Below are 144179 nucleotides of genomic sequence, written 5' to 3'. Positions count from 1 at the left end.
GTGTCTGAGAGTGTCAGAGACTGTCACAGTCTGTCTCAGAGAGTGTCCCAGTGTGTCTCACAGAGAGTCAGAGAGTATTACAGTGTGTCAGAGAGTGTCACAGTGCGTCAGAGAGTGTCTGAGAGTGTCAGAGACTGTCGCAGTCTGTCTCAGAGAGTGTCACAGTGTGTTTCAGAGAGTGAAGGAGTCAGAGATTGTCACAGCGCTTCTCAGAGAGAGGGACAGACAGAGAGCGTCACAGTGTGTCACAGAAATTTGCAGAAAGTGTCTCAGTTTGTCTCAGAGAATGTCAGACAGTGTCACAGTGTGTCAGAGATTGTCACAGTTTGTCAGAGCGTGTCTTAGAATTTCAGAGAGTGCCACAATCTGTCAGAGAGTGTCACAGTGTGTTTCAGAGAGTGTCTGAGCGATGCAGAGAGTGTCACAGTGTGTCTCAAGAATTTGCAGAATGTGTCTCAGTTTGTCTCAGAGAGTGTCAGACAGTGTCATAGTGTGTCTCAGAGAGTGTCAGAAAGTGTCACAGTGTGTCAGAGATTGTCACAGTGTGTCAGAATGTGTCTGAGAGTGTTAGAGAGTGTCACAGTCTGTCAGAGCGTGTCACAGTGTGTTTCAGAGAGTGTCAGAGCGAGTCAGAGAATGTCACTGTGTCTCTCAGAGAGAGACAGAAAATGTCAAACCTTGTCTCAAAGAGTGTCAGATAGTGTCACAGTGTGTAAGAGAATGTTACAGTGTGTCAGAGTGTGTCTGAGAGAGTCACAGTCTGTCTCGGAGATTGTCACAGTGTGTCTCAGAGAGTGAGGGAGACAGAGATTCTCACAGTGCGTCTCAGAAAGAGGGAGAGACAGAGAGTGTGACAGTGTGTCACAGAGAGTGTCAGATAGGGTCACAGTGTCACAGAGAGTGTCTCAGTGTCTCAGAGAGTATCACAGTGTCTCAGAGAGTGTCACAGTGTCTCAGAGAGTATCACAGTGTCTCAGAGAGTGTCACAGTGTGACAAAGACGGAGTCATAGAGTGTCACTGTGTGTCTCAGACAGTTTCACAATGTCTCAGAGAGTGTCACTCTGTGTCAGAGAGGGTCACAGTATGTCTCAGAGAGAGTCAGAGAGTGTGACAGTGTGTCAGAGAGTGTCACAGTGAGTCAGAGAGTGTCTGAGAGTGTCACGGTATGTCTAACAGAGTGTCAGAGAGCGTCAGAGAGTGTCACAGTCTGTCTCGGAGAGTGTCAGAGAGCGTCACAGTGTGTCTACGAGAGTGTCACAGTGTGTTTTAGAGAGTCAGAAGGAGACAGAAAATGTCACAGTATGTCTCAGAGAGTGTCACAGTGTTTCAGAGAGTGTCACCATGTGTCAGAGAGTGTCACAGTGTGTCACAATGTGTCGAAGAGAGTGTGAGAGAGAGACAAAAAATGTCACAGTGTGTCACAGTGAGTCTCAGAGAGTGTCACAGTCTGTCAGAGAGTGTCACAGGTTATTTCAGAGAATGGCAGAGAGAGTCAGAGAGTGTCACAGTGTGTCTCAGAGAGTGTCAGAGAGTGGCCCAGTCTGTCAGAGAGTGTCACAGTGTGTTTCAGAGAATGGCAGAGAGAGTCAGAGAGTGTCACAGTGTGCCACAGAGAGTGTCACAGTCTGTCAGAGAGTGTCACAGTGTGTTTCAGAGAATTGCAGAGAGAGTCAGACAGTGTCACAGTGTGCCTCAGAGAGTGTCAGAGACGGTCCGATTCTATCACGGTGTGTCCCAGAGTGTCGGAGAGAGTCACAGAGTGTCACAGTATGTCTAACAGAGTGTCAGAAGGCGTCAGAGAGTGTCACTGTCTGTCTCGGAGAGTGTCAGAGAGTGGCTCAGTGTTTCAGAGAGAGTCACCGTGTGTCGAAGAGTGTCACAGTGTGTCACAATGTGTCGAAGAGAGTGTGAGAGAGAGACAACAAATGTCACAGTGTGTCACAGTGAGTCTCAGAGAGTGTCACAGTCTGTCAGAGAGTGTCACAGTTTATTTCAGAGAATGGCAGAGAGAGTCAGAGTGTGTCACAGTGTGTCTCAGAGAGAGTCAGAGAGTGTCACAGTCTGTCAGAGAGTGTCACAGTGTGTTTCAGAGAATGGCAGAGAGAGTCAGAGAGTGTCACAGTGTGCCTCAGAGAGTGTCAGAGACGGTCCGATTCTATCACGGTGTATCTCAGAGTATCAGAGAGAGTCAGAGAGTGTCACAATGGGTCTAAGAGAGTGTCGGAGAGCGTCAGAGAGTATCACAGTCTGTCTCAGAGAGTGCCACCGTGTGTCACAGAGAGTGTCACAGTCTGTCAGAGAGTGACACAGTCTGTCTCAGAGTGTCAGAGAGATAGTCACAGAGTGCCACAGTTTGTCTCAGAGTGTCAGAGAGCGTCACAGGGTGTCGCAGTGAGTCTAAGAGAGTGTCACAGTCTGTCAGAGAGTGTCAGAGAGTGTCCAAGAGAGTGTCAGAGAGTTCCCCAGTGTGTTTCAAAGAGTGTTACAGTGCGTCTCAGAGAGAAAAATGTCATAGTGTATCACTGTCACAGTCTGTCTCGGAGAGTGTCAGAGAGTGGCACAGTGTGTCTAAGAGAGTGTCACAGTGTGTCTTAGAGAGTCAGAAGGAGACAGAAAATGTCACAGTGTGTCTCAGAGAGTGTCACAGTGTTTCAGAGAGTGTCACCGTGTGTCAGAGAGTGTCACAGTGTGTCACAGTGTGTCATAGAGAGTGTCAAAGTCTTTCAGAGAGTGTCACAGAGTGTTTCAGAGAATGGCAGAGAGAGTCAGAGAGTGTCACAGTGTGTCTCAGAGAGTGTCACTGTCTGTCAGGGAGGGTCACAGTGTGTTACAGAGAATGGCAGAGAGAGTCAGAGAGTGTCACAGTGTGCCTCAGACAGTATCAGAGAAGGTCCGATTCTATCACGGTGTGTCTCAGAGTGTCAGAGAGAGTCACAGAGTGTCACAATGGGTCTAAGAGAATGTCAGAGAGCGTCAGAGAGTTTCACAGTTTGTCTCAGAGAGTGCCACAGTGTGTCTCAGAGAGTGTCATAATCTGTCAGAGAGTGACACAGTGTGTCTCAGAGATTGTCAGAGAGTGTCACAATGTGTCTCAGAGTGTCAGAGAGATAGTCACAGAGTGCCACAGTTTGTCTCAGAGTGTCAGAGAGAGTTACAGGGTGTCACAGTGTGTCTAAGAGAGTGTCAGAGGGTTCCCCAGTGTGTTTCAGAGAGTGTTACAGTGTGTCTCAGAGAGTCAGTGAGAAACAGAAAATGTCACAGTGTATCTCAGAGACTGTCACAGTGTCTCAGAAAATGTCAGAGAGTGGCACAGTGTGTCTAAGAGAGTGTCACAGTGTGTCTTAGAGAGTCAGAAGGAGACAGAAAATGTCACAGTGTGTCTCAGAGAGTGTCACAGTGTTTCAGAGAGTGTCACCGTGTGTCAGGGAGTGTCACAGTGTGTCACAGTGTGTCATAGAGAGTGTCAAAGTCTTTCAGAGAGTGTCACAGTGTGTTTCAGAGAATGGCAGAGAGAGTCAGAGAGTGTCACAGTGTGCCTCAGACAGTATCAGAGAAGGTCCGATTCTATCACGGTGTGTCTCAGAGTGTCAGAGAGAGTCACAGAGTGTCACAATGGGTCTAAGAGAATGTCAGAGAGCGTCAGAGAGTTTCACAGTTTGTCTCAGAGAGTGCCACAGTGTGTCTCAGAGAGTGTCATAATCTGTCAGAGAGTGACAGAAAATGTCACAGTGTATCTCAGAGACTGTCACAGTGTCTCAGAGAATGTCACCATGTGTCAGAGAATGTCACAGTTTCTCATAGTATGTCACAGTATGTCAGGAATTGTCACAGTATGTCTCAGAGAGAGTCAGAGTGTCACAGTCTGTCAGAGAGTGTCACAGTGTGTCTAAGAGAGTGTCAGAGAGTTCCCCAGTGTGTTTCAGAGAGTGTTACAGCGTGTCTCAGAGTCAGAGAGAGACAGAAATGTCACAGTGTATCACAGAGACTGTCACAGTGTCTCAGAGAATGTCACCATGTGTCAGAGAATGTCACAGTTTCTCATAGTATGTCACAGTATGTCAGGGATTGTCATAGTATGTCTCAGAGAGAGTCAGAGAGTGTCACAGTATGCCTCAGAGTGTCAGAGAGAGTCACAGAGTGTCACAGCGTGTCTAAGAGAGTGTCAGAGAGCATCAGTGAGCATCACAGTGCGTCTCAGTGAGTGCCGGAGTGTGTCTCAGAGAGTGTCACAGTTTATTTCAGAGAATGGCAGAGAGTGTCAGAGAGTGTCACAGTGTGTTTCAGAGAGTCAGAATGAGACAGAAAATGTCTGAGTGTATCTCAGAGACTGTCACAGTGTCTCAGAGAGTGTCACCATGTGTCAGAGAATGCCACAGTTTCTCATAGTATGTCACAGTATGTCAGAGAGAGACAACAAATGTTGTCACAGTGAGTCTCAGAGAGTGTCACAGTCTGTCAGAGAGTGTCACAGTTTATTTCAGAGAATGGCAGAGAGAGTCAGAGAGTGTCACAGTGTGTCTCAGAGAGTGTCAGAGAGTGGCACAGTCTGTCAGAGAGTGGCACAATGTGTTTCAGAGAATGGCAGAGAGAGTCAGAGAGTGTCACAGTGTGCCTCAGAGAGTGTCACCATGTGTCAGAGAATGTCACAGTTTCTCATAGTATGTCACAGTATGTCAGAGATTGTCACAGTATGTCTCAGAGAGAGTCAGAGAGTGTCACAGTCTGTCAGAAAGTGTCACAATGTGTCTCAGAGTGTCAGAGAGAGTCACAGAGTGACACAGCGTGTCTAGGAGAGTTTCAGAGAGCGTCAGAGAGCATCACAGTGTATCTCGGAGAGTGCCAGAGTGTGTCTCAGAGAGTGTCACATTGGGCCTCAGAGAGTCAAAGGGTGACATAAAATGTGACAGTGTATCTCAGAGACTGTCACTGTGTCTCAGAGAATGTCACCATGTGTCAGAGAATGTCACAGTTTCTCATAGTATGTCACAGTATGTCAGAGATTGTCACAGTATGTCACAGAGAGAGTCAGAGAGTGTCACAGTCTGTCAGAGAGTGTCACAGTGTGTCTAAGAGAGTGTCAGAGAGCGTCAGAGAGCATCACAGGGCGTCTCAGAGAGTGCCAGAGTGTGTGTCAGAGAGTGTCACATTGGGCCTCAGAGAGTCAGAGGGAGACGTAAAATGTGTCAGTGTATCTCAGAGACTGTCACTGTGTCTCAGAGAATGTCACCATATGTCAGAGAATGTCACAGTTTCTCAGAGTATGTCACAGTCTGTCAGAGATTGTCACAGTATGTCTCAGAGATAGGCAGAGAGTGTCACAGTGTTTCAGAGAGTGTCACAGTGTGTCTCAGAGTGTCAGAGAGTCACAGAGTGTCACAGCGTGTCTAAGAGAGTGTCGGAGAGCGTTAGAGTGCATCACAGTGTGTCTCAGAGAGTGCCAGAGTGTGTCTCAGAGAGTGTCACAGTGTGTCTCAGAGAGTCAGAGGGAGACAGAAAATGTGACAGTGTGTGTCAGCGAAAGTCACCATTTGTCAGTGAGTGTCTCAGTCGGTCTGAGTGCCACATTGTGTCTTAGAGAGTGACATAGTGTGTCACAGAGTGCGTGAAAGTCTGTAACAGTCTGTCAGAGAGAGTCACAGTGTGTCTCAGACAGTGTCAGAGAGGGTTAGATTGTGTCACAGGGTGTCTCAGAGTGTCACAGTCGGTCAGAGAGTGTCACAATGGTTCTAAGAGAGTGTCAGAGAGCGGAAGAGAGTGTCACAGTGTGTCTCAGAGAGTATCACAATGTGTCTCAGAGTGTGTCAGAGAGTGCCACAGTGTGTCTCAGAGAGTTCATAGTGTGTCTCAGAGAGTCAGAGAGAGACAGAAAAAGTCACAGTGTGTCTCAGAGAATGTCACAATGTCTCAGAGAATGTCAGCATGTGTCAGAGAGTGTCACAATCCGTCAGAGAGTGTCACAGAGAGTGTGACAGACTGTCACAGTCTGTCAGAGAGTGTCACAGAGAGTGTCACAGTCTGTCAGCGTCTATCAGAGAGTGTCATAGTGTGTTTCAGAGAGTGTTAGAGAGTGTCACAGTGTGTCTCAGAGTGTGTCAGAGACGGTCAGATTGTGTCACGGTGTGTCTCAGAGTGTCAGAGACAGTCACTGATGGTCATAGTGAGTCTGAGAGAGTGTCAGAGAGCGTCAGAGTGTGGCACTGTCTGTCTCAGAGAGGATCAGAATGTGTCACAGTCTGTCAGAGAATGCCATAGTTTGCCTCAGAGAGTGACAGAGAAAGTCAGACAATGTCTTAATATGTCGTAGACTGTTAAAGAGTGTCATAGTGTGTCTCGGAGGTTGTCCAAGAGTGTCAGAGTGTGTTACACTGTGTCTCAGAGAGTGGCAGAGAGGGTCAGAGAGCGTCACAATGTGTCTTAGGGAGAGTCACAGTGTGTCTGAGAGTGTCCCAGTATGTCACAGTGTGTCTGAGAGAGTGTCACAGTATGTCACAGTCTATCAGAGAAGGTTACAGTGCATTTCAGAGTGTGTCAGAGAGAGTCAGACAGTGTCACAGTGTGTCATACTTTCTCTCAGAGAGTGTGCGAGAGGGTCAGCGTTTGTCTAACAGAGAGTCACCGTCTGTCAGAGAGTGTTACAGTGTTTCTCAGACAGTGACAGAAAGAGTCGGAGAGTGTCACAGTATGTCTAAGAGTCTGTCAGAGAGTGCTACAGTGTGTCACAGAGAGTGTCACAGTCTTTCAGAGAGTGTCACAGTGTGTTTCAGAGAATGGCAGAGAGAGTCAGAGAGTATCACAGTGTGTCTCAGTGAGTGTCAGAGAGGGTCAGAGTGTGTCACGGTGTGTCTCAGAGTGTCAGAGAGGGTCAGAGAGGGTCTAAGAGTGTGTCGGAGAGCGTCAGAGAGTATCACAGTCTGTCTCAGAGTGTACCACAGTGTGTCCCAGAGAGTGCCACAGTGTGTCTCAGAGAGTCAGAGGGAGACAGAACATGTCACAGAGTGTCTCAGAGAGTGTCACAGTGTCTCAGAGAATGTCACCAATGTGTCAGAGTTTGTCACAGTGTGTCAGAGAGTGTCACCGTGTGTCTCAGAGAGAGTCACAGTGTGTTTGAGAGAGTGTCCGAGAGAGTCAGAGAGTGTCACAGTTTGTCATACTGCGTCTCAGAGCGTGTCAGAGAGTGTCGCAGACTGTCTCCGAGAGTTTCAGAGAGGGTTTGAGTGTGTCACAGTGCGTCTCAAAACGTCAGGGAGAGTCAGAGAGTGTTACAATGCGTCTCAGAGAAAGTCAGAGAGTGTTACAGCCTGTCTCAGAGAGTCAGAGAGTGTCACAGTGTGTCTCAGTGAGTGTGTGTGTGTGTGTGTGTGAGAGAGAGAGAGAGAGACAAAAAATGGTACAGTGTATCACAGTGTGTCTCAGAGACCGAGTGTGTCAGAGAGAGACAGAGACTGTCACAGTGTGTCTCAGAGAGTGTCACAGTGTCTCAGAGAATGTCACCGTGTGTCAGATGGTGTCACAGTCGGTCAGAGATTGTCACAGTGTATTAGAGAGTTTCACAGTGTGACACAGACCGTGTCACAGTCTGTCAACGTCTGTCAGAGAGAGTTACAGTGTTTTTCAGAGCGTGTCAGAGAGTGTCACAATGTGTCTCAGAGTGTCAGAGAGATAGCCACAGAGTGCCACAGTGTGTCTCAGAGTGTCATAGAGAGGCACGGAGTGTCACAGTGTGTCCACGAGATTGGCAAAGAGCGTCAGAGAGGGTCACAGTGTGTTAGAGAGAGTCATAGTGTGTCACAGAGAATTTCAGAGAGTGTCGGATAGAGTCATATTGTGTCTCAGAGCGTGCCACAGTGTGTTTGAGACAATGTCCGAGTGAGTCAGAGAGTGTCACAGTTTGTCATACTGTGTCTCAGAGCGTGTCAGAGAGTGTCGCAGACTGTCTCAGAGAGTTTCAGAGAGGGTCTGCGTGTGTCACAGTGCATCTTAAAGTATCAGAAAAAGTCAGAGAGTGTTGCAATGTATCTCAGAGAAAGTCAGAGAGTGCCACAGCGTGTCTCAGAGAGCCTCATAGTTTGTCACAGTGTTTCTAAGAGAGTGTGAGAGAGACAGAAAATGTCACAGTGTGTCACAGTGTGTCTCAGAGAGTGACTGAGTGTCTCAGAGAGAGACAGAGACAGTTACACTGCATTTCAGAGTGTCACAGTGTCTCAGAGAATGTCACCGTGCATCAGAGAATGTCACATTTTCTCAGAGTATGTCACAGTATGTCACAGAGTGTCAGGTATGTCTCAGAGACAGTCAGAGAGTGTCACAGTCAGTCAGAGAGAGCCACAGTGTGTCTCAGAGAGTCAGACAGAGTCACAGAGTGTCACAGCGTGTCTAAGAGAGTGTCAGAGAGCTTCAGAGAGTATCACAGTCTTTCTCAGAGAGTGCCAGAGTGTGTCTCAGAGAGTGTCACAGTGTGTCTCAGAGAGTGTCACAGTGTGTCTCAGAGAGTCAGAGGGAGACAGACAAGGACACAGTGTGTCTCAGAGAGTGTCACAGTATCTCAGAGAATGTCACAGTGTGTCAGAGAGTGTCACAGTCGATCAGAGAATGCCACAGTGTGACTCAGAGAGTGTCAAAGTGTGTCACAGAGAGTGTGATAGTCTGTAACAGTCTGTCAGAGAGAGGCACAGTGTGTTTCAGAGAGTGGCAGAGAGAGTCAGAGAGTGTCACAGTGTGTCTCAGACAGTGTCAGCGAATATCAGAGAGTGTCACAGTGTGTCTCACAGAGAGTCAGAGAGTGCCACAGTGTGTCTCAGAGAGTGTCACAGTGTGTCTCAGAGAGTGTCAGACAGTGTCTCAGAGAATGTCACCATGGGTCAGAGAGTGTCACAGTCGGTCAGAGAGTGTCACAGAGAGTGTCACAGTCTGTCAGCGACTATCAGAGAGTGCCACAGTGTGTCCCAGAGAGTGTCAGAGACGGTCAGATTGTGTCACTGTGTCTCAGAGTGTCAGAGACAGTCACAGATTGTCACAGTGAGTCGAAGAGAGTGTCAGAGAGCCGCAGGGATTGTCACTGTCTGTCTTAGAGAGGATCAGAATGTGTCACAGTCTGTCAGAGAGTGCCATAGTGTGCCTCAGAGAGTGACAGAGAAAGTCAGACAATGTCTTAAGATGTCATAGACTGTTAAAGAGTGTCATAGTGTGTCTCAGAGATTGTCAAAGAGAGTCAGAGTGTGTTACGCTGTGTCTCAGAGAGTGTCAGAGATGGTCAGAGAGTGTCACAATGTGTCTTAGGGAGTGTCATAGTGTGTCTGAGAGAGTGTCACAGTATGTCACAGTCTCTTAGAGAAGGTTACAGTGCATTTCAGAGTGTCAGAGAGAGTCAGACAGTGTCACAGTGTGTCATACCTTCTATGAGAGTGTCCGAGAGGGTCAGCGTTTGTTTCACAGAGAGTCACAGTCTGTCAGAGAGTGTTACAGTGTGTCTCAGAGTGTCAGAGAGAGTCACGGAGTGTCACAGTGCGTCTAAGAGACTATCAGAGAGCGTCAGAGAGTGTCACAGTCTGTCCCAGAGAGTGTCCGAGAGTGATACAATGCGTCTCAGAGAGTGTCACAGTGTGTCAGAGAGTGTCACAGTGTTTCACAGAGAGTGTCACAGTCTGTCAGAGAGTGTCACAGTCGGTCAGAGATTGTCACAGTGTGTTAGAGAGTTTCATAGTGTGTCACAGACCGTGTCACAGTCTGCCACCGTCTGTCAGAGAGAGTCACAGTGTTTTTCAGAGAGTGTCAGAGAGAGTCAGAGAGGGTCACAATGTGTCTCAGAGTGTCAGAGAGATAGTCACAGAGTGCCAAAGTGTGTCTCAGAGTGTCAGAGAGAGTCAAGGAATGTCACAGTGTGTCTAAGAGAGTGTCACAGTGTTTCAGAGAATGTCACCATGTGTCAGACAGTGTCACAGTGTGTAGAGTGTCACAGTGTCACAGTGTGTCACAATCGTTCAGAGAGTGTCACAGTGTGTCAGAGAGTGTCACAGAGAGTGTCACAGTGCGTCAGAGAGTGTCACAGTGTTTCACAGAGAGTGTCACAGTCTGTCAGAGAGTGTCACAGTGTGTTTCAGTGAGTGGCAGAGGGAGTCAGAGAGTGTCATAGTGTGTCTCAGATAGAGTCAGAGAGGGTCAGATTGTATCACAGTGTGTCTTAGAGTGTCAGAGAGAGTCACAGAATGTCACAGTGGGTCTAACAGAGTGTCAGAGAGCGTCAAAGAGCGTCACAGTATGTTTCAGAGAGTGTCAGAGAAAGTCAGAGAATGTCACAATGTGTCATAGTGTGTCAGAGAGTGTCATAGCGTGTCTTAGAGAGTGCCAGAGGGAGTCAGAAATTAGATTAGATTAGATTAGATTAGATTAGATTACTTACAGTGTGGAAACAGGCCCTTCGGCCCAGCAAGTCCACACCGACCCGCCGAAGCGTAACCCACCCAGACCCATTCTCTTACATTATCCCTTCACCTAATACTACGGGCAATTTAGCATGGCCAATTCACCTAACCTGCACATTTTTTGGATTGTGGGAGGAAACCGGAGCACCCGGAGGAAACCCACGCATTGTCACTCTGTGTCTCGGAGAGGGTCAGAGAGTGTCACAATTTGCCTCAGGGAGTGTCACATTGTGTCTCATAGAGTGTTACCGTCTGTCAGAGAAAGTTACAGTGCATTTCAGAGTGTGTCAGAGAGAGTCAGACAGTGTCACAGTGTATCATACATTCTCTCAGAGAGTGTCCGAGAGGGTCAGCATTTGTTTTAGAGAGGGTCACAGTCTGTCAGAGACTGTTACAGTATGTCTCAGAGAGTGCCAGAAAGAGACAGAGAGTCTCACAGTGTGTCTCAGTTAGAGTCACAGTGTCTCAGAGAATGTCACCGTGTGTCAGAGGGTGTCACAGGCGGTCAGAGAGTGTCACAGTCTGTCATAGAGTGACACAGCGTGTCTCAGAGATTGTCAGAGAGGGTCAGAGAGTATCACAATGTGTCTCAGAGTATCAGAGAGATCGTCACAGAGTGCCACAGTGTGTCTCAGAGTGTCAGTGAGAGTCACAGTATGTCACATTGTGTCTAAGAGAGTGCCAGAGAGTTCCACAGTGTGTTACAGAGAGAGTTACAATGTGTCCCAGAGAGTCAGAGGGACACAGAAAATGTCATAGTGCATCTCAGAGAGTGTCACAGTGTCTCAGAGAATGTCACCATGTGTCAGAGAATGTCACAGATTCTCATAGTATGTCACAGTATGTCAGAGAGAGTCACAGTCTGTCTCAGGGAGAGTCAGAGAGTGCCACAGTGTGTCTTAGAGTGTCAGAGAGAGTCACAGAGTGTCACAGCATATCGAAGAGAGTGTCAGAGAGCGTCAGAGAGTGTCAAAGTCTGTCTCAGAGAGTGTCACAGTGTGTCTCAGAGAGTCAGAGGGAGACAGAAAATGTCACAGTGTGTCTCAGAGAGTGTCACAGTGTCTCAGAGAATGGCACCATGGGTCAGAGAGTGTCCCAGTCGGTCAGAGAGTCCCACAGTATGTCTCACAGAGTGTCACAATATTTCACAAAGAGTGTGACAGTCTGTAACAGTCTGTCAGAGAGAGTCACAGTGTGTTTCAGAGAGTGGCAGAGAGTGAGAGAGTGTCACAGTGGGTCTAAGAGAGTGTCAGAGAGGGTCAGAATGTGTCACAATGTGTCTCAGAGTGTCAGAGAGAGTCACGGAGTGTCACAGTGGGTCTAAGAGAGTGTCAGAGAGCGTCAGAAAATGTCACAGTGTGTCTCAGAGAGTGTCACAGTGTGTCTCAGAGAGTCGGAGGGAGACAGAAAATGTCACAGTGTGTCTCAGAGAGTGTCACAGTGTCTCAGAGAAGGTCAGCATGTGTCAGAGTGTGTCACAGTCGGTCAGAGTGTCACAGAGAGTGTCACAGTCTGTCACAATCTGTCAGAGATTCACAGAGAGTGTCACAGTCCGTCAGCGTCTATCAGAGAGTGTCACAGTGTGTCTCAGAGCGTGTCAGAGACGGTCAGATTGTGTCACAGTGTGTCTCAGAGTGTCAGAGACAGTCACAGATAGTCACACTGAGTCTAAGAGAGTGTCAGAGAGCATCATAGAGTGTCACTATCTGTCTCAGAGAGGATCAGAATGTGTCACAGTCTGTCAGAGAATGCCATAGCTTGCCTCAGAGAGTGACAGAGAAAGTCAGACAATGTCTTAATATGTCATAGACTGTTAAACAGTGTCATAGTGAGTCTCAGAGATTGTCAGAGTGAGTCAGAATGTGTTAAACTGTGTCTTAGAGAGTGTCAGAGAGGGTCAGAGAGTGTCACAATCTGTCTCAGAGATTGTCAGTGAGTGCCACATTGTGTCTCAGCCAGTGTCACACTGTGTCTCCGAGAGACAGAGGGCGACAGAAAAGGTCACAGTGTGTCTCAGAGAGTGTCACAGTGTATCAGCGAATGTCACCTTGTGTCAGAGATTGTCACAGTCGGTCTGAGAGTGTCACAGTGTGTCTGAGAGTGTCACAGTGCGTCACAGAGGGAGTGACAATGTGTCAGAGAGTGTCGCAGTGTGTTTCTGAGAGAGGCAGAGGGAGTCAGAGAGTGTTACAGTGAGTCTAAGAGAGTGTCAGAGAGGGTCAGATTGTATCACATTGTGTCTTAGAGTATCAGAGAGAGTCACAGAGTGTCACAGTGGGTCTAACAGGGTGTCAGAGAGCGTCAGAGAGTGTCACAGTCTGTCTCAGAGAGTGTCAGAGAAAGTCAGACAATGTCACAAATTGTCATAGTCTGTCAGAGAGTGTCATAGCATGTCTCAGACAGTGTCAGAGAGAGTCAGAAATTGTCACTCTGTGTCTCAGAGAGTGTCAGAGAGCGTCAGAGAGTGTCACAATGTGCCTCAGGGAGTGTCACAGTGTATCTCAGAGAGTGTCACAGTCTGTCAGAGAAGGTTACAGTGCTTTTCAGAGTGTGTCCGAGAGAGTCAGACGTGTCACAGCGTGTCATACTTTCTCTCAGAGAGTGTCCGAGAGGCTCAGCATTTGTGTCAGAGAGGGTCACAGTCTGTCAGAGAGTGTTGCAGTGTGTCTCAGAGAGTGACAGAAAGATTCAGAGAGTGTCACAGTGTGTCTCAGATAGTGTCACAGTGTCTCAGAGAATGTCACCGTGTGTCAGAGGGTGTCACAGGCGGTCAGAGAGTGTCACAGTGTATTGCAAAGAGTGTCACAGTGTGTCACAGAGAGTGTCACCGTCTGTCAGAGAGTGGCACAGTGTGTCTCAGAGAGTGTCACAGTGTCTCAGAGAATGTCACCGTGTGTCAGAGGGTGTCACAGGCGGTCAGAGAGTGTCACAGTGTATTGCAAAGAGTGTCACAGTGTGTCACAGAGAGTGTCACCGTCTGTCAGAGAGTGGCACAGTGTGTCTCAGAGAGTGTCACAGTGTCTCAGAGAATGTCACCGTGTGTCTGAGGGTGTCACAGGCGGTCAGAGAGTGTCACAGTGTGTCACAGAGAGTGTCACAGTCTGACTGACAGTGACACAGTGTGTCTCAGAGAATGTCAGAGAGGGTCAGAGTGTGTCACAATGTGTCTCAGAGTGTCAGAGAGATAGTCACAGAGTGCCACAGTGTGTCTCAGAGTGCAGAGAGAGACACAGGGTGTCACAGTGTGTCTAAGAGAGTGTCAGAGAGTGCCACAGTGTGTCTCAAAGTATGTTACACTGTGTCTCAGAGGGAGACAGAAAGCGTCACAGCGTGTCTCAGAGAGTGTCACAGTGTCTCAGGGAATGTCACCATGTGTCAGAGAGTGTCTCAGTCTGTCAGAGAGTGTCAAAAAGGGTCTCAGAGTGTCAGAGAGAGAGTCACAGAATGCCACAGTGTGTCTCAGAGTGTCAGAGAGAGAGTCACGGAGTGTCACAGTGTGTCTTAGAGATTATCAGAGAGCCGCAGAGAGTGTCACAGTCTGTCTCAGAGAGTGTCAGAAAGTGCTGTAGTGTGTCTCAGACAGTGTCACAGTGTGTCTCAGAGAGTCAGAGGGAGTCAGAAAATGTCACAGTGTGTCAGAGACTATCACAGTCGGTCAGAGATTGTCACAGTGTGTTAGAGAGTTTCACGGTGTGTCACAGATCGTGTCACAGTCTGTCACCGTCTGTCAGAGAGAGTCACAGTGTTTTCAGAGTGTGTCAGAGTGAGTCAGCGAGTGTCACAATGTGTCTCAGAGTGTCAGAGAGATAGTCACAGAGTGCCACAGTGTGTCTCAGAGTGTCAGAGAGCGTCAGAGAGTGTCACAGTGTGTCAGAGAGAGTCACAGTATGTCACAGAGAATGTCAGAGAGTTTTGGATAAAGTCACAGTGTGTCACAGAGAGTGCCACAGTCTGGCAGAGAGTGACACAGTGTGTCTCGGAGTGTCAGATAGATAGTCACAGAGTGCCACAGTGAGTCTCAGAGTGTCAGAGTGAGTCACAGGGTGTCACACTGTGTCTAAGAGAGTGTCAGAGAGTGCCACAGTGTGTTTCAGAGAGTGTTACAGTGTGTCTCAGAGAGTCAGAGGGAGACAGAAAATGTCAGAGTGTGTCTCAGAGAGTGTCACAGTGTATCAGAGAATGTCACCATGTGTCATGGAATGTCACAGTTTCTCAGGGTATGTCACATTATGTCAGAGAGTGTCACAGTATGTCTCAGAGAAAGTCAGAGAGTGTCATAGTCTGTCAGAAAGTGCCACAGTGTGTCTCAGAGTGTCAGAGAGAGTCACAGAGTGCCACAGAGTGTCTAAGAGAGTGTCAGAGAGCGTCAGAGAGTGTCACAGTCTGTCTCAGAGAGTGTCAGAGTGTGCCACAGTGTGTCTCAGAGAGTGTCACAGTGTCTCAGAGAGTGTCACAGTGTTTTGGAGAGTGTCCGAGCGAGTCAGAGAGTGTCACAGTTTGTCATACTGTGTCTCAGGGAGTGTCACAGTCTGTCTCAGAGAGTGTCACAGTCTGTCTCAGAGTTTCCGAGAGGGTTTGAGTGTGTCACAGTGTGTCTCAAAATGTCAGAGAGAGTTAGAGAGTGTTACAATGTGTCTCAGGGAAATTCAGCGAGTGTCACAGCGTGTCTCAGAGAGTGTCAGAGAGTTTCACGGTCTGTCTCAGATTGGGGCAGATTGTGTCACAGTGTGTCTTGGAGAGGGTCAGAGATGGTCAGAAATTGTCTCAGAGAGGTCACAGTCTGTTAGAGTTTTGCAGTGTGTCTCAGAGAGTGACAGAAAGAGTGAGAGAGTGTCACAGAGTGCCTCAGAGCGTGTCAGAGAGAGTCAGAGAGTGTCATAGTCTGACTCAGAGAGTGACAGAGAGAATCAGAGAGTCCACAGTGTGCCTCAGAGAGTGTCACAGTGTCTCAGAGTATGTCACAGTATGTCAGTGAGTGTCACAGCATGTCTCAGACCGAGTCAGAGAGTGTCACCGTGTGTCACATTCTGTTTGAGGGTGCCACGCTGTGTCTCAGAGGGTCAGAGAGAGTCACAGAGTGTCAAAGTGTGTCTAAGAGAGTGTCAGAGAGCGTCAGGGAGTATCACAATCTGTCTCAGAGAGTGCCACAGTGTGTCTCAGAGAGTGTTACAGTGTGTCTCAGAGTGGGGCAGAGAGTGTCAGAGAGTGTCACAGTCTGTCTCAGAGAATGTCAGAGAGTGTCACAGTTTGTCTCAGAGAGTCAGAGGGAGACAGAAAATGTCACAGTGTGTCTCACAGAGTGTTACACGATGTCTCAGAGAATGTCACCATGTGTCAAAGAGTGTCACAGTGTGTCATACTGTGTCTCAGAGAGAGTCAGAGAGTGTCACAGGCTGTCTCAGAGAGTGTCAGAAAGTGTCACAGTTTCTCAGAGAATGTCAGAGCGAGTCAGAGAGTGTAATAGTGTGTCTCAGAGAGTCTCCGAGAGTGTCAGAGAGAGTCAGAGAGTGTAACAGTGTGTCTCTGAGTGGGGCAGAGAGAATCAGAGAGTGTCACAGGCTCTCAGAGATTGTTTCAGAGAGTATGAGAGAGAGTCGAAAAATGTCACAGTGTGTCCCAGAAGGTGACCGAGTGTCTCACAGAGAGTCAGAAAATTTCACAGTGTGCCACAGTGTGTCTCAGAGAGTTACCAATTGACTCAGAGTGAGACAGAGGCTGTCACAGTGCGTCTCAGAGAGTGTTACAGTGTCTCAGAGAGTCAGAGAGAGACAGAAAATGGAAGAGAGTGTCAAAGTGTGTCTAAGAGAGTGCCAGAGAGCTTCAGAGAGTATCACAGTCTGTCCGAGAGAGTGCTACAGTGTGTCTCAGAATGGGGCCGAGTGTCAGAGAGTGTCACAGTCTATCTCAGAGAGTGTCAGAGAGTGTCACAGTGTGTCTCAGAGAGTGTCAGAGTGTCTCAGAGAATGTCACCATGTATCAGAGTTTGTCACAGTCGGTTAGAGAGTGTCACAGAGCGTCAGAGAGTGTCACAGTGTGTCACAGAGCGTGTCACAGTCTGTCAGAAAGAGTCACAGTTTCTCAGAGAGTGGCAGAGAGTGTCATAGTGTGTCACAGGCTGTCAGAGATTGTTTCCGAGTATTTCAGAATGTGACAGAGAGAGTCAGAGTGTGTCACGGTCTGTCTCAGAGAGTGTCAGAAAGAGTCAGAGAGTGTCAAAGTGTGTCATACTGTCTCAGTGTGTATTAGATAGAGTAACAGTGTGTCTCAGAGTGTCAACACTGACCCAAGCCTGACCCTCATCGCCATCCACAACCTGCCCCCAGCCTGACCCTCATCGCCGTCCACACACCGCACCCAGCCTGAAACTCAGCACCATCCACACAACGCACCCAGCCTGATCTTCACTGCCGTCCACACACCGCCCCAGCCTGACCCTCAGCATCGCCCACACACCACTCCCATCCTGACCCTCAATGCGGTTCAACCTGGCCCCCAGCCTGACCCTCATCAACGTCCAACACCGCTCCCTGCCTGACCCCTCCGCCATGCACACACAAACCCCAGCCTGACCTTCACGGCCGTACACACACCGCCCCAGCCTGACCCTAACCGCTGCCCACACACTGCCCCCTGCCTGACGCTCTCTGCCAACCAAAACTGACCCAAGCCTGAACCCCACCGCCGTCCACACAACACGCCCAGCCTGACCCTCACCACCATCCAGCACCACCCCTAGCCTGACCCTCACTGCCGTCCACACACCGCCCCCAACCTGACCCTCACTGCCGTCCAACACACCACCCCCAACCTGACCCTCACTGCCGTCCACACACTGCACCCAACCTGACACTCACTGCCATCCACTCACCGCCTCCAGCCTGACCCTCACCACCATCCACCAACCGCCCACAGCGTGACACTCATTACAGTGCACACAGCGCCCTCAGCCTGACCCCCACCACCGTCCACACACCCACCCCAGCCTGACCCCCACCACCATCCAACACTGCCACAAGCCTGACCCTCACCACCATCCATGGACAGCCCACAGCCTGACCCTCACCGCCATTCACACACACAACCCAGCCTGACCATCACTGCAGTTCAAAACTGCCCCGAGCCAGACCTTCTCCGACATTCAACACCACCCACAGCCTGACCCCCACCGCCATCCACACACTGACCCAGCCTGAACCCCACCAACGTCCAGACACCACCCCCAGCCTGACCCTCACCACCATCCAGCACCACCCCTCGCTTGACCCTTACTGCCGTCCACACACACGCCAACCTAACCCTCACTGCCGTCCAACACACCGCCCCCAACCTGACCCTCACAGCCGTCCAAACACCGCCCCAACCCTGACCCTCACCACCATCCACGAAGCACCCACAAACTGACCCTCACCGCTGTCCAACACTGCCCCCAGCCTGACCCTCACCGCTGTTCACACACTGCCCATAGCCTGACCTTCAACGCTGCCCACACACCGCCCTGAGCCTGACCTTCACTGCCATCCAACCCCGCCCGCCCCAACCCTGACCAGCACTACCATCCACACACCACCCCCAGCCTGACACTCACCGCCGTCCCCTCACTGCCCCAGCCTGAATCCCATCGCCGTCCAACATCACCCCCAGCCTGACCCACACCACCATCCACACACCACCTCCAGCCTGACACCCACCACCAGCCAACACCGCCCCCAGCCTGACCCTCACTGCCGTCCAAAACACTCCCCCAGCCTGACCCGCACTGCCGTCCAAAATACGCCCCCAACCTTCCCTCACCGCCGCCACTCATTGTCCCCAGCCTGGCCCTCAACACTGTGCACACAACGGTCCCAGCCTGACTCTCACTGCTGTTCACACACCTCCCCAACCCTGACCCTGACTGCCATCCACACACCGCACCCAGCCTGAATCTCACTGCCGTCACACCCCGCCCCCAAACTGACCCTCACAGCCGTCCACACACTACCCCAACCTGACCCTCACCACCATCCACGAAGCAGCCACAGCCTGGCCCTCACCGCCATCCGACACCGCCCCCAGCCTGGCCCTCACCGCTGTTCACACACTGCCCACAGCCTGACCTTCAACGCTGCCCACACACCGCCCCGAGCCTGACCTTCACTGCCATCCAACCATGCCCCAACCCTGACCCGCACTGCCGTCCGCACACCGACCCCAGCCTGACCCTCACCACCGTTCACACAATGCCCCCAGCCAGTCCCTCACTGCCGTCCACTCACTGCCCCCAGCCTGACCGTCACTACCGTCCAAACACCGCCCCCAGCCTGACCCTCACCGCCGTCTCCTCACTGCCCCCAGCCTGAACCCCATCGCCGTCTAACATCACCCCCAGCCTGACCCACACCACCATCCACATACCACCTCCCGCCTGACCCTCACTGCCGTCCAAAACACTCCCCCAGCCTGACCCTCACTGCTGTCCAAAACACGCCCCGAACCTGACCCTCACCACCGCCACTCATTGTCCCCAGCCTGACCCTCAACACCGTGCACACAACGCTCCCAGCCTGACTCTCACTGCTGTTCAGACACCGCCCCAACCCTGACCCTGACTGCCATCCACACACCGCACCCAGCCTGAATCTCACTGCCGTCCACACCCCGCCCCCGAACTGACCCTCACCGCCGTCCACACACCGTCCACAGCCTGACATTCAACACTGCCCACACACCGCCCCGGTCCTGACCTTCACTGCCATCCAACCCCGCCCCAACCCTGACCCGCACTGCCGTCCGCACACCGACCCCAGCCTAACCCTCACCGCCGTCCCCTCACTGCCCCAGCCTGAATCCCATCGCCGTCCAACACCACCTCCAGCCTGACACCCACCACCAGCCAACACCGCCCCCAGCCTGCCCCTCACTGCCGTCCAAAACACTCCCCCAGCCTGACCCGCACTGCCGTCCAAAACACGCCCCCAACCTGACCCTCACCGCCGCCACTCATTGTCCCCAGCCTGACCCTCAACACTGTGCACACAACGCTCCCAGCCTGACTCTCACTGCTGTTCACACACCGCCCCAACCCTGACCCTGACTGCCATCCACACACCGCACCCAGCCTGAATCTCACTGCCGTCCATACCCCGCCCCCGAACTGACCCTCACCACCGTCCACACACTGTCCACAGCCTGACCCTCAACGCTGCCCACACACCGAACCCAGGCTGACCATCACCTCTGCCTTCACTGCTGCCCACACACCACCCCCAGCCTGGCCCCCACTGCCGTTCACACACCACCCCCAACCTGACCCCTCAATGCTACCCACACACCGCACCCAGGCTGACCCTCACATCTGCCCACAGTCCACCCCAGCCTGGCCCCCACTGCCATCTACACACTGCCCCAGCCTGACCCTCAATGCTGCCCACACACCGCCCAAGCCTGACCTTCACTGCCGTCAAACACTGCCCCAACCATGACCCTCACTGCCGTACACATACCGCACCCAGCCTGACCCTCACCACCATCCACACATCGCCCCCAGCCTGACTCTCACCGCCGTTCACACACCGCCCCCAGCCTGAACCTCAAAGCTGCTCAACAACGCCCCAGCCTGACCCTCACCGTCCCCAGCCTGACCCTCACCAGTGCCCACACACCATCCCCAGCCTCTCCCTCACCACCATCCACACACTGACCCCAGCCTGGCCCACACCACCGTCCAACACCGCCCCCAGCATGAAACTCACCGCCGTCAAAACATCGCCCCCAACTTTACCCACCGCCGTACAACACCACCCCAGCAGGAACCGCACCGAAGTCCACACACCACCCGCAGCCTGCCCCTCACTGCCATCCACACAACGCACTCAGCGTAAATTACACTGCCGTCCACACACCGCCCCCAAACTGACCCTATCCGACATCCACACACTGCCAACAGCCTGACCCTCAATGCTACCGCACACCGCACCCAGGCTGACCCTAACCTCTGCCCACAAACTGCCCCCAGCCTGGCCCTCACCGCTGTCCACACACCACCCCCAACCTGACCTCACTGCCGTTCACACAACATCCCCCCGCCTGACCCTCACCGCTGTCCACACAACGACCCCAGCCGAACCCTTACTGCCATCCACACACCGTCCCCCAGCCTGACCCCCATCGTCATCCACACACCACCTCCAGCCTGACCCTCACCGCCATCCACACACAGCTCCCAGCCTGACCCTCACTGCTGTCCACACACCGCCCCCAGCTTGACCCTCACAGCCGTCCACACGCCGCACCCAGCCTGACTCTCGCTATTGTTCAATCACCGCCCCAGCTTGACCCTCACCACCGTCCAAGACCGCCCCCAGTTTGTCCCTCACTGCCATCCCACACCTCCCCCAGACTGATCCTCACCACTGTCCTCACACCGGCCCCAGCTCTGACGCTCACTGCCGTCCCACACCTTCCCAGGCTAACTTCCAGCGCCATTCAACTCCACCCACAGACTGACCCTCACCACCGTCCACACACCGTCCCCAGCATGACCCTCCCCGCCGTCCAACAACACCCCAAACCTGACTCTCACTGCCGTCCACACACCGCACAGAGGCAGAATCTCACTGCCGTCCACACACTGCCCCAACCTGACCCTCACCGCCATCCACACACTGCCCACAGCCTGACACTTAACGCTGCCCACACACTACACCCAGGCTGACCCTTACTACTGCCCACACACTGCCCCAGCCTGGCCCTCACCACCGTCCACAAACCACCCCCACCCTGACCCCCACTGCCATCCACACTCAGCCCCCAGGCTGACCCTCGCTGCCATCCAAACACTGCCCCCAGCCTGAACCTCACCACCATCCACACACCGCCCGTAGTTTGACCCCAACCTCCGTCCACACTCTGCCCCCAGCTTGACTCTGACTGCTGTCAACACACTGCCCCCAGCCTGTCCATCACCGCCCCCAACCTGGCCCTCATCACCCATAGCCTGACCCTCACCGACGTGCAACTCTGCCCCCAGCCTGTCTCTCACCACCGCTCCAGCCTGACACGCACTGCCCTCCAACACCGCCCCCAACTTGACCCTCACTGTCGTCCACACACCGTCACCAGCCTGACACTCACCGCCGTGCAACATTGCCTTCAGCCTGAAGCCCACTGCTGTCCACACCCCCCACCGCCTGACCCCAATTGCCATCCACACACCACCACCAGCCTGACCATCACTGCCATTAAACACGGCCCCCAGCCTGACCCCCATTGCCGTCCAACACCGCTCCCAGCCTGTCTCTCAACGCCGTCCAACACAGCCTCCAGCGTGACCCTCACTGTGGTCCAAAAACCACCACAGCCTGAGCCCCACCGCCATCCACACACCGCCCCCAGCCTGAATCTCACTGCTGTCCAAAACGCGCCCTCAGCCTGACCCTTACCGCTGTTCACACACCATCCTCAGCCTGACCCTCACCGTCCCCAGCCTGACCCTCAACACCGCCCACATACCTCCCACAGTCTGACCCTCTCCACCATCCACACACTGCCCCCAGCCTGACCCACACCACCATCCAACACTGCTCCCAGCATGAAACTCACTGCCGTCCACACAGCGCCCCCACTCGTACCCCCACTGCCGTACAACTCTGCCCCAGCAAGAACTGCACCGCTGTCCACACACCGCCCCCAGCATGACCCTCATCACCGTCCAACACTGCCCCAGACCTGACCCTCACTGCCAGCCACACACCGCCCACAGCCAGACCCTCAACGCTGCCCACACACTGCACCCAGGTGGATCCTCACCACTGCCCACATCCGGCCCACACCACCGTCCACACACCACCCCACCCTGACCCCACTGCCATCCACACATCGCCCCCAGCCTGACCCTCACCGCCATCCACAAACGGTCCCCACTTTGACCCTCAACGTTGCCCACACACCGCCCTGAGGCTGACCTTCACTGCCATCCAACACCACCTCAACTCTGACCGTCACCGCAGTCCACACAACGTCGCTAGCCTGACCATCACAGCTGCCCAATAACGCCCCCAGCCTGACCCTCACTATCCCTTGCCTGACCCTCACCACCGTCCACACACTGCCCACAGCAAGACCCTCACTGCCGTCAAACACCGCCCCAAACCTGACTCTCATTGTCGCCCATACACCACCCCCATTCTGACCCTTACTGCCGTCCACACACCGCACCCAAACTATGTCTCACTGCCGTCCAAACACCGTTCCCAACCTGACCCTCACCGCCATCCACACTCTGACCTCAGTCTGACCCACAACGCTGCCCACATACTGCACCCAGTCTGACCCTCATCTCTGTCCACACACTGCCCCCAGGCTGGCCCTCAGCGCCATCCACACACCGCCCCCACACTCATCCCCATTGCCATTCACACACCGCCCCCAGCCTGACCCTCACCGCCGTCCACACCATGTCCCCAGCCTGACCCTCACCACCATCCATACCCCCCCCCAGCCTGACCCTAAACGCTGCCCACACACGCCCTGTGCATGACCTTCACTGCCGTGCAACACCACCCCAACCCTGACCCTCACGGCCATCGACACACGGTCACCAGCCTGACCCTCACCGCCGTGCATACACTGCCCCCAGCCTGGCACTCACCACTGTTCACACACCACCTCCAACCTGACTACAATGCCGTTCACACACCGTCCCCCAGCCAGACACTCATCACTGTCCACACACCGACCGCAGCCTGACCCTCACCATCATCCAACACTGCCCCCAGCTGGAGACCCATCGTCACCCACACACCACCCCCAGGCTGACCCTCACCGCCGTCCACACATTGCCCCTAGCCTGACCCTCACTGGCGTCCAAACACCGCTCCGAGCCTGACCCTCACCACTGTCCTCAGACCGCACTCAGCCTGACCCTCACTGCCGTCCACACACCGCCCCCAGCCTGACTCTCACCGCCACCCACATAAAAGCTCCAGCCTGACCCTTATTGATGTTGAACACACTGCCCCCATCCTGATCCTCGCCGCCATCCACACACCAACCCCAGCCTGACCCTCATCGCCATCCACCAACCTCCCACAGCCTGACCCTCATTGCACTCCGCACCGCCCCTCAGTCTGACCCCCGCCACCGTCCACACACCCACCCCAGCCTGATCCCCACTGCCGTCCAACACTGCCACAAGCCTGACCTTCACCGCCGTCCACACACCACCAACAACCTGACCCTCACTGCAGTCCAACTCACCGCCCACAGCCTGACCCTCACTGCCATTCACACAGACAACCCAGCCTGACCCTCACTGAAGTCTAACACCGAGCCAGACCTTCACAGCCATTCAACACCACCCCCAGCCTGACCGGCACTGCCAACCACACACCACCCACAGCCTGACCTTCACCACCGTCCAGCACCACCCCTAGCCTGACCCTCACTGCCGTTCCACACCGACCCCAGCCTGGCCCTCACCGCTGTCCACACACTGCCCCAGCCTGACCCTCACCACCAAATACGAACCGCCCACAGCCTGACCCTCACCGCCATTCACACACAAACCCAGCCTGACCCTCACCACAGTCCAACACCGCCCCCAGCCAGACCTTCACCGCCATTCAACACCACCCCCAGCCTGACCACCACCGCCGTCCACACACTGACCCAGCCTGAACCCCACCGCCATCCACACACCACCCCCAGCCTGACCCTCACCACCGTCCAGACCATCCCCCACTTGACCCTCATTGCCATCCCACACTGACCCCAGCCTGATCCTCACTGCCATCCCACACACCGCCCCTAGCCTGATCCTCACTGCCGTTCCACACCGACACCAGACTGGCCCACAACGCTGCCACACACCGCCCCCAACCTGACCTTCACCGCCGTTCACACACTGCCCCAGCCTGACCTAAAACGCTGCCCACATACCGCCCCCAGCCTGACCTTCATTCCGTCCAACGCCGTCCCAACCTTAACCCTCACTGCCATCTAAACACCGTCCCCAGCCTGACACTCACCACCGAGCAAACAACGCCCCCAAGCCAGTCCCTCACTGCCGTCCACTCACTGCCCCCAGCCTGACCCACACCACCGTCCAACACCGCCCCCTGCATAAACCTCACCACCGCCCACTCACCGCCCCACCCGTATCCCCCCCGCCGTACAACACCAGCCCAGCATGAACTGCACCGCCGTCCACTCACCGCCCCCAGCCTGACGCTCACCACAGACCACAGACCACGCCCAGCATGACCCTCACCACCGTCCAACAACGCCCCAAACCTGACTCTCATTGTCACCCGTACACCACCTTCACCCTGACCCTCACTGCCGTCCACACACCACACCCACCCTAAATCTGACTGCCATCCACACACCCGCAACCTGATCCTCACCGCCATCCACACACCGCTCACAGCCTGACCCTCAACGCTGCCCACACACCACACCCAGACTGACCCTCACCTCTGTCCACACACTGCTCCCAGCCTGCCCCTCAGCGCCGTCCACACACACCTGCAGCCTGACACTCAATGCTGCCCACACACGCCCCGTGCCTGACCTTCACTGCCGTCCAACACTACCCCAACCTGACCCTCACCGCCATCCACACACCGCCCAAAGCCTGACCCTCAACACTGCCCACACGCCGCACACAGGCTGACCCTCACCTCTGTCCACACACCGTCCCCAGGCTGACCCTCACTGCCGTGCACACACCGCCCCCAGGCTGACCCTGACCGCTATCTTCTCACTGCCCCCAAACTGGCCCTCACCGACATCCACACACCGCCTCCAGCCTGACCCTCACCGCCGTCCACACACCACCCCGAATATGACACCCACTACCATTCGCATACCCGCCCCCAACCTGACTCTCAACGTTGCCCACACAGTGCCCCCAGCCTGACCCTCACCACCGTTCACACAACGCCCCCAGCTTGCCCCTCCCGCGGTCCACACACCACCCCCAGCCTGACCCTTACCGCTGTCCAACACCGCACTCAGCCTGACCCTCACCACCATCCATACACTGCCCACAGCTTGACCCTCAATAATGCCACACACCGCACACAGGCAAGCCCTCACCTCCGCCCGCAAACAGCCCCCAGCCTCGCCCCCACTACCGTTCACACACCGCCCCCCACCTGACCCAGAACGCTGCCCACGCATTGCCCCCAGCCAGACCCTCACCGTCGTCAACACACCGCCCCCAGCCTGGCCCTCACTGCCGCCCACACGCCGCCTCCTGCCTGACCCTCACCGCTGACCACACAATGCCCCCATCTTGACCCTCACTATCGTTCACACAACTCACTCAGCCTGAACCTCACAGCGGCCCAAAACCGCCCCAACCTGATCCTCAACACCGCCCACACACCGTCCTCAGTCTGACCCACACCACCGTCCAACACTGCCACCAGCATGAAACTCTCCGCCTTCCACACACCACCCCAACACGCACCCCTACCGCAGTACAACACTGCCACAGCATGAGCCACATTGCCGAGCACATACCATCCCCAGCCTAACCCTCACTGCCGTCCACATACCGCTCCCAGCCTGACCGCACCGCCATCCAACACCACCTCCAGCTTGACCCACACCACCATCCAACACTGCCCCCAGCCAGAATCCTACACAGCGTACCCAGCCTGACCCACACCACTTTCCATACACTGCCCCCAGCCTGACCCTCACTGCTGTCCAACACCGCAACCAGCCTGACCCTCACCACCATCCACACACCGCCCACAGACTGACCCTCAATGCCGTTCACACACCGCACCCAGGCTGTCACTCACATCTGCCCGGAAAAATAGCCCCCAGCCTGGCCCTCACTGCCATCCACACACCGCCCCCAGCCTGACCCTCACCGCCATCCACACACCGCACCAGCCTGACCCTCAACACTGCCCACAGAAAGCCTCGAGCCTGACCTTCACTGCCATCCAACAACGCCCCAAACCTGACCATCACCGCTGTCTGCACACTGCCGCCAGCCTGACCCTCACTGACAACAACACACCATCTCCAGCCTGACCCTCACGGTCATCCACAGAACTCCCCCACCCTGACCCCCACTGCCGTTCACACACCGCCCCCAACCTGACCCTCAACGCTGCCCACACACAGCCCCCATCCTGACCCTCACCGCCATCCGCACACCACCCCGATCCTGACCTTCACTGCCATCCAACACCGCCCCAACTCTGATCCTCACCGCCGTCCACGCACAGTCATCAACCTGACCATCACCACTGCGCACACAACACCCCCAGCTTGACTTTCCCCGCCGTCCACACACCGCCCCCAGGCAGACTCTCACTGCTGTCCACACAATGCTCCCAGCCTGACCCTCACCACCATCCACACAACGCCCCCAGCCTGACCCTCACCGCCATACACACACCATCCCCAGCCTGACCCTCACTGACGCCCACTCCCGCTCCCAGCGTGACCCCCACCACCGTCCAACACCGCCCCCAGCCTGATGCTCACCAGCGTCCAACATCGCCTCTAGTCTGCCTCTCACTGCCCCCACACACCGCCCCGAGCCTGACACCCACCACAGTCCAACAATACACCCGGACTGACCCGCACCACAGTTCAATACCACCGCCTAGCCTGGCCCTCACCGCTGTCTACACACCATCCCCAGCCTGACCCACACCATCGTCCATACACTGCCCCCAGACTGACCCCCACAAGCGTTCACAAATCACCCCCAGCCTGACCATCACTGCTGTCCACACACCGCTCCCAGCCTGACCCTCACCGCCATCCAACACCACCTCCAGCTTGACCCACACCACCATCCAACACTGCCCCAGCCAGAATCCTATCGCCATCCACACACTGCCCCCTGCCTGACTCACACTGCCATCCACACTCAGCCCCAGCTTGACCATCACAGCCGTGCACTCACCACCCCCAGCCCTGACGCTCACTGCCATTCCTCACACCGTCCCCAGCCTGACCCTCACCACCATCTAACACCGTCCCCAGCCTGACCCCCAGCTGATCAACTGAGACCCCAGACTGACCCTCACCGCCGTCCGTACACCGCCCCAAACCTGACCCTCGCCACTGTCCATACACAGCCTCCAACCTGACCCTCACCACCGTCCACACACTGCCTCCAACCTGACGCACACCACCATCCACACACCGCGCCCCAGCCTGACCCTCAACGCCGTCCACACACCACGCCCAGCCTGAACCTCACTGCCGTCCACACACCGCCCCAGCCTGGCCCTCTGCGCTGTCCACACACCGCCCCAACCTAACCTCACTGCTGTTCACACACCGCCCCAGACTGACCCTCAACGCTGCCCGCAGACCGCCTCGAGCCTGACCTTCGCTGCCGTCCAACTCCGCCACAACCCTGACCATCACCGCCATCCACACACGGTCCCCAGCCTGACCCTCACCGCCGTGCACACAACGCCCCCAGCTTGACCCTCCCGTGGTCCACACACCACCCCCAGCCTGACCCAAACCACCGTCCAACACTGCCACCAGCATGAAACTCACCGCCATCCATATACTACTCCCACACGTACCCCTACCGCAGTACAACACTGCCACAGCATGAACCACACTGCTGTGCACATACCGCCCCCAGCCTGACCCTCACCACCAACCAAAACCACCCCAACCCTGACTCACACTGCCGCCTATACACCGTCCACAGCCTAACCCTCACTGCCGACCACATAGCAGTCTTCGCCTGACCCTCACCGCCATCCAGACACTGCTCCCAGCCTGATCTTCATCGCCATTCACATACCATTCCCAGCCTGACCCGCACCGACGCCCACTACCGCCCCCAGCCTGACACCCACACTGTCCAACAAAGCACCGGCCTGACCCGCACCACAGTCTAATACCGCCTCTTGCCTGACCCTCACTGTTGTCGACACATCGTCCCCAGCCTGACCCACACCACCTTCCATACACTGCCCCCAGCCTGACCCTCACCGCTGTCCAACACCACAACCAGCCTGATCCTCACCACCATCCACACACCGCCCACAGACTGACCATCAATGCCGTTCATACACCGCGCCCAGGCTGGCCCTCACCTCTGCCCGCAAACGGCCCCCAGCCTGGCCCTCACTGCCGTCCACACATCGCCCCCAGCCTGACCCTCACCGCCATCCACACACCGCCCCAGCCTGACACTCGACACTGACCACAAACTGCCTCGAGCCTGACCTTCACTGCCGTCGAACAACGCCCCAACCCTGACCATCACCGCTGTCTGCACACTGTCCCCAGCCTGACCCTCACACTGTGCACACACTGCTGCCAGCCTTACCCTCACTGACATCAACACACCATCTCCAGCCTGACCCTCACGGCCATCCACACACCTCCCCCACCCTGACCCCCACTGCCGTTCACACACTGCCCCCAGCCTGACCCTCACCGCTGTCCAACACCGCAACCAGCCTGATCCTCACCACCATCCACACACCGCCCACAGACTGACCCTCAATGCCGTTCATACACCGCGCCCAGGCTGGCCCTCACCTCTGCCCGCAAACGGCCCCCAGCCTGGCCCTCACTGCCGTCCACACATCGCCCCCAGCCTGACCCTCACCGCCATCCACACACCGCCCCAGCCTGACACTCGACACTGACCACAAACTGCCTCGAGCCTGACCTTCACTGCCGTCGAACAACGCCCCAACCCTGAACATCACCGCTGTCTGCACACTGTCCCCAGCCTGACCCTCACACTGTGCACACACTGCTGCCAGCCTTATCCTCACTGACATCAACACACCATCTCCAGCCTGACCCTCACGGCCATCCACACACATCCCCCACCCTGACCCCACTGCCGTTCACACACCGCCCCCAACCTGACCCTCAACGCCGCCCACACACAGCTCCCAGCCTGACCCTCACCACCATCCACACACCACCCCGATCCTGACCTTCAATGCCATCCAAGACCGCCCCAACTCTGACCCTCACCGCCGTCCACGCACAGTCACCAGCCTGACCATCACCGCTGTGCACACAACACCCCCAGCTTGACCCTCCCCGCCGTCCATACACCGCCCCCAGGCAGACCCTCACTGCTGTCTACAGATCCCTCCCAGGATGACCCTCACCACCATCCACACAATGCCCCCAGCCTGACCCTCACCGCTGTACACACACCATCCCCAGCCTGATCATCACTGACGCCCACTCCCGCCCCCAGCGTGACCCCCACCACCGTCCAACACCGCCCCCAGCCTGATGATCACCAGCGTCCTACACCGCCTCTAGCCTGACTCTCACTGCCCCCACACACCGCCCCGAGCCTGACACCCACCACTGTCCAACAACGCACCCAGCCTAACCCGCACCACTGTCCAATACCGCCGCTAGCCTGGCCCTCACCGCTGCCTGCACACCGTCCCCAGCCTGACCCACACCACCGTCCATACACTGCCCCCAGACTGACACCCACAAGCGTTCACAAATCACTCCCAGCCTGATCCTCACCACCGTCCAAACACTGCCCCCAGACTGACACCCACAAGCGTTCACAAATCACCCCAGCCTGACCCTCACCACCGTCCACAAATCATCGCCAGCCTGACAGTCACCGCCATCTAACACTGCCCCCAATCTGACACTCAACACTGCTCACGCACCGCTCCCAGCCTGACACACACCACCATCCAACACCGCCCCCAGCCAGACCACCATCGACATCCACACTGCGCCCCAGCTTGACCATCACAGCCGTGCACACACCGCCCCAGCCCTGTCGCTCACTGCCATTCCTCACACCGCCCCCAGCCTGACCATCACCACCATCTAACACCGTCCCCAGCCTGACACCCAGCACCGATCAACTGAGACCCCAGATTGACCTTCACCGCCGTCCATACACCGCCCCCAACCTGACCCTCACCACTGTCCACACACTGCCCCCAACCTCACCCTCACCACCATCCACACACCGTGCCCCAGCCTGACCCTCAACGCCGTCAACACACCACGCCCAGCCGGACCCTCACTGTCGTCCACACACCGCCCCCAGCCTGACCCTCACCGCCATCAACACATCGCCCCAGCCTGACCCTCAACGAGGCCCGCAGACCGCCTCGACCCTGACCTTCGCTGCCGTCCAACTCCGCCACAACCCTGACCATCACCGCCATCCACACACCGCCCCCACCCTGAACCCCACTGCCGTTCACACACCGCCCCCAACCTGACCCTCAACGATGCCCACACACAGCGCCCCCAACTTGACCCTCGCCGCCATCCACACACCGCCCCAGCGTGACCCTCAACGCTGCCCATACACCGCACCGAGCTTGACCTTCACTGCCGTCCAAAAACGCCCCAACCCTGTCCCTCACCGCCGTCCACACACCGTCCCAGCCTGACCCTCACCGCTGTCCAACACCGCCTCTAACCTGCCCCTCAATGCTGCCCTCACACAGCCCCCTGCCTGACCCTCACCGCATCCACACACCACCCTAGCCTTACCCTCAGTGCTGCCCACACACCGTACCAAACTTGACCTTCACTGCCGTCCAACACCGCCCAAACTCTGATCCTCACCGCCGTCCACACACCGTCCCCAGCCTGACCCTCACCTCCATGCACACAAGGCCCCCAGCTTGACCCTCCCCGCCGTTCACACACCATCCCCAGCCTGACCCTCACCGACACACACTCCCGCCCTCAGCCAGACCCTCACCACTGTCCAACACCGCAGCTAGCCTGACCCTCAATGCGGCCACACACCACACCCAGGCTAGCCCTCACCTCTGCCAGTAAACCGCCACCAGCCTGGCCCTCATCACTGTCCACACACCGTCCCCAACCTGACCCTTACCGCTGCCCAAAGACCGCCCCGAGCCTGACCTTCACTTCTGTCCAACACCGTCCCAACCCTTACCATCACCGCCGTCCGCACACCGGCCCCCAGCCTGACCCACACGACCGTGCACACAACACCCCCAGCCAGACCCTCACCGCCATCCACTCAATACGCCCAGCCTGACCCTCACTGCCATCCACACACCGCCCACAGCCTGACCCTCACCACTATCCACACACTGCATCAAGCTTGACCTTCACTGCCGTCCAAAAACGCCCCAAACCTGACTCTCACCGCCGTCCACACACCGTTCCCAGCCTGACCGTCACCGCCATCCACACACCGCAACCAGAATGGCCCTCATCTATGCCCACAAAATGCCCCCAGCCTGGCCCTCACTGCCGTTCGCACACCACCCCCAGCCTGGCCCTCACTGCTGTCCACACACCGCTCCCAAACTAACCCCACTGCCGTTCACACACCGCCCCCCACCTGACCCTCAACGCTGCCTGCACATCGCCCCCAGCCTGACCCTCACCGCCGTCCACAACCGCCCCCAACCTGATCCTCACCGCCATCTACACACCGCCCCCAGCCTGACCCTCAACGCTGCCCACAGACTGCCCCAAGCCTGACCTTCACTGCCGTACAACACCGCGCCAACCCTGACCATCACCGATGTCTGCACACCGTCCCCAGCCTGACCCTCACCACTGTGCACACAATGCCCAGCCAGACGCTCACTGCAGTCCAATTACTGCCCTCAGCCAGACCCTCACTGCCGTCCAATTACTGCTCCCAGCCTGACCCTCACCACCGTCCACACACTGCGTCCAACACCACCTCCAGCCTGACTCTCACTGCCCCCACACACCGCCCCGAGCCTGACACCCATAATTGTCCAACAATGCACCCGGCTGACTCGTACCACAGTCCAATACCGCCGCTAGCCTGGCCCTTACCGCTGTCTACACACCATCCCCAGCCTGACCCACACCACCGTCCACAGATTGTCCCCAGACTGACTCCCACTAGCGTCCACGAATCACCCCCAGCCTAACCCTCACTGCTGTCCACACACCGCACCCAGCTTGTCCCTCACCACAGTCCAATACCGCACCTAGCCCGGCCCTCACCGCTGTCTACACACCGCCCTCAGTCTGACCCTCACAGCCGTGCACACACCGCCCTCAGCCCTGACGCTCACTGCCATCCTCACACCGTCCCCAGCCTGACCCTCACTACCATCCAACACCGTCCCGAGCCTGACCCACACCACCATCCAACACCATCCCCAGACTGACCCTCATCACCATCCAACACCGTCCCCAGGCTGACCCCCAACGCCGACATCTGAGCCCCCAGACTGACCCTCACCGCCGTCCATACACCGCCCCCAACCTGACCCTCACCACTGTCCATACACAGCCCCCAAACTGACCCCAACAACTGTCCACACACCGCCCCCAACGTGACCCTCAACACCGTCCACACGCCACGCCAACCTGTCCTTCAATGCCGTCCACACACCGACCCTAACCCGACCCTCACTGCCATCCACACACCGCCCCCAGCCTGACCCACACTGCAGTTCACAAACCGTCCCTAGCCTGACCTTCACTGCCGTCCACCCAACGACTCCAACCTGACTCTCACCACTGCACACACACCACCCCCAACCTGACCCTCACCACCGTTCACACACTGCCCCCAGCCTGAACCTCACCGCCATTCATACACCGTCCCCATGCCTGACGCTCACTGCCATCCTCACACCGTCCCCAACCTGACCCTCACCGCCATCCACACTCCACCCCCAAACTGACCCTCATCGCCATTCTCACACCACCCCCAAACTGAGCCTCATCGCCGTCCTGACACCGTCCCCAGACTGGCCCTCACCGCCGTCCTCACACCATCCCCAGGCTGACCCCCTGTGCCGTTCAACTTCGCCCCCAGGCTGACCCTCACTGCTGTCCAATCACCGCCCCCAACCTGACCCTCACAACCGTCCACACACCGCCCCCAGCCCTGACGCTCACTGCAGTCCACACAACGCCCTCAGCCGGACCCACACCACCGTCCAACACTGCCCCCAGCCTGACACTCACCGCTGTGCAACACTGCTTTCATCCTGACCTGCACTGCCGTCCAACACCGCCCCCAGCTTGACGCTCACTGCCGTCCACACACTGTCCCCAGCCTGACCCAATTGCCGTCCACACACCACCACCAGCTTGACCATCATTGCCATCCAACTCGGCCCCCAGCCTGACCCCCATCGCTGTCCAACACTGCTACCAGCCCGACCCTCAACGCTGTCCAACACAGCCCCCAGCCTGACCCTCACTGCTGTCGAAAACCCGCCCCCAGCCTGACCCTCACCATCATCCACACACCGCCCCCAGCCTGACCCTCACTGCTGTCCAAAAACCACCACTCGCCTGACCCCCACCGCCATCCACTCACTGCCCCCAGCCTGACCCTCGCCACCGTCCACACACTGCCCCCAGCCTGACCCACACCACCATCCAACACCGCCCCCAGCATGAAACGCACCGTCGTCCACACACCAACCCAACCCGTATCCCCACTGCCGTACAACACCGCCCCAGTATGAACTGCGCTGCCTTCCACACACCGCCCCCAGCCTGACCCTCACCACCGTCCAACACCGCCCCAACCCTGACTCTCACTGCCGCCCGTACATGGCCCGCAGCCTGGCTCTCACTGCCATCCACACACCACACCCAGCCTGACCCTCACTGCCGTCCACACACCGCACACAGCCTGATCCTCACTGCCATCCACACACCGCCTTCAGCTTGACCCTCACTGCCATCCACACACCGCCCCAACTCTAACCCACACCGCCGTCCACGCACCGCCCCCAGCCTGACCCTCACCACCATGCGCGCAACACACCCAGCCTGACCGTCATTATCGTCCACACACCACCGCAGCCAGAGCCTCACCTCCGTCCACTCACTGCCCCCAGCCTGCCGCTCACTGCCGTCCACACATTGCATCCAGCCTGAACCTCAACGCCGTCCACACACCGCCTCCAGCCTGAGGGTCACCACTGCCCACACATCATCCCCAGCCTGCCAGTCACCGCCATCCAATACTGCCCCCAATCTGACCCTCAATGCTGCCCACACACCGCTCCCAGCCTGATTTTCACCGCTGTACACACACTGACCCCAGCCTCACTCTCATTGCTGTCCACACACCGCACCCAACCTGACCGTAACTGCCGTCCCACACCAACCCCCAGCTTGACCCTCACTGCTGTCCACACGCCAATCTCAGCCTGACCCTCACTGCAGTCCAAACACCACCCCAGCTTGACCCTCACCACCGTCCAACAGCGCCCCCAGTTTATCCCTCACTGCCATCCCACACCGCAACCAGACTGATCCTCACCACTGTCCACACCCTGTCCCCAGCCATGACGCTCACTGCTGTCCTCACACAGTGCCCAGCCTGACCTTCACAGCCGTCCAAACCTTCCCTAGCCTGACCCCCAGCGTCATTCAACTCCACCCCCAGACTGACCCTCACTGCCATCCAAACACTGCCCCCAGCCTAACCCTCACAAATCGCCCCTAGCATGATCCCCAACTCCGTCAACACACTGCCCCCAACTTGACCCTCACACCCGTCCACACGCCTCCACCAGCCTGACCCTCACTGCTGTCCAAACACCGCTGCTCCCACACAATACTGCTCCTCTGCCGGAAACCCACTCCCCAACCCCATCCAACACAGACACTCCCCCAACCCCATCCATCACCGCCCACTCCCTCAACCCCATCCAACACTGCCCCTCCCCAAACCCCATCCAACACTGCCCCTCCCCAAACCCCATCCAACACTGCCCTCTCCCCAACACCATCTGACACCGCCCCTTCCCCCAACACCGCCCCCACCCCAACCCCATCTAACACCGCTCCATCCCCAACCCTGTCCGACCCCTCCCCTTCCCCCAACCACTTCCAACACTGCCACCTCCTCAACCCCGTCCGACAACGTCCCCCCACCCAACACCGCCCCCTGTCCCCAACCGCATCCAACACCGCCCCCTCCCCCAACCCCGACCAACACCGCCCACTGCCCTAACACTGCCCCCTCCCCAACCCCACCTGACACCTCCCTCTCCCCCAACACCGCCGCCTCTCCCCAACTTCATCCGACACCGCCCCCTCCCCCCAACACTGCCCGCTCCCCCAACTGCATCCAACACCGCCCCCTCCCCAAGCCCGTCCAACACCGCCCACTTCCCCAACTCCATCCAATACCGCCCCCTGTCCCCAACCTCGTCCGACACCGCCCCCTCAACCAACACTGCCCGCTCCCCAACCGCATCCAACACCCCCCTCCCAACCCCGTCCAACACCGCCTACTCCCCCAACACTACCCCCTCCCAAACCCCGTCTGACACCTCCCCCTCCCCCAACACCGCCCCTCCCCAACCCCGTCCGACACCACCCCCTCCCCAACACCGCCCCCTCCCAAACCCGACTAACACTGCCCCCTTCCCAACACTGTCTGACACCGCCCCCTTTCCAACCTCGTCCAACACTACCCCCTCTTCCAACCCCACCCATCACCGCTTCCACCTCAACTCAATCCAACACCGCCCCCGCCCCAGCCCTGTCCGACAACGCCCCCTCCCCAAACCTGTCCAACACCGCCCCCCGCCTCAACCCCCTCTCTCCCCTCTCTCTCCCTCTCTCTCCCCCGCGCTCTCCCCTTCTCTCTCGCCTCTTTCTTACTCTCTCTCTCACCCTCTCTCTCTTGCCCACTTCTCTCTCTCACGCCCCCTCTCCCTCCCCTCTCTCTCTCAACCCCCTCTCTCTCGCCTCCACTCTCTCTCTCACTCACCCCCCACTTTCACCCCTCTCTTCGCCCCTCTCTTTTGCCCCACCCTTTCGCCCCCCTCTCTTTCGCCCCCCTCTTTTGCCCCACCTCTCATTCGCCCCCCCGTTCCCCCCCTTTCGCCCACCCGTTCACCCCCCTCTTTTGCCCTCCTTTTCACCCACTCTTTCGTCCTCCTCTTTCGCGCCTCCTTCCGCCCCCACTCTCTTTCACCCTAACTCTCTCTTTCGACCGCCTCTTTCTCGCCCCCCTCTCTTTCATCCACTCTCTTTCACCCCTCCCTCTTTCGCCCCCCGCTTTCTCGCCCCCCCTCGCCCCTCTCTCTCTCTCGCCCCCTCTCTCTCGCCTCCTCTCTCTCTTGCCCCCTCTCTCTCGCCACTCTCTCTCGCCCACCTCTCTCTCTCGCCCACATCTCTCACTCGTCCCTCTGTCTCTTGCGCTCCTCACTCTCCCCATCCCCTAATACTCCCTGCACATTCACCCTCCCTGTACATTCTCTCTTTCTCGCCCATTCTCACTATGTCGTTCTCTCCCCACCATCTCGTCCCTCTGTCTGTGTGTGTCTCTTTCTCTGTGCTGTTTCTCTTTCTCTGTCTCTCTGTCTCTCTCTCTGTTTCTTTCTCTCTCTCTCTCTCTCTCTCCCTGGACCCAACCCCCTTTGCTCTCTCACTCTCTCTCTCAAGTAACTACGCCTCATCTCCCTCTCTCTCTCCCCTTCTCTCTCTCGTTCTCACCCTTTATCTCTCTCTCTCTCTTGCCGTCATCCCCCTCCCTCTGTTGCCCTCTCTCTCGACTCAATCCCTCCAGCCTCTCTCTCTGTATTGCTCAGCTCCTCTCTTTCTCTTGGTCAGCCTCTCTCTCAATCTCTCTCTTTCCCTTTCTCACACTCTCCCTCTCTCTCACTCTCTCTCTCTCACCCTCTCTCTTTCTCATCCTCCCTCTCTCTCTCATCCTCGAGCTCTCACCCTTTCTTTCTCTGTCTCTCTCTCTACTGCTCGCCGTCTGTCTGTCTTTCTCTCTCTCTGCTTGTCTGTCTCTCTCTCGCTATCTCCCTCTCTCACCCCCTCTCTCTGGCCCCACTCTTTCACTCCCTTTATATCTTCCTCTGTCTTCTGCTGCCCCCTTCATCGTTTCGCTCTCTCTCTCTCGACAACCCTCTCGCTCCCTTCTCTCCTTCGCACCCTTCCTCTCTCTTTCTCTCTCACCATCTCTACATATCTTTCTCTCACGGGCTCTGTTTCTGTCTCTCTCCCCTTCTCACACACGCACACACAACTCTGAACTTATCTCTCTCTCTTGCTTGCTATCGCCGACTCTCTTCTGTCCCCTTATTCTCTCTCGTTTCTTTTCTCTCTCCCTCTTTCTCACTCTGACTCTCTCGCTCTCTCTTTCTGTCTCGCCCTCTCTTGCCCCTGCGTTCTCGCTGTCACCCTTTCTGATTCCCACCCCCTCTCTGTCAAACCCCCTCTCACAGAGCCCTCTCTCCTTCTTGACCTTCCTCTTTATTGTCTCTCTCGCCCTCGCTCTCTATTCGACCATCACTCTCTCTCTCTCGTCCGCTCTCTCTCTCTCTTGCCCTCGCTCTCTTCCTTGCTTTCGCTCTCTTTCTTGCTCTCTAAACGCCTCCGTCTCTCGCTTCTTCTTTCTCTCACCCCCCTCTCTCCTTGCCCCTCCTTCTCTCTCTATTGCCCTCCTCTCTCACACTCCCTCTCTCTCACCTCCATGTCTCTCTCGTCTCATCTTTCTCTCTCTCACTCACCTCATCACTCTCTCACCCACTTTAACTCTCTCTTGCCCACTCTCTCTCGCCCTTACACTCTGTCTCTCTCATTCACTCTCTCGCCCGTTTCCTTGCCCCTCTCTCTCCACCCCCTGTCTCTCTCGACCCCTTCTCTTTTTCGACAATCTCTCTCTTGCAGCCTCAATCTCTCTCTTGACATCCCGCTTTTTTGCCCCTCCCTCTATCTCTCACCCCTCACTCTCACCCCCTCATTCTCTCTCTCTCTTGCCTCTCTCCTCTTCTATCTCTCTCTCTCGCCTCCCCTCCCCATCTCTCTCGTCCACTTTGTCTCTCCTTGTCCCTCTCTCTCTAAGATTTGCCCCCTTTCTCGCTCGCCCCTTTCATTGCACCTCTCTGTCTCTCTCTCTCTCGCCTCTGACTCGCATTATCTCCTCCCCTGTTTCTCTCTCCCTCCCTCACCCTATCTCTCTCTTGCCCCCGCTCTCTCTCTCTGCTCCTTCACTCTCTCTCCCCGTTCTCTCACTCTCGATCCCCCTTCCTCCGTTTCTCTCTGACTGAACCTCTCTCCCTCCTGTCCCTCCCTTGCACTCTCTCTTACAAACTGTGTCTCCCTAGTCCTTCCCCCTCCCTCTGACCCAGAAACTGGAGGTTGGTAGTGAGGTTGCGTGTGGGGGTTTGGGATGAGATGATAGATGTGGAAAGTGGGAATTGGGGAAGATGGGCTAGAGACAGAATTGCGGGAGGGAGACAGAGACGGCAGGAGAGAGAGGGGGCTAGTGAGGGAGAAAGGACAGTGGAGGCAAGTGGAGAAACCGGGGTTGGGGGGTATCTGAGAGGGTACGAGAGAGAGTGAATGGGAGAGGTGGTGTGAAAGCGACAGTGTACAGAGAGAGAGGGGGAGAGAAGTGCTGAGAAAGTGTATGGGAGAGGAAATGGGGCCACCAGGTTGGATTGCAGGGACACAGGGAGTTAGACCCAGGTCCTGAGCTCAGGGGTCGGTCCCCTCCCTTTCCCTGAGGACCAGGACTTGGGGCTGAGTCTGTCTCTCTCCAGCTCAGCTTCTTCAACACAAAGACACACAACAACATCGGTCACTATGATGCTCGGCACGCTTTAATCAACATTTTTATTCTTTACAAATGGAAGTGATGGATACAGTCAGTGGGATGGTGCCTTTTCTCACTGGCCCCTGAGTTGTGAGAAACATTGAAATGTTTCCCTGTAACCCCACTGTGGGATAACGATGGACAACCCAGTGCTACCCTCAGTCTGTTACCATAGCGACAGGCTGCTCCATCGCTGAAACACTGAACTGAAATGAGAAAATCCCGGGTGGATTGATTAATGAGGGAATTTGATTGATGGATGGATTTGGGTGAAGGGATATTTCAGCACATTCTTCAGCTGCTGCCTGAACTTAGTCTGGGTCACGGCATAAATCGCGGTGTTTGTGCAGCAACTGAGGAGCTGCAGCATGAAGCCCAATTCCTGCACAAAGAAATCGAGAAACACAGACTGATACCCAATATTATACAACCGAATCCATATAGAATACAGCATTAACGTTGACCATAACAGGATGAAATTGGCCGAGATCACAAACAGTAAAATGATGGATTTTTTTCGGTTTCTCATTTCTGTGTCAGAATGAGTGTCCCCATTGGTGTGAGCGCGGAGTCTCCTGCGGGCTCTGCTGGTCACGAAAATATGTCTGACGGTGAGAACAGTGAGCAGCACAATCAGGAGAAATGGGACACACGGGGTTAGAATGTGGTGGAGGGACTCGATTGTGGCCCAGATAATGGAGTAATAAACAGCATCTGCTACATCACAAAACCAGGGGTCGTTCCCCAGCCAGTACTGAGCCGTGAGAATAAAATACCGGGAAATGTTCTTTAAACAGCTCAGCACAGTCACTGCTCCCAGAACCACAGCCGCTGTTTTCTCACTGCAATATTTACTTTTCAGCTTCTGGCAACAAATGGCCACAAACCGATCAAAGGTGAAAGTGACGGTGAACCAGACAGAGCAGTCAGTGGCTGCATAAAGCAGGATGGCGTGGATATTACACACGGGGACGGAGTCCTTCAGGAAATAAAACTGTTCCCGATAAACAATGGGAATGTGTCTCAGGATCAGGTCGAGGATAATGACCAGGAGATCCGCCGCTGCCATGGCCCCCAGGTAACGTCTGACACATGGAGACAATCCACAATCTTTATAAAGCAGGACGTAGATGGTCACTACGTTAACTGTGAGGAAGGAAAACAAACCCATTATCCGTCAGCCTGGAGGCAAAGGGACCCGTTTGATTGGGGACCCAGTGAGATTTTCAAATGTGTCCATGTATCCAGGGATTTATTAAAATAATTGGAGCTGGAATAACAAATGGGAAGGTCGGAATTATTGACAAAAATATGCCATAAACCACAAGAAACCCTCCCTCCCCAAACACACAGAGATACATCCATAAGGACAGATTGTTTCAAGAACATTCCCACATACTCGATCACTCGAGAGCAGACACAGGTCACTCCTTCCCAGTTCCTAATACGGAGGGTGGAAACGTTGCTGTCCTGAAGGATTCTCTCCCAGTTTCCTGAAGACAAACGGCGTTTGGGGATTTCTGTATTTTGGTCTAAATTGTGGCCGATCCTGTGTCGTGGAGAAATGTAAACACAGGGAAAACGTATTCCTCCCTTTAACTGCCTGAGGGGCCTTCGGAACAGTGTCTCCTTTTCCCTGGAACGGGATCTCTTCATCGGAATCTTATAATTTGTTCAATTCACTGACGTCCGGCCGCTCCCAAACAATGTCAGTGATAGACCGTTCTGGGGAATGGCAGTTATAGAATGTTGGGTACAGAACGTTCCAGGGAACCCCTTGACCGGTCCATCACCTATCCCACCACCCCACCCCACCAACATGATGTACTTTGCACAGGCTACATATCTGTCCAGCACCGGGAGCTGCACTGACCACATCATTGCATTATCTATAAACCTCAACCAGATAGTCTGACCAGCACAGCGACCTGTGCAGTGATCGCCCGTGAATTAATCTGTAACCCAGGAGCAGTTACCCTCCCAGCATGTAGGACTGTGTACACCACCCCAGTGCATTGATCTGTAAACTAGGAGCAGTTACCCCCCAGCATGTAGGACTGTGTACACCACCCCAGTGCATTGATCTGTAAACTAGGAGCAGTTACCCTCCCAGCATGTAGGACTGTGTACACCACCCCAGTGCATTGATCTGTAAACTAGGAGCAGTTACCCTCCCAGCATGTAGGACTGCGTACCCCAGCCCAGTGCAATGATGTGTAAACCAAGAGCAGTTACCCTCCCAGCATGTCGGACTGTGTACAATTCCCCAGTGCATTGCTCAGGAACACTGTTTTAGATCACTGCCCAGCATGGGGAAATTTGAAGCCCATGCTGGAAGTGACAGGATGTACAGCTCCCACCCATTTACAGCTCCATATCTCCATTGTGCCATGACAAGGGGGTATTGTAGGTGTGAACATCACTGCCAGAGAGAGGTGGCATGGGAATCAATTTAAATACCACCAAATGGGAGGGGTTTGGGAAATAGGCAGAGAGGGGGAGACTGAGAGACAGTGTCATGGAAGGATGTGTTCCCAGGTTTCAGAATGCTGAACTGTAGACACTTCGATAGCATCCTGTAACATGAGCCTGTCTTCCCAGGAAAGATGGGAAAAAGGGATATTGGTGTGAGGTCAGATGGTGGAGAGTTTTGGATGAACAGTTGTTCTACAGATTTGTAAATGGGAGTGGTTTCAACGGAATCTATGATTCACTGGGCTGAATCTAACAATAATTTGTCTCAGTGCCATTTGCATTGAGTGTGACAGATGGATTGTCCGCACGAGGCTGAGCTAGTTTCCTGGTGCTAATCTTACCGAACTCATCTCATTAACTACCCACCCCACCCCATGGTGTCCCTCTCATTCAATTCCAGCCCGATTCTTCCACCCATCAAGGCTGAAGGTGCTCACCATCACTCGGATGCCCCGGATATTCTGTCATCCCTGATACTGGGGCTACCCCGACCATGACAGATTACATCACGGTTTCTCGAACAGGGCACGGAGGTTCTGGTGGATTGGCTAGTATAGGGGGGACCTTTCTCTTCCCAGAGGGCGCCTCATTATTAGACCCATCTGGCATGGTCTGAGCTCCCCACCCAGCTCAGTGCAGTATCTGCGGTCTGAAGAAATGTCCAGTAATACAGGACAAGCATCAATAACCTTCCCCACTCTGTCAGGGTAAGGGTCACCATATTCTCTCTGCTTCCTCACACTCACTGTATATCTGTTACAGCACCGACTCCGAACAAGGCTCATGCTCCACCACTCTCACTACTGCATTCAGCACCTTCCCCCTCTCTCTCTCTCCACCCCTCTTCTCTCTGTCTCTCTCTCTCTCTCTCTCTGTCACCCCGTCCAGTTTACCCCTCACATCAATTATACTGCATGGATAGAACATGAAACATAGAACAATACAGCACAGAACAGGCCCTTCGGCCCACGATGTTGTGCCGAACATTTGTCCTAGCTTAAGCACCAATCCATGTACCTATCCATTTGCCGCTTAAAGGTCACCAATGATTCTGACTCTACCACTCCCACAGGCAGCGCATTCCATGCCCCCACCACTCTCTGGGTAAAGAACCTATCCCTGACATCCCCCCTATACCTTCCACCCTTCACCTTAAATTTATGTCGCCTGTTGTACCTGGAGAAAAAGTTTCTGACTGTCTACTCTATCTATTCCTCTGATCATCTTATAAACCTCTATCAAGTCATCCCTCATTCTTCGCCGTTCCAATGAGAAAAGGCCTAGCACGCTCAACCTATCCTCGTACGACCTGTTCTCCATTCCAGGCAACATCCTGGTAAATCTTCTCTGCACCCTCTCCAAAGCTTCCACATCTTTCCTAAAGTGAGGCGACCAGAACTGCACACAGTACTCCAAATGTGGCCTAACCAAAGTCCTGTACAGCTGCAACATCACCTCACGACTCTTGAACTCAATCCCTCTGCTAATGAACGCTAATACACCATAGGCCTTCTTACATGCTCTATCCACCTGAGTGGCAACTTTCAAAGATCTATGAAAATAGACCCCAAGATCCCTCTGCTCCTCCACCTTACGAAGAACCTACCGTTAACCCTGTATTCCGCATTCTTATTTGTCCTTCCAAAATGGATAACCTCACACTTGACAGTGTTGAACTCCATCTGCCACTCCTCAGCCCAGCTCTGCATCATATCTAAGTCCCTTTGCAGCCGACAGCAGCCCTCCTCACTACCTACAACTCCACCCATCTTCGTATAATCTGCAAATTTACTCACCCACCCTTCGACTCCCTCTTCCAAGTCATTAATAAATAATAAGAATTACAAACAGAATAAAAATTACAAAGAGTATAAAAATTAAAAACGGTAACAGGATACAGCGCTGTCTACAGACTCCCTCTGAAAACCTCACCATTTGCCATCATCCCCACCTACACCTGCACCAGCAGCAGGGCCACCCACTCCCACGCTCACTCCCTCCCTCGCTTTCTCCCATTCCAGGAGAAACAGCCTGAAATTTGACAGAAAGGGCCAAGCCGGGTGGTGGAGTGCCCGATATCCGTTCCCTCCCCTCCTCACCCCGCCATGTGGGGAGGACCCTGGTACGAGCCGGAGAGGACCGGGAACCTCGTGTGGAGATTCTGAAACATCCACGTCCCACCGACTGTGTAAGGGGCAATGATCAGTGAAGGGCAATTCTCACTTTAAACCCACTGGCAGCTCCGTTTCCCCCCGGCACAACTTAGAAGATTTGGCCCTGATGCCATCTCCCTTTTGTGTCGAGCTGGTACAAATGGAATCCCCACGGTCTCGGTGGGCAGGAGGGTGGGCTCACAACACATCGTCACCACCACATCCAGGAAGGGAGCACTGAGGCTCGCTCCTCCATCTCTCCCTGTAAACAGCTCAGATACTGAAACTAATCTGTGATAGTTATTGCTCTCCCTATTTGTCCTGATAGCTTCAACAATCAGCTCATATACACGCAGTGCCCTCTGTTCCTGCAGCCCCTTTATAATGGTACAGCCTGTTTTAAACTGTCTTTCATTGTCTTTCCTACCACAATACATCACCTCACACTGCTCTGCATTGATCCCCATCTGCCATAGACCTGAACACTACACCAACGTGTCACAGTCCTGTTAGAGTTTCACACTGTCCTCCATAGACTTCAGAGTTCTTCCAGGTTCGGTGCCATCTACAAACATTGAGAATGTTATAGCGTCACAGTCCCCATGAAACAACTGAAATCCTGTCCCAGTCACGAGTGTGAGCAAGTGAAATACCGCTATATTCCCACGGACAGAGACGAATAATGACATGCTGTCAATGGAGCAACTAAAATCCTAACACATACGAGACGGAGTAGATGAAATATTGACAAGCCACAGAGCAAGAGAAATCTGGATAGGTTCCACTTATCTATATTCATCAGGGTATAATGTGATGAAGTTGAAAGCGTGTAGTTACCTTTAAGAGAGGGTGAATGCTGTTCTGAACTGAGGGCTTACAAGCGCCTGTGATATGAGAGGTTGGCAGACCCAGAAACAGTATATTTCTATAGAGCTGGAGACGGGTAATAAGCAGTTAAGAGAAAGAGGGTCACAGAGTTGTGAATAGTTGATGCAAAATGTTCACTTTCAGAGTGAAAAAAAGAATTGATGCTTTTATTTAAACAGTGGTATTTGGCAGATGTCACTCATATTTTAACAAATTACGAAACGAATTGAGCATTTCTTTATGTTTCATTTAAGTTATCAGATGAGCTTCACGCCGTGCCCTAACCATTCCAGTGTGTGTACCTGTGTGTCTCTGTGTGGGGCAGGTCTGGCAGTCTCTGTGGTGCTTAAAGTGATGCAATGCCACCCTCTGCTGGCCTCCACACGCCACTACACAGGCATTGGCTGAGGGTAAAAACCAATGGGGATACATTCAGAGAGGGGAAGGAAGAGGGCATCTGCTCACAGCACCATCCAAACTGATGTCTGATCCATGTACTGATCTAAATGTAACTGTCCCTGCTTTCACCACTTCCTTTGGAAGTTCATTCCACACATAAGCCAGATTCTGTCTAAAATATTTACCTCTCATGACTTTTGTAAATCTTTTTCCTCGCTCCTTAAAATATCCCTCAGTTTTGAATCCCCACCTTGAGGGAAAATACATTGGCCCTTCAGCTTATCTGTACCCCTCATGATTTTATACTCCTCTGTAAAGTTACCCCTTAATCTCATACTCTCCATTGAAAAGAGTCCCAGCCTCCTCAGCCTCTCCTTATAGCTCACTCCCTCCTTTCCCAGCAACATCCAGGTTAATCTCTTCTGAACCCTCTCCAGCTTAATAATATCAAGGTCAATAATATCAAAATGAACAGTCAAGGTATTTTCTAAGGGGAGTCCAAGACTAGAGGACATAGGCTTCTTAACCACACTATCTGTATGAAATGCAAATTTTAAAGAATTATACCTGACAGCTAGGTCTCTGTTCTCCAACACTGCCAAAGGCCCAACTTTTAATTGTGTAGGTCCTGCTCTTGCTTGATTTACCAAATCCAATACCTCGCATTAATCCAAACTAAACTCCATCTGCCACCCCCAGATCAGTGTGTGATATTACTGCCACCTCACCCTTCCCCTTCAATTTTAAAATGCCCATCTATCTCCAGGAGGCCTGCACACTCCGGCCTTGATTTTCACAAAGACCCTGAGCTTTGTTTGCCTTGTGTGGTTAGGGCAAGGAGGGAGAGATTGCTGACACAGTCAGCGGGGAGAAGAGGCTTGACAGTAATCAGCTGCCTGGTATAATTTCATGGTTTTAGAAAGAGGGCAGTCGCACGTTAGAGGTGGGTAAGAGTGATCGGTGTGTTGTGACCAGAAGTAAAGCTCTTCCTTTGTCTCTGGTGTTCAGTAATAAATATCCATTTGAGACCCTTCATTGGGCAGAGTTTGTCAGCAGGATTTGTTTTTCTCATATTGCAGACCACAGAAAATAGCAATTAAAGATGTTTTATAGTTAATTTCGATGGCACAGCACGTACACACAATATCCTACAGTTGAGACAAATATCTTGCATTTGTTTAACAATACAAAGTGTTGTTTGTAATTCACTAATGGTAACCTGATTATAATAAATCCACACCGAGCTGAAAGCGGGCACTAAAGTATGAACCAAAATCTGTGTGTAGTAGTGTAGTGGGTAGTGTCCCTGGCTCTGAGCCAGAGCTCTGGATTTGATTCCAATTCCTGAAATTGTGTGGTAGTGTTCCTAGGTCTGGAATAGAAGGCCTGTATTCAAGTCCTGCCTGTTGCAGAGGTCTGTCCGACCATGTCAGGACATCTGATGAACAAACACACAGGAGAATACTGTTACAGCTTTATGGGTATTGCTGAGTGATGCTAGTATCCCTACCTCATTGCACAAAGGTCTAGGTGTAAATACCACAGAAGTGCCTCATGATACATCTGAACAAACCGATTAAAATGGATTTAGAATTGTGACTTGATGGAGAAGGAAGAGGTGTCAGTATTGAATTTCAGAATTTAGGCCCAGGATAACTGAAAGTACAGCCATTCGTGTTGATTGGGGCCATATTTCACAGCAGTAACGGTTTATAAAATCAGAATGCTCATGGATAGGGTGAGTAGTCAGGGTTTTTCCCAGGTGAGGGGCGTCCAAAACTAGAGGGCATTGGTTGACAGTGAAAGGGGAACGTTTTTGAAGAGGCCTAAGGGGCACCTTTTCACGCAGAGGTTGGCGTGTGTATGGAATGAGCTGCCAGAGGAAGTGGTGGAGGCTGGTAAAACTGCAGCATGTAAAAGGCATCTGGATGCTGACAGACCTGCCGAGCTTTTCCAGCAATTTCTGCATTTCTTTAAAAATGCATGCATTTTAACACAGGAATTCTGAATAAACTAAACATTTCATTTTTTAATGACGCAGGGCCACGTAAACATATTTCAAATCGGCGATCAATTTTCTGCGAAGGGTATGGCTCCTGTGTATGACAGCAGCAATGATGCACCAACATGGAACAGGGAATGCGATGGAGACATAGTTTGGACAATGTACAAGGAGACCTCACATGGTCCAGTTTGGGAGAGGATAACATTATTGTGTGACTCAGCTCAGAGAGGGAGAAAATGTAATCTGCCCGAGAAGGAACGGCCTATTGTACTCTCTCTCCTTCATTGTTCCTCATCACAGCAATGTCTGCGAGCTAAAAAGAACTCTACAGTCATCGTTACCATTCTTATTGCAATAGAATCCCTGCAGTGTTGAAACAAGTCCTTCGGCCCAACAAATCCATACCAACCTTCCCAACACATTCCCCTATAGTTACCCCAGACTAATGCAACTAACCTAGAAACCATTGAAAACTACAGACAATTTGGCATGATCAATCCATCTAACCTACACAGTTTGAGCTGTGGTAGGAAACTGGATCACCTATTAGAAGCTCACACAGACAAGGGGAGAATGTGCAAACTTCACACAGACAGTCACCCAAGGTTGGAATCGAACCCAAGCCCCTGGTGTTGTGAGGCAGCAGTGCTAACGACCATGCTACCCTTTGGGTGCTCCCTGACCAGCATTCATTGGAATCTACTCACTGCCTAAAGCAAATGGAATTCAGCCAAATCCAACTCTCCCAGGATGGAATCCCGATGCTAGCAGCTGTATGAGTACAATATTTTCAGAAGCAGAATAATGTTTTGGAAAATCTTGCAATTTTTCCTTTTGTCATGAGTTACAATAATATCTGGGCAAAGTTCTTTCAAGTTAAAGTTGCAGAGATTTTGTTTATCGGTGTGTGTGTGTGTGTGTGTGTGTGTGTGTGTGTGTGTGTGTGTGTGTGTGTGTGTGTGTGTGTGTGTGTGTGTGTGTGTGTGTGTGTGTGTGTGTGTGTGTGTGTGTGTGTGTGTGTGTGTGTGTGTGTGTGTGTGTCAGTGTTTTTAGAAAGGGAAATATTGATTATATATTTTCAAACCCAAACATGCATCTTTCCATCATAGTTTGAGTAACATTGCTCTGGATCAAAAACGTGCTATTTGAGCAGATTACAGAAACTAGCCTGACTTGTTCCTAAAACTGACCCTGACCCAGTCTGAGACCGATATCGTCGGCCAACTCACCGACCTGGTTACATTTAACATTTGTTGTGAGCAGTGGAGGAGTGGGACGAGAAAAGGAAACAGTGACCCCAAAAGCGGGGAACTATCGGCCGGTAAGCCTGATGTCAGTGGTGGGTAAGTTGTTGGAGGGGATTCTGAGGAATAGAATTGATATACATTTGGGAAGGCAAGGGCTGATCGGGGTAGATAACGTGTCTTTCTGCATGGGAAATCATGCCTCATTAATTTGGTTAAGAGGTAACAAAGAAGATTGATGAAGGCAGTTTGGTAGACATTGTCAAATGGACCTCAACAAGTTGTTCATTTAAAGAACAAAGAGCAAAGAAAATTTACAGCCCAGGAACAGGCCCTTCGCCCTCCAAGCCTGAGCTGATCCAAATGTACTGTCTAAATCTGTCGGTCAATTCCGAAGGATCTGTGTTCCTCTGCTCCCCACCTACTCATGCATCTGTCCAGTCGCATCTTAAATGAATATGCTGTGCCTGCCTCTACCCCCTGCTGGCAATGCGTTCCAAGTGCTTACCGCGTGTATCCCCCTTAAACATTCCACCTCTCACTTTGAAAGCACGACCTCTCGTGGCTGAATCCTTCACCCTGGGAAAAAGCTTGTCTCTATCCACCCTGGCTATACACTTCATGATTTTGTAAACCTCAATCAGGTCCCCCTCAATCTACTTTTTCTAGTGAAAATAAGCCTAACCTACTCAGCCTCTCTTCACAGCTAGTATTTCATTCCAATTGGTAGACAGATGAGTAAGGTTCGGTCATTTGGGATACAGATGAAGCTCGTTACAATTGGCTTGAAGGAAGAGGGATATTTTTCAGACTGGAGGCTTGTGAGCAGCAGTGTGCTGCAAGAATCAGTACTGAGTTCACTGCATTTCATCATTTGTGTAAAGGATTTAGATGTGAATATTGAGGACAGAGTAAGTTTACAGATTATATCAGAATGGTGGTGTAGTAGATTATCTGAGTACAACGATACCATAAATAGAGGGGACAAAGGTGCAAGGAGTGACAGATGAAGTTTAATTTAGATAAATACGAGGTTTTGCATTTTGGGAAGGCAAATCATGGCAAACATTATATACTTCATGGTCAGGTCTGGGGAGTGTTGTGGAACAAACCGACCTAGGATTGCAGGTGCATTGTTCCTTGAAAGTGGAGTCGCAGGTCGACAGTGTGGTGCAGAACACATTTGGCACATTTGCCTTCATCAGTCAGAGCATTGAGTATAGGAGTTGTGGTGGCATGTTGGTACAGGATGTTGGTGAGGCCACTTTAAGAATACTGTGTACAACTCGGTTTTCTGCAGAAATGACTTACACATATGTTCCAGGACTGGAGGTTTGACTGCAGGGAGAGGCTGATTCCGTTGAGGTGTTTCCTCCTGGAGTGTCAGAGGTTGAGGGGTAACATTACAGATGTTTATAAAATTATCAGGGGCATGGATATTCTGAAAAGCCACGTTCTGCTCCCCAGGATAGGGGAGTTCAGAACAAGAGGGCACAGGTTGAAGGCGAGTGGAATTGATTTAGAAGGGACCTGAAGATAAATTTTTCACACAGAGAGTGGTGTGTGTACAGAAAGTGCTGTCAGAGGAAGTGCTGAAGGCGGTTACAAGCGCACATTTAAAAAGTATCTGAAAGAGGAGAGATATTGGCCAATTGCTGGCAAATGGGACTGGATCAGATTTGATATCTGATCGGAGTGAACAGGTTGGACTAACGGGTCTGCTTCCATTCTGCATGACTCTCTGATTCTATAAGAGGGATGATGAAAAATTCTGAAAGGACCTTTCAAGTCGGAAATCTCTTCACTGGAAGTTTATCGTGCCTTGATGTTCACATTGATTGAAAGATGCGTTAGGTAAATATTTGGTAGAGAAGTGAATAACGGTTAATGGGATATAGACAAAAAAGTAGGCCCCAACCTGATCAGCCACAATTTTAGTGCCTGGTGGAGAAGGCTCAAAATGTCTAATGACCCTCTCCTGCTCCTCAGTCCCATGTTCCTGTGTTTCATTCAGCCCCTCAAACCTGCTGGACAGGAACAGTTGGAGGCCACTTACTCCTATAACCTGTTGCACGGAAACAGAGGAGACCATTTGGCCCTTGAAGACTCCCCCACATGCTTCGAGGTGATTTGGGAAATATAATTGGAAAACCCAGGCACGGTCTGAAAGAGGCCCCTCATCTCTCTTTACAGAGCTTCCTCTCTCTGCAACTTGTGCTTCATTTGTTGGTCATGTTGTAGACCCAGATTCACTGTGAATACAGCCCCCGTACCTCACTCAGCGATGGCTCACAAAATCAACTGGTCTCCCTGACTGCATATTCAAAAACATAACATTCAGGAAAATAACACCCACTAACTTTCCAATAACAGAATGGGAGAACATCAGACACAGGGGCAGGTCGTTCACTCCCCAAGCCTGCCTTGCCCTTCACTAAGATCATGCCTGATCTGCTCTTGGTCTCAAATCCTCTTCCATACCCAATTCTTCATAGCCTCACCTCTCTGACAGGTCAATATCCATCTACCTCCTCTTCAAATACTTTCAGTCATCTAACTCCCCGAACACTCTTGAGATGAGAAATCCTGACATTCAATACGACCTGTTTGAAGAAAACACTTGCTGCTCCTATATCATGGCTTATTGATATGAACAAAAGTGGTTGTCACAAGGGCTCAGGTAAAAAATGACTGGCCCTGATATCAAGGCAGTGGTTGCCTTCTGTTGACATCAAGGAGCTTAACAAAACTGGACTTAATGGGAATCAGAGTAAACTCTCCAGTGTTTCGAGTCAAACATGGCACAAAGGAAGATATTCATCATCTCAGTCCTGGGTCACCTCTGTGGGAGATCCTCAGGGTAGTTTCCTCTTCACAAACAGCTTCAGCTGCTTCATCAGTGTCTACCCGGCCCCACCCTCCCCACCATAAGATCAGAATGTGGAGATGGTCACTGAAGATTCCACAATGTTCAGAACATTTTGTCCCCGTCAGCTCCTGAACTGGTCTGTGTCCATGAGCAGCAAGACCTAGACTCCATTGAGACTTGTGCTGTTAACGTGTCTGTAACATTCATATAAGAGCACTGCCTGACACTGAACATTGCCACAGTGAAATAGAGTTCATTCAGCAACTCACGCTGGTTTCACAGGAATATGAGGAAGCCATTCAGCCCATTGACATTATTGGAGAAGAACAGGGACAACCTGTTCAGTGCCTCCAACCTATTACTCAGGAAGAGAAGGAGTCTAGTGTGATGGACCACACGAGAGCCCCTCGACAATATTTGAAGGTGGTAGCATAGATTCTAATGTTTTCTTATTTTAAAGGGAATGTAAAGGGTCTGTTCCAGATGCAATGTGACAAGTCAAACTACTCGGTGTGAAGCTAAACACTATTTATTTAAACACGAAAGATAAAATGAAAGCAAAGAAAGGGGAAATTAGAATAACTTAATTCTATTGGACAAGTTAACAGAATAATTGATCGTGGAGCTATTACTAATGAACTGTTCCGACACACGAAAATCCCATAAACCCAGCCATTGGCAAAACTGAGTATTCAGTCACAGATTGCCACAAACTCAAAGATCCTAATCTGTGAGAGCTGGCCACATCCATTCAGGCTGCACTAAAATAAACACAAGGCCTCATTCGCTGTTTACTCAGTGGTCTTAACTAACCAGCTTGTTAATGATCATTCAATATTCAAAGAAACCAGGACAAAATAACTTCTTAAAGCTGCAGCATCATCACACTTGTCAGTACATCGACCTATTAAACAGGAACCAGGGGTAACCAGTCAGGCTCTTGCCCTGTCCAATTGAACAAGGAAAAAGTCATTCAGTCCCTTGAGTCAATTACACAGAAACAGTACGAGGCCATTCAGCCCCTTGAGTTACTTACACATGAACAAGAGGAGGCCATTCAGCCCGTTAAGCTACTTATACAGGAACAGTAGGAGGCTATTCAGCTAGTTGAGCCACTTATACAGGAACAGTAGGAGTCCATTCCCACCTCAATGCACTTACACAGGGGCAGAATGAGTTAATTGATGCTGACCCTGATGAATGGCTTATGAAGGAAAGGTCGATTGTCCTGCTGTGCTTTTCCAGCAATTGATGCTCTACTCTGATGTCCAGGATCTGCAGTCCTCACTGTCTCCTAATTGATGCTCTAACATGATGAACAACTGGAGCAGATGCTGCACAGACAGGCTGCTCCACGTTGTTCCTCCTGGCTCCATTGCTCATGATGCACACGTGGGAATGTAATGTGGTTTTCTCGCAGTGAGGAGGGAGGCCATATGTCTTGTGTGAAGTCTCAAGAAGGCACCTTTGATTTCCGAGAAGACAGCTTGCTGTTCTTTATGCAGGACGGAAGCTGGTGGGAATGGCTACCTGTTTCAGATGGAAGGTATTGTGGCTGCTGTTGGGGATTGTGAGCAACCTGACGTTCAGTACGAGTTCACACGCCGACTGCACAATAACATGGGGAGAGTTAGTAAAGGCACATAAACTATTAGGAAAGTCACATTAGACTGATGAATGGACTCACTAAGTTCAAATAATGCTGATATTATTCATGTTGATCTTGTCTCGTGCACGTCCAGTTCCGTGTAACTTGTATGCCTTACTCTGTCCAAGTCTATTTCCACCCTATGATCTGTCTGGCCATGCTTACGATGACCTGTATCCACTGCTCATAAATAAAGTGTTTCCCTGTACTGAGGTACACGTGGCAATAAATCAAACCAATTAATCCTGGGTAAAGCATGGAATTTCTCACCCTATCAATGTCTCTTTTGCAAATAAGTGATCGCTGCCACTCCTCGTGTTTCAGCGTCATCATTTCTTCATCTCTCACATCTCTACAGATTAAACACTTAGCTTCTTTACTCTATCCTCATGTTACCATCACCCGTGTCTGTGGTAAGGAGATCATTCATTACAAAGGAGATCAAATCTGTAGAGAGTGCCCCAAATGCTCTCTCAGCAAGGCTCTAAAACTGCAGGAAGATGGCTTTACTTATGTTCTCGAATCATCATAAAATGAAGGACATCATACCATTGACTGCACCCATTACCTGCACAGGGTTTGTTTCGGAGCAGTCAGCATAGATTTGTGAGTGGGAGATCATTCTTCCCAAATTTGTTAGAGTTCTTTGATGAAGTGACCAGGAAGGTTGATGAGGACAGAGGGGTAGACATAGTCTCTATGGATTTCAGTAAGGCCTTTGATCAGGTCCCACACGGCAGGCTGCTCTGGAAGTTTCCATCACGTGGAATGCTGGGGGAACTAGCAAATTGGATACACAGTTGGTTTGATGGTAGAAAGCAGATGGTTTAGTGGAAGGATGCTTGTCAAACTGGAGGCTGGGTCCATTGCTGTTAGTTATCTATGAATTGGTTGAGAATGTACAAGTTATGATTAGTAAGTTTGCAGATGACACTAAAGTAAGTGGGAGCATGGTCAGTGAGGAAATTTATCAGAAATTGCAGCAGGACCTTAATCAGGTGGGGAAGTAGGCCGAGAAATGGCAAATGGAATTTAATATAGATGCGTGATGTCTTACATTTTGGGAACTCAAATCAAGGTAGGAGTTTCATGGTGAATGGGAGGATCTTCAAGGGTGTAGTGGGCAGAGAGACATTGGCGTTCAGGTTCACGGTTCTCTGAGAGTGGAGTCACAGTTAGGCAGGGCAGTGAAGAAGGCTTTTGGCACATTGGCAGGACATGGAGTACAGAAGTTGGGAATTTATGTTGCAGTTACACAGGAGTTTGGTAAGGCCGCACTTAGAGTATTGTGTTCAGTTTTGTCACGTTGTTATAGGGAGGATGCTATTAAATTAGAAAGAGTGCAGAAGAAATTTTCAAGGACATTGTCAGGACCCAATGGTCTGAGTTATAGGGAGAGTTTGGACAAGCTAGGACCTTTTCTTTAGCATGTAGGAGACTGAGGGGAGGACCTTATAGAGCTGAATAAGATCACAGTGGTAGGGTTAATGCTCTCAGTCTTTTTACAAGGTTTAGAGAATCCAGGACGAGAGAGGATCAGGTTAAGGTTAAAGGGGAAGGAATAAAAAGGAACTTGAGGGGTCACTTCTTTAGACAGAGAGCTGGTACGTGGATGAACTGCCAGCAGATGTGGTTGAGGGGGTTACATTAACAACATTTCAAAAGCAGTTGGATAAATATGTGGATAGGAAAAGACTGGAAGGATATGGGCCAACTGCACGGAATTGGGGTTAGCGTGGATGGACATTTACAAGGTGGAGTCGAAACCCTTTGTTAATTAAAACCAAACACCCAGAAAAGCTCGCCTCACCTTGTAATCTGTTAAAATATGAGTGACACAGATCTCCTACATTCCACTATTTAAACAAAAATTAAAAAGTTTGTTTCTTAACTTTAACAGTGAATACTAAACAACAACTATTCACAAATACAAGCCTCTCTTTTCTTAGCTACTTACTATTTGACTCCAATTCTTTAAAAATATGCTGTTCCAACAGCCCACATATTAAACATTACAATCTCAAGACCACACAGTCTCCATCTTCCCAGCTGTGTTCACTCTTCCAGCTGCCGATCTCCCTGGGTCATGTTTCTTTTACTGTAAGTAGGTTTGACATCAACATATATCTTTGATAGAGAGTTTTTGAGATGGCCAGTTAGCACTCCTGCTCTACAGCAGTTACACTGCTGTTGGATGGCAGTGACTCTCCCTCTAGTGTTCAAATGCTACGTTTATATACATCCCATAATATAATAATTCTTATACTTTGATTGCTTTCCAGGTACCCATCAATAATGTTCAAATTCCGTTGGCTTCTGGTATCCTGACCATTATTTAAACTCTTTGGTTGTATTTGAATTGTTGTCAAAACAGCAACCAAAACTCAGGTATCCATTTCCCAGCTAATTGTGACATATGGAACAATCTGAAATTTAGCTGGAATCTGTGCTGTATTTTCTATTCAGCAAAACCCGTTGTGTCTTAAAGTGACCTGACATGCTTTCGGCTTCGTAAAACCTCCCTCCTTCAGCAAAAAAAAAGAACCATCAGAATGCAAAGATGGCTTTGTTTCCTTTCCTCTAATTCTTAATCCCATTATTATGAAATACAAAAGTATTAATCTCAGTTATATCATTCATATTCATTTTGCATATCTATTTAAACTGGAATAAGTCAAATCTTACCTAAACCTTTTCCTTTACATCCACGATAACACATCTGCTATCACATTTTAGGACCCACAGCATGTACATTTTGTAAGTTTAAAGTCGGTGTGATAAGACTCCAATGAAATACTCTCATATTCTGGTCTTTAAATATTCCAAAAAATGCGAGAGGTTTGTCGTTGTCCACAACCATCTCCGACAATTTATTTGTCACATAAAAATTAAAATATTGTCAGTCCAGTGCGAAACGTAATCATTCTTCTTCAATAATGGAGATTTTGTAATTTGTTTGGTGGATATTGAGTTTTTTCGAAAGTAGCGAATTAGCCATTCAATTCCATCATCATCTTTCTGTATCAATACATCTCTGACTCCGAAATCCCGAGCATCAAACACAATTTTCAAAGGGTTTCAAAATATTTGGTGTATCTAAAACTGGTGCGGTGATTAATCCTGCATTAAAATTCTCAAATGCCTCCTGACATTGTTCTGTCCACCACAATTCTGTGTTCTTCTTTAGTAAATCCATCAGTGGTGTCAATATGCTGCTGATGTTTGGAACAAACTTCCGATAGAATCCACTCAGTTCCAAAAATCGAAGCACCTTTCTTCGAGGACGGTCGTGGAAATTCCTCAAAGCCCTTCGTCTTTGTGTTCCATGGGGTCAATCTTCCATCGCCAATGTAATGTCCCAAGAACGTCACTTCTGCCTTCGCGAATTCTGTTTTCTTTAAGTTTATTACCAAGTTTGCTTCTTGTAATCGTTCAACATGCTCTGCCAACTGTAACATGTGAGCTTTCAATCACTTGCTAAAGAACACTACATCATACAGATAAACTGCACAATTTGTTCATCTCACCATAATTCTGTTCCTGAGTCACTAAACCTGGCTTTGAAGGGAAATCCTATCACTGGTGGCAATACTAATACGTCACTCCAAAGGAAATTGTCAAAGTTTCAGAGTTTTTATCAGCCACGTGCTTCATTCTATGCTGTGCCCTTCCGGGGCTGTTTAGTGAACTCACCTACTCCATCTAATTTCTACTTCATCTCAGATACATAATCCAAGTGTGAGATCTCTGACTTCGGTCTTGTCAATTAATGTTCAATTAATTCCAAATGACCTCTCACTTCATGTACAAATATTAACTCAAAGGAAGTAAACTGAGTAGATTTATTTGGGGCAAATAATTTTTGTCTAATGGTAAACAATTTAACGAGACACCTTCATTCCAGTCATTCAGGAATCCTGACAGTACGCTGTGAACATGGTCTTCAGCTTCTGATGTTAAGTTTCCAAGTCTCCCTGGGATTCAGGATGGGACACCCTTGATTTGAAGTGCTGTATGCCTAAGCTATCCATGACTTCCTTAAACAGCTGAGTGGTAAAATGAGAGCCTTGGTCTGACTGAATCTCTCTGCGGAGCCCACAGCAAGTAAAGAAAGCTACCAACCCCATCACCGCCCTTTATACCTTAACACTCCAGAATAGAATTGCCTCTGGGAATCTGGTAGACACATCCATTATGGCTAGCAAATATTGGTTTCCACTTTTATTTTAGATAGGGGAGCAACACAACTAATCATAACCCACATGAAATGTTCTTCGAAAGCAGGAATTGGTAACAAAGGTGCTGGCTTTAGTACTGCCTGTGACTTACCTACCATTTAGAATGTTTGACATGTACATCAAAAAATAACCACGTCCGTGTGCATTCCAAGCCACTAGGAATGCCCCTGTACCTTAACCTGAGTCTTCCGTACACCAAGGTGACACCCTGCAGTTAGTTTATGTGCTACCTGTAACTCTGTACGCGACCTCTAAAACAATCTGGTGCACTTCGGCCCATTTGCCTTCCGCACTAACATTTCGGGGTCTCCATTTTAATTTTAGCATTCTATCTTTAAGTTAATAACGTTCGACAATATGTTTTGATTCATTTACTGTGTGTGTGTCTGTGTATGTGTGCATATATATATATATATATAGCCTTTCAGGACTAAACACCACTGCCTGATCCTCTGCCTGTTCAGGTTTTTCCAGCGCCGTGACATCAAACAGGGTGTCAGTTCACTAAGCATCAACTCCATTGGCTTTTTATTTCGGTTTTCCTTCCTGATCTACCTTATGACAGTGGAATCTTGTTACGACACACTCTGGAAAAAAGCCTGGGTATTTTTATTTTTACTCCCCAATTCCCTCGTTTTCTTTTTGCCTTCTCCAACTCAAATTGTGCCACTCCCACCTTGGATCCTGTTAAATCGTTCACAAGAACAAACTGTATTCCTGGAAATGACACTTTGTTACTCACTGTCACTGTTACTTCCCCAACCTTGATTTGGCATTCCATCCTGATGTTACACAAGGGAATACTTAATTTCTAACCCCATTCCACAAATTGTCACGATCTTGATTAATATGTCAGAAATAGTGGAAATACTTTCATTTTTCACTAGTAGAGGCCGAGAGAAAGTGAGGGCTGGAGATGCTGGAGATGAGAGTTGAAAAGTGTGGGGCTGGAAAAGCATCGCCAACCAGGCAGCATCCGAGGGGCAGAACAGTTGATGTTTCAGGCAGAAATCCTTCATCAGGAAAGTAGGGGGTGGGGTGTGGGAGGGGGAAGGGGCCGAGAAACAAATAGGAGGGTGGGGTGGAGCTGGGTGGAAGATAGCTTGGAAGGCGATAGGTAGTTGTAGGTGGGGTGTGATGGTGATCGGTCGGACAGGAGGGTGTTGTGGATAGGTGGTAGGACAACTAGAACCCTCAAACTAGAACCATCATCAACGCTGACTTCACCAAATTCCAAATCTCCCCTCCCCCAACCCCTCCCAAATTGAACCGTTCAACCTAGCACTGCCCTCTTGAAGTGCCCTAACTGGCCATCTTCCTTCCCACCTATCGACTCCACCCTCCCCTCCGACATATCACTATCACTCCCACCTACATCTTCTTATCGCCTTCCCAGTGACCCTCCCACCAGCCCAGCTACTACCCTCGTATTTATCTTTCAGCCCCATTGTCCCCCCACCACATTGCTGACGATGGGTTTATGCCTGATATTCGATTGTTCTGCTGTCTGGATGCTGCCAAATCTGTTGTGCTTTTCCAGCGTCTCACTTCTCAACTATTAGAGACGGAGCAGATCCCATATCTCACAAAATTATAACTTGTTTTCCTTCTCCCTCCGTTCTTTCTGAGTAAACTTTATCTACAGAGGCGAATTCTTTCAGAGATCAGGTACTAACTCCATACCTAGTCCCTGCATCGTCTGTGCACTCTCCTGCAGCTCCTCGGCTCTACTCGGGGTCTCCTCTACCAGTTTCACTAATGCCACTGGCTTCGCCTCTTCTGCCACATCTTTCCCGAAAGTGCCTTCATTCAACGACCATCACTGTGTGTCCCAGCTTCCTGCAGTGAAACCACCTTTTCCCAGTGACCCCCTTAAACCATCAGCACTGGAAGATTATGTGTTCCACTCCCTTATAGTGAAAACACCTGAGGCCTTTCACCTCCTTTCAAACCCTTTGGGATTCTTTTTCACCTGTTGCAAACTATTGTGCGCTACTGTTCGCTTTGTAGTGTGTGCTCATTCCTTCTCCCAATGTTTATCCCTCATAGAATGAAAATTCTCCCGGAAGCTAAATTTCATCTCATGCACCAATGCTTATTTACCTGCCATTTCTGTCGCGCTTCTCGCTTCTTGAACTTTCTGTTCATGCACATGAATTCTTATCGTCTCTGGAAGTGAGTCTTTAAACTTTTCCAGCAGAATAATCTCCCTTCCAGCCTCACAGGTCTTACCTATTTTTAAGTCCAGCACCCATCTATCAAAATGACTGTAGTTAATTCTTTCAAACTTAACATAAGTCTGACCTGGTTCCGTCTCTATTTTTCTGAACCTCTGTCTATATGCTTCTGGTACAATTTCAAAACCAATCAAAATAGCCAATTTGACATCTTGATAATCTCTTGACCCCACATTTGATAGCGCTGCACATGCCTCTCCAGCTGTCCCCACCAGTTTATTCTGATCTAGCATTACCCACAAGTTCACTGGACACACCATCCGCTGAGCCAATTTTTCAAATGAAAGAACAAAGGTTTTGACATTTTTCTCACCGAAATATGGCAAGGTACTAACATAGTTGTATACATCCCGACGTTCTCCCTTCATCTCCATCCTGTTAATTTAACATTCTTGTCTAATTCCCAACTTCTGATTTTCAAATTCTCTCTCTCTTTCTTTTTCCTCTCCTTCTCTTTATTCTCTCTCAATTTCCGTCTCTTTCTTTATCTTCTAATTTCATTTGCCATATTTGCAATTTAAGTTTTTTCTAACTCGACTGCACTTGTCTGTTTCTTTGATACATCAAAGTGCTTGACCAATTCCATCACAATTTCAACTTTCCTTTTGTCCCTGGTTAAACCCAATTCCAACCGATTTGCTAATTCTAAAAAAATGTCCTGCTTCTGTCTTTCTAAACTTTCTTGGCAAATTTGGGAACCTCTTTAGTAATGTTAAAAGCCATTTCTCTCACTTTTAATTTAAACAACCACCAGGAAACAAAATAAAACAGATTTTCCGACCGGTTTTATTTGAAGATCTAAGTCACTAATTGCAACGTGTTGGAATTTACTCGGACATTTTGTAGGAGAAAGTGAGGTCTGCAGATGCTGGAGATCAGAGCTGAAAATGTGTTGCTGGAAAAGCTCAGCAGGTCAGGCAGCATCCAGGGAACGGGAGAATCGACGTTTCGGGATTCCTGAAGAAGGGCTTATGCCCGAAACGTCGATTCTCCTGTTCCCTGGATGCTGCCTGACCTGCTGCGCTTTTCCAGCAACACATTTTCAGCTCGGACATTTTGTACCCGAAATCTGTTCAAGTCTGTCCAAGTCCCATACGGCAGGGCCCCAAAATGTGAAGACATCTATGTCGAGCACTTATGTTAATTAAAAACACAAACCCAAAAAAGCTCACCTCACCTGGTAATCTGTTAATACATGAGTGACAGAGAATTCCCAAATTCCACTAATAAAAGAAAAATAACAGTTTGTATGTATGCAAGTTAGCTCGCTGTGCTTGAAGGTTTGTTTTCTGACGATTCAACACTATGACGAGGTAACATCATCAGTGATAGGCTCTGCTGAAGCGCTGGTGGTATGTCGCGCCTCTCTATTTTTAGGTCTTGGGTTTTTAAGATGGGTGATGTCATTTACAGATCTTTTGTTTTACAAGAGAAGGTAGATAGGATCTAAATTGATGCGTTTATTGATGGACTTCTGGTTAGAATGTCATTCCTCTGAGAACGTCCTTGCATGTCTTAGTATGTGTGTGTGTTGTCCCAATCAAAGTGGTGCCCTTCTTTGTCTGTATGTGTGGAACATATTGATAATTGGTCATGTCTTTTGGTGGCCAGTTGGAGCAGATGTATCCTGGTAACACGACACAGGACCATTTCAATGGCGGAAAAAAGATTTTATATACACTGTTTAATTAATGTGTGTGTGCAAATATGTAACATTTTTCATTTGTGCACAACATATTCTAAATGAACAACGGAGACACAGTTAACAAAAAGTGATGCATATGCTGTATAAAATTTATAAAACATTAAAACATCATTTGATCCTCATCTAAAGTGATATCTTTCCCCTTCTCTCAATGTTCCCTCCTTTTCTGGAATTCTCTACTCCAATCTCTCCTTATCAGGATGTGTGTTATAAATTCTTGCTTCTGGTGTCCCAACTTATTTCAGTTAATCCCCTTTCCACCAGAATTAAATATATTGGCCTGTTGGGTTCTTTGCAAAGCTCGTGTCTGTCATATTATTGGAGATAAAAATTCTGGCATCAGAGGCATCATTTGAACACATTACTCTGTTGTCCATGCACTATACAAAGGACCACAGCACACAGCAATTGCCAATACATTGAGGGATGTACATCTGCTTCTTTCGATGATCTAGTTTACTCATTTTTCACATTACCTCAACTATGTTTTCTCGCTCTTTCTCACTTTGTATCTAGTTAAGAAATTTACCAATTATTCTTTGCGTCCCTTCTTTCAAAGCTCCTTCTTTCGGTTTATACTTTTTGCTCTCTTCTACAAGTAATGTGATTATATTTGAGCAATGTAACTGCAAAGACATGCGGGAGGAGCTGGCCAGAGTTAATTGGAAGGGGAGCAGAGCAGGGCAGACCACGGAGCAGCAAAAGCAGGAATTTCTGGGGATATTTCGGAGGATATCAGAAATTCTCCCAAAGGAAATGAAACATACTCATGGCAGGACAAGGCAACCATGAGTAATAAGGCATCAAACCAAAAGAGGAAACATACAATGTGGTGAAGATGATTGGGAATCCAGAGAATTCATTGGCTCTGAAACTACATAAGGCTGGCATCACTAACACTGCAGAGTTCTTAATCATGGGCAGGGAGAGAAACAGAGAGAAACATTTTCACTTTAAACACAGAAGATGATATTACTCAACGAAAAAGATTCAGGTGAATTAAACAATTGAATTAAAATCAGTTAATTGGTTTTGTAGAATGTGCCAGATTGAAAGCATGACCCTGGGAGAGACCCTCAGAGATTGAAAGTATGAAAATGCATGTGTTACCACATCAGAAACCAGAGTAGGTCACCCAGTACATGACTGATGTGTGAATGGGTCTCGATGTGAACTAAGGGACAGACAGCAGAATTACATTGCAGATATTGCAGCTCAAAACTGCGTATTTATGTAGTGCTGTAGACTAAAGCAGCAGGAGAAGCAGAACAGCATTCAACCACAACCTGTAACTTTTAGCCTCGAATAATCTCCTCAGTCTACCATTGCCATCAATACGATCTATGTTTCAGTAATGACTGTGGGTGAACATGACTGGGTCAGAACCACGTGAACCTAAACCTGACGCAAACCCATTAAAGCTACCACACTTGACTAACAGATCTGATCGAAGCTCCGCAATCCTGTCACATTATGACATAAATGGTGATGGATGATTAAACAAATGACGGAGGAAAGGGCTCCACAAATATCCCCATCCTAAATAATGGAACAGCTCTGCACATCAGTGTAAAAGACCAGGATGTGGTATCTGCACCACGCTCAGCCAGTGTTGAGTTGATGATCCACCTCACTCTCGCCATGGTACCCACAGAATCACAGCTGGCAGTCTTCAACCAATTCGATTTGCTGTACGTGACATGAAGAAACAGCTGAACACAATACGTACGAAAAAGGCAATGGTCCCTGACACCATTCCTGTAAGAGGACTGAAGACTTGTGCTACATAACAAGCCGTGTCCCTGGGGAAGCTGTTTCATTCCAGCTCCAACTCTGACATCTTCCTGGCAATGTGGAAAATTACTCAGCTATGTCCCATCCCCTAAGGGGATTATAATTAAAATCTGACCAGTTACCTCCCCCTCAGTCCCACCACGACAGTCAAATTGGTGGGAGTTCTTTTTGACAGAGTTATCAAACAGCACAGAAATAACCTGCTCAGTATGATTTCAGATAGGTCCCCATGTCGAGATGATGCTGCTGTGGAAAGGTCACTGGATTACTAATCCAGACCAGGCTAATGCTCTGGCAGCTGGTGTAAGTTAAACACAATTGACAAAATATTAAGATGCAAAATCTAGTGTCCGTTAATAGTGACCTTCAAGCCAATGTCGATTGTAACCACCAATTTGCTTCACAAATGTACTTTCAGAAAGTGAATCTCCCGTGCTTTCCTGGTCTGGCCTGAACGTGACTGCAGACACACAGACATGTGATAAACTTTTCGATGGTCTCTGAATCCGCCAAACAAGACATTCTATTGTATCAAACTGTTCCGAGGTCTAAAGGATAAAACCAGACAGAACACCCGGCCCCAGCCTCAGTATCCGAAAGGGGAATGAGAAACACAGTCCTGTTGACCGTGCAGAGACCTCCTTCCTAACATCTGAGAGCTTGTGACAACATTTACAGACTACACAGAAACATCAGGAATGGAGTAGGCCATACAACACATTGAGCCTTCCCCATTCCAGTCCATGTTCAAACATCTCCTCAATGCACTTTTCCCACACACTGTACACATCCCTTAATGTGTTTAACCGTTGGAAGCTATAAAGTAGGAAGTGCAGTAGTCCATTTGGTCTGCCGAGTTTGCCACCCAATTTAATATAATGATACCTGGCCCTTTATTTCCATATCGTTCTCCTTCTCTCCCACCATTCCTTTACTGTCTCTAAGTCCGTATTTATATTCAGTGTCTTGGCTTCCAGGTTCGAGCTCATTCCCTAGGTTCACCAGTCTCTGAGAACAGACATTTATTGTTATCTCATTGCAGAATGGTCTGTCTGTACCTAATACTGTGGACCCTTGTTTTAGACACCACAGGCTGGGGAATTATTATCCCTGCTTCCAATCCGTCTCACCCTGTCAGAGCTTTATATATCTCACTGAGATCTCTACCCATTTTCCAAAACCCCATGGAATACAGGCCCAGTCGCCCCAAACTCTGCTCCCACAACAAGCCTGTCATCCCAGAGATCAGTCTGGTCATCCTTCACTGCACTCCCTCAATGTCAGGTTTGTCCTTTACTAGGTACGGAGACCAAATCTGCACACAATACTGCACAGTGTTTAAGATGGGGTCTCACCAACGCTCTGTACAGCTGCAGTAAGACACCCTTACTCCTGGATTCAAATCCCCCTGAAATGAAGGTCAGCACATCATTGATCTTCCTAACTGCTTTCTGCTCCTGCAATATTGGTTTCAGTGACTGATCTACAGGGAAATCCAGATCCTTTGCAATGTTGCAGCTCCCCACTTGGTAGGTCTATGTACACTTGGCAGCGTGTTAATGCCATTCCCAGTATTGACTTCTGGCTTCAGAACTCACTGCGCTTTCAGATTAACTCTCTCGAGTATGCTTGGGAAGAGAAGATAAAAAAGTATAACCATCTAGACAAAGAGATAGGGGTCCTCACCGGAGGTGGAACCATACCTTTTTACGGGTTTGTTATGGGTGCCCGGGGAAAGTGGTTCGAAACGAACGCAGACTTGATGAAGATCCTTGGGATTACAAGATTTAGATCGTTTGCCCAAAACATTTTAAACCTAAGCGAATTATCCTTATTAAAAACTTTAATTAGGGACCTTGGAGGGCTGCGCAGAAGGAAACAACAAAAAGGCGCATGCGTCGCTTTTTAGATCAACATGTTTCAAACCATCCCTTTTCAAATGAAAAGCTGCCAATCTCTTGTTCCCGCCAAAGGGCACACCGTCACCTCTACCCACATTGCTCTCCATCTGCCATGTATTTGCCCATTCACTCCACTTGTCTTAGTCACCTTGAACCTTTTTTACAACCTCCTCACCCACTCGCAATCCAACATCCTTTAGTTCTATCAGCAGGTTGAGATATATTGCATTTGATTACCGCAACCAAAGGTTTATGTGTATTGTGAACAGCTGGGACCCGAGCACCGATCCCTGTGATACCTAAGCAACCTTCCTCTGTTAAAAAAAATCTGGATTTTCAATTTATTTATTTCGTGAATCTGGGTGTGACTGGCTGGGACAGCATTTATTGCCTGTCCCTGGTTGCCCCTTGAGAAGGTGGTGGTGAGCTGCCTTGTTGAACCGCTGCTGTCCACTGTAGATTCAGTGATGGTAACACCATTGAATGCCAAGGGCTGTGTTTAGATTGCATTTTAGTGGTGATGGTCACGGTCTGGCAAATGTGTGACGTGAATATTACTTGCCACTTGTCAGCCTGGAAACTGTCCAGATCTTGTTGCATTTGGACATGGACTGCTTCAGTATCTGAGGAGCCACAAATGTTGCTGAATATTGTGCAATCATTGGCAAACATCCCCACTTATGACCTTAGAATAGAGGCAAGGTCATTCATCAAGCAGCCCTGAAAATGTTTGGGCCTAGGCCACTGCCTGAGGGACTCCTACAGACTTGTCCTGGAGCTGAGTTGACTGGCCTTTATCAACCATGACCACCTTCCTACGTGTCAGGTATGATTCTACCCAGCGGGGAGTTTTCCCCTGATACCCATTGATTCCAGTTTTGTTTACGCCGCTTCATGCCACTCTTGGGAGAAGACAGCCTTGTTTTAAAGGACTGTCACTCTCACCCCACCTCTGGAATTCAGCTCTTTTGTCCATGTTTAACCAAATTAATGAGGTCAGGAGCTGAGTGACCCTGGTGGAGCACAAACTAGGCGTCATTGAACCGGTTAAAGCTGAGCAGGTGCTGCTTGAAAGCAATGAGACATTCCACCACTTTGCTGATGATCGAGAGTAGACTGATGCGGTGGTGATTGGCCGGATTGGATTTGTTCTGCTTTTTATGCATAGGAGATACTTGGGGTAATTTTCCACGTAATTGGGGAAATGTAATTGTTATAACGGTATTGGAACAGCTTAGTGAGGGCAGTGACAAGTTCGGGAGAACAACTTTTCCGTACTATTGACAGAATGTTGTCAGAGTATGTACCCTCTGGGGTATCCAGTATCTCCAACTGAATCTGGATATCACGTGGAGTGAATCAAATTGGCTGATGGCTGGTAACTGGATTGCTGAGGACCACTGGAGGAGGCTGAGGTGCATCATCCACTCAGCACTTCTGACTGAAGATGATTGCGAATGGATCAGCCTTATCTTATACACTGAAGTGCTGGGCTTTTCCATCATTAAGGATGGGGATACTTGTGGAATCTTCTCTACCAATGACTTCTTTAATTGTCCATAACTATTCTCAACTAGACGTAGAAGGACTGCAGAGTTTAGATCTGATCCGTTGCTTGTGGGATCACTTAGCTCTGTCTATCACTTACTGCTTATGATGTCTGGCGCACAAGTCGTCCTGTTTGGTGGCTTCACCGGGCTGACACCTCATTTTCAGATATGCCCAGTGCTGCTCCTGCCCTCCTGCATACTCCATTGAACCAAGGTTGATCCTCTGGTTTGATGCTAATTGTTGTGAGGGGGATATGCCAGGCCATGAGTTTGTGCTGGAGTTCAATTCTGCTGCTATTGATGACCCACAACACGTTATGGAAACCCAGATAGATCTGTTCGAAGTCTGTCTCAGTTAGCACGGTGATAGTGCCACCTAAAATGGTGGAGGTTATTCTCAATGTGCAGGTGTGACTTTATCTCCACAATGACTATGCAGTGGTCACTTTTACCGATAATGTCATGGACAGATACTTCTGCAACTGCTAGATTAGTAAGGCTGTGGTCAAATATCCCTTTTGCCTCTTGTAGGTTCCTTCACCACCTGCCGTAGACCCAGACTATCAGTTATATCCTTTAGGACACGGCCAGCTCAATCAGTAATGCTGCTGCTGAACCACTCTTTGTGGACATTGACATCCCCAACCCAGAGTACATTTCATGCCTTTGCCACCCTCAGTGCTTCCTCCAAGGGTTGGTCAGCATGGAGGAGAACTATCTCATCAGTTGGGAGAGGTTGGTACATGGTAATCAGCAGGAGGTTTCCTTTCCCATATGTAAACTAACGCCAGGAGACTTCATGGGATACAGAGTCACTGTTGAGGACTCCCAGCGCAATTCCCTTCCAACTGTATCCCACTGTGCCACCACGTCTGCTTTGTTTGTCCTGCTGGTGAAACAGGAGATATCCGGGGAAGGTGATGGGGTGTCTGGGACATAGTCATATTCAGAATCATACCTTAAATACAAGGTCAGGCTGTTGCTTCACAAGTCTGTTTATTTCTATTCACTGTTTCCTGCCAGCTGTCCGATTCTAGAAGCATGTCCATATATTCGTTCCAATCCACTAAGATTTGATTTTGCAAACTGGGCTTGGAGCTTTACCAAACTTTTTCTGAAAATCCACATGTTTTATATCCATTGCTTCTCTTTCATTTGTCTCCCAGTCTGTTTCTCAAACATAATTCGCATTTTACAAATCTATGTTAGTGTTGTCTATGACCATTACTTTCAGCCTCAATAATTGCTCCTAAACCATTTACTTACTATGTTCTATGTTCCATGTACTATTTCGTTTTCCATATCGAACTTGGTTTTCCTGGTATTGTCAGAAAGTTCTGTGAAGACAGAACTGAAGTAGTGGATTCATAGTTCTGACATTTCCCTGTTTCCCTCTCTCCATTCTCTGGTTTCAAACTAGAAGGAACCCGCACTGTTTTTTCATACTTCTCACATTGACATAATTTGACAAGCTTTAACAGTTCACTCTTATAACCTTTGTGAACCTTATCTTCAGAAACCTATCAATTCCTGTCTTAAGCTGCTCAGCTCCACATCATACACGAACAGGAGCATATGCTCTGTACCAACAGAAATACAGCACGATCTATATTAGTCCCACTTTTCAACACCAGGCACATAGCCTGGAATGTTATGACACTTCCAAGTGCTCGTCCAAGTACACTTAATGGTTGAGAGGTTAGCCGTGATAACTCCCCTCTCAGGAAGTACATTCCAGACCTCAACACCCTCTGGGTGAAAAAAAAGTAATCTTTACATCCTCTCTGAACGTTACACCCTTCACTTTAAGGTGTGCTCCCTTGTTCTTGACCCTCTGTCTAAAAGGAACAGCTACAGTCTATCCACCCTGTCCATGCCCCTTGTTAACTTATCCTTCTGAATCACATCCCCCGCAGCCTCCTCTGCTCCAAAGTAAACAACCCGAGCTTATCCAGCCTCTCTCCATAGCTGATATGCTCCATCCCTAAGAACATCCTGGTAAATCTCCTCTGCAACCCACTCCAGTATAATCACATCCTTCCTGTAATGAGGCTCCCAGAACGACATATAGTACTCCATCATGGACTAACCAAAGCTCTGTATAACACTTATAATCTACTCCCTGATTAATAAACGCTCCACCCAAGGTTCAAATCTTAACTACTCCATTACCCTGTTCAGTCACATGCAGGGATGTGTGGAGAAACACCCTCTGAGCTTCCTAGTGTGCTGCCAATCAATGTTACACCCCATGTCTGGTTCCTCCTTCCAAAGTACATCACCTCATATTTATCAGGATCACATTCCATCTGCCATTGATCTGCCCATCTGATCATTCCACTTGGATTTTCCTGGAAAATCAGAACTTCCTCCTCACTGCCAACCACGCGGCCAATCTTTGTGTCGAACACAAAGTTACTTATCACAACTCCCACCCCTCCACCCACTCCCCCTCCAGATTCACATCTATACCATTTATGAATGCTAGAAACAATAAGGGACACAGCACTTATCCCTGTGGTACACCAGGGGACACTGGTCTCCAGTCACACAAACAGCCTTCTCCCACCACCCTCTGACACTAAGACAATTTTCGTTGTAACTTTTCAAGTTATCCTTGATACTCTGAGATTTTACTTTATTTTTTTCAATTTCCCATGTGGAACTTTGTCAAAGGCCTTGCTGCAAAACTAAATAAGCGACCTCCTCAAACTAATTCAATCAAATTCATTAGGTATGCCTTCACTCTGATTAAGTCATGATGATTATCCCTGATCAAACGTTGCGACTCTGATTGGAGTTCGATTTTCTCCTTCTCTATTTTCTCCAGTAGTTTCCCGAACAGTGATCTAATACTCGCTCGTCTATAGTTACCTTGGCAAATCTCTACCACCCTTACTGTGAAGTGGAATCATATTAGCTGCTCTCTAGTCTTCTGGCACCTCCCCTATGGTCATATTCCAATCAAAGTTTCCTCCCTTGACTCCAACAGTATCCAGACCTGCGGATTGGACCAATTTTATACCAGACAAAGCCTCAAACCCCTGCTCGTATTTTACATCAATCTCTTCAAGAGCTTTCCAGTCCATCTTCTCGAATTCTGTAACTGCATCCTCCTTCTCCCAAGTAAAACAGCTGTGATGTTTACATGTAACAATCTATCAATGTTCTCCGGGTTGACGCACTGATTGCCCCTTTGGTTTCTAATGGACACTGTTTGCTGATTATTCTGTTCTACTTGTCCATGTAGAATACCGTGGGATTCTCCCTAATCTCGCCTGCTTGCACTTCTCCATGTCCCTCTGTTATTCAGTCCCCTCTATGTTTCTAAGTTTCTAAGTTTCAGTACAATCAAATCTCATCTTTTGAAACTCGAGATCACAGGCTGAATGTCCCCCATCAGACAATCTTGCCATTTTATGGATTAGTCTGGAAAATACCTTTTGCACTTCCTCTGTAGTCAGTGTATTCAATCTTAGATTGGGACTCCAAACGGTATACAATACTCTAAATTTAGTCTCAGCAACACTATATGCAGCTGGTGCACGATATCTTCTATATTGCAGTTACATACACATGAATGTGAAGCTAATTTTTCATTTCCTATTTACATGCGTTCTTCCCAATTCCTTTCACTTTAAATTTTCTTATGAAGTTAGTGGGAGAGTTCTTAAAAAAGATCCTCCTGAATATCCAAACATACGTTATCCATTAGCTCCTCGTTGCTTACGTTCACAAGAATCATCTTCAAACCATTCCAAAAAAATGTTTGCCACGTATGGTTTTCGTTTCATCGATGTATTATCATCCTCCCCAGTTTTCCCATTACCTTCTATATATCCAGTAGCACGTTCTTTGTAATTCAGCCCAAGAGACACCCGACCGTGGATTACAAGTTACTGATCTGTAGTTCACCACTCTCCATCTTCATCCTTTCTTAAACTGTTGGATAATATTTATAACTTTTGCCAAATCCAGATTGGCTAAATATCTTTCCGGAATGTATTGGAAAATAACATGAAAATCTGAGATGCAATCAATATGTCGATTGCTGCTTCCTCTGAAATTATTGTATGATGTATCTGATCTGTCAGATTTATAAGTACTCAATCCAGCTTTCTTTTCAAAGATGACCTCTACACTGATAAGAATGATCTTAGACTTTACTTACACAAGTCGCATGGTCACTTGGTATTTCTGGGAGAATTTCTGGATATTCTGCCTTGAAGATAGACACAAAGAAACTGTTTTTCTTCCCTGTGATTTTTCTGTTCTCTTCAATAAATTACCCTGTCCGCACACCTACTGTTCCACATTTGAAAATGTTTTCACTTTTGTTTCATACACTGATGCACGTTTTTTTAGCAGTCTTTTTTTCTCAGCAGTCTTTACGTTTTGTTTAGCAGTCTTTATGTTTTTCTTTAGCAGTCTTTACGGTTTTCTTTTGTTAGCATGCTGTTTTGCTTTTTGATTTCCTTCTCAGTTTCTTGGTCATCCGTTGCTGAGTCCTACATTTCTCCGAATCCACTGGCATTTTTCTAAGCTGTTTCCTTTGACCTAATAGGTAGTTAAAGGTGAGGCTGAAAGGGTTAGGTCGGAGAAGAAGGTGGACCAGATTGATGGGAAGGAAGATGAACACATAGGAACGTTCAAAAGGGGGAGTGTGCAGAGTTGGAAGATTGGAATGGATAAAGTGGATTAGATTAGATTACTTACAGTGTGGAAACAGGCCTTTCGGCCCAACAAGTCCACACCGCCCCGCCGAAGCGCAACCCACCTCTACCCCTACATCTACCCCTTACCTAACACTACGGGCAATTTAGCATGGCCAATTCACCTGACCTACACATCTTTGGACTGTGGGAGGAAACCGGAGGAAACCCACGCAGACACGGGGAGAATGTGCAAACTCCACACAGTCAATCGCCTGAGGCGGGAATTGAACCCGGGTCTTTGGCGCTGTGAGGCAGCAGTCCTAACCACTGTGCCACCGTGCCGCCCACGCGGAGTTAGGGGACATGGGGAAACTGGTGAATTCTACATTAATCCCCTGTGGTTGGAGCGTCCCAAGGTAGAAGAGGAACCTTTCTTCATCAATGCTTCGGTGGTTAGGTTTTGGGGAGGGAAGAGTCCCAGGACTCTCATGTCCTTGGCAGAGTGGAAAGGAGAGTTCAAGTGTTTAGCTACAAGGTAGTGGAGTTGGTCAATGTGGCTGTTCCAGCGATGTTCTCTGAAATGATCCACGTATGTCTCGCCAATGTAGAGAAGACCACACTGAGTTTAAAGGATGCAGTAGATGAGGCGTTCTGTCTCCCTTCATCACTTATCACTTTCAACCCACCTTCATCTACCTATCGCATTCCTAGCTACCTGCCTCCTGCCACGCCCCCTTCTCATTTATCTCTCAGCTCCCTTGACCCAGAAGCCTCATTCCTGATAAAGGGTTGTGCCCGAAACGTCAATGCTCCTGCTCCTAGTACGCTGACTGACTGTGCTTTTCCAGCGCCAACTGATCTCCAGAAGCTGCAGTGCCCAATTTCTCCTCACACTTTCAGGGCTTGCAAGATTCAGATTTATAACAGTTACTTCAAATAAAACAAAAACTACCATGTACTCAAACAGCATAAAAGAAGAACAATACATTGTGGTCATTGTCCCCAATAGGTCCTTTACAGCAAAGTTTTCAATTAGCTTTTCTGATCATCCAACATCAATTTCTAAATAACCTGATCTCTAGCGCAGTGCTCGACAAAATGTTAATGCCAGCTATGTAACACATGCTCATGAAATCCATTTTTTCCCAGCATTAGGATTCAGTTGGGTTAAAATGTTTAGATATAATGTAAGCAGTACATTATTACGGCAGTAGCCACAAATGTGTATATCTCATTTTCCTGTTTTATAACATGCCCAACATTTGCATTTCAGCTTTCACTTTGATATATAACTCCCATCAATGTTTCCTTCGCCTTGCTGTTTTTACGCTCCACCTTAGAAGATTCTGTAGAATCTGAGCGACGTGGACTTTGGGGAGATTAATTGTAGAGATCATCTTGCCACATCATTGATGATCTTCTTAAGCATCATTGTGACATTTTCTCCAGATCTCCCGTTATGCTAGTGGAGTAGAGAAAGACAATGATCGTTCAACAATGCTCAGTATTTCCACCAGAGAGCTGAGACTGCTCTAACCTGGGTGGGAACCTTACAGCAGGGTGGTAAAGCATTGCTGCTGCTGTACAGGATCTTAGTGATATCACATCTGGAGTAGTGTGTACAGATTTGGTCTTTTCAATGAAGAAAGGATGTTGTTATATTGGAAGCAGCTCAGAGATGGTCCCCTCAACTGATTCCTGCAATGAAGGTGCTAGCTTATAACGAAAGGATGATCAGGTTGATCCAATAGCCATTGGAGTTTACAAAAATGAAAGAAGATCTTATTTCAACATAGATGACAGGAAGGAGTCAACAACTGAAGAGAATTACACAGATAATGGAGGAATCCATTCCGTTCTCCAGGACGGAGAACAACAGGAGGATATTCAGGCCTTTGACCCTGTTACAGCAGAATAGGACGAGGCTGTTCAGCCCCTGGAGCCGAATGTATATTTACAGGAGGAGGCCAATCAGCCCCTTGAATGTATAACACTGGCCCCAGAGTAGGCCATGCGGCACCAGTATCCTATTACACAGCAACAGGATCAGCCCATTTAGCCACCTCAAGTCCGTAACATAAGAACTGAAAGCGGTCACACAGTGACTGGAGATTTGTTACACTGGGATAACAGGAGGCCATTCAGACCCACCGAGTCTGTTGCAAGAGAATTGGATAAGGATAAAAACTATCTCAGACTTATTTCATGAGAAAGCAGGAGGTAATTCAGACACGTGGCTGTTGTATGGGAAGAAGAGAAGACCAATCGCTCCCTTGGTCCCATCTCTGGGATACATGAGGAGACCGTTCGGTATCTCCACCTATTATGGAGAAATATGAGAAGACACATCAGCCCCTCAAAATGTTACACAGCAACGGGAAGATTCTATAATGCGCCACCCCTCTAACGCATCAACAGGAGGTGGTCATTCTGGCCTTGGAGACGACAACATGGGAACGCCAGAAAGACTTCATCCCATCGATTTTGTACACCAGCAGGATGATCAGTCCAGCCAGCCACACTTACCTCTTATGCAGCAATTGGAGCAGATCTCTTAAAACCTTTTGCCCATCAAACAGGAATTCAAAGAAAACGTAAAGGCTTTAAAAAGGGAAGAACTTATAATAACTGAATACATTAGGGTGTAAAATGTAACAAAAAGTATTGTAATTTAAGGCAAATTATTAGAATCCATTGTTGTGGACATTTGCAAACGTAAACCACAATTCATCGGAGTCAACATGGTTTTACAAAAGATAAATCATGATTGAAGTGTTTTCTTGAGTTATTTAAAGATGTGACAACAAGGTGGATAGTGGGAATCCTGGAAATGGAATATATCTGGTCTTCATGAAGGATTCAGATTCGTCGCTTCTCCAAAGAGTGAGTGGGAAGATCAGACAGCATCGGTTTAGGAGTAATTTATTGGCTTGGATGGAGGATTGGTTAACCAACAAAATGCAGTAAGATGGATTAACTGTGTCATTTTCTATTGGAAAATGCAATTTGTTGGGTGCCATAGATTTCGGTTCTCATGCTTCAACCATTTGTGATCGATATTATTACTCGGTTGACGGGATAGAAAATGCTATAGCTACATTTTCAGATGACACTAACATTGGTGGGAAATTACTTCGGAATGATGATGCAAGAGATTTAAAAACCAAATGGATAGGTTGGGTGAATGGGCAAATATTTGGCAATGAAAATTAAAGTGGATAAATGTGGGGTTATTCAAGTTGGCCAGCCTAATAAAAAGCAAATTATTATCTAAATGGAGAGAGACTTCAAAGTGCTTAAGTGCAGTGGGATCTGGGTGTCTGCTTGCATATCACAGAAAACTGGCTTGCGGGTACTTGAAGTAATGAGGAATGCAAGCATAACTTCAGCGTTTATTTGTAAAAGGATAGAGAAGGGAATGTTGCTGTAGCTATGCAAGGCATTAGAAAGCTGCAACTGGAGAACAGTTTGGGTGTCCTGCAGAATGAGGTATTTCCATTGGAGGCAATTCAGAAGAGCTCCATCAGATTGATTCCATATTTGAAGTGTTTGTCTTATGAAGAGAAATTGAACAGTTTAGGCCTATTCTCTCGAGTTTATAAGAATGAAAGGAGAGCTCATTGACGTCTGTAAAACGCTAAACGTAATTGAAAGTGTAGCTGTGGAGTGGATATTTTTTCATGTGGTGCAATCTACAATAAGAGACTACAGTTTGAGGATCGAGAGATGACAGGAAAGTGGAACAGAGGCCGCGTTGACATCAGCCATGATTGTATTCCATGGCAAAGCAGGTTCGAAGGGTTGGATTCCTGACTGATGCTCCTTGTTCATATTCAGCTTTACGATTGTGTTACACAGTAATGAGGGAGGATTATGTATCAAACAGGAAGCAGGCACTCCAGATAAATCAGTCTAAATCAGTTTGACAGAACATCATCAGTGGAGTCACACAGTGACCAGTGCTGGGTCCTCAACTGTTAACAATCTATATTAATGATCAGGAGGATGGAACAGAAATACAGATGCTGAGTTTGGTCATGTTGCTGTGATAAGCAAGAGATTAAATTATCATGAGAGGGTGGAGGGTCTAGAGATAGATGCAGAGAGGTAAAGGCAATGGATAATAATTTGGCAGCTGTAATATAACATGATATAATCTATCATTCCATTTACAGGAATAATGGAAGGCAGTATGTTACTGAAATGGAGAGGGATTACAGGGATTAATGATACTGGGGGGTTCACTCAGACCCGTTCAGACATGGGAGGTTTTGCTCCATCCCTGATCATCTGCTCTTTGACGCTCCAAGTGACCCCATTGGCTCACCGTCCACATGGAATGTTTTGAAGTGTTTGGTTGGTGATGGGGGATGCTGTTTTCAAACGTGTATCAAGGGGATGGCCTTTATCCAAGACACATTCATTCCTTTCTACATGGAGATCTGAAGACGATCGGAATTGCTGTCTGCTTGTGAATGAAGAGGCTGTGGTTGCTGTCTGGACAGGGGTATTCACCAAATGATGTACTGTGATGGGCACGCTGCAAGATTAATACAGAGAGTGCTCCTTCAGTTCCTCTACCTCTCCCCATTGACACGGCTGCTCCGCAGATGCCATGTACACCATCGGGAATCCCACTATACTGGATACACCCGGCAGTTCCCTGCTGAGGGTGAAACAATGTATTTACCTCATCCACCGTATATATCCTCCATCACTGAATGGTTACATTGATGGCAACATACTGGGAGATGATGGATATGTCACCCAGTCCTGTTTGGAAAGTTCCAGATCATAGAAGCTGAATGAAGCTGTGACCCGAACAGCCACTGGCAGCACCGTCCTTCCCCTGGTGTGAAGCTGTAGGTCGTGTTAAAGGAGGTGACACCGCTCTGTGACCAGCTCCTTGTTCAATCAGTGTCCCTTCACACTCTGCTCCTGGGTTAAGTGGAGCTTGGGAAGCTGTTCCTGGAAAATCCGGGGTGGATACAGTAGATCCCTTTCCCCACACACACTCACTGCGTGGTTTCAAAGCTTCCCCTCTCTGCAGCCTCTGTTCCATTTGTTGTTCATGTTGCAGACCCAAATGTTGTAACTACAGTCGCCTGGCTCCATCCAAAGTTGGGTCATCAAACCCTCAGGTCTCCCTGAAAGTCTGAGGCAGTTCACAGCACAACCTCCAGCAAACCATCCCCAGCTGCTGCACTAACTTTTCAATAACAGGAGTCAGTTAGAAGCCCCTCGTCTATAAGTGTTGTGGGCCAGACCAGATTCCCGCAAAATATTTTAAGAAGGCCGCTTAGACACAAACCTTTCCTTATTTTGAATAAAGATGTGAAGTGTGCATTCCAGATATGTTGTGACTGGTCATACCACTCGACATTAAGCAAAATATAATCTATTTAAATGCTTTAGTTAAAATACAATCAAATAAAAGAACATTTTGGGGTAGCTTATATGTTGGAAGACTTACGCAAACAATAGATACCGTACCTTCTTGGTATACACTGCTTGGCACAAAGATATATTCAAATACAGATTCTTACATGCAGTTTTCTTATCTAGGAAAAAGCAATATCAACAGAGATCTCAGAGAGAAAGGCAGCTAGGGATCATGTATTAACACTTCCACCCCTTCTGGGACCCGAACAACTTCTGAATGCTGCAGCTAAAAACAAAACGAGGAAACCTGGTCTGGGAGAGCTGGCCACTGCCCTTCCATTGTTACCACCGTTTTAATAAAACCTAAAGGCTTTCTCAGTTAATTACTTAAACTGTTTTCAGAAAGCAGTTCTGCACCTCTGCCTTTAAAACCTCTCGTCAAAAAAACAAGAAAAATTAACCTTTTTACAGTGATAGTATCCTTACCACTCTACCTTTAATGAAATGATCCATCAATATGCAAAAATAGATTCATTTCAGACCTCCTAGTCTTCATCTATTAGTAGACTGGAATGAATATATATTACATTAACTTTGAGCATATAAATGTTCACAACTCGATTCGATTTCAGTCATTTTACTCCTGCCACAGAATGCCTTTTGTCTTTCTTCATCCAAGTCTCCACAACGTGTCAAAACTTACTTTTTCTCGCCCTGTAAACCATATAATTTCAAATTGAATGGCAGCAAGAATAAGCTCAGTCGAAACAGACTCGGAGATGCCGGTGTTGGACTTGGGTGTACAAAGTTAAAAATCACACAACACCAGGTTATAGTCCAACAGGTTTAATTGGAAGCACACCAGCTTTCGGAGCGTCGCTCCTTCATCAGGTGATTGTGGAGGGCTCGATCGTAACACAGAATTTATAGCAAAAATTTGCAGTGTGATGTAACTGAAATTATACATTGATTGTCTGTTAAGCCTTTCATCTGTTAGAAGACAGTGATAGTTTCACTTCTTTCATGTGTAAATCACAAAACCCTTTTTTTAAAGTTGCATTCTCGGGTTCGCTGTTAACAATGGTGATAGCGAGACAACATGTAGAAGGTATTAGACGCCTGTGTTCTCTGTCTATGACCTGATGTTTAGATTGATTCCAATCTAAAAAGTGAGATAACAGAGTTTTACATAAATTCATGCAGTTTTTGAGCTCAGAGTTCTACATGAATGTATGTGGTTTTTGAGCAAAGTGCAATGTAACTCTGAAGGTACCAAAAAAATATTTCACCACACAAAATATATGTGTGCATAGGGGTCTTTATCTGTCTGTGTGTGTGTCTGTTTGGGGTGGGGGTTGTGAGTGTGAGAAAGTGTGTGTGTGTGTGTGTGTGTGTAGTGAGTGCAGAGTGTCTTAAGCCTTTGAGGGGGTGCCTGTGTGGGAATCTGTGTGTCTATAAGGGTGTGTGTGCGTGCCTGTGTGCGCGTCTGTGTGTATCTGTGTACACACGGACACAGATATACACAGACACGCACACAGACACCCACACACACCCTTATAGACACACAGGCTCCCACACATGCACCCCCTCACAGACTTAAGACACTCTGCACTCACTACACACACACACACACACACACACTTTCTCACACTCACAAACCCCACCCCAAACAGACACACACACAGACAGACAAAGATCCACATGCACACATATATTTTGTGTGGTGAAAACTTTTTTTTGGTACCTTCAGAGTTACATTGCACTTTGCTCAAAAACCACATACATTCATGTAAGAACTCTGAGCTCAAAAACTGCATGAATTTATGTAAAACTCTGTTATCTCACTTTTTAGATTGGAATCAATCTAAACATCAGGTCATAGACAGAGAACACAGGGGGCTAACACCTTCAACAGATTGTCTAGCTATCACCATTGTTAACAGCGAACCCGAGAATGCAACTTTAAAAAATGGTTTTGTGATTTACACATGAAAGAAGTGAAACTATCACTGTATTCTAACATATAAAAGGCTTAACAGACAATCAATGCATAATTTCAGTTGCATCACACTGCAAATCTTTGCTATAAATTCTGTGTTACGATCGAGCCCTCCACAATCACCTGATGAAGGAGCGTCGCTCCGAAAGCTAGTGTGCTTCCAATTAAACCTGTTGGACTATAGCCTGGTGTTGTGTGATTTCTAACTCGAAACAGACTGGCATTTTTCTCCCTAAACGTCTCCAAAAACTTGAGGGGTCACGATCAGTGATAAAGATTTGTCTCAGGTGTGTTATTGGCAATTTAAATGCTGAAATGTTGTAACGCCAACACCATGCTCAAGGTCTCCTTCCTCAATGTGGAATAACTCTGTTGATGTTTCCACTGGACACTCTGACCACACGTTACGTAATGGAGCACTTCTTATCTCTCCAATAGTCCTTCTGAATGACATAGCTCCTCATATCTCAGCATAAAAATATTACATCCTTCTGTACCACTTAATGCTGTAACCGCTTCACCTGCTACTCCTGGCCTATGCGAATAAACTTTACTCTCACAGGTATATGTTTTAAGAAGATCTCAAACATTCTTCTCAATCCCTCACAGAAACCAAACTTTGAATTCTGAACCAAATCATCATCAGCCATTTCAGCTTCTAATCTTTTCATTGTAACTCTCTGCTCTTCCACACGAGTTCTCATGACTGCAGGAAGTGAACTGTTGAACTTCTCCAAAATTAGAGTCTCTCTCAGAGTGTCATAGGTTTGCTCTGTTTTTTAATACCCTTCTCCACCTTTCAAAATTACGTTGTTTCATTCTTTCAAACACAACGTGCATTTAACCACGGATGCTATTTTAGATTTTGAAACACTGTCTGTCGGCTTCTGGCACAAGCTCATATACACTTCAGATGGCTTTCTTCACCTCCTCCGATAGGAATGCAAATACCAATCAGCTTTGTTTGGATAAACTAAATCCACATGTTCTCTGGCCGCTGCATTTGTTTAGCCACTTTCTGAAATGAAATTAAAAAGGATCCCCCATCATTCTCAACAAATTTAGATAATGCCTGGATGTATTTAAACAGATCCTGATCAAGCCTTTGGCTACCATAGGGTCGCTCAACCTCACTATCCTCTAATGAAAATCCATACAAAATGAAGAGGAATTTAGAATAACTTAACTATTGGAAAACTTAACCGAATAATGGGTACAGTACGTTCTACATATGAACTGTTCAATCTATTCACATCACCTAAACACACCCCTTGGCAAAAAGGAACATTCCGACATCCATTCTTGCATACAGTTCCCCAATCCAGGAGGACACACCATCAAGTGAGTAGCAGCTCGGGATAAGTTACTAAAACTTCCAACCCCTCTGGGACCCCAAGCACCCGGTGATTGTTACAGCTACAAGAAAAAACAAACTAGAAAGCCTTCTATGCGAGCTAGCCATTGTTGCTACTATTTATTAAAAACCCTAACAGCCCAGGACGTTATTTACTTGAGCCGTTTTCAGTAGGCAGTTTGGCCTTTAAGACCTCTTACTAAAAAAAAGGAGAAACTAACGTTTTATTAAAAAAGTGACAGCATTGTAAAGCAATTTAGATGCCTAGTCCTTCACTCTGTGGGCCTACTCGTGTTACTTATCACCTGAGAGGGACAACCACAGGTACAGACCAAGTTACAAGGATGTATCTCATAACTTCTGAAACACGCCTGTCCATGGACCATAACAAGGGACATACCAGGAAGTGAACAACAGCTTGACACACACCATTTCAGTATTTCTGAGCTACACAATGCCAGCACTCGATACACTAGGGAGCCAAAACCCAAGGCCAGAGTAAGATACAGAGGGACAGAGAGATTCACAGTAAAGACAGAAACAGACAGTTAATTAATGAAAAGATGTTGTGAAATATGTGGAAAAAGACAGTGCAGTGGGACTAACTGGAGAAGTGGGATCTTTGTGAATAAAATTACAAGAATGAGAACATTGAATAAAGGCATTGTCAGATCAGTTGAAATGGTTTGTTGCATCAAATTCTGAATCTGCTTCACCGAATACCACAAACAACATAAACTGGGACAAGATGACAGCCCAGCATGGAGAGCTAGTGTGTTGCTCAGTAAACTGCACTATCTGCCCAGCATAGAGAGTATTGTAAACTTTACTACCATATGCAAACTATACTCGCATCAGATTACTTCCTGCAATGGGAAGGTTGGCTCTCTTTCTCTCTCTCTCTCTCTGTGTTTGTGTGTGTGGTTGAATACGAAACTCATTATTTGAGAAGGAACGCACATGGAGGAAACTATTTTAAATACGAACAACTGGCAGGCTTTTTTGTTAATCAACAGAGAGAACGAGGGAAGTTTCATGGACAGATGAGATAAAGTCTTTGAGAATGTTAAAATAAAGTCATTGCCAGACACAACAGCAATATATATCGGTGTGCACATGAATAACAGATGGATGGGAGTTTGGTGTGAGTTCGAATCAGATTTGTTTCGGCAGGTTTGAAGCCGTGAGCGTCAGCAGCAGATTATTGGCTTCATTAAGACTGTACTTAATAGCTCAAGGTTCAAACAGCAGATGGAATAAACCAGTGCGATATATTCTGGAGTGGTGAGCATTTCAAGTTAGAAATGTTCAGGGCATGGTGTCAAGAATCAGCTCATGGTCAAAGCGATCTCCCACAGGTGTGACTTGTCTGCTTCAGCTGCAGATATTGGCCAGGGATGGGATGGAAACAATGGAAGGAAGTGGAGTTTGTAAACAGAGCAGTAGACGGTGACCTCTATGCTCTTAACAGCAAAGGCAATGATACAATGCATTGTGGTTCTCCCCTGAAACTGAATAGATCAACATAGAGACCCATGAGTAACGGTGCCAGAGCAGACAGCGAGACAGTAATTGAACACGTTCATTGATGCAGTTAGCAGTAGTCTGCAGAGTGAATATCTGGATTGAGAGATTCAACAGGAACAATAATAGCGACAAGAAGTGTAGACTACATGAGAGAACAGTAATACAGTCATAACTGGTTTATAGAAAACAAAATCTGGACAGTGACACTCACCAGGAACACCAACGCTAGCCAGGAAGGGATAATAAAAATATTGAATAATGAGAAGAGCATAATAGATCTGCGATAATGAAAACTAATCAAATGCAGAAAATACCAAACATAATCGGATAAGCACCTGTATATTGTTGGAATATTCCAGTCTAATGTTCTCAGATTCTGATCCATTGTTGGAACATTCCAGTCTAATGTTCTCAGATTCTGATCTCTCCTCCCCCTCTCTCTGCATCTGCTGATCCCTGTCAGTGCTGTCGGTGATGCTCCCGCTCATGTTATGGAATAACGCATTGAACGGAGCCCATTTATCATTAAAAGATGGAAACCCTCCACTGGGATAATTATAATCCATGGAGATTGGTATTAATTGCAATCACTGAACAGATAGGCTCAGTTAGCCTGTTCAAAACATCACTTTTCATTTACTGGTTTTGGACGGAATGGATGAGGGTTGCTGAGTGATGGACCATAAATCTTTAAATCTTTTAGATCTTTTTATTAACTTGTATATGAGAGTATTAACATGACATTGCAGGGGTCTATATATATGTTCCACTCTGTTTATGAACGGAGGCAGTTATAAAGTAACAGATCGGCTGCATAAAAAAGTTGGGTGGGCATGTTTCTCAATGCCTGAACACAAAGTACGGTACTTATTGACCAGTGTGCGGCCACTCCTGGTTTTAATGCCCTGTTGTCAAATCCTTTCATAACCTTGAGACAGAGCTTTGAGACTGCTGCTCAGGAACAGGCCGAAGCAATTCTGTCCCTATGGACCTCTTACAGAGGGTAAGAGAAGGCCATTCAGCCCCTATTAGCCTGTTGCTACTTTAAAAGCTGGAAAGCTGGAATCTTAGCACATTTTGCCGAAAGAATCATTCAAAACAAAGGGATGTGTCGCTGCAGCTGTATGAGGTGTCACGCAGAGGGCACCTGGAGTACATTGTGTTGTTTGTGTTTCTGTAACTGAGAAGGGATGGACCTCCATCAGATACAGTTTACCGGCTGCTCGTAATCCATGGGTTGCTGTATCATTTAATGTCGCGGGTCTGTTACACAGGGACAGGAGGAGGCCATGAAGCCTCTTGAGTCTATTTCAGAGAGACAAGAGGAGGTTAATCAGCCTCTCCAGTCTATTGCAGAGGGACAGGAGGAGCCTATGCAGCCTCTCGAGCCAGTTACAGAGGGGTAGGAAATGTTTATTTAACATTTCAAGTCTGTTACGCATAAATATTAGTTTTAAACTAGTTGTGGAATAGGAAAGACCTGATGTAAGCATTAAAGTTCTAACTTTGAATAAGGCCAATTTTGAAAGTGTAAGGCGAGCCCCGTGAAAGGCTGATTGTAATTCCCTATTCGCAGGTAAAGGCATGGTTGGAAAATGCAACGTGGTTTCAGAGAGTCCAGTGTCAATATGTTCCTATTAGTGAGATGGGCAAGGCTGGTGGGTGCAGGGAGTGCTGGATGGCTAGTATATTGATGCTCTGGTCAAGGTAAGGAAGGAGGCATATGTCAGGTAAACATAGCTGAGATTAAGTGAATCCCGAGAGGAGTATAAGGGCAATAAGTGTATAGTCAATGGGGAAATTGGGCCAGGAAAATGTGGACATGTGATGGCTTTAGAAATAGGGTTAACGAGGCATTGAAGCAACTCTACGCATCCTTTAATTGCAAAATATTAACTAGGGCGAGAATAGGGCACCTTAAAGATCAGTAAGGCTACCTATGTGTGGAACCATAGGAGATGGAAGGGATACTAAACAAGAATTTTTCCTAGTATTTAATGCAGAAGAGGTTACAAGAGCGAGAGAATGAAGAAATACGTAGTGATATCTTGAAAAGTGTCTATATTACAAGGAGATGTTGGACATTTTAAAACATATAAAGGTGAACAAAGCCCTGGGACCTGATCAGTTGTATCCCAGAATATTGTGGGAAGCTAGGAAAGAAATTGCTCAGCCTTTTGCTGATATATCTGCAACATTGATTTCCACAGGTGAGGTGGCAAAAGACTGGAGGGTTGCTAACATAGTGTCATTATTTCAGAAATTAAGGAAAACCCAGGTAACTATAGATCGGTGAGCCTGACGTCAATGGTGACTAAATTGTTGGAGGGGATTTTGAGGGAAACGATGTATATGCATTTGGAAAGAAAAGGACTGAAGAGGGCTTTGCGCATTGGAGATCACGTCTCACTGACTCGGTGGAATTTTTTGAGGAAATGAAGAAGATGATTGATGAAGGCAGGACAGTGGATGTTGTCTTCATGGAATTCAGTTAGAAAACCAAAATATTCTACATGGTAGACTTGTTAGCAAGGTTAGATTTCCTGGAATCCAGGGAGAAGTCGCCATTTAAGTCCAAAGTTTTCTTGAATATCGGAGACAGGGTGTGACAGTTGGCATTTGTTCATTAAACTTTGAGACCTGTGACCAGTGGCGCTGCTCGCAAAGATCAATAGTGGGTCCACTGCCTTTTGTTACTTATACAAATCATTTGCACTTGAGTATATGAAGTATTTTCAGTAAGTTTGTAGATAATTCCAAATTTGGTGGTGTAGTCGACAGTGAAGAATGAACTCTCAGAATATAATGGGAACTTAATTAGGTGAGCTGAGGAGCGGCAGATGGAGTTTATTTCAGATAAGTGTGAGGTGTTGCATTTTTGCAAGAAATATCAGCGCCAGACATATAGGTAGGATCCTGTCGAAAGTTGCCAATCAAGGAGAACTCCATAGAAATTTAGAATCCCTACAGTTTGGAAACAGGATTTTCGGCCCATCGAGGCCACACGGTCCCTCTAAACAGTATTCCACTGGACAAAAAACTCTAACCTATCCCTGCATTTCCCATGGCTAATGCACCTTGCCCTCACATCCCTGGTACTATGTACAATTTAGGATGGCCAACCTACCCTTACCTGTATATCGTTATACTGTCGGAGGGAAACATAACACCCGAGGAAGCTCACACAGACACGGGGAGAATGTACAAACTCCACATAGCCAGTCATTCAAGGTTGGAATTGAACTCATATCACTGCCCTGTGAGGCACCTTGTGGTGCAAGTTCTCCGTTCCTTGAAATTGCCATCACAGGTCGGCAGCGCAGTGAAGAAGGCACTCGGTGATCTTCCCTTTATTGGTGCGTGCTTTGAATCTTTGCGTTTGCATGACTCGTTGCATCTGTACAGGACATTGGTTTGGCCACTTTTGTAATATTTCCTTTAATTCTGGTCACCCTGCTCTCAGAAAGATGTTGTCAAACTTGAAAGGGTCCAGAAGAGATTTAAAAGAATGTTGCAGGTGTTGGAGGGTTAGAGGTACAGGGAGAGTTTGAATAGGCTGGGACTATTTTGAAGTGTTGAGGGTGAGGGTGGACCTTAAAGAGGTTTATTAAATCATGAGGGGCTTAGAAAAAGGAAACAGTCAATGTATTTTCCCAGGATAAATGATTCCAAATATAGAATACAAAGGCTTAAGGTGAGAGGAGAAAGATTTAAAAAGGGACGTGAGGGAAAACATTTTCACACAGAGATTGTTGTGCGTATTGATTGAGCAGCCAAAAGAGGTGGTGGAGGCAGGTACAGTTACACCATTTAAAAAGCATTTGAATGGATACATGCATGGAAAGTGTTTAGACGAAGATGGGCCAAATGCTGGCAAGGGAGACGAGATTAATTTAGGATATTTGGTTGGTATAGATGACCAGACCGAAGGATCTTTTTCCATGCTGTACCTCTCTGAGAGTCTATTGTCTCTTGAGTGTTTAACATGCGAACAGGAGGAGGCTGTGCAGCTTCTGAATTCTGTCAGTCAGCTTGTTTGCTCAATTACTGACAGTCAAATACAAAAATACATTATTCAGATTTTGATGGTATTTCACAGAAACAGGAGAAAGGCGTTTAGTCAAGAGAAGCTGTAAGGAATGTGAAGAGGCCATTCAGTCCCTCAATTCCATTCCACAGGAGCAGAAGTTGAGCCCAGAGCCATTGGAGCCAGTTAATTTGGAGCAGTTGGGGGACAGATATTTTCACAAAACTTCGATTAGGAGGCAGTCACTCAGCTGCTGAAGACTGGGACACGGGAACAGGAGGCAGTCACTCAACTGCTCGAGACTGGGACACAGGAACAGGAGGCAGTCACTCAGCTGCTGAAGACTGGGACACAGGAACAGAAGGCGGTCATTCAACTGCTCGAGACTGGGAAACAGGAACAGGAGGCAGTCACTCAACTGCTCGAGACTGGGACACAGGAAGAGGAGGCAGTCACTCAGCTGCTGAAGACTGGGACACAGGAACAGGAGGGAGTCATTCAACTGCTCGAGACTGGGACACAGGAACAGGAGGGAGTCACTCAACTGCTCGAAATTGGGACACAGGAACAGGAGGGAGTCATTCAACGGTTCGAGACTGGGTCACAGGAACAGGAGGGAGACACTCGACTGCTCAAGACTGGGACACAGGAACAGGAGGGAATCACTCAACTGCTCGAAATTGGGACACAGGAACAGGAGGGAGTCATTCAACTGCTCGAGACTGGAACACAGGAACAGGAGGGAGTCACTCAACTGCTCGAAACTGGGACACAGGATCAGGAGAGAGTCATTCAACTGCTCGAGACTGGGACACAGGCACAGGAGGGAGTCACTCAAATAATCTCGACTGGGACACAAGATCAGGAGGGAGTCATTCAACTGCTCGAGACTGGGACACAGGAACAGGAGGGAGTCATTCAACTGCTCTAGACTGGGTCACAGGAACATGAGGGTGTCATTCAACTGCTCGAGACTGGGACACAGGAACAGGAGGCTGTCACTCAACTGCTCGAAACTGGGACACAGGGAAATCTGGAGGCTAGTGAGGCCCGAGGATTCTCGTTACGCAGGAACAGGAGGGGTTTCACTCCACACTAGTATGGGACACTGGGAGAGAAGGGCAGTTTGCTTGGAACAAACAGAAATATATGAATAAGTTGCATTCGTGGTCCACACAATCCTGCCCCAACATTCACTAAGACCATGGCTTATCTGATCGTGATTCCCTCATTCCATTTTACGGAGACTGTCCCTATCTGCAGCCTCTGCTCCATTTGTTGGTCATGTTGCAGACTCAGATGCTGCAAGAACAGTCACCACGACTCATCCAGAGGGTCAGGTATAACCGGATGAGTCTGGATTTGAAGGGTCCAATAACAAGAATGAAAACATAAAATAAAGGTATTGCCAGATGCTCTCACATTCGCAATCCAACTCACATAACCAGCCCATCCATTACACTTGCAGTATGGAGCACTGTGTATATATGGCTAGCATACTGCAGAATACAACCCAGCGATATCCATATTGGAACTCTGTGCAGCCCACACCAATGCTTGATCTATAATCGTGGCCTAAATGTCCAGCTTGGGGAGCTCTGCAGATGCACTGGTTCATTCATGTATAAACCAGGCTGTTGCATTGTTCGGTTACACTGTGTTACGTCGCGGCCCAGTGTGGGGAAACTTGCAGCCCATGCTGGAAGTGACAGGATGTGCAGCTCCCGTCCATTTACAGCTTCATATCTCCACTGTGCCTTGACAAGGGGTGCCATGGATCTGAAAATCACTGCGATGTAGAGATGTAAACGGAAACAGTTTAAATACCAATAGTTCTGATCACACCAGCATTTAAAGTTGGAATACCTGAGAAAATATCCAATGAGGTTTCGTGAATGGTGCAAAGTAGTTGGGGGGGGGGGGGGGGGATGGTAATGTTATAGTGGTTGCAGTATAATCAACAATGTGAATTAGAGGAACAAATGGTGGGCGGCACGGTGGCAAGCACTGCTGCCTCACAGCGCCAGATACCCGGGTTCAATTCCCGCCTCAGGCGACTAACTGTGTGGAGTTTGCACGTTCTCTCCGTGTCTGCGTGGGTTTCCCCCGGGTGCTCCGGTTTCCTCCCACAATCTAAAGATGTGCAGGTCAGGTGAATTGGTCATGCTAAATTGCCCGTAGTGTTAGGTAAGGGGTAAATATAGGGGTATGGGTGGGTTGCGCTTCGGCGGGGCGGTGTGGACTTGTTGGGCGGAGGGCATGTTTCCACACTGTAAGTAATCTAATATAATCTAATCAAATATGCAGGGGGACTGGGGAGAGTTGCAGGAACAACAGGTTGTTATAATAGGTGATTTCAATTTTCCTAACATAGACTGGGACTTCCAGATGGTTAAGAACTTAGATGGAATGTACTTTGTTAAGTGTGTTCAGCAAAGTTTCCACAATCAATATATAGAATATCGTACTCGGGAAGGGACAAACTCGACCTATTGTTGGGAAACAGGGCAGGATAGATGAAGGAGATAAAGTGGGGGAGCATTTAGTAAAAGTGATTAGAGTTGTATTAATTTTAAAATAGTTATGGGAGGGACAAAATTAGTCCACAGATTCAAGTTCTAAATTAGGGCAAGGCGGATGTTGTTGGAGTTAGACAGGGGATTGCAGGGGATGATAGAAGTTGTTTGTTTCCAGGTTAAAGGATCTCGAGCAAGTGGGAGGGCTTTAAAAGTGAGATAGCTCGAGTTCAAGGTTTCCATTTTCCTGTGAGGGTGAAGGTTATGTGAGAGTGCAAGAGAGAACCCTGGATGTCAAGACATATTGTGGCTTTGACCAAAAAAAGGAGGCATGGCTCATGTTCAGGCAGCTCGTATCAAGGGAATCCCTGGAGGTATACAGGGGATAGAGGAGTTTACTGAAGAAGGAAATCAGCAAGGCCATAAGGGGGTATGAAGTAGTCTTGGCTGAGAAGATTAGAGTGAATCCAAATTCAATATAGTAAAGATAAAGAGCAACTAGAGAGAGAATAGGATGCTTTAAAATCCAAAACCGGCATGCATGCGTAAAACCTCAAGAGATGGGTGAAGTCCTCAATTTCCCCTCTGTGTTTATCATGAAGAAAGACATGAAGACCTGTGACATTTAGGAGATTAGTTGTCATATCTTGGTACTGTCCATATCACAGTAGAGTTGCTGTTCGACATATTAGACTGCACAAAGTCAGACAAATCTTTAGGTCCTGACCAGATATATCTAAGAGCACTGTAAGAGGCGAGAGAAAAAGCTTAGGGACCAAGATCCCGGAAGACTGGGCGGTAGCAAATGTTGTGCCCTTATTCAAGAGGGGCTGCAAAGAAAAGCCTAGGAAATATAGACCAGTAAGCTTCACACCTGTTTTCGGCAAACCACTTGAGAAGGTTCTGAGAGATAAGATGTGCGTGCATTTGGAAAGACAGAGTTGGACTTGGAGCAGTCAGCATGGCTTTGTGCGTGGCGGATCATGCCTTTCAAATTTGGTTAGTGATTTTTGAGGAAGTGACCAGGAAGGTTGATGAGAGCAGGGTTGTACACATACTCTATATGGATTTCAGTAAGGCCTTTGATAAGGTTCCACATAGAAGGCCGCTCCTGAAGGTCAGATCACATGGAATCCAAGGTGAACTGACAAATTAGACTGAGCTGCCAGTGGACGTGGTTGAAGTGGGTATAATAACAACATTGAAAAGGCATTTGGACAAATACGCAGATAGGAAAGGATTAGATGGATACAGAGCAAAGGCAGGGAAATGACACATTGGTAGATAAGGGGCAATTACACCATGGTTTATTGACGGAGCACGGTGGGCATATTGGATGGGCGAGTACAGAGGGGGAACATTCCCATCCCGGAGGGTGCCACACCACCAGACCCACCGAGCATGGTCTGTGCTCACTACCGAGTTCAGTGCAGTATTTGAGGTCTGAAGAAATGTCCAGCAATACAGGACATGCAACAATACCCTTCCCCGCTCTGTCAGGATAAGGGTCACCGTATTCTGTCTGCTCCCTCACAATCACTGTATATCTGTGATTGCAACTACCCCCGAACAAGGCTCATGGTCCCCCACTCTCACTACTGCATGCAACACCTTCTCTCTCTCTCTCTCTCTCCTTTGCAATACCTCCCACACAGTCATAGAATATTCTGGAGAATGCCGATTATAGAATGTTCCAGATAATGTTACAAATATTTCCCAGTTTTAGGAAAATGGTAGTGTCCCAGTGTGTAACACATAAGAGTCAATTGACTCTCCTTAATGATATTAAACAAAAACAATTTCTAAACACGCCTTGTTATAAATACAATTTCGAGCAGAGAACATTTTTACCCTCAGGCGTTATCTTGACTGTTATCTGAACTGTACCACTTTCCTTATTATGAATGTTTCTCTTACCCTTTGTCTGTGACTGTTTCTGTCTGTAACAGTTACACAGTCTCCCACTCAGTTGGCAGGGCGGCAGGTTTGTGATGTAGAGGCAGGGCAACAGCGCAGGTTCAGTTCCTCACACTGACAGAGGTTACCATGAAGGGGACACTCTCTCAGCCTCACCCCATTATCCTAGATGTGGTGATCCTCAGGAGAAACCACCATGAGTGGTCTCTCTGATGAGAGTTTTTTGGGACTGTATTCTATCAATGTTAGCATTTTAATTAAAAGTTACTTAAAAAGAGATTTTTAATATTATAATAAACCAATAATAACACAACTCAGATAACTGAAAAAAATTACTTCCATTTGCATGTACATACAAAACAACTTAAAACACTACACAGACAGAAGAAAAAACAAAACTAAACAATAAATAATGAATAAATATACAGCTCAGCATAACAAAAGGGCAGCTCTCGTTAATCAAGAGCATTAACTGATACACATTTTTATGTTCATAGTTCTTCCTCTCTGGGGGTGGGGGAGTTCAGACATCCAACGCAACAGAATATTTTTCCTAGCACGGAAAGTACGGAATGTAAGGATATAATTTTTTTCCCATATTCATCTGTGGAAAGTACCCTGGGCAGGCCCAGGAAAACATAAACCAAGTCCATCTTCAATTCAGTTCCCTAGACCCACTCTATCACATCTCACACAGTGCTCCAATATAGATGAAGTCTGCAGAAGGGCCATAAGCAATGAGTAAGAGTGCCTGTAGTCATTATGCATTTAGGACATGCTGAAGATAATCCAACTTTGCATTTTGAGAGACAATTTGGGGTCAGATAGACCCTACGAAGGATTTTCAACTGCATGGTATGGGTCCTATTACAGATCAATATCCTTTGAGCATTTTGACAAACATCCTCCTATGTCTCCGAAGTGTTCTGAACCCCCAACTCTCTCGCAGACATCACAAAGCTGTACAGTCTCGTCTGAGTGGACACTCTCCAACTAATGATAAAGGGTACTGACAGAGAGTGTATTCTGAGCAATAAGCGCCCTCTTCCCTTTATCGGCTCTGTAAGAGTGTGGTAAAAGTGTGTTTTTATTTTAAATAAAATCTCTGATCTGCTAAAAAAAACAGAAGAGGTCTCTACTAAGTAGTCCATACGTACGAGTTATTTGATCAAATGATATCATTGTTTCTCCATCAAATAACACGTGGTGGTTCAGTTGTGAGCATTGCTGCCTCACAGCACCAGGGTCTCGGCTTTGGTTCTGGCCTTGGGTGACTGGCTGTGTGGAGTTAACATATTCTCGCCGTGTCTGTGTGGGTTTCCTCCCACAGTACAAAGATGCGCATGTTAGATGAATTGGTCATTGATAAATCACCCATAGTGGTCAGGGATGTGTAGGTTTGGGCATTAGTCAGGGTAAATATGTGATGGTAGGGGAATGGGTCTGGGTGGGTTACTCTTCAGAAGGTCGAAATGGACTTGCTAGGCCCAAGGGTTTGTATCCACACTGTAGGGATTCTAGTCATTCTAAATCACTCAAGCAAGGTACCGTCCTCCCTGCCCACAGTTTAAAGCTGGAATCCATTATCCCCGGATGACAACCCGGTGTACCAATTACAGGGGTAAGAACCATGATTTTGGCTGTATTGCCGTCGATCTGACGCATTGTCATTCATGCTTTAACAATATTGATAATTATTGGGTTATGAAAATACTTCATAAATATTGTCAATTTAGCTAGGAAAAACAGACTAATAAAGGTTCACTTTATCTGATAGAGTTCAATATCTAACAGTTTTGACGCCAAGTCAAAAGCAGCCCAGGCACTAACATAGGATAAAAAAAGCTTAATTGATAGCTTTCTTCTGGGCGATCTACTCCCCACAATCTGTGGGGTAGTTGCAATTTGGTTAGCTTGATAAAGAGTTGCTTATGCTGCCAAATAAAAGAGCGAAACAAGCCATTATGTCTCCTAAATACCTATGTGGGAAACATTAAAGGAAACATTCACACGGGGTATAGTAAATGAGGAAGGACATTCTTTAATAAGAACTATCCGACCTAGCCAGGACATTGGAAGTGCCTTCCATCTTTGAAGATCTTGTTTAATTTTGTCAAACAAATGGACATAGTTCACGTTAAATAAATGATCAAAGGTGAATGTAATGAATATACTGAAATAGAGAACCTCTCCCCCCCACCCCCGTGACCATTTAAAAGGAAACCAAGATTTGCCCTCATCAGGTATTTCCCCAAGACCTCCCATAGACATGGCCTCCAAAGTTGTAAAATTAATCTTAGAGCCCGAAAAGGCGACAAGCGATTATTGCATTGCTTCACGTGAGCTGCGGAAATTGCAGGTTTTGACAAAAACATAAGACCATCTGCATACAACATAATTTTATGTGACTTTTATCCCACTTCTGGGGCAGGTATGTTAGGGTAATATTCCCAATTGTGCAGGATGCCACCGAATCTAAGATTGTTGCAGGGATGGGGAAGAGATCAACCCTCGTGTGCCATTTCTGTGGGTTAAAGAAGAAAATAAAATCCCTACTTGTGAGGTAGATCTACCTCCAGACATCCACCAGCTCTAGTTCTAGACACAAATCCATTAATTGCTTACATTATAACGAGGGTATTGGGGGACCTTTGGACATTCTGTCCATCGTGAGGCCATAAGACAGTCTAAATCTCCTTCTACAATCATGTGCCATGATGCAAGATAACTGAATTTGGAAAATGTATCTACCAGGATTTTAAGAGAGTGCACCGAGAGGCAATAAACATTTAAAATAATGTATTAATTCCCGTTGTTCAATACTTTGCGACTATGATCCTTCCATGAGTCGTTAATACAATCTAGTAATTTAAATGGAAGATTCTTCCTATCCATTATGACTTTTCCCCCACTCTTAGTATTAAAAGACGAGAAATAAACCCGATCAAACCCGCCCAGCTGTAACGTCAAATGTTCCTTGTCATCAAGGTGCATCTCCTGCAATAGGACAACTCTCTCTTTTTTAAGACGAGAAAGTATATTTTTCCTCTTGACTGGATGATGGCTCCCCTTAATGTTCCAGGTACACCATTTAAGCACATCATTATCCATAACACACTGCAGCAACATTTGAACTCCAGAGAATTTCATATCGAATTACACATCGCTGAGCATTAATGACAAAAGACTCATCGAACCTTAAATCTGTAAAAACTAAAACTAAAGCAACTAACAAGCTCTCAAAACTTTCCAAAGCTAAAATCATAAAAAAGCACGAAACAAAATCCAAAGTGCCAATGACACTTGATAAGATTTTTACCTCCCCCCCCCCGCCCCCACCCAATGGGGACGCTGACGGCCTAGGTCTCTGTTCGACAACACTGACAAAGGCCCTGCTTTTAATTGTATAGGTCCTGCTCTTGTTTGATTTACCAACTCCAATACCTCGCATTAATCCAAACGAAACTCCATCTGCCACCCCTCAGCCCAGTGAGTGATATTACTGCCACCTCACCTTCCCTGTTTAATTTTAAAATTCCCTCCCCTCTCCAGGAGGCCTGCACACTCCGGCCTTGATTTTCACAAAGGCCCTGAGCTTGGTTTACCTTCTGTGGTTAGGGGGAGTAGGGAAAGATTGCAGACACAGTCAGTGGGAAGGAGAGGCTGGGCAGTAATCAGCGGCCTGGTATCACGTCATGGTTTTAGGAAGAAGACAATCACACGTGAGAGGTAATACTGATCGTTTTTTGGGACCTGAAATTATGGTCTTTTTCCGTCTCTGGTGTTCAGTAATGAAAATCTATTCGAGACCCTTCATTGTGCAGAGTGTGTCTGCAGGATTTCTTTCCCTAATATTACAGACTACAGATAACAGCGATTAAAGCTGTTCATAGTTAACTTCGATGGCACAGCACGTACATGCAACAAAGTAAAAACAATGACTGTAGATGCTGGAAACCAGATTCTGGATTCGTAGTCCTGGAAGAGCACAGCAGTTCAGGCAGCATCCAAGAAGCAGTAAAATCGACGTTTCGGGCAAAAGCCCTTCATTAGGAAGAGCTTTTGCCTGAAACGTCGATTTTACTGCTCCTCGGATGCTGCCTGATCTGCTGTGCTCTTCCAGCACCACTAGTCCCGTATACTCAACTTCCTACAGTTGAGACAAATATTTTGCCTTTGTTTAACAATACAAAGTGTTTTGTGTAATTAAGTAAAGGTAACCTGATTATAATAAATCCACACCGAGCTGAAAGCTGACACTTAAAATATGACCCAAAATCTGGATATGGTAGCGTCGTGGGTAATGTCCCTGCATCTGAGCCAGATTTGATTCCTGACCGTGCGTGGTGGTGTTCCAAGCTCTGGACTAGAAATTCTGGATTCAAGTCATGCCTGTTGCAGAGGTATGTCACAGCATGACAGAACAGGTTGATGAACAAACACACGGGAGAATAATGTTACAGCTTTATGGATATTGCCCAGTGATGCCAGTGTCCCTACCTCTGGGCACAAAGGTCTGGGTGCAAATCCCACAGAAGTGTTTCATAACACACGTGAACAAACTGATTAAAATGGATTTAGAATTGTGGCTTGATGGCGAAGGAAGAGGTGTCAGTATTGCATTTCAGAATTTAGGCCCAGGATGATTTAAAGCACAGCCATTCATGTTGATTGGAGTCACATTTTGCAGCAGTAAAGGTTGATAAAATCAAAATGGTTATGGATAGGGTGAGTAGTCAGGGTTTTTCTCCAGATTGGGGCGTCCAAAACTGGAGAGCATTGGTTGAAATTGAGAGGGGAAATGTTTTGACGAGCCCACGAGCACCATTTCACACAGAGGGTGGTGTACGTCTGGAATGAGCTGCCAGAGGAAGTGGTGGAGGCTGGTACAAATACAGCATGTAAAAAGCTTCTGGATGCTGACAGACCTGCCGAGCTTTTCCAGCAATTTCTGTATTTGTTGCAAAATGCATTAATTTTAACACAATATTCTGAATACATTAAATGTTTTTTTTTTTAATGATGCAGCAACATACAACCATATCTTCTAATCGACCGAGACCATTTTCTGCTAAGGATATGGCACTGTGCATGACAACAACAATGATGCACCTACATGGAACAGGGAATGTGATGGAGACATAGTTTGGACAATGTACAAGGAGATCTCACATGTTTGGGAGAGGATGACATTACTGTGTGATTCAGCTCAGAGAGAGAGAAAATGTTATCTGCCTGATTACACTCTCTCTCCGTCATTGTTCCTCATGACAGCAATGTGTGCGACCTAAAACAAAAAATCTACAGTCATCGTTACCATTCTTATTTTTATAGAATTCCTACAGTGTGCAAACAGGCCCTTCGGCACAAAACGTCCATACCAACCTTCCCAGGCTTGCTCCCTTACATTTACCCGGACTGATGCACCTAACCTAGAAACCCCTGAACACTTTGGACAAATTATCATTACCAATCCATCTAACCAGCAGAGCTTTGGACTGTGGAAGGAAACTGGAGCAACCATGAGAAGGGGAGAATGTGCAACCTCTGCACAAATAGTCACCCAAGTCTGGAATTGAACGCAAGGCCCTGGTGCTGTGAGGCAGCAGTGCTAACCACTGAGCCACTGTGATACCCTTGGGCGATCCCTGGTCAGAATTCATTGGAATCTCTTCACTGCCTAATGCAAAGGGAATTCAGCCAAATCAAACTGTTCCAGAATGAAATCCCATTGCGAGCAGCTTGTGTGAGTAGAATGTCTTCAGAAGCAGAATAACATTTTGAACAATCTCTCAATTTTTCCTTTTGTCATGAGTGACAATAATATATGGACAAAGCGCATTCAACTTGAAATTGCAGAGATTTTGTTTATGTGTGTGTGTGTGTGTGTGTGTGTGTGTGTGTGTGTGTGTGTGTGTGTGTGTGTGTGTGTGTGTGTGTGTGTGTGTGTGTGTGTGTGTGTGTGTGTGTGTGTGTGTGTGTGTGTGTGTGTGTGTGTGTGTGTGTGTGTGTGTGTGTGTGTGTGTGTGTGTGTGTGTGTGTGTGTGTGTGTGTGTGTGTGTCAATGTTTTTAGAAAGGGAAATATCGATTCTTTATTTGCAATTTCCAAACAGTTTGCCATTCATCTTTCCACCATAGTTTGAGTAACATTGTTCTGGATCATAAACGTGCTATTTTAGCAGATTAAAGAAACTAGCCTGACTGGTTGCTAAAACTGACACTGACCCAGTCTGAGACCGATATCATCGGCCACATCACCGACCTGGTCACATTTGACATTTGTTGTGAGCAGTGGAGGAGTGGGACTAGAAAAGGAAACATGACCCGAAAAGTCGGGGAACTATAGACCGGTGAGCCTGATATCAGTGGTGGGTAAGTTCTTGGAGGGGATTCTGAAGGAAAGGATTTACATACATACTTATGCCCGAAACGTCGATTCCCCTGCTCCTTGGATGCTACATGACTAGCTGCGCTTTTCCGGCAACACATTTTTCAGCTCATACATTTGGGAAGGCAAGGGTTGTTCGGTGTAGTCAACGTGGCTTTCTCCATGGGAAATCATGTCTCATTAATTTGATTGAGTTTTATGAAGAGGTAACAATGAAGATTGATGAAGGCAGTTTGGTAGACATTGTCTACATGGACCTCAGTAAGGTGTTCACAACATTCCAATTGGTAGTCAGATGAGTAAGGTTCGGTCACACGAGATACAGAGGAAGCTAGTCACAATTGGCTTGAAGGAAGAGGGATATTTTTCAGACGGAGGCTTGTGAGCAGCAGTGTGCTGTAAGAATCGGGACTGACTTCACTGCATTTCATCATTTATGTAAAGGATTTAGATGTGAATATTTGGGCCATAATTTAATAAGGTTACAGATTACATCAGAAATGTGGTGTAGTAGATTATCGCAGAGTACAACAAGACCAGAATTAGATGGGACAAAGGGACAGGGAGTGACAAATTTCGTTAATTTTCGATAAATACGAAATTTTACATTTTGGGAAGGCAAATCAGGGCAGCATTATACACTTAATTGTAAGGTCCTGGGGAGTGTTGTGAATCAAAGGGACATAGGGCTGTAGGTACATAGTTCCTTGGAAGTGGAGGCGCAGGTAGAGAGAGTGGTGCAGAACACATTTGGCACATTTGCCTTAATCAGTCAGAGCATTGAGTATAGGGGTTGTGATGGTATGTTGCACCTGTACAGGATGTTGGTGAGGCCACTTCAAGAATACTGTTTAAACTCAGTTGCAGAACTGGAGATTTGAGCTTCAGGGAAAGGTTGATTAGGTTGAGGTGTTTCCCCCTGGAGTGTCAGAGGCTGAAGGGTGACATTGTAGAAGTTTACAAAACCAGCAGGGCCATGGATATTCTGAACAGACATGATCTGCTCCCCAAGATAGGGGAGTCCAGAACAAGAGGGCATAGTTTGAAAATGAGTGGGCGAGTAATTTAGAATGGACCTGAAGGTAAATGTTACACACAGAGAGTGGTGTGTGTGCAGAAAGTGCTGTCAGAGGAAGTGGTGAAGGCGGCTACAATCGCACATTTAAAATGGATCTGAAAGAGGAGGGATATTGGCCAAATGCTGGCAAATGGGACTGGATCAGATTTGATATCTGATCGGAGTGAACAGATTGGACTAACGGGTCTGTTTCCGTTCTGCATGACTGTCAGATTCTATAAGAGTGATGGCGAAATATTCTGAAAGGACCTTTCAAGTGGGAATTCTCTTCACTGGAAGTTTATCGTGTCTCTATGTTCACATGGATTGAAAGCTGGTTAATTAAATATTTGACAGGGAAGTGAGTCGCGCGTAATAATATATAGACAGGAAAGTGGAGCTGAGTCCACAATCTTAGTGCCTGGTGGAGAAGGCTCAAAATATCGAATGTCCCACTCCTGCTCCTCAGGCCCATGTTTCTGTATTCCATCCAGCCCCGCATACCTGCTAGATAGGAGAGATTGGAGGTCACTTACTCCTATAACCTGTTACACAGAAACAGAGGAGAATATTCAGCCTCTCAAGCCTGTCACACACGCTTTGACGTGATTTGGGAAATGCAATTGGAAAATCCAGGCACGGATATGAAAGAGGTCCCTCATCTCTCTTTACAGAGCTTCCCCTCTCTGCAACTTGTGCTTCATTTGTTGGTCATGTTTAGACCCAGATTCACTGCGAATACAGCCGCCATATCTCACCCAGAGATGGCTCACAAAATCCTCTGGTCTACCTGCCTGCAACATTCCATAACAGACATTCATGAAAATAACACGCACTAACTTTCCAATAACAGAATGTGAGAACATCAGACACAGGAACAGGTCGTTCACTCCCCAAGCCTGCTTTGTCTTTCACTAAGATCATGACTTATCTGCTCTCTGTCTCAAATCCTCTTTCATACCCAATTAATCATTGCCCTCAACTTTCTGACAGATCAATATCCATCTACCTCCTCTTCAAATACTTTCAGTCATTTGATCCCCACCACTCTTGAGAAGAGAAATCCTGACATTCAATACGACCTGTTTGAAGAAAATACTTGCTGCTCCTATATCATGGCTTATTGATATGAACAAAAGAGGTTGAGACAGGGATTCAGGTAAAAATGACTGGCCCCCATATCAAGGCAGTGGTTGACGTCTGCTGACATCAAGGAGCTTAACAAAACTGGACTTAATGGGAATCCTCTCTCTATGTAGGGCGGAAGCTGGTGGGAATGGCTACCTGTTTCAGATCGAAGATATTGTGACTGCTGTTGGGGATTGTATGCAAACTGACGTTCAGTACGGGCTCACACGCAGACTGCACAATAACATGGGGAGAGTTAATTTAGACATATAAACTAAGACCTCCCGAGCTGTTTACTCAGTGGCCTTCACTAACCAGTTTGGTAACGAACATTCAATCTCTCTCTGAAAAGAAACCAGGACAAAATAACCTCTCAAGGCCTGCAGCATCATCACACTGGGTTTTAGTTTCTAAGTAGCATCAGAAACTATTTGGAAGATTCAGTGACTATCTCCTGGCTGCTACCCTCTCTGAATTGTCTCTTGGTGCTGTTTTTAATTCCTGGATTGGAGAAATATTTGGGACAATCTGTGTCTGAATTTTCCTTTTTGCCAGGGGCTGTGTTCATGGGATTTTCCTATATTGGAACAGTTCATTAGTAATAGTTCCTGGATTTGTTATTCTGTTAACTTGTCCAATAGAATTACGTTTTTCTAAATTCCTCTTTCATTTTAAGGTGTGCAGTGGGCCGAGAGACCTTGGTGTTCAGTTGCACGGTTCTCTGAGAGTGGAGTCACAGGTAGACAGGGTAGTGAAGAAGGCTTTTGGCACATTGGCCTTCATCAGGCAGGACATTGAGTATAGAAGTTGGGAACTTATGTTGCAGTTACACAGAACTTTGGTAAGGCCGCATTTTGAGTATTGTGTTCAGTTTTTGTACCCTTGTTATAGGGAGGATGTTATTAAATTAGAATCGACACTCTATGTTCAAATAATGCTGATCTTGCTCTTGTTGGTCTTGTCGAATGCTTGTCTTGTGCAGTGTATCCTGTATGCCTTACTCTGCCCAAGTCTATTTCCACCCTATGATCTGTCTGGCCATGCTTATTATGATCTGCCTCCACTTCACATAAATAAAGTGTTTCCCTGTACTGAGGTACACGTGACAATAAATCACACCAATCAATCCTGGTGTAAAGTATGGAATTTCTCACCCTATCAATGTGTCTTTAGGAAATACACCTGCTACACCTCATGTTTCAGCATCACCATTTCTTCGTATTTCACAGCTCTGCAGATTAAACTCTCAGGTACTTCACTCTACCCTCATGATACCACCATCTGTATCTGTGGGAAGGATAGCATTCCTTACAAAGGAGATCAAATCTGTAGAGAGTGCCCCTAATGCTGTCTCAGCAAGGATGATGGCTTTAATTATATACTCTAATCATCTTACAATGAAGGACAGCATACCATTGACTGCACCCATTACTTACACAGGGTTTGATTCAGAGCTGTCAGCGTAGACTTGTGAGTGGGAGATCATGCTTCCCAAATTTGTTAGAGGTCTTTGATGAAATGACCAAGAAGGTTTACGAGGACAGAGCGGTAGACGTAGGGTCTCGATGGATTTCAGTAAGGTCTTTGATAAGGTTCCACATGGCAGGCTGCTCTGGAAGGTTCCATCACGTGGAATGCTGGGGGAACTGGCCAATCGGATACACAGTTGGGTTGATGGTCCGAAGCAGAGGGTTTAGTGGAAAGATGATGGTCAGACTCTAGGCTGTGTCTATTGCTGTTTGTTATCTATGATTTGGTTGAGAATGTACAAGGCAGGATTAGTAAGTTTGCAGATGACACTAAAATAAGTGGTTGCGTGATCAGTGAGGAAGTTTATCAAAAATTGCAGCAGGACTTTAATCAGGTGGGGAGGTGGGCCGAGAAATGGCAAATGGAATTTAATATAGAAGTGTGAGGTCTTGCATTTTGGAAACTCAAATCAAGGTAGGGGTTTCACGGTGAATGGGAGGGTCTTAAGCGGTTCAGTAGGCAGAGAGACCTTGGTGTTCAGTTGCACGGTTATCCGAGAGTGGAGTCACAGGGAGACAGGGTATGAAGAAGACTTTTGGCACATTGGCCTTCATCAGGCAGGACATTGAGTATAGAAGTTGGGAACTTATGTTGCAGTTACACATAACTTTGGTAAGGCCGCATTTGGAGTATTGTGTTCAGTTTTTGTACCCTTGTTATAGGGAGGATTTTATTAAATTAGAAAGAGTGCACAATAAATTTACAAAGACGTTGCCAGAACCCAGTGGTCTGAGTTATAGGGAGAGGTTGGACAAGCTAGGACCTTTTCTTTAGAGTGTAGGAGACTGAGAGAGTCCTTATACAGCTGCATAAAATCACGAGGGGTATGGATAGGGTTAATGCTCTCAGTCTTTTTCCAAGGTGTACAGAATCGAGGATTAGAGGGGATCAGTTTAAGGTTAGAGGGGAAGGAATAAAAGGGAACCTGAGGAGCCACTTCTTTACACAGAGGCTGGTACATGGATGAGCTGACAGCAGACGTGGTTTGGGGGGGGGGGGGGGCTACATTAACAACATTTCAATGCATTTGGATAAATATGTCGATAGGAAAGGACTGGAAGGATATGGGCCAACTGCAGGGAAATGGTGCTAACGTGGATGGACATTTACAAGGTGGAGATGAACCCCTCTGTTAATTAAAACTAAACACTCAGAAAAGCTCGCCTCACCTCGTAATCTGTTAAAATATGAGCAACACAGATCTCCTATATTCCACTATTTTAACAAAAATTAACAAGTTTGTTTCTTAACTTTAATATTGAACACTAAACAGCAAGTATTCACAAATACAACTCATCTTTTCTTAGCTACTTACTATCTGACTCCAACTCTGTAAAGATATGCTGTTCCAACAGCCCACATATTAAACATTACAATCTCTAGACTATAGAGAATCTATCTTCCCTGCTGTGTTCACTCTTTCAGCTGCTGATCTCCCTGGGTCTTTTTTTATTGCAATATGTTTACATGAACATGTGTCTTTGATAGAGAGTGTTTGAGATGGCCAGTTAGCACTCCTGCTCTACAGCAGTTGCTCTGCTGTTGGATGGCAGTAGCTCTCCCACCAGTGTTCAAAATGCTAGGTTTGCATACTCCCCATGATATAGTAATTCTCATTCTTTGGTTGCTTACCAGGTGTCCAAATAATAATATTCAAGTTCTATTTGCTTCTGGTTTCCTGAGCGTTATTTAAACTCTTTGGTTGCATTTGAATGGCTGTCAAAACAGCAACCAAAACTCAGGTATCCATATCTCAGCTAATGGTGACGTGTGGAACAGTTTGACCTTTAGCTGGCATCTGTGGCTTTAATTTCTATTCGGCAAAACCCGTTCTGTTTTAAAGTGCCCATACATATTTTTGGCTTCATAACAACTCCCCGCTTCTGGAAATAAAATGAACCCGCAGAATGAAAAGATGGCTACATTTCTTTTCCTCTAATTCTTAATCCCAATTTTATGAAATACGAAAGTAGTAATCTCAGTTATAACATTCATATTAATTCTGCACACCATTATAATACTGGAATAAGGTAAATCTTATCGACACTTTTTCCTTTAAATCCGCGATAACACATCTGCTATCACATTGTAGGAGCCACAGCATGTACATTTTGTAATTGTAAAGTCGGTCAGGTAAGACTCCAATGAAATAGTCTCATATTCTGCTCTTTAACTATTCCAAAAAATGCGAGAGATTTGTCGTTGTCCACAACCATCTCCGACAATTTGTTTGTCATATACACATTAAAATATTGTCAGGCCAGTGCGAAACATAATCATTCTTGTTTAATAATGGAGATTTTGTATTTTGTTTCTGGTGGATATTGAGTTTTTTCGACAAGTAGTCAATTAGTTATTCAGTTCCATCATCATCTTACTGTATCAATACATCTCCGACCCCTATATCCTGAGCATCAAACACAATTTTCAAAGGGTTTCAAAATATTTGGTATAGCTAAAAATGGTGCCGTGATTAATCCTGCTTTAAAATTCTTAAATGCCTCCTGGCATTGTTCTGTCCACCACAATTCTGTGTTCTTCTTTAATAAATCCATCAGTGGTGCCCATACACTGCTGAAGATTGGAAAAAACTTCTGATAGAATCCACTCAGTTCCAAAAATCGAAGCATCTCTTTCTTCGAGGATGGTCGTGGAAATTCCTCAAAGCCCTTGGTCTTTGTGTTCCATGGGGTCAACCTTCCATGTCCAATGTAATGTCCCAAGAACGTCACCTCTGCCTTCGCGAATTCTGTTTTCTTTAAGTTTATTACCAAGTTTGCTTCTTGTAATCGTTCAACATGCTCTGCCAACTGTAATATGTGAGCTTTCAATAACTTGCTAAAGATCACTACATCATACAGATAAACTACACAATTTGTTCATATGGCCACAGCTCTTTTCCTGAGTCTTAAATGTGGCTGGTGCATTATTCATCCAAATGAAATACTCGATTAAGTTTTTCTGTCATCTCCAGTATCTTTACTAGATAACTTAACTGGCTCCACATTTTTTTTTAATTTGAAAGGGGCCACTAAACCTGGCTTTGAAGAGATTTCTTACCACTGGTGGCAATACTAATACGTCATCCGCACGGAAAATCCTCAAAGTTTCAGAGTTTTTATCTGCCACCTGCTTCACTCTATGTTGTGCTCTTCAGATACTATTTCGCTAACTCACCTACTCCATTTACTCTCTCCTTCACCTCACACACAGAATCCAAGTGTGAGATTTCCGAATTTGGTCCTGTCAATTTATATTTTGTTAATTTCAAAGGACCTCTCACTTCACAAACGAATATTAACTCAGGAAGTAAACTGAGGAGATTTATTTGGGGCATCTCTAATGGCAAACAATAAAATGGACCACCTTTATTCCAATCATTCGGGTAATCATAACAGTACGCTGTTAACATGGTCTTCAGGGTCTGGGTGCTAACTTTCCAAGGCTTCCTGGGATTCAGGTTCTGACGCAGTTGATTAAGACTGCTGTATGCTGAACCTATCCATGACTTCATAAGCAGCTGAGTGGTAAAATGAGATCCTTGGTCTGACTGAATCTTACTGCCTAGCCCACAGCGAGTAAAGAAAGCTCCCAACCCCTCCATCTCCTTTTTTTATCTTAACATTCCATAATGGAATTGCTTCTGGAAATCTTGTAGACACATTCATTATTGTCAGTAAATATAGATTTCCACTTCTATTTTAGGAAGGGGAGCTACACAATTAATCATAACCCACGTGAAATGTTCTTTGAATGCAGTAATTGGCAAGAAAGTTGCTGGTTTTATTACTGCCTGTTACTTACCTACCATTTGGTATATATGTCATGTACAAAAAAAAACACGTCCTTGTGCATTCCAGGCCACTAGAAATGCTTCTGTACCTTAGCCTGAGTCTTCTGTACACCTACGTGACCGCCTGCAATTAGTATATGTGCTAGCCATAACATTGTATGCTACAGGTAACACTATGTGGTGCACTTCGGCCCATTTCCCTTCTGCACTAACCTATCGGGGTCTCCATTTTTATTTTAGGATTCTATCTTTAATTCAATAACGTGTATATATCTGTTGTAAGTCCATTAGCCTTTCAGGACTAAACACCTCTGCCTGATCCTCTGTCTGTTCAGGTTTTTTCTGCACCGTTACATCAAACAGGGTGTCAGTTCACTAAGCATCAACTCATTTGCCTTTTTCTTTCGTTTTTCCTTCCTGCTGTAACTTTTGACAGTGGGATCTTGTTACTACACACTCTGGAAAAATTCCTGGGTATTTTTCTTTTAACACCTCAATTCCCTAGTCTTCCGTTGGCTTCTTCACCACAGGGGGTGCGTCTCCCACCTCGCCTCCTGCTAAATCGTTCCCAAGAACAAACTGTATTCCGAGCACTGACACTCTGTTACTCACTGTCACTGCTACTTCCCTAATCTTGATTTGACTTTCCATCCTGATGTTACACAAGGGAATGCTTAATTTCTGTCCCCATTCTACAAATTATCACGCTCTTGATTAACATGCCGGAAAGAGTGAAAATACTTTCATCTCTTCCTATTAGCGGCCGAGAGAAAGTGAAGGCTGCAGGTGCTGGAGATCAGAGTTGAAAATTGTGGGGTTGGAAAAGCACAGCACATGCAACATCCGAGGGGCAGGAGAGTTAACGTTTCAGGCATAAATCCTTAATCAGGAAGTGGGGGGTAAGGGAGGGGGAAGGAGGTTGAGAAATAAATTGGAGGGTGGAAGTGGAGCTGGGTGGAAGGGAGCTTGGAAGGCGATAGGTAGATGCAGGTGGGGTGTGATGGTGATCGGCCGACAGGAGGGTGATAGGACACCTATCGGTGGTAGGACAGCTGGAACCCTCAAACTGCACATCAACGTTGACTTCACCAAATTCCAAATCTCCCCTCCACCAATCTCTCCCAGATCCAACCGGTCAACCTAGCAGTGCCCTCTTGAACCGCCCTAACTGGCCATCTTTCTTCCCACCTATCGGCTCCACCCTCCCCTCTGACATATCACTATCACTCCCACCTTCATCTTCTTATTGCCTTCCATTTGACCCTCCCACCAGCTCAGCTACTACACTCGTATTTATCTTTCAGCCCCCTTGTACCCCCACCACGTTCCTGACGATGGGTTTCTGCCTGATATTCGATTGTCCTGCTGTTCGGATGCTGCCTGATCTGTTGTGTTTTTCCGGAGCCTCACCTCTCAACTATTAGAGACTGAGCAGATCCCAAAACCCACAAAATTATATCTTCTTGTCCTTTTTCCCCTGTTCTTTCTGAGTAAACTTTATCTACACAGGCGAATTCTTTCAGAGATCAGGTACTGACTCCATACCCAGCCCTTGCCTCGGCTGTGCACTCTCCCTCAGCTCCTCGGCTCTACTTGGGGTCTCCTTTACCAGTTTCACTAATTCCACTGGGCTAAGCCTCTTCTACCACATCTTTCCCCAAAGTGCCTTCATTCAATGCCCAGCACGGTGTGTCCCAGCTTACTGCAGTGAAACCATCTTTTCCCAGTGCCCTTCTGAAACCATCGGCACTGTCATTTTATGTTTTCCACTCCCTTATAGTGAGAACACCAGAGGCCTTTCACCACCTTTCAACCCATTTGGGCTTCTTTTTTCACCTGTGGTAAAGTATTGTGCGCTACTCTTCGCTTTGTAATGTGTGATCTTCCCTTCTCCCAATTTCTATCCCTCACAGGATGAAAATCCTGCCAGAAGCTAAATATCATCCCATGCCCCAATGCATATTTACCTGCCATTTCTGCCGTGCTTCACACTTCTTGAACTTTTGGTACATTCACATTAATTCTTACTATCTCTGTAAGTGAGTCTTTTAACTTGTCCAGCAAATTAATCTTCCGTCAAGCCTCACAGGCCTTATCCATTTTTAAGGCCAGCACCCACCTATCAAAATGACTGTGGTTACTTCTTTCAAACTCAATATAAGACTGACCTGGTTCCGTCTCTATTTTTCTGAACTTCTGTCTATATGCTTCTAGTACCAATTCATATCCAATCAAAATAGCCAATTTGACATCTTGATAATCTCTTGACCCCCCCATCTGATAGCGCTACACATACCTCACCAGCTGTGCCCACCAGCTTAGTCTGAACTAGCATTACCCACAAGTTCACTGGACACGTCATCTGACGAGCCATTTTTTCAAATGAAATAAAAAAGGTTTTGACATTTTTCTCACCGAAATATGGCAAGTTATTAACATAGTTTTATACATCCCTATGTTCTCCCTTCACCTCCATCCTGTTTAACTTTCTTGTCTAATTCCCAACTTCTGAATTTCAAATCCTCACTCTCTTTCTTTTTCCTCTCTTTCTCTTTCTTCTCTCTCTGTTTCCTTCCCTTTATTTATCTTCTATTTCCAGTTGCCACATTTGCAATTTAAGGTTTTTCTAACTCTACTGCAGTTGCCTGTTTCTCTGATACATCAAAGTGCTTGACCAACTCCATTACATTTCAGCTTCCCTTTTCTCCCTGGCTAAACCCAATTCCAACCTATTTGCTAATTCTAAAAAATGTCCTCCTTCTGTCCTTCTAAACTTCCTTGGAAAATTTGGGAACCTCTTTAGTAATGTTAAAAGCCATTTCCCTCACTTTCCCTCAACCACAAGTAACAAAATTTAACGAATTTTCCCACTGGTTTTATTTGAAGATCAAAGTCACTAATTGCAAAGAGTTGGAATTTGATGGGACCTTTTGTACCCCAAATCTGTCCAAATCCCACACGACAAGGCCCCAAACTGTTCTGACATCAATGTCGAACCCCTCTGTTAATTAAAACCACACACCCAGAAAGGTTCAGCTCACATCATAATCTGTTAAAACGTGAGCGACAGAGAACTCCTAAATTCCACTAATAAACAAAAAATAACAATTTATATCTGTGCAAGTTAGCTCGCTGAGCTTGAAGGTTTGTTTTCAGAAGTTTCGTCACCATGACTAGGTGACATCATCAGTGAGGGTGTCCGCTGAAGCTCTGGTGTTATGTCCCGCCTCTCTATTTATAGGCCTTGGTTTCTTAAAGTGGGTGATGGCATTTCCAGTTATTTTAACAAGAGAATGTAGACAAGATCTAAATTGATGCATTTATTGATGGACTCCTTTAAGAAGGTCCTTGCGTGTCTGAGCATGTGTGTGTGCTTTGTCCCAGTCAAAGTGGTGCCCTTCTTTGTCTGTATGTATGGAACATCGTGATAGTGGGTCATTTCTTTTGGTGGCCAGTTGGTGTTCATGCATCCTCGTAACACGCCAGCAGGACAGTTTCAATGGTGAAAAAGTGATTTTATATGCACTGTTTAATCAATGTGTGTGCGCAGATAAGTCGCATTTTTCACATGTGCACACACATTGTAAATGAACAACAGAGACACAGTTTACGAAAAATGATGCATATGATGTATAAAATTGATGAAACATTAAAACATGATTTGATCCTCTGAACATTCCTTCCTTTTCTGGGATTCCGAACTCTAATCTCTCATTCTTACCAGGCGGTGTGCTCCACATTCTTGATTCTCGTGTCCCAACGTATTTCAGTTAATCCCCTTTCTAGTGGGACTTCAATATATTGGCCTGTTGGGTTCTTTCCAAAGCTAGTGTTGTCATATTATTGGAGATAAATATTCTGGCATCAGACTCAGCATTTGAACAGATTACTCTGTTGTACATGCACTGTACAAAGGACCACAGCACACAGGCATTGCCAAAACATTCATCTACTTCTTTCGATAATGTAGTTTTCTCATTTTCCACATCTCCATATCTATATCCTCTCTCTCGTTCTCCCTTTGTATCTAGTTAAGAAATCCACCAATTATTCTTCGTGTCCCATCTCTCAAAACTCCTTCGTTCAGTTTATATCTAACGCTCTCTTCAAGATGTAATGTGGTTATAATTAAGCAATATAACTACAAAGACATACGGGCGTAGCTGCCAGAGTTAATTGGAAGGGGAGCTGAGCAGGAAAGACCATGGAGTAGCAATGGGAAGAGGTTCTGGGGATAATTCGGAAGATAATACCAGAAATGCAACCTCAAGAAGATGAAACATACTCATAGGAGGACAAGGCAGCCATGAGTGAGAAGGCATCAAACCAAAAGAGAAAACATACAATGTGGTGAAGATGATTGAGAATCCAGAGAATTCATTGGATCTGAAACTACATAAGGCTGGCATCACTGACACTACAGAACTCTTCGTCATGGTCAGGGAAAGAAACAGAGGAAACACATTCACTTTAAGCACAGAAGATGGTATTTCTCAAGGAAAAAGATTCAGGTGAATTAAACATATGAATTAAGATCAGTTAAATGCTTTTGCGGAATGTTTCAGATTGGAAGCATGACCCGAGGAGACAGACCCTCAGCAGAATGAGAGTTTGAAAATGGAAGTATTTCCACATCAGAAACCAGGTTAGGTCACTGAGTGCAGGGCTGATGGTTGAATGGGTCTCAGTGAGGAACAGACAGCAGAATTGCATTGCAGATATTGCAGCTCGAAACTGCGTATTTATGTGGTGCTGTAGACCACAGCAGCAGGAGAAGCAGACCTGCATTCAACCACAACCTGAAACTTTTTGCCAGGGTAACACTTCAGTCTGTCATTACCATCAACACCATCTATGGCTCAGTGACGAGTGTGGGAGAACATGTCAGTGTCAGAATTATATGAACTTTAACCTGATGCTAACTCATTAAAGCTACCAGACTTGACCAACAGATCTGAACGAAGCCCTGCAGTCCTGTCACGTTCAGTTATAAAATAATGATGGACAATTAAACAAATGACTGGGGGCGAGAGCTCCACAAACATCCCCATCTTAAATAATGGAACAGATCTGCACATCAGTGTAAAAGAGAAGGATGTTTCATCTGCACCATCCTCTGCCAGAAATATTGAGTCGATGATGCACCTCCCCCTCATCATGATGCCCACAAAATCACAGATGTCAGTCTTCAACCAATTTCAATTGCTGCACGTGACATGAAGAAACAGCTGAACACAGTAGATATGGCACAGGCAATGAGCTCTGACACCATTCCTGAAATAGGACTGAAGACTTGTGCTGCACAACAAGCTGTGTTCCTGGGGAAGCTGTTTCATTCCAGCTCCATCTCCGACATCTCCCTTGCAATGTGGAAAATTACTCAGCTGTGTCCCGTTCCCTAAGAGGGTAATAATTACAATCTGACCAATTACCACCCCCTCAGTCCCATCACGACAGTCAAATTGGTGGGAGTTTTTTTTTGACAGAGCTGTCAAACAGCACAGACATAACCTGCTCAGTGTGGTTTCCGGTTGGTCCTCATGTGGAGATGGTGCTGTTGTGGAAATGTCACTGGATTACTAATCCAGACCAGGCTAATGCTCTGGCAGCTGGTGGAAGTTAAAAACAATTAATAAAATATCGAGATCTAATATCTGGGATCAGTAACAGTGACCTTGAAGCCAATATCGATTGTAAACAGAATTTCCTTCTCCAATGTACTTTTAGGAAGTGAATCTGCCATGATTTCCTGGGCTGGCCTAAAACTGACTCCAAAGACCCTGACATGTGATAAACATTTCAATGGTCACTGAAACGGTCAATCAAGGCACTCATTTGTATCTAACTATTCCGAGGTCTGAAAGGATGAAACCGGACAGAACACCCGGCCTCAGCATCAGTGTCGGAAAAGGGAATGGGAACACAATCCTGCCGACCCTGCAGAGACCTCCTTCCTATAATCTGAGTGCTTGTGACAACATTTACCGAGCTTTCCCACAGACTGCACAGAAACATCGGGAAAGTAGTAGTTCATACAACACATTGAGCCTCCCCCATTCTAGTTCATGGAAAAAATCTCCTCAATGCACTTACCCCACACGATATACATATCCGTTAATGTAAGTAACCTTGGGAAGCTATAAAATAGGAAAAGCAGTAGTACGTTTGGTCCATCGAGTTGCTACTCAACTCAATGTAATGATGGTTGGCCCTTCATTTCCACACCGTACTCCTGCTCTCCCACCATCCCTTTACTGTCTCTAAATCCTTATCTATATTCAATGTCTCGGTTTCCAGGTGCCAGCGAATTCCCCAAGTTCACCAGTCTGTGAGTGCAGACATTTATTCTCATCTCAATGCAGAGTGATCTGCTTCCAATCTGACTCACCCTGTCTGAGTTTTGTATATTTCACTGAGATCTCCATTCATTTTCCTAAACCCCGTGGAATACTGGCCCAGTCTCCCCAATCCCTGCTCCCACAACAAGCCCAGAGATCAGTCTGGTCATCCTTCACTGCTCTCCATCAATGTCAGGTTTGTCTTTTATTAGGTAAGGAGACCAAAACTACACACAATACTGCACACTGTTCGAGATGATATCTCACCAGGCCCTGTACAGCTGCAGTAAGACACCCTTACTCCTGGACTCACATCCCCCTGAAATGAAGGTCAACACACCATTTATCTTCCTCACTGCTTTCTGTTTCTGCAATATTGCTTTCAGCGACTGGTATACAAGGAGATGCAGATCCTTTTTAATGTTACAGCTCCCCACTTGGTGGGTCTATGTACACTGCTCAGCTTGCCAATGCCATGCCCAGTATTGACTTAAGGTTGCAGAACTCACTTCACTGCATGGGCCTCAGAGGTTTATGCAGAAGGAAACAACAAACAGGAACATACGTCCCTTTGTAGATCAACATGTTTCAACCAATCCTTTCCAAATGGTAGGCTGCCAATTTCTCGTTTCCACCAAAGGGCACACCGTCACCTCTATCCACATTGTTCTCCATCTGTCACGTATTTACCCATTCACTCCACTTGTCTTAGTCATCTTGGTGCTTTTTTACATCATCCTCACCCACTCACAATCCCACATCCGTTAGTGCTGTCAGCAGGCTGGGATATATTTTATCTGGTTCCAGCAACCAAATGTTTAAAGGGCATTGTGGACAGCTGGGCCCCAAGCACTGATCCCTGTGACACCTCAGCAACCGTCCTCTGTTAATTTCTATTTATTTATTTCGTGAATCTGGGTGTCAATGGCTGGGCCAGCATTTATTGCCTGCCCTAGTTGTCCTTGAGAAGGTAGTGGTGAGCAGCCTTGTTGAACGCTGCAGTCCACCTGCTGCAGTTGACCTCCAATGCCATTAGGAAGGGAATTCCAGGCTTCTGACCCAGTGACTGTGAAGGAGCGGTGATAATTTTCCAAGTCAGGATGGTGACTAGCTTGGAGGGGAACCTAAAGATGATGGTATTTCCATACATCTGCAGCCTTTGTCCTTCTAGATAGACGTGGTCATGAGTTGGGAAGATGGTCTGTCAGGATCTTTGGTGAATCAATTCATTGCAGCATGTAGATAGTAAAACACTGCTGCTGCTGCTGAGCGTTGATGGTGGAGCATTGTGGATGAAGTCAAACTAGCTGCTTTGTCCTGGATGGTATAAAGCTTCTTCAGTGTTGTTGGAGCTGCACTCATCCAGGCAAATTGGGAGTCTTCCATCACACTTCTGACTTATGCATTGTAGATGATTGACAGACTTTTGGAAGTCGGGATGTGAGTTACTCGCCGCAGTATTCCTAGCTTCTGACCTGCTCTTATAGTTACTGTGTTTATGTGGCGAGACCAGTGAGTTTCTGAGCAATGATTACCAACCAGGACTTTGGTACTGGGGTATTCACTGATAGTAACACAATTGAATGCCAAGGGGCAGGTAAGATTATATTTTATTGGTGATGGTCATGGTCTGGCATTTGTGTGGCCTGACTATTACTTGCCACTTGTTAATCTGGATACTGTCCAGATCTTGTTGCATTTGGACATAGACTGCTTCAGTATCTGAGGAGCCACAAATGTTGCAGAACATTGTACAATCATTAGCGAACATCCCCACTTCTGACCTTAAAATGGAGGGAAGGTCGTTAATAAAGCAGCCCTGAAGAAGTTTTCGGTCACTGCTCGAGGGACTCCTAAAGACTTGTCCTGGAGCTGAGGTGAATGACCTTCATCAACCATGACCATCGTCCTACGTGTTAGGTATGATTCTAACCAGCAGGGAGTTTGCCTCTAATACCTATTGAGTCAAGTGTTGCTAAAGCCCCTTGATACCACACTTGGTCAAAGGCAGCCTTGATTTAAAGGGCTATCACTCTCACCCCACCTCTGGATTTCAGCTCTTTTGTCCATGTTTGAACCACGGTAATGAAGTCAGGAGCTGAGAGGCCCTGGTGGAGCCCAAACTGGGCGTCATTGACCAGGGTATTGCTGAGCAGGTGCTGCTTAAAAGCACTGACACCATCCACCACTTTACTGATGATCAAGAGTAGACTAATGGGGTGGTAATTGGCCGGATTGGATTTGTTCTGCTTTTTATATGCAGGAGATACTTGGGGTAATTTTCCACATAACCAGGGAAATGTCATTGTTGTAACTGTATTGTACCAGTTTGGCTAGGGGAGTGGCAAGTTATACAGCACAAGTTTTCATTAATATTGCCAGAATGTTGTCAGAGTATGGACCCTTTGGAATATCCAGTATCTCCAACCATTTCTGGATATCGCGTGGACTGAATCAAATTGGTTGATGAGTGGTAACTGAATTGCTGAGGACCACTGGAGGAGGCTGAGATGGATCATCCACTCAGCACTTCTGACTGAAGATTGTTGCGAATGCATCAGCCTTATCTTATACACTGAAGTTCTGGGCTTTTCCTTCATGGAGGAAGGGGTTATTTGTGGAATATCTTCCTCCAGTGAATTGTTTAACTGTCCTCAACGTTTCTCAACTAGATGTGGAAGGACTGTAGAGCTTAGATTTGATCTTTTGCTTGTGGGATCACTTAGCTCTGTCTATCACTTACTGCTTATGCTGTTTGGCGCACAAGTAGTCCTGTGTGGTGGCACCACCAGACTGACAACTCATTTGGAGGTATGCCCAATGCTGGTCCTGCCATCCTGCACATCCATTGATCCAAGGTTAATCCTCTGGATTGATGGTAATTGTGTGGGGGATACGCCAGGCTATTAGGTTGTATGGCTGTACAATTCTGCTCCTATAGATGAACCACAGCACCTTATGGTCACCCAGACTTGAGCTGCTAGATCTGTTCGAAGTCTGTCCTATTTAGCATCGTGATAGTACCACCCAAAATGGTAAAGGTTATTTTCAATTTTCAAGGTGTGACCTTGTCCCCACAATGACTATGCAATGGCCGTTCTTACCCGATACTGTCATGGACAGATACTTCTGTAACTGGCAGATTAGTAAGGCTGTCGTCAAATATGGCTTTTCCCTCTTTTTGATTCCTTCACCACCTGCCACAGAACCGGTCTAGTAGTTATATCCTTTAGTACCCGGCCAGCTCGATCAGTAATGCTGTAGCTGAGGTACTCTTGGATGTGGACATTGAAATCCCCCACCCAGAGTACATTATTGCGCCCTTGCCACCCTCAGTGCTTCCTATAAGTGTTGGTCAGCATGGAGGAGTACTGCTTCATCAGTTGAAAGAGGCTGGGACATGGTAATCAGCAGGAAGTTTCCTTTCCCATGTGTAAACTAATGCCAAGAGACTTCTTGGGATACAGAGTCACTGTTGAGGGCTCCAAGAGCAATTTCCTTCCAACTATATCCCAATGTGCCGCCACTTCTGCAGTGTCCGTCCTGCTGATTAGACAGGAGATATTCAGGGAAGGTGATGGGGAGTCTGGGACATTGTCTGAAATGGATCATCCACTCCGCACTTCGGACTGAAGATTGTTACAAATGAATCAGCCTTATCTTATACACTGAAGTGCTGGGCTTTTCCATCATGGAGGAAGGGGTTATTTGTGAATTGTTTAATTGTCCCCAACGTTTCTTGACTAGATGTGGAATGACTTATACCTTACAAAATCATACCTTACAGACAATGTCAGGCTGTTGCTTGACGAGTCTGTTTATTTCTATTCACCAGTTTGGCTAGGGGAGTGGCAAGTTATACAGCACAAGTTTTCATTAATATTGCCAGAATGTTGTCAGAGTATGGACCCTTTGGAATATCCAGTTTCCTGCCAGCTGTCCCATTCTAGAAACATGCCCATACATTAGCCCGAATCCACTCAGATTTGATTTTGTAAACTGAGTTTGGAGCTGTGCCAAAATATTTCTAAACATCCACATGTTTTACATCCATTGCTTCTCTTTCATTTGTCTCCCAGTCTGTTTCTCAAAAATAATTCCCATTTCATAAATCTATGTTAGTGTTGTCTATGACCATTACTTTCAGCTCCAATAATTTCTCCAAAACCATTTCCTTACTATGTTCTCTGTTCCATGTACTCTATCATTTTCCCACACCAGACTTGGTTTTCCTTGTATTGTTAGAAAGTTCTATGAAGACAGAACTGAGGTAGTGGCTTCATAGTTTTGCCATTTCCCTGTTCCCCATTCTCCATTCTCTGGTTTCAAATTGTAAGGAAGCTTGCACGTGTTTTCTCATATTTTTCACATTGACATGATTTAACAAGTTATTACAGTTCACTCTTACAACCCTTGTGAATATACTCTTCAGAAACTGATCAATTCTTGCCTTGATAATTGACCTTGCACACCATACACTCACAGGAGCATCGACTCTGTGCCAACAGAAGTACAGCACGATCTATATTAGTCCCACTTTTCTACAGCAGGCCCATATCCTGGAATGTTATGACACTTCCAAGTGCTTGTCCAAGTAGTTTTTAATGATTGTGAGGTTACCTGTGATGATTCCCCCCTCAGGATGTAATCCCAGAACACAACACCCTCGAGGTGAAAAAAATGTTTAAATCCTCTCTGAACCTCAAAGTTTTCACTTTAAAAGTGTGCTCCTTTGTTCTTGACCCTCTGACTAAAAGGAACATCTGCTGCCTATCCACCCTGTCCGTGTCGCTCATAATCTTATCCTTCTGAATTACATCCCCCCAGCCTTCTCTGCTCCAAAGTAAGCAACCCGAGCTTATCCAGCCTCTCTCCATCGCTGATATGCACCATCCTAGGGGACATCCTGGTGAATCTCCCTTGCAACCTCTCCAGTACAATCACATCCTTCCTGTAATGTGGCTCCCAGAAATACATACAGTACTCCATCATGGACTAAACAAAGTCCTGTATAGCCCTTATAATCTACGCCCAATTAGGAAACACAACATCCAAGGTCCAATTCTTAACTAGCGTATTACCCTGTCCAGCCACATTCAGGGATGTGTGGAGAAGCACACTCTGAGGTTCCCAGTGTGCTGCCATTCATTGAGTCATCCCCTGCCTGGTTCCTTCTCCCAAAGTGCATCACCTCATATTTATCAGTGTTACATTCCATCTGCCATTGATCTGCCCATCGGACCATTCCATCTGCATCTTCCTGTAACTTAAGGACTTCCTCCTCACTGCTAACCACCCAGCCAATCTTTTTGTCAAACATACAATTACTTATCACACCTCCCCCACTCTCCACCGAATCCCCTCCACATTCACATCTATATTTTCTATGAATAACACAAACAATAAGGGACACAACACTGATCCCTGTGGTACACCAGGGGACACTGGTCTCCAGTCACACAAACAGCCTTCTCTCACCACCCTCTGTCTCCTACCACTAAGACAATTTTCGTTGTAACTTGTCAAGTTATCTTTCATGTTGTGAGATTTTACATTATTTTTCAGTTTCCCAGTTGGAAATTTGTCAAAGGCCTTCCTACAAAACTAAACAATCGACCTCCTCAAACTAATGCAATCAAATCCATTGGATGTGACTTCCTTCGGCTAAAGTCGTGATAATTATCTCTGATCAAACCTTGTGACTCTGATTGGAGTTCGATTTTCTCCTTCCTTTTTTCTCCTGTAGTTTCCTTAACAAATATCTAATACTCGCTCGTATATAGTTCCCTGGTCTATCTCTCCCACCCTTACTGTGAAGTGGAATCGTATTAGCAGTTCTCCAGTTCTCCGGCACCTCCCCTATCGTCAGATTCTAATTAAAATATTCAGTCAGTGGCTTTCCTCCCTTGACCCCAACAGTCGCCTGTGGTACAACTCATTCAGACATGGAGATTGGTCCGAATTTAGACAGAACAAAGCCTCAAATCCCTGCTCGTATTTTACATCAATCTGTTCAAGAGCTTCCCAGTCCACCTTCTTGAATTCTGTACCTGCCCCCTCCTTCTCCCAAGTAAAATAGATGTGAAGGTCTCATGTAACAATCCATCAGTGCTCTCCAGAATGACACACAGATTACCCCTATGGTTTCTAATGGACACTAACTGTTCACTGATTATTCTGTTCGACTTGTCCGTGTAGAAGATCGTGGGATTCTCCTAGATCTCGCCTACTTGTACTTATCCATGTCCCTCTGTTATTCAGTACACCCTATGTTTCACTGCAATCACCTCTCATGTTTTGAAACTCGAGACCACAGGCTGAGTTTCCACATCAGACAATCTTGCCATCTTAGGGATTAATCAGCATAATACCTTTTTGCAGTTCCTCTGTAGTCAATACATTCTTTTTTAGATTGGGACTCCGAATGATACACAATACTTTAAGTTTAGTCTCACCAGCACTCGATGCAACTGGCGCACGACATCCTCTATATTCGAAATTCATTCACATGAATGTAAACCTAATTTTTACTTTCCCATTTGCATATGTTCTTCTCAATACCTCTCACTTTAACTTTCTTGTGAGCTTACTGTGTGAGTTCATAAAAAAAAGCTCGTGAATATCTAACTATACGTTATACATTGGTTCTTCATTGCCTATGACCACAAGAATCATTTTAACACCGTTCCAAAAAAAAATTGCCACTTCTGGTTTTCCTTTCATCGGTACATTATCATACTCCCCAGTTACTTTATTACCTTCTAAATATCTAGTAGCATGTTCTTTGTTATCGAGTCCAAACCGGCTGCGGATGACAAGATAACTGGTCTGTAATTCACCACTCTCCAAATTCATCCTTTCTTAAACTATTAGATAATATTTATAACTTTTGCCTTATCCAGATTGGCTAAATGCCTTTCGGGAATGTGTCGAAAAATAAAGTGAAAATCTGCGATGCAATCAACATGTCTATTGCTGCTTCCTCTGAAATTCTTGTATGCAGTACATCTCGTCTGTCAGATTTATAAATACTCAATCCAGCTTTCTTTTCAAAGATGACCTCAACACTGATAAGAATGATCTTAGACTTTACTTACACAAGTCCCATGGTCAGTTGGTATTTCTGGAAGAATTTATGGACCTTCTTCCATGAAGATAGACACAAAGAAACTGTTTCTTTTCCCTGCGATTTCTCTGTTCTCAGCAATAAATTATCCTGAACGCACACCAACTGTTCCACGTTTGACATTGTTTTTATTTTATTTTTTCATACATTTATAGACGCTTTTTAGCAATCTTTATGTTTTTCTTTCATTTGCACGCTTATTCTCTTTCTGATTCTCTTCTCAGTTTCTTGGTCATCCTTTGCTGGGTCCTACATTTCTCTGAATCCACTGGCTTACTGCAACACTTGGCATTTTTCTAAGCTGCCTCCTTTCATCTAATAGGAAGATGAAGGTGGAGTTGGAAGTGATAGTCAGAGAGGAGCGTGTACCAGATTGATAGGAAGGAAGGTGAACACATAGGAACATTCAAAAGGGCGGTGCTGAATTGGAAGGTTGGTGTGGGATAAGGTGGGATTCGGGGAAATGGGGAAATCCACTATCATCCCCTGTGGTTGGAGGGTCCCAAGTTAGATGAGGAGACCTTCTTCCTCCAGGCTTCTGGTGGCTTGTGTTTGGTGACGGAGCAGGCCCAGGACCCTCATGTCCTTGGCAGAGCGGGAAGGGGAGTTAAAGTGCTCAGCCACAAGGCGATGGAATTGTTCAATGTGGCTGTCCCAGAGATGTTCTCTGAAATGATCCAAAAGTTGACCTCCTGCCTCGCCAATGTAGAGAAGACCATATTGGGTTTAATGGATGCAGTAGATGAGGCGTTCTGTCTCCCTTCATCACCTATCACTTTCAACCCCACCTTCATCTACCTATCGCAATCCCAGTTACCTCCCTCCTACCACACCCGCTTCTCATTTATCTCTCAGCCCCCTTGACCCATAAGCCTCATTCCTGATGAAGGGCTTATGCCCGATATGTCAATTCTCCTGGTCCTAGTATGCTGCCTGACTGCGCTTTTCCAGCACCACAGTCTTCGACTCTGATCTCCAGCATCTGTAGTCCCCACTTTCTCCTCACACCTTCAGAGCTTGCATGACTCAGATTTATCACGGTTACTGCAAATAAAACAAAAACTGCCGTGTACTCAAACAGCATAAAAGAAAACCAATACATTGTGGTCACTGTTCCCAAAAGGTCCTATCCAGCAAAATTTTCAATTAGCTCTTCTGATCACTCAACACCAATTCCTAAATAACCTGATCTCGAGCCCAGTGCTCGACATAATGTTAATGTAAACCATCTCACACGTGGTCATGAAATCCATTTTTCCCAGCATTAACATTCATTGGGGTAACAGTTCAGATATAATTTAAACAGTACATTATTACTGAAGTACCCACAAATGTGTATATCGCATTTCCTGTTTAATAACATACCCAACATTTGTATTGCAGCTTTCACTTTGATATATAACTCCCATCAATGTTTGCTCCTCCTTGCTGGTTTTGCGCTCCACCTTACAAGATTCTGTAGAATCTGAGCGACATGAGCTCTGGGCAGATTAATGGTAGACATCATCTCGCCACATCATTTATGATCTTCTCAAACTTTAATTGCTCCAGATCTCCCGTGATGCTGTGGAATGGAGAAGGACAATGATCTTCCAACAATGCTCTATATTCCCCCAGAGAGCTGAGACAGCTCTAACCTGGGTGGGAACTTTACAACAGGCTGGTAATGTGTTGCTGCTGCTGTACAGGGTCTTATTGAGATCACATCTGGAGTAGTGCGTACAGATTTAATCTCTTCAATAAAGAAAAGATGTTGTTATCTTGGAAACAGCTCAGAGATGGTTCCCTCAACTGATTCCTGCAATGAAGGTGCGAGCTTATAACGAAAGGATGATCAAGTTGACCCACTAGCCATTGGAGTTTACAAAAAATAAAGATGATCTTACTTGAACATAGATGACAGAAGGAGTCAACAAGTGAAGCAAATAACACAGATAGTGGAGGAACCATTCCGTTCTCCAGCCTGTTACACAGGAACAACAGGAGGATATTCAGGCCTTCGAACGTGTTACATCAAAAGAGGATAGGCTATTCAGCCCCTGCGGCCTGATATACATTTACAGAAGGAGGCCAATCAGCCACTCGAGCCTATAACAGTAGGCCATGCTGCACCAGTATCCTGTTAACAGCAACAGGATCAGTCCATTCAGCCTCCTCAAGTCTGTAACATAGGAACTGGAAGAGGCCACACAGTGACTGGAGATTGTTACACTGGGATAACAGGAGGCCATTCAGACCCACCGAGCCAATTGCAAGGGAATTGGATAAGGATATAAACTATCTGAGACTTCTTTCATGAGAAAGGAAGAGGTATGGGAACAAGAGAAGAACAATCAATCCCTCGGTTCCACCTCCGGGATACATGAGGAGATCGTTCAGTATATCCACCTGTTATGGAGAAGTATGAGAAGACCCATCAGCCCCTCAAAATGTTAGACAGCAACAGGAAGATTCCATAATCTCCCAATGCTCTAAAGCATCAATAGGAGGAGGTCATTCTGGCCTTGGAGATGGCAACATGGGAACACCAGAAAGACGTCAGCCCATCGAGTTTGTACACCAGCAGGACGATGAGTCCATTCACCCACACATGCCCCTTACACAACAATTGGAGCAGATCTCTTAAAAACGTGTGCCCATTAAATAGGAATTCAAAGAAAACGTAAAGGCTTTCGAAAGGGAAGAACTTATAATAATGGTATACATTAGGGACTAAAGTGTAAAAATAAACTATTGTAATTTACGGCTAATTGTTCGAGTCCATTGTTCTGGAAATTTGCAAAGTTAAACCACAATGCATCAGAGTCAACATGGTTTTACGAATGCTAAATCGTGTTTGAATTGTTTGCTTGAGTTATTTGAAGATGTCATAAACAAGGTGGATCGTCGGAATCCTACAGATGGAACATATCTGGTCTTCCTGAAGGCATCGGATATGTCCCTTCTCCAAAGAGTAAGTGGTAAGATCAGACAACATGGGTTTAGGAGTAATTTATTAACTTGGATGGAGGATTGGTTAATCAACAAAATGGAGTCAGATGGATTAAATGTGTCAGTTTCTTTGGCAAATGCAATTTGTGTGGTGTCATTGATTTCAGTTCTCATTCCTCAACCATTTGCGATTGATGGTATGACTGTACTCGGTTGATGGGATAGAAACTAAGATGCCACATTTTCAGATGGCACTAGCATTGGTGGGAAATTACTTCGGAATGATGATGCAAGAGATTTTAAAACTATATGGATAGGTTGGATGAATGGGCCAACATTTAGCAATGAAAATTAAAGTGAATAAATATGGGGCTATTCAAGTTGGCCAGTATAATAGAAAGACAAAAATGGAGAGAAAGTTCAAAGTGCTTACATGCAGAGGGATCTGGGTGTCTGCTTGCAAATCACAGAAAACCTGCCTGCGGGTACTGCAAAAAATGAGAAATGCAAGCATAATTTCAGTGTTTATTTATAAAAGGATAGAGTAGAAAGGTAGGGAGTGTTGGTGTAGCTATGCAAGGCATTTGTGAGGATGCAACTGGAGTACAGTTTGGGTGTCCTGCAGAATGAGGTATTTCCATTGGAGGCAATTCAGAAGAGCTTCATCAGATTGATTCCATATTTGAAGTGTTTGTCTTATGAAGAGTAATTGAGCAGTTCAGGTCTATACTCTCGACTTTATAAAAATGAAAGGAGATCTCATTGAGGTCTGTAAAATGCTAAAAGTAATTGAATGTGTAGATATGGAGCGGATTTTTTTTTCATGTCGCGCAATCTACAACAAGAGACTAGAGTTTGAGGATGGAGCGATGGCAGGAAAGTGGAACAGAGGCCGCGTTGACATCAGCCTCATCGAGGGGTTGGATTCCTCACAGATGCTCCTTGTTCATTTTCAACCCTTCGACGGTGTTGCACAGGCATGGGGGAGGACTGGATATCATACAGGAAGTAGGCACTCAGGATAAATCAGTCTCAATCAGTTGGAGAGAACGTAACCAGTAGGGTCACAGAGTAACCAGTACTTGGTTCTCAACTATTTACAATCTATATTAATGATCAGGAGGATGGAACAGATATACAGATGCTGAGTTTGGTGATGTCGTTGGGATAAGCAAGAGATTAAATTATCAAGAGAGGATGGAGAGTCTGCAAATAGATTCAGAGAGATAAAGGCAATAGACAATTGTTTGGCGGGTGGAATTTAACATGATATAACCTGTCATTTCGTTTACAAGAATAATGGAAAGCAATATGTTACTGAAATGGAGAGGGAGTTTAGGACTTTATGATACTGTGTACTAGGGGGTTCACTCAGATCCGTTCAGACATGGCAGGTTTTGCTCCATCCCTGATCATCTGCTCCCAGACACTCCAAGTGACCCTATTACTCTCCGTACACATGGAATACTTTAATGTGGTTGATTGGTGGTGGGGATGGTGTTTTGAAACGTGCATCAAGGCGACGGCCTTTATCCAAGATATATTCATTTCTTTCTACGTGGAGACACGATGACGATGGGAATGGCTGACTGCTTCTGAATGAAGAGGCCATGACTACTGCCAGGACAGTGGGTATTCACCAACATGATGTACTGTGCATGGGCATACTGTAACATTAATAGAGAGAGAGAGAGAGGGCTCCTTCAGTTCGTCTAATTCTCCCCATTGACATGGGTATTCTGCAGATGCCATGCACACCATCGGGAATCCCACTATACTGGATACACTCGGCAGCTCCTTGCTGTGGGAGAAACAATGTATTTACCTCATCCACCATATATATCCTCCATCACCGAATGGTGACATTGATGTTGAGATACTGGGAAATGCTGGATATGTCACCTAGTTCTGCCTGGAAAGTTATGGATCATAGAAGCTGAATGAAACAGTGACCCTCACAGCCACTGGCAGCACCACCCTCCCCCTGGTGTGAAGCTGCAGGACGTGTTGAAGGAGGTTACACCGCTCTGTGACCAGCTCCTTGTTCAGTCAGGGTCCCCTCACTATCTGCTCCTGGGTTAACTGTAGCTTGGGAAGCTGTTCTTGGAATACTTGGGGTGGATACAACAGATCCTTTTCCCCCCACACACTCACTCCGTGGTTTCAGAGTTTCCCTTCTCTGCAGCGTCTGCTTCATTTGTTGTTCATGTTGCAGGCTCAGATGCTGTAAATACAGTCCCCATGCTTCAATCAGAGTTGGGTCACCAAATCCTCAGGTCTCCCTGAATGTGTGAGGCAGCTCACAGCACAACCTCCAACAAACCATACCCAGCCACTCCACTAATGTTTTAATAACAGGAGTCAGTCAGAAACGCCTCGGCTACAAGTGTTGTGGACCAGACCAGATCCCCGCAAAATATTTTAAGAAGGCCGCTTAGACCCAAACCTTTCCTTATTTTGAATATAGATGGGAAGTGTGCTTTCTAGATATATTGTGACTGGTCAAACTACTCGACATTAAGCAAAATATAATCTATTCACATACTTTAGTTAAAATACAACCAAAGAAAAGAAAAATTTGGGATGGCGTATATGTTGGAACACTTACACAAAAAATAGAAACCATACCTTCTTGGTTTACACCGCTTGGCACAAAGATATAGTCAAATACAGATCCTTACAGCAGTTTTCCAATCCAGGAGGAAACAACATCAACAGAGATCTCAGAGAGAAAAGCAGCTGGGGATCATGTATTGAAACTTCCAACCCTTCTGGGATGCCCAGCAGCTTCTTAATGCTGCAGCTGAAAACAAAACGAGGAAACCTGGTCTGGGAGAGCTGGCTACTGCCCTTCCATTGCAACCACCGTTTCAATGAAACCTAAAGGTTTTCTCAGTTATTTACGAAAACTGTTTTCAAACAGCAGTTCTACACCTCTGCCTTTAAAACCTCTCTTAAAAAAAAACCCCAAGAGAAAATCACCTTTGTACAGTGATCGTATACTCACAACTCCACCATCAATAAAATAATCCATCAATATACAAAAATGGATTCATTTTAGACCTCTCAACCCTCCTCTATTAGCAGACTGCAATGCATATATATATTACATTGACTCTGAGCATACAAATGTTCACAACTAGATTCGATTTCAGTCATTTTACTCCTGCCACAGAATGCCTTTGTCTTTCTTCATCCAAGTCTCCACAACTTGTCAAAACCTAGGTTTTCCCGCCCTGTCAACTGTATAATTTCAAATTGAATGGCAGAAATAATAAGCTCAGTGGAAACAGACTGGTATTTTTCTCCCCAAACCTCTCCAAAAACTTTAAGGTGTCACGATCAATGAGAAAAAATTTGTCTCAGGTATGTTATTCACAATTTAAATGCTGAAATGTTGTAACGCCAACGTCAAGCTCAAGGCCTCCTTCCCCAGTGTGGAATAAATCTGTTGATGTTTCCACTGGATGCTTCAACTACACGTTACATAGTGGAGCACGTCTCATCTCTCCGCTAGTCCTTCTGAATGACATAGCTCCTCATGTCTCAGCATAAAAGAATTACATGCTTCTGTGCCTCTTAATGCTGTAACCTCTTTACCGGCTTCTCCTGGCCTATGCCAATAAATCTTACTCTCGCAGGGATATGTTTTAAGAAGATCTTGCACATTCTTCTCAATCTCTCACAGAAACCAAACTTTGATTTCTGAACTCAATCATCATCAGCAGCCATTTCAGCTTCTAATCTTGGCATTTTAACTCTCTGCTCTTCCAACGAGTCCTCACAACTGCAGGAAGTGAATTGTTGAGTTTCTCCAAAATAAGAATCTCTTTAACAGTGTCATTGGTTTGCTCAGTTTTTAATACCCTTACCCACCTTTCAAAATTACTTTGTTTGATCCTTTTAAAGTCAATGTGCGTTTAACCAGAAACCCTTTTTTAGATTCCTGAAACGCTGTCTGTTGTTTTCTGGCACGAGCTCGCATGCACTTCAGATGGCTTTCTACATCTCCTCATACTCCTCAGATACCTCCTCCGATAGGGATGCAAATACCTATCAGCTTTGTTTGGATCAACTAAATCCGCAAGGTCACTGGGCACTGCATTTGTTTAGCCACTTTCTCAAATGAAATTAAAAAGGCTTCCCCATCCTTCTCATCCAATTTAGATAATGCCTGGATATATCTGAACATATCCCCATCAGGCCTTTGGCTACGAAAGGGTTGTTCACCCTCACTATCCTCCTCATCCAGCCTACCGTCTACCTTCATCACCGCCTTCCATGTCCACTTTCCTCTCTAATTGCTAACTGTTTAAGTTGAAACTCTCTGCTTTTCTTCTCTCTTTCTCTCTTTCTTCTTCATTTCCTTTTCTTTTATTTCTACTTTTGACCATAATTCAAACTGTTTCAATTCCTTCTCATGTTCATAGTGCCTCATTTGAAATTGAATTCGAGCCATTTCTGATGGTAGATCCTCCAAATGTAATTGCCGAGCTACAGCTGTAATTATCTCTCATTTTCTCACAGACAAACGCAACCCAACTCCAGCTTGTCTGTGAATTCCTCCAGCTTTGCCTTCATTACCTTTTGTAAAACTTTCCTTCTTCCACACTCAGAGAACTCTTAGTGACTGAAACAATCTTTATACACAAAAACACTGTTTAAACCAAACGAATTCAACATCTGGAACAAAAGACACCGACAACCACCATATGCGACCTTCGAACCCAATAGCCTCCTGGTGCATACTCTCCAGTGTCTGCATGAGCTTATTCTGGATGCTCTGGTTTCCTCACACAATCCAAAGATGTGCATGTCAGGTGAATTGGCCATGCTTAGCTTGTTCATAGTTTTCAGGGATGTGTGGGTTAGGTGCCTTAGTCAGGGTAAATGTGTAATAATAGGGGAGAGGAATGGGTCTGGGTAGGTTACTCCTCGGAGGGTCAGGTGTAGACTTATTGGGTCGAATAACCTGTTTGCATGCTGTAGGGATTGTAATTCTAAACCCAATTACCGATTTAGAACCAGACAAGAAACCCCAGTTTGCTATCGACCAACTAGACTGCATCAAACTATTTTAAGAAGGTAGCTTGGATGCCAGTCTTTCCTTAATAACAAGATAGATGGGAATTGGATTCCCAGATGTGATTCCACTCGTCAAACCACTCACCATTATGCAGAACACACGATATTTAAACACTCTAATGAAAATCCATACAAAATGATGTGGAATTTAGAAACCTTAGCTATTGGAAACCTTAACTGAATGATGAACACAGAACTGCTACAAATGAACTGTTCCAATATACTAACATCCCTAAACACACCCCTTGGCAAAAATGAGCATTCAGACATACATTCTTGCATACAGTTCTCCAGTCCAGGAGGAAACAGTATCAAGTGAGGTTTCAGAGAGAATAGCAGCTAGGGATAATTTATTAAAACTTCCAACCCTTCTGGGACCCAAGCACCTGGTAACTGTTACAGCTACAAGGAAAAAACTAGAAAGCCTGGTCTGTGCCAGCTGGCCATTGTTACTAATATTTATTTTAAAAAAAACATAAAAATCTCATAAGTTTTTTTAGTTGAGCCGTTTTCAATAGGCACTTTAGCCTTTAAGACCTATTACTAAAAAAAGGAGAAGAGAACCTTTTCTTTAAAAAAAGTGACAGCATTGCCACACAATTTAAATGACTGTTCCTTTATTCAAGGGGCTTCCTCGTGTTACTGACAGTTAGATCACCTGAGAGGGACAAATTCAGGTACAGACCAAGTTACAATGATGTGTCTCATAACTTCTGAAACACGCCTGTCCATGGACCATCACATGGGACATACCGGGAAGTGAACAACAGCTTGATACACACCATTTCATTGCTTCTGAGCTACACAATGCCAGCAATCGATATGCTAGGGAGCCAAAACCCGAGGCCAGGGAAAGATACAGAGGGACAGAGAGATTCACATTAAAGACAGAAACAGACAGTTAATTAACTGAAATGATGTTTTGGAAATATGGGGGAAAAGACATGGCAGTGGGACTAACTGGAGAAGTAAGATCTTCGAAAGTAAAATTACAATAATGAGAACATTGAATAAAGGCATTGTCAGATCAGCGGAAATGGTTTGTTACATCAAATTGTGAATTTGCTTCACAGAACATCAAAAATACCATAAACTGGGAGAAGATGACAGCCCAGCATGGAGAGCTGTGCAGACCATGCTCGTGTGTTGCTCAGTAAACTGCACTATCTGCATAGCATAGAGAGTATTGCAAACTTTACTATTATATGCTAACTATACTCGCAACAGATTACTGTCTACAATGGGAAAGTTTGCTCTCTCTGCATGCGTGTCTGTATTCATCAGAGATGGAGGGAGAGTACGTGTGTGTGCGCGATTGGCGTGTTTGAATGTGAAACTCATTGTTTGAGAAGGAAAGCACATGGAGGAAACTATTTTAAATACGAACAACTGGCAGGCTTTTTGTTAATCAACAGAGAGGGAACGAGAGAAGTTTCATGGACAGATGAGATAAAGTGTTTGAGAATTTCAACATAAATGCATTGCCAGACACAATAGCAATATACATCGGCGTGCACATGAATGACAGATGGATGGGAGTTTGGTGTGAGTTCGAAGCAAATTTGCTTTGACAGGTTGAAGTCGGGAGCATCAGCAGCAGAATATTGGCTTCGTTAAGACTGTATTTCATAGCTCAAGGTTCAAACAGCAGATGGACTAAACCAATGAGATATATTCTGGAGTGGTGAGTATTTAAAGTTAGAAATAGCCAGGGAATGGCGTGAAGAATGAGCTCATAGTCAAAGGGATCACCCACAGTTGTGACTTGGCTGCTTCAGCTGCAGATATTGGCCAGGGATGGGATGAAACAGTGGAAGGAAGTGAAGTTTGTAACCAGAACAGTACAGAGTCACCTCCATGCTGTTAATATTTAAATAACAAAGGCCATGATACAATAAATTGTAGTTCTACACTGGAGCTGAGTAGGTCAACATAGAGACCCATGAGTAACACTGCCAGAGCAGAGAGGGAGACAGTAAATGAACACGTTCATTGATGTAGTTAGTACATCTAAATATCTAAATTGAGAGTTTCAGCAGGAACAATAATAGCGACAAGAAGTGTAGACTATATGAAAGAACAATAATACACTCATAACTAGTTTATAGAGAAACAAAACTGGACAGTGACACTTACCAGGAACACCAAACATAGCCAGGAAAGGATAATAAATATATTGAATAATGAGACGAGCGTAATAGATCCGCAATGATAATGACCACCAATAAAATGCAGAAAGATAGAAAGATACCAAACATAATGGGATAAATTCCTGTCTATTGCTGGAACATGCTAGTCTAATGTTCTCAGATTCTGATCCATTTTTGGAACATTCCAGTCTAATGTTCTCAGATTCTGATCTCTCCTCCTCCTCTCTCTGGATCTGCTGATCCTTGTCAATGCTGTCGGTGATGCTCCCACTCATGTTATGGGATAACACATTGAACGGCGCCCATTTATCATTAAAACCCTCCACTGGGATAATTTGAATCAATGGAGATTGGCATTAATCATAGTCACTGAACAAACACTGGGTAACCGAGCAAAGGCTATGACAACGGATGAATGGGCACCGCACAACAATCAACAGACAGGAGTGTTCCCTCCCAGTTGGGGAACACTTCAGTGGTCCAGGATCTTCAACCTCGGATCTTCTGGTGACCATCCTCCAAGGCGGACTTCCGGACAGGCAGCAGCGAAAAGTGGCCGAGCAGAGGCTGATAGCTAATTTCGGTACCCATAGGGAGGGCTTCAACCGGGATCTTGGGTTCATGTCACATTGCAGATGACCACCATTGCACTATACACACACAGACACAGACACCACCATACGCACAAATACACAGGCACTCCTCTACACACACATACACACGGGCACACATGTACACAGACACGCACACAGACACTCCCACACACCCTTACAGACACTCACACTCACACAGGCATCCGCTCAGAGACTTAGATCACGTTACACTCATGCACACACATACACACTCTCTCTTACAGACACTCACAGCCCCCACCCAGACACGCACACAGACTGCCACACTCACATATGCACCCCCTCACAGACTTAAGACACTCTACATCACTATACACACATATACACTCCCTCTCACACTCACAACCCTCAACCCAGAAAAACACACATACACAAAGACACAAACAGACGACCTTCATGCACACATATGTTTTGTGCGGTGTATTTGTACTTGCAGAGTTTCATTGTACTTTGCTTAAAAATTGCATGAATTCATGTAAACCTCTGAACTCAAAAACTGCATGAATGCATGTAAAACTCTGTATTCTCATTTTTCAGATTAGAATCAATCTAAACATCATGGCATAGGCAAGGGAACACAGGGGCAAACACCTTCAACATATTGTTTAGGTAACAGTCAATGCTACAGTTAACCTGAGAATGCAACTTTTTTTTAAAAAAATGGGCTTTGTGATTTACACAAGAAATAAGTGAAACTATATGGTATTCGAACAGATGAAAGACTGCACAGACAATCAAGGTATTTTCCAATGTATAATTTCAGTTACATCACACTGTAAATTTTTGCTATAAATTCTGTGCCTTAGAATTGTGTCCTCCACTGTCAACTGAAGAAGGAGCATCGCTCCGAAAGCTCGTGTGCGTCCAATTAAACCTATTGGACTATAACCTGGTGATGTGTGATTTTTAACTTTGTACACCCCCAGTCTAACACTGGCATCTCCAAATCAAGACTGAACAAACAGCTCAGTTAACCAGTTCCACACATCACTTTTCAAATCAGTATAAAAGGGAACATTTACTGGGTTTGGATGGAATGGGTGAGGGTTGCTGAGGGATAGACCATGAATCTTTATAATCTTTTTGTAACTTGTATATGACAGTATTAACAGAACACTGCAGGGGTGTATATGTGTTCCACTCTGTTTATGAAAGGAGGCAGTTATAAAATAACAGATCTGCTGCATAAAAAAAGTCGAGTGGGCAAGTTTCTAGATACCGTAACACAAAGTATGATATTATTGACCAGTGTGCGGCCACTCGTCGTGGTTTTAAGTGTCCTGTTATCAAATCCTTTCATAACCTTGAGACAGAGCATTGAGACTGCTGCTCAGCAACAGGCCGAAGCAATTCTGTCCCTATAGGCCTCTTACAGAGGGATAAGAGAAGGCCATTCAGCCCATATTAGCCTGTTGCTACTTGAAAAGGTGGAAATCTAGAATATTAGTACATTTTGCCCACGGAATCATTCAAAACAAAGAGATGTGTTGCTGCAGCTGTATGAAGTGTTACTGAGAAGGCACCTGGAGTACATTGTGTTGTTTGTGTTTCTAAAGCTGAGAAGGGATGGACCTCCATCATGTACAGTGTAATGGCTGCTCGTAATCCACGGGTTGCTGTCTCATTTATTGTCTCGGGTCTGTTACACAAGGACAGGAGGAGGCCATTCAGCCTTTGCAGTCTATTACAGAGGGCCAGAAGGGATCCATTCAGCCTCTCGAGCCTGTTACAGAGGGGCAGGAAGTGTTTATTTAACTTGCACGTCTGTTACGCAAAATATTAGTTTTAAATTAGTTTTGGAATAGGAAAGACCTGATGTAAACATTAAAGTTCTAACTTTGAGCGAGGCCAATTTTGAAAGTGTTAGGCGAGCCCTGTGAAAGGCTGATTGGAATACCCTATTCACAGGTAAACGGACGGTTGGAAAATGCAAGGTCATCAAAACTTGGTTTCAGAGAGTCCAGAGCCAACGTGTTTCGATTAGTGAGAGGGGCAAGGCTTGTGGGTGCAAGGAGTGTTGGATGGCTAGCTATATTGATGCTCTGGTCAAGGTAAGGAAGGAGGCATATGTCAGGTAAACAGAGCTGAGATCAAGTGAATCCCGAGAGGAGTATAAGGGCAGTACGTGTATAGTCAACGGGGAAATCAAGGTAGAAAAATGTGGACATGAGATGGCTTTAGAAATAGGGTTAACGAGGCATTGAAGAAATTTTACAAATCCTTTAATGGCAAAAGATTAACTCGGCAGAGAATAGGGACCCTTAAAGATCAGTAAGGCTACCTATGTGTGGAACCTCAGGAGATGGGTGGGATACGAAACAAGTATTTCTTCTCAGTATTTAATGTCGAGGAGGTTACAAGAGCGAGAGAATGAAAAAATATATAGTGATATCTTGAAAAATGTTTATATTACAAGGAGGTGTTGGACATTTTAAAACACATAAAGGTGAACAAATCTCCGGAACCTGATCAGTTGTATCCCAGACGTTTGTGGGAAGCTAGGAAAGAGATTGCTCAGTATTTTGCTGATATATTTGTAACATTTATTTCCACAGGTGAGGTGTCAAAAGACTGGAGGACTGCTAATGTAGTGTCATTATTTAAGAAAGTAAGGAAAAAACAGGTAACTATAAATCGCTGAGCCTGACGTCAATGGTGACTAAATTGTTGGAGGGGATTTTGAGGGAAAGGATGTATAAGCATTTGAAAAGACAAGGACTGAAGAGGGCTTTGTACATTGGAGATCACGTCTCACTGCCTCGGTGGAATTTTTTGAGGAAGTGATGAAGATGATTGATGAAGGCAGGACAGTGGATGTTGTCTTTATGGAATTCAGTAAGAAAACAAAACTGTTCTACATGGTAGCCTGGTTAACAAGGTTATACTGCCTGGAATCCAGGGAGAGCTCGCCATTTAGATACAAATTTTTCTGGAATATTGGAGTCAGGGCGTGACAGTGGACATTTGTTCATTAAACATTGAAACCTGTGACCAGTGGTGTGCTGCAAAGATCAATGATGGGTCCACTGCATTTTGTCACTTATACAAATCATTTTCATTTGAGTATACGAAGTATGGTCAGTACGTTTGATGATAATACCAAATTTGGTGGTGTAGTCTGCAGTGAAGAATGATCTCTCAGACTATAATGGGACTCTGCTTAGGTGAACCAAGGAGTGGCCGATGTGGTTTATTTTAGATAAATGTAAGATGTTGCATTTTAGCAAGATAAATTAAGGCAAGACATGTAGGTAGGGTCCTGTCGAAAGCTGCCAATCAAGGAGAACTCCATAGAAATGATCGAATCCCTACAGTGAGGAAACAGCTTATTCGGCCTATCGAAGCCACACCGAACCTCTAAACAGTATCCCACTGGACAAACCCCTACCTTATCCCTCTGAGCCTGCATTTCCCATGGCTAATCCACCTCCCCGACACGTCCCTGGGTAGTTTACGCAATTTAGCATGGTCAATCTACCCTTATCTGTATATCTTTATACTGTCAGAGGAAAACATAATATCCGGAGGAGACTCATGCAGACACGGGGAGAATGTGCAAACCCCACACAGGCAATCATTCAAGGATGGAGTTAAACCCAGATCGCTGCGCTCTGCAGCAGCAATGCTAGCCACTGAGCTACTGTGTCACCTTGTGGTGCAGGCTCTCTGTTTCTTCAAAGTGCCGTCACAGGTATACAACGCAGTGAAGAAGGCACTTGGTGATCTTCCCTTTATTGGTGCGGGCTTTGTGTCTAAACATTTTCATGACATGTTGCACCTGTACGGGACATTGGTTTGGTCACTTCTGTAATATTGCCTTTAATCCTGGTCTCCCTGCTTTCGCAAAGATGTTGTCAAACTTGAAAGCGTGCAGAAGAGATTTAAAAGAACGTTGCAGGTGTTGGAGGGTTAGAGTTACAGGGAGAGTTTGATTAGGCTGGGACTATTTTCAAGTTTTGAGGCTGAGGGGTGACCTTAAAGAGGTTTATAAAATCATGAGGGGCATAGATAAGTCAAACAGTCAAAGTCTTTTCCTAGGATAGACGAGTCCAAAATTAGAAGACAAAGGTTTAAGGTGAGAGTGGAATGATTTAAAAAGGGACATGAAGGACAACATTTTCACACAGAGACTGCTGTGTGTATGGATTGAGCCGTCAAAAGAGGTGGTGGAGGCAGGTGCAGTTACACCATTTAAAATGCAGTTGGACAGATACATGGATGGGAAGTGTTTAGAGGGAGATCGGCCAAGTGCTGTCAAGGAGGATGAGATTTATTTAGGATATTTGGTCGGTATTGGCGATTAGACCGAAAGGTCTGTTTCTGTTCTGTACATGTCCGAGACTCTATTGCCTCTTGAGTGTATAACACAGGAACAGGAGGAGGCTATTCAGCTTCTGAATTCAGTCAGTCAACTTGTTTGCGGAATTGCTGAGATTAAAATACAAAAATGCATTCAGATTTTGATGGTGTTCAACAGAAACAGGAGAAAGGCTTTTAGTCAAGAGAAGCCTTGGCCCTCAACTCCATTCCCCAGGAGCAGCAGGTGAGCACAGAGCTATTGGTGCCTGTCAGTCAGTAGTAGGAGGAGGACATCTACTTTCGCAAACCTTGGATCAGGAGGCAGTCACTCAGCTGCCCAAGATTGGGACACAGGAACAGGACGCAGTCATTCAACTGCTTGAGACTGGGGCACAGGGAAAGGAGAGTCACTCAGAGCTCGAGACTGTGACATAGGAACAGGAGGCAGTCATTCAACTGCTTGAAACTGGGACACAGGAACAGGCGGGAGTCACTCAGAGCTCGAAATTGGGGCACAGGGAAATCTGGAGGCTAGTGAGGCTCCAGCATCCTGTTATGCAAGGACAGCAGGAGGTGACTCACTCCCGACCAGTATGGGACACTGGGAGAGAAGGGGAGTTTGCTTAGAACAAACAGAAATATATGAATAAGTTGCATTAGTGGTCCATTCAATCCTGCCCTACCATTCACAAAGACCACGTCTGATCTGATGTGATTCCCTCATTCCATTTTACGGATACTCCCCTCTCTGCAGCCTCTGCTCCATTTGTTGGTCATATTGACTCAGGTGCTGTAACAACACTCACACTAACAGGATAATATTTGAAGGTCCAATCACAAGAATGAAAACACAAAACCAAGGTATTGTCAGATATTTAGTACTGTAACATTCTCCATCCAACTCACATAATCAGCCATTCCATTACGTATTCAGGATGGAGCACTGTGTAGATCCGGCTAGTGTACAGCTGTATGTAACCCAGCAATGTCCAGAGTGAAACTCTGTGCAGCCCAAACCAATGCTTGATCTATAATTATGGACTAAATGTCCAGCATGGGGAGCTGTGCAGTCCGCACTGGTTCATTCATATACAAACCCAGGCTGTTGCATTGTTCGGTAACACTGTATTAGATCACTGCCCAGTATGGGGAAAAATGTAACCAATGCTGAAAGTGACAGGATGTGCAGTTCCCATCGATTTACAGCTCCATATCTCCACTGTGCCTTGACAAGGGATGCTGTGAATGTGAAAGTCACTGCAAGGAAGAGATGTAAATGGAAACAATTTAAATACCAATAGTTAAGGCGAGTATAACTCTAGTATTTAAAGATGAAATAACTGAGATAATATCCAATAAGTTTTTGTGAACGGTGCAAAGAAGTAAGAGGGTGATGGTGATGTTATAGTGGTTGCACTATAAGCCTCCAAATAATCAATGGGAATTAGAGAAACAAATATTCAGGGAGACTGGCGAGACTTGCAGGAGCAATAGGGTTGTCATTATAGGTGATTTTAATTTTCTTAACATAGACTGGGACTTCCAGATGGTTATGACCTTAAATAGAAGGTAATTTGTTAAGTGTGTTCAGGAAAGTTTCCACAAGCAATATATCGAGGGTCCTACTTGGTAAGGGACAAACTCGACTTACGTTTGAGAAATAGGGTAGGATAGGTGATGGAGGTAAAGTGGGGGAGTATTTTGGGAAAAGTGACTAGAGCTGTATTAATTTTAAAATAATTATGGTAGGGATAAAATTGGTCCACGGATTCAAGTTCTAAGTTGGGGCAAAGCGTATTTTGTTGGAATTAGACAGGGGATTGCAGGGGATGATTGGAGTAGTTTGTTTCCAGGTAAAATGATCCCGGGCAAGTGGGAGAGCTTCAAAAGTGAGATAGCTCGAGTTCAAGGTCTATATGTTCCTGTGAGGGTGAAGGGAAAGTGAGGCTGGAAGAGAGAACCCTGGATGACAAGAGATATTAAGGCTCTGACCAGCAAAAAAAGGAGGCGTGGCTCACGTACAGGCAGCTGGGACCAAGGGAATCCCTGGAGGTACACAGGGGATACAGGAGTTCACTGAAGAAGGAAATCAGCAGGGGGAAAAGGGAGTATGAGATAGCCTTGGCTGAATATATTAATGTGAATCCAAATTCAGTATAGGAAAGAAAAAGAACAACCAGAGAGAGAATAGGACGCCTTACAATCCAAAATGGGCATGCATGTGTAAAACCTCAAAAGATGCTTGAGTTCCTCAATTCCCCTTCTGTGTTTGCCATGAAGAAAGACCCGTGACCTTTGGGAGGTTAGTTGTCATATCTTGGCACAGTCCATATCACAGTGGAGCTGCTGTTGGACATATTAGAAATCATAGAGTCAGATAAATCTCTTGGTCTTGACCAGATACATCCAAGATCACTGCAAACGGCGAGATAAAACAGTTAAGGGGCCAAGGACCTGGAAGACTGGGCAGTAACAAATGTGCCGTTATTCAAGAAGGGCTGCAAATAAATGCCTGGGAAATATCGACCAGTAGGCTTCACATCTGTTTTCAGTAAACCGCTTGAGAAGGTTCTGAGATAAAAGATATGCATGCGTTTGGAAAGACAGAGTTTGACTTGGAGCAGTCAGCATAGCTTTGTGCCTGGCAGATCATGCCTTACAAATTTTGATAGTGTTTTTGAGGAAGTGACCAGGAAGGTTGACAAGGGCAGGGTGGTGGACATAGTCTATATGGATTTCAGTAAGGCCTTTGATAAGGTTCCACATGGTAGGCCGCTCTGGAAGGTTAGTTTACATGGACTCTAATGTAAAGTGGCAAATTGGCGACACAATTGATTTGATGTTATGAAGCAAATGGCTATGCTGGATGTATGCTCGTCGGACTGGAGGCCTGTGACTAGTGGAGTGCCTCAGTGGTCGGTCCTGAGCCCATTGCTGTTTGTTATCTATATCAATGATTTGGACCAGAGTGCACAACGCAAGGTTAGTAAGTTTGCAGATGATTCTAAATTAGGAGACATCAATTACAGTGAGGAGCATTAACAGAAATTGCAGCAGTACCTTGGTCAGCTGAGGAAGTGGGCTGAGAAATAGCAACTGGTGTTTAATATAGGTAAGTGTGACATCTTGCATTTTGGAAAGTCAAATCCAGGTAGGAGTTTAATGATGAATGAGAGGGTCTTAAGGAGTGTAATGGAACAAAAGGACAGTTATCTGAAATTTGAGTCAGAGATACACAGGATAGTGAAGAAGGCTGTTGACACACTGGCCTTCATCACGGCATTGAGTATAGAAGTTGGGACGTTATGTTGCAGTTGTACAGGATGTTGATAAGGCTGCAATTGGAGTATTGTGTTCAGTTTTGTTCACCTTGCCCTAGAAAGGAATATATTGAACGAGAAAGAGTGTAGAAGAAATTTACAATGATGTTTCCTGGGCTAAAGGCTCAAAGTTATAGGCAGAGGTTGGACAGGTTAGAATTTATTTCGTTACAACGTAGGAACTGAGAGGGTTCTTGTAGAAGTGTAACTCTTATAAAATCATGAGAGGCGTGCATGTGGTGAATACTTCAATTTTTTTCCCAAGGTTGTGGAATCGAGGACTAGAGGACATCCATTAATGTTTGGAAAGGAAAAAAAAACATATAAAAAAGGAACCTGAGGGGTAACCTTTTTACACAGAGTGTGATACGCATATGGACTGAACTGCCAGTGGAAGTGATTGAGGTGGGTACAATAGCAACATTGACAAGGCATTTGGACAAATACACAGATAGGAAAGGATTAGAGGGATACAGAGCAAGAGCAGGGAAATGGGGTGAGTGTGGACAGACATTCTGGTTGGCATGGACCAGCTGGGCCAAATGGCCAGTCATACTGGCAGTCTCATGCAGTATGAATGTAAGTGAGTGTGTTTTGGAGTGGTGGCAGATTGGGGAGACTGAGAAAAAATGTCATGGAAAGATATGTTCCCAGGTTTCAGAATGCTGATATGAAGACAGTTCGACAGTATCATGCAACACAGGTCAGTATTATGAAGAATTATGAGTGAAACGGGTATTGCTGAGCGTTCAGGCGATGGAGAGTTTTGGATGAGCATTTGTTCTACAGCTTTGTAACTGGGAGTGAGGACAGTAGAGTCTTCGCCTCATTGGGCTGAATCAAACAAAAAACTGTCGCAGTGACATTTTCATTGAGTGTGACAGAGGGGTTGTCTGCACGAGGCCGAGCAAATTTCCTGGTGTCATCTTACCAAACTCATCTCATTAACTAACCACCCCACTCTATGGTGTCCCTCTCATACAATTCCATACCGATTCTCCCAACCATCACGACTGGAGGTACTCACCATCGCCTGGATGCCCCAGGATATTCCTTGATCCCTGACACTGGGGTCATCTTTAAAAGGCCAATGGGCACACGGTTGAGCTTTCTCAGTTTGGAACTGTCCTGCACAGTTTGCCAGATAAGGGGTAATTACACCACGGTTTCTTTACAGGGGCACGGGGGTCCTGGTGGATGGGCTAGTACAGAGGGGAACCAATCTCTTCCCAGAGGGATCACACCACCAGACCCGCCGAGCTTGATCTGAGCTCACCATCCACCTCAGTGCAGTATCTGTGGTCTGAAGAAATGTCCAGCAAAACAGGACAAGCATCAATAACCTTCCCCACTCTGTAAGGATAAGGGTCACCGTATTCTCTCTGCTCCCCCACACGCACTGTATATCTGTTACAGCACGGACACCCGAACAAGGCTCATGCTCCACCCATCTCAATGCTGCATTCAGCACCTTCCCTCTGCTTCTCTCTTGCATTTCTAATGCCCCCCAGACAGTTATAGAATATTCTGGAGAATGCCAATTATGGAATGTTTCAGATAATGTTCCAACTTATTCCCAGTTTCAGTAAAGCGACAGTGCCCCAGTGTGTAACACGTAAGAGGATGGAGTAGTGATGTAAGTTTTTCAAATCACACACAGTTAGAATCCATGATGAGGCCATTCAGTACTTTAACCATGCTCCAAAATTCAATACGTTTGGGGGTGATGTGATGGCTTTTTCAGCTCCATGTTACAGGAACTTTCAGTCATTCAACCCCCAGCTTCCTGTTAGCAAGCAGATGATTCTCAGAAACTTTTTACTTCGTGTTTCTTCTAGCATGTGTTCAGAAGGCATTTCCCATGAGCATGGACTCTCCTAACAATATATTTCATCTGCTTTATAAATTCATACAGTAGTCAGCATGCTTTCCACCGACCAATCAAAAACATGCACTTACTTTATGGTTATCGATATCCAATCACCATTAGTCATTATGGTTATTTCATTCGTCTCACCTTATTGTCTTCAGCCAAAGACAGCTTCCAAACACTTGTCTCAATTTAAAATACAATTTCTAGCAGAGAACGTTTTTATCCTCATCCGTTATCATGACCGTTATCTCAAATATACCTTTTTTCTTGTCATGAATCTTTCTCCTGCCCTTTGTCTGTAACTGATTCTGTGTGTAACAGTTACATAGTCTCCCACTCAGTTGGATGGATGGTTGGTTTGTGATGCAGAGGGAGGCCACCAGCGCAGGTTCAATTCCCCACACTGATAGAGGTTACCATGAAGGGGACGCTCTCTCATCCTCACCCCATCACCCGAGGTGTGGTGACATTCAGCGTAAATCAACATGAGTGGTCTATCTAATGAGAGTTCTTTGGGACTCTATTCTATCAATGTGACCATTTTAATTTTTTTAAAAAAAATTTAACTGAAAAATAGATCCTTATTATTATATTAAACCAATAACAAAACAACTCAAATAACTGAACAAAATTACACCCATGTGAATGTGCATACAAAACAAGTTAAAGTCTCTTAACGGACAGAAGAAAAACAAAAACAAACAATAAATACTAAATAAATAATACTGCTCAGAATAACAAAACTATAGCTCTTGTTCTTCGAGAGCATTAACTGATACACATTCATATGTTCACAATTCTTCATATTAGATTCATTAGACAATATCGTCATGGCTATATAAAAGCCCTTTTCAGATTGGCAGGTAAGCCTGCATCGCGGTAATCCAAAAAGGGCTGCCATACCTTCTATAAATCTCTGCTTTTCGGTGCACCATACTGGTGAGAATGTCTAAAGGTATATTCTCCATGACGAGCTTATGACGACCCAACAGACCCGGCGGGGGTTTCAGAAATCCAACACAACAGAACATTTTTCCTGGCATAGGAAGTATAGGGGAGTATTTTGCAACAGTATTTACTGGGGAAAAGGATATGGAAGATATAACATGTAGGGACAACAGATAGTGACACCTTGCAAAATGTCCATATTACAGAGGAGGAAGTTCTGGATGTCTTAACACGGGTAAAGGTGGATAAATCCCCAGGACCTGATCAGGTGTACCCTAGAACTCTGTGGGAAACTCGAGAAGTGATTGCAGGGCCTCTTGCTGAGATATTTGTAATATCGATAGTCACAGGTGAGGTGCTGGAAGACTGGAGGTTAGCTAACGGAGTGTCACTGTTTAAGAAGGGTGGTAAGGACAAGCCAGGGAACTAAAGACCAGTGAGCCTGACGTTGGTGGTGGGCAAGTTGTTGGAGGGAATCCTGAGGGACAGGATGTGCATGCATTTGGAAAGGCAAGGACTGATTAGGGATAGTCAACATGGCTTTGTGCGTGGGAAATCCTGTCTCACAAACTTGATTGAGTTTTTTGTGGAAGTAACAAAGGGGATTGATGAGGGCAGAGGGGTAGATTAGATTACGTTACATTAGATTACGTTACAGTGTGGAAACAGGCCCTTCAGCCCAACAAGTCCACACCGACCCGCCGAAGCGTAACCCACCCATACCCCTACATTTACCCCTTACCTAACACTACGGGCAATTTAGCATGGCGAATTCACCTAACATGCACATCTTTGGACTGTGGGAGGAAACCGGAGCACCCGGAGGAAACCCACGCAGACACGGGGAGAACGTGCAAACTCCACACAGTCAGTCGCCTGAGACGGGAATTGAACCCGGGTCTCTGGCGCTGCGAGGCTGCAGTGCTAACCACTGTGCCACCGTGCCGCCCACAGAAAAGATTCCCTTCAGATGTGATCTATATGGACTTCAGTAAAGGTTTCGACAAGGTTCCCTATGAGAGACTGAATAGCAAGGTTAGATCTCATGTAATATAGGGAGAACTAGCCATTTGGATGCAGAACTGGCTCAAAGGTAGAAGACAGAGGGTGGTGGTGGAGGGTTGTTTTTCAGACTGGAGGCCTGTGACCAGTGGAATGCCACAAGGATCGGTGCTGGATTCACTACTTCTTGTCATTGACATGAATGATTTGGATGCGACCAGAAGAGGTACAGTTAGTAAGTTTGCAGATGACACCAAAATTAGAGGTACAGTGGACAGTGAAGCGGGTCACTTCAGATTGCAACAGGAACTTGACCAGATGGGCCAATGGGCTGAGAAGTGGCAGATGGAGTTTAATTCAGATAAATGCGAGGTGCTGCATTTTGGGAAAGCAAATCTTAGCAGGACTTAGTCACTTAATAGTAAGGTCCCAGGGAGTGTTGCTGAACAAAGAGACCTTGGAGTGCAGGTTCATAGCTCCTTGAAAGTGTTGTCGCAGATAGATAGGATAGTGAAGAAGGCGTTTGGTATGCTTCCCTTTATTGGTCAGAGTATTGAGTGCAGGAGTTGAAAGATCATGTTGCAGCTGTACAGGACACTGGTTAAGCCACTGTTGGAATATTGCGTGCAATTCTGCTCTCCTTCCTATTGGAAAGATGATGTGAAACTTGAAAGGGTTCAGAAAAGATTTACAAGGATGTTGCCAGAGTTGGAGGATTTGAGCTACAGGGAGAGGCTGAATAGGCTGGGGCTGTTTTCGCTGGAACATCTGATGCTGAGGGGTGACATTATAGAGGTTTTCAAAATTATAAGGGCCATGGCTAGGGTAAATAGCTAAAGTCTTTTCCCTGGGGCCAGGGAGTCCAGAAATAAAGGGCATAGTTTTAGGGTGAGAGGGGAAAGATACAAGAGATACCTACGGGGCAACTATTTCACACAGAGGGTGGTACGTGTATGGAATGAGCTGCCAGGTGAAGTGATGGAGGCTGGTACAAGTATAACACTTAAGAGGCATTTGGATGAGTATATGAATAGAAAGGGTTTGGAGTGTTATGGGCCGGGTGCTGGAAGGTGGGACTAGTTTGGTTTGGGATATGTGGTCAGCATGGATGGATTGGATCGAAGGGTGTGTTTCCATGCTGTACATCTCTATGACTCTATTACTTGTATTAATCTCTGTTTTTTGGTGCACTGGTGAGAAAGTCCAAAGGTATATTCTCCAGCATGAGCTTACAAAGACCCAACAGGCCCTCGGAGTTTCAAACATCCAACACAACAGAATAATATTTCCTAGCACAGAAAGTAACGATATAATTTTTTTCCCATGTGCATCTGCGTAAGATACTCTGGGCAGGCCCAGGAAAAGAGAAACTGTGTCCATCTCCAATTCGGTCCCCGAGACCCACTCTACCACACCTAACACAGTGATCCAACATATACAAAGCCTGCAGCAGGCCCACACGCAATGAGTAAGAGTGCCTGTAGTCATTCTGCATTTAGGACATGCTGAAGATAATCCCACACTGAATTTTGTTGGAAAATCTGGTGTCAGAAGAATTTTCAACTGCATGGAATGGGTCCTATTACAGATCAAAATCCTTCGAGCATTTTCACAAAAATCCTCCCATGTCTCTAAAGAGATCTATACCCCCCAACTCTCTCGCACAGACATCACAAAGCTGCACAGTCTTGTCTGAGGGGACACACTTCAACAAATGATAAAGGGTACAAACAAACAGTGTATCCTTAGCAATATGCACCCACTTCTCTATGTTGGATCTGGAAGAGTCTGTTAAAAGTGTGTGTTTTTAAAATCAAATCTCTAATCTGGAAAAAAACCCAGAAGAATTCCCTACCAGGTAGTCCATACTTACGAGTTATTTGATCAAATGGTATAATTGTTTCTCCCTCACGTAACACGTGGTGGCTCAGTGGTTTGCACTGCTGACTCACTGCACCAGGGTCACGGGTTTGGTCCAGTCTTGGGTGACTGGCTGTGTGGAGTTAGTATGTTCTCAACTGTGTCTGCGTAGGTTTCCTCCCACAGTCACAAAGATGTGCAGGTTAGATGAATCGGCAATTGCTAAATCGCTCGTAGTGTTCCAGGATCTGTAAGTTTAGACATCAGTCAGGATAAATATAGGATTGTAGGGGAATGGATCTGGGTGGGTTACTCTTCAGAGTATCGAAGTTGACTTGCTGGTCCCAAGTGCTTGTATCCACACTGTAGGAATTCTACCAATTCTAAATCACCCAAGCAAGGTACACCCCTCGCTGCCCACAGTTTAAACCCGGAATCCATTATCCCCGGTTGAACCCGGCATACCAATTTTTGGGGTAAGAAACGTGGTTTTGGCTGTATTGCCCTCGATCTGACGCATTGTCCTTAAAGTTTTAACAGTATTGATAATAATTAGTTTTTAACAATACTCCATAAATGTTGTCATTTTATCTAACAACAACAGACTAATAAGGGTTCACTTTGTCTGAGATGGCTCAATGTATAGCCGTATTGACGCCGAGTCCTCAGCGGCCCAGGCACTAACATAGGATGATAAAATAGCTTAATTGATAGCTTTTAATCGGGGAGGTCAACTCCCCACAATCTGTGGAGCAGTTGCAATTTTGTTAGCTTGATAAAGAGTCGCTTATGGTGCCAAATAAAAACGCTAAAAGAGCCATTGTGTTTCCAAAATATCTGTCTGGGAAACATCAAAGAAAGCATTCACACGGGGGATAGTAAATGAGGAAGGACATTCATTTTAATAACAGCTATCCGAATTAGCCAGGATATTGGAAATGCCTCCCATCTTTGAAGGTCTTGTTTAATTTTGTCAAACGAATGGACACAGTTCACGTTAAAAAAAAAGATCAAACACAGATGTAATGAATATACTGAAATAGGGAATCCACCCCAGCGACCATTTAAAAGGAAATCAAGATTTGCCCTCAGTATCAGTTATTTCCCTAAGAACTTCCATAGACATAGCCTACAACTTTGTAAAATTAATCTTATCGCCCAGAAAGGCAACAAGTGAATTAATGCATTGCATCACATGAAGTACCGAAATTACGGAATTTGACAAAAAACATAAGACAATCATCAATGTAATTGTGAGAAACAAAGCTCACTCACTTCAATAATTTCAGTCTGAGACAAGATCTCAATCAGTAGTGTCATTTATTTTACCCTTGCAAGAGGGTGAGATGTCCACTGTCTACAAGGCAGGGACACACACACACTGAATTCAATGAATACACGATATTTATGTAATTTGGTTCCTTTTTTTATCCCATTGCTCCTCCCCATTTGCATCTTCCACTTCTCTAAGACCGGCACCCATTACTCCTGTTTATCTCTTGCCTTACCCGGCCTTGTCTGTGACAAAATGCTTATATCTGGCCTCATAAGGCCGTTTGACCACATCCCGCTGTGGCCCATTGTTAGGTATATCCTTTCTTCACCATTATCTACTCCCTCCATCTGTGCTTTCCCCAACCATACTGATCCTTATGACCTGTTAATTGGGGTTTGTTCCTGTGTTTCTGTAAAAGTGGGCAACAGATGCTTATAACTACTGCTTGTGCAAGCATATCTGGCTTAACCTACATCCTCACAGCACCTTTTCTATTTGTCTGCAACATCTACCATTGTTTTACCAGTCACGTTTCATTCTTGTATGCAATTTTAGCTAATACAAAAACAATTATGTATTTCCTCCACATAATTTGGATTCTAGTTGACTCAGCTCTTAGTTGAAACAATTACACACTGGTGTGAGTTCATTTACCTTGCATAAGTAATTATAATTGCAGAAGTAACACTACTTTAGCTATATCCCCTCAATTTCCCCTTTTTTCTCGAATTACCATTTGTTACCTTCTGCATTTTTCTTTTAAAGCATCGCTCCCAAAATTCGCAAGCATCATTCCAGAGACTTCATCTATCTTGGTCTCACTCATCCCCTCATTACTTAGTCCATAAAGTTCCTCTGCCTGATTCCCTTTTCGGTGCATCTGTTTCATTAAGGTTGTCTCAATCAGTCTTTGGGTGAAACATCATATACGGGGTATGATAGAAAAGACAAATGTCACCAATACATTTGCTACTATCAAGGAATTAAGGGAGGAAACCACCCCCCCTTCAATTTTCCAAACCATGATTCAAGCCATCCCGTGAGAGACGTGTCTATTCCTGAATTCTCTGCCAGTTCCTCTGCTAAGGTAGTCAATCCCCTTAAGCCCCGAGCTTCTTCCTAACATCACACACACACACACACACACACACACACACACATACACACACACACACACACACACACACACACGCACACACACGCACACACACACCCTTTTTCTGCTAAAATTATATCAAGGGCCATTCTGTTTTCCCATGCCATCCTACTTGTCGCATCAAGCTGTTCTGATATTCCTTTAACCGCATCTCTTGTATAATTTATAAATCACTGTTGATTATAGCAAATGTAATTTATCCAATCTACATTTTAATTAATTGTTTCCCACCAGAAGAGAGCTGACTCAAAGCCTGCTGCAATCTGGTTGCGAGCCTTGAACTCATCAGGTATCCTCCTAGGGACTCCTACCGAATCGAGATAAATCCTGTCATCGATAGAAGTGTCTAACAATCTTTTACCCCTTCCCTTTTTACTTACTATCGTTTCCCTCTCAAATGCCAGGGTAAATGGAATTGCCAATTGTACAATTGCATTTATCCCTCTCCAATCCGGAGGTAGGGTGGGTCTCAATATTTTGCCTCCACAGAACCACCACAGATCCGCTCGGGGAACCTTCGTGCGGAGTAGTTCACTCCCTTGTCCGTTTCGGTGACATTCTTAATCTCTGTACACAATTTCATCTCCCCCAAATCTCTAGACCGATTTGTACCTCGTCTAGCACACACGACTTGTGATTTCCAACTGCGGCTGAAAACATGGGGTGGGGGGGGGGGGGCTTTTGAATCTTTCTTCTCCAAGGGAGAGAACATCAGAGATAGGGTGGTACAATTCCTATCATTCCATGCAGTCTCATCCTGATACAGGGCTATCATACATTTCATGCCCTTCCTGTCTCGCTTCAACCCGAGTGGAAAGGGAACCACCTGGGCCACTGGTCTACT

The sequence above is a fragment of the Chiloscyllium plagiosum genome, unplaced genomic scaffold (assembly GCF_037043375.1).
Source record: "Chiloscyllium plagiosum isolate Xiang-an unplaced genomic scaffold, Cpla_swu_hap1 HiC_scaffold_44, whole genome shotgun sequence".
NCBI classification, from domain to species: domain Eukaryota; kingdom Metazoa; phylum Chordata; class Chondrichthyes; order Orectolobiformes; family Hemiscylliidae; genus Chiloscyllium; species Chiloscyllium plagiosum.
Note: the sequence above shows the minus strand (reverse complement) of the source record.